General features: G+C 43.3%; 2 protein-coding genes across 2 annotated transcripts in view; both read left to right on the forward strand.

Moving 5' to 3' along the window:
- The first annotated feature begins 14,302 nt into the window (after positions 1 to 14,302).
- Positions 14,303 to 76,891, forward strand: ITPRID1 (ITPR interacting domain containing 1). Its single transcript, XM_075062572.1, has 15 exons — positions 14,303 to 14,349; positions 14,876 to 15,050; positions 21,940 to 21,988; positions 23,279 to 23,319; positions 26,749 to 26,800; positions 27,637 to 27,723; positions 28,320 to 28,522; positions 36,325 to 36,905; positions 38,426 to 38,480; positions 59,700 to 59,782; positions 61,176 to 62,654; positions 69,320 to 69,447; positions 70,726 to 70,837; positions 73,870 to 74,208; positions 76,010 to 76,891. The coding sequence occupies exons 2-15, from the start codon at positions 14,897 to 14,899 to the stop codon at positions 76,037 to 76,039; spliced, it is 3,393 nt and encodes a 1,130-aa protein (XP_074918673.1). The 5' UTR covers positions 14,303 to 14,349; positions 14,876 to 14,896; the 3' UTR covers positions 76,040 to 76,891.
- A 51,110-nt stretch (positions 76,892 to 128,001) lies between these two features.
- The window catches only part of PPP1R17 (protein phosphatase 1 regulatory subunit 17), a 22,152-nt gene continuing 5,974 nt past the window's right edge, over positions 128,002 to 144,179 (forward strand). The window contains exons 1-4 of the mRNA XM_032767203.2: positions 128,002 to 128,080; positions 135,081 to 135,183; positions 136,900 to 137,052; positions 137,543 to 137,704. Of these exons, the coding sequence (XP_032623094.1) occupies positions 135,102 to 135,183; positions 136,900 to 137,052; positions 137,543 to 137,704 (397 nt within the window). The 5' untranslated portion in view covers positions 128,002 to 128,080; positions 135,081 to 135,101. The remainder of the gene's footprint in view (positions 128,081 to 135,080; positions 135,184 to 136,899; positions 137,053 to 137,542; positions 137,705 to 144,179) is intronic.

Here is a 144,179-nt window from a genome sequence, read left to right on the forward strand (position 1 = left end):
TAGGGCCTTACATACGCACAGTTTAGGTCATCCTAATAATTTTAACTTTGCTAATCAGGAAGGGAGAGAAAACACCAATACCCTAATGGGCCTTTAAAAATCAGTTTAATGTAATTTGAGACCACAGACTCTACCATGCCTTAATAGTAACCATATGGTTATTGCATGGTGTCATAAGAGGGCAGTGTTATTGGAAATGCTAACCATGCCATTGCTCAATGTGTCTGGGGTTCTTTCAAGCTTAACCTTAACTCTGGATATTTTTGTGGGTTGGAGGGAGAGGAAAAGAGGGGAAAGATAATTGCAACATCCCTGTAATTGTATTTTACCCTAAATTATTGAAAATGGTATCAGACTTAACTCCATCTTGACACAGCTTTGTCTGGGGATATAAAATATGTCATCTCTTATACTTTATAATAATCACAAGCTACAGAAATGATTACAGTGTAACTTAAATTACAGGTGGAAAAGATGTTCTAAACTGCTCCCCCCCAACAAGTGCAAGATAGACCCTGTCAGAGGATGTATTGGATAATAAAGGACTACTATATTTGATCTTAGCCAAAAGGCCAAGAGGTAGATTCACTGGAAGATACTGCCAGGGTCTAGCTGAATATAAGAATGGGTTTTTAATCTGCAAAACAACTTTTTCCTTTTTCCTTCCTTTATTCCAGTGCTTTTATACAAAATCTTGTCATCATCACCTGGGAGAACACGCTCACAGAAGTCACCTTCTGGGCACACCACCTCCTTTATTCCTCCTTGTTTTCAATCTGCCCCCTTGCCCAAGACAATTCTGAACAGGGATTGATAGGTCACAACAGGTGGGTTTTTTTGTTTGTTTGTTTTTTCCTCTCCAGTTTGCATATTGAACAGTTTAGTTAGCTCACTGAACACACCATCCCTTCCTGAGAACACTTGTGTGACAGTGGGAGCAGATAAGGTGTATCTGCAAAACAGGTTTCTCTTTAGAATGAATGGGTGGGGATTATGAAAATGTCAACATAGATTAGGCAAATATTTGTCCTTTCTTTTTTCTTCCATTAGGAACTGTTAAAGCTGTGTCAAAGATTTTTAAAGCGTGAAAGCCGTTGAGCTAAAATGGGAAATGCTACTGGAGAGCTTTATCTGTTAGTTTTCTGCTTCTGGATGAGCTTTAGAAAGTGGTTTCTGGATTTCATACTTACGTAGGTAAGGCTATTTATCTCTCTCTCTCTCTCTCTGTATATATATATTATTTAACTATTATAACCTTCTGGTGTAGGGCTCTAAAGATGAGTGAGCCTCGCAGTAATGTTTTACTACTTTCCCCTAACCTTTATTAAAGCCATGTTTGTCTTACAAATATATTATAGATATCCCACAGCAGGCAGAAAGGTGATGCCAAGGAAAATACTTTTTGAAGGACCAAATCCTTTATACACTAAGTGTGTTATGCATCTAGTGCAGTATGAATGGTGCAACTAACTCACTAGTGATCTCACGTGCTGTCAATTAGTTGTCTATGGGAAATTGTTTATTGTTGTTTCTATCTCAGATCTCTTTGACTGAGAAAACTACATCACCTAGTGATTAACTAGTGATGCTAGTAATCAAACACAAGATTTTTTGACTCTCCAGCAATGCATTATTACTTTTTTATATACAAGGTCAAATCCTAAATCAAACCTGTCTATTGTACTATTTTTTTCTCAGTTTCCATTCAGTCCTCACTCAGGTAAATTCTCACTGACATCAATGGACCTTTACTGAGTGAGGGATGCCCATAATATGGAAGATGTAAGCAAAGTTGATTAGACTATACATATCAAAACAGAATAAAATCCTTGCCCTAAGAATTTGCAATATAAATTCACAGACAGCAGAGTTCTATAATGTCATTAGCACTCATGAGGCCTGACGCAGTGAAATTTACAGCAATAGGCAGCTTTCCATTGATTTCAATAGGCTTTGGATCAGGCCTGTAGTCTCTCAGATAAACTGGGAATGATTTAGGGAAAAATCCTATCTACTTCTTCACTTAAACTCAAAGGACTTTTTGCATGTGTAAAATGAGCAGAAGTTTGACCCCTGAGGGGGAAGAGGGAAGGTGCTTGTTAAATATTCACAAAAACAAATCTACCACATAACTGTAGTATTTAACATCTGATTCTGCCACTCTTACTCACATGGAGTAGGGGATTAGTCCAAGGACTGAATAATTAGTCCTTATTCAGATAAGGCTATCTGAATTCTGATAGACTTACTTAGACTGAAAAGTATCTTGTTCCACATACTCTCATTGAAGCTAGTGGAGTTGCTTGTGTACTGGGGTGCATGAGTAAGATCATCAGAATCAGGCCCAATATAAGTAAGGATGGCAGAAACTGAGCGTACATATCCTGCCTTATTCATTTTGGACACCAGTCAAAAATGGTTATATTCACATAGCCAATGCTGATTTTGTACTGGAGATAATAAGCCAGTGTTTACCTGCAATGGGCCAGTGGGAATAGATGTTGGCAAGGAAATAGAATACTTTCCAAAAATTTATTATTATAAATATTAATGAGTGCAAAAATATTGTAAAGTTAAGTTTTACTTTGAAAAAGAGCCTTATAAAAATGACATTGCAGGGTTCTACGTTTATCTCTGGATTAAATCTTATTTTTCAGTTTTGTGAATTTAGCTTGGGCTCTGAGAGTCAAATTGTGTTCTTTCTGACTCTGGCAGGAATAAAAATAAAAATAACAGGCCAAATCTTCAGCTGGTGTAAATGTGTTTAGCTCCAATGAAGTCATTGAAACTACAGAGATTTATACCAGTTAGGAACATGGCTCTCTGCGTATAGAATTTAGCAAGTGCGTCGATTTCAGGGAGACTAGAATAGCCTTTCCCATAGAAGTTATGCCTCTGCAGGACTAACAGAATTAAAAATAACCCAAACATTTTTTTTCTCACTCAAGTAAGTGACTATATCTCTGAATACACACGGGGAACTGATCTATTGGGTGGTGGATCTAGACTAAAGTTATTTCAGAGGTGTTGGGGTAGCACCTCTCTCAATGGATTATCCACTCAGAGCAACGATTTCATTTAACTAATTTGCCATGCTACTAAAGTTTTAAAAGTTTGTGTTACCATCTAGTAAATTTGCCATTCAAAAAAACCAGAACCAAAAAGGATGCCTGCGGGAGCATTTCAAAATTAATTTCATAGCAATGGAAAATGGGGAGGAAGGAAAGGACTCTGATTGTGGGACAGGAGTATTGGAACTGAAAAGTTGGAAGTATGAGCCCAATAAATTTTCAAGCACCTATGTTAGAGGGCCAGGTTCTGCCTTTGCAGATGACAGTCAACACTTGCTAATTTTGCCTGCACTATATTGAAAAGTTTTCCTCAGTATTTGCTATATTTCCCTGTCCTTGCTAGAGGGGATACCTGGAATGCTGAAAACACCAGACTAGACATGCCGGCTAGGCCCAGCTGTGCATTGGAGGTGAAAGCTTTGCTGCACTGCACTGGGGGAGAACAGGGAAGCATTGTGTAATAGGGAATTCATTCGTAGGCAGGGGGAGCTCTTGTCCTCCTGCTGTACCCCTTTATAGAGTCCAGCCTGCCTTCCTCTGCTGTCTTGTCCCGATTTATGGGCCAGAGTGAAGGGAAAGGAGGGCCATGTCCTCTTTGCAGTGCTGTGTGCCCTGGAAGAGTAGCAACAGAGTCACTACCCTGAATGCAGTGTCTAATTGTGCTTTACTCAGGCCATACAAGGGTGAAGGAAGGGTCTTTGGGTCCATTCCTTCCCCTATTCTTCCCCACACTGTGTGCTCACCTAAGGGCCTGGCAGAGGGAAAATCCTACCGAAGGGAAGTTATCACTAAGGCCGTGGGAGGTGCCTAAAATGGGCACTGGGGTATCAGAAAGTCTTGGTCCTGTAAGGTGCCAAGCACCTCTTGAAAATGGCGCTCAGCATCACATGAGGGACATTCAACACCTCACTGGATCAGGCCCTGAAGTGAATGTTTCAGCAACCAGGTAGATCCTCACATCTGAGAACTGGGTCCACAATGTAAAGTAAGAGGTCAGCTAAAAAACAAACAATAAAACCCCAACCCTTTCGCAAAACTTCCTGCTCTTTATTTTCTTGCTGTATTTTCTCAGTAATACAATAGCAGTTGACTTTAGGTTTCTGCAACTATAGTTTCAAAAACACATGCTGGGCTTGGCTTGGTGTCAGCTCCCAGGTTTAGAGAAGAATGAAAAGCAAAGCACATCTGGATGGGGAGGAGGAAGAAACATATAGGGTCTGATTCTCCTCTCACTTGCACCAATATAAACAGGGAGCAAATCCCCGGAAGTCACTGGAGCTACACTAGTGTAAAACTGGTTTCTGGTGAGAGGATAATCAGACCCACTCTTTATATATCAAGCAATTCTCTCCTCTCCCCTTTCTAGCTTTTTCCATGTCAAATCTCAGCAGACTTGCTGGGCTGGATGAGAAAACCCACTTGTTGCAGATAGTGGTGATCTGGATTCAGTTATGGTACTGGGGACTGTGCGTTTGAGGGCTAAGCTTCCCAGACAGAACACCATGCAGTAAGTGGCACTCTGCCCCAAGTCAGTATGGAATTGATGTCCTAGGATGGCATTAGGGGTCCTATTCTCTCTTGGCATATTCATCAGCTGGAATCCTGACCTCTTCTGCTCACTGAAGATCCGATGACACATTTTATTCAAGTCAGGATGTCTAAGCCTCATGTCCTGGTCAATTTCCAAGTCTGGTAATTACATTTTATCTCCTTGAATCTCCCCTGGAGTTTCACATGTACACAACAGTCCTCCTTATCTGTCCTAAATTGTTACTCCTGGGGGAATTCTGCGCTACTGTGCATGCACAGAATTTATGTCCCCTGCAGATTTCTTTGCTTCCCCACAGAAAAATGACTTTCTGATGGGGAAGCAAAGGGAAGCCACAACTGTGGTCATGCGACCCTCCCCAGCAGTATGTTTCAGGTACCCAGGGCAGCCAGCGGAGAGGTAAATCACTGTGGGGCAGAGGACGGGATTGGGGAAGACCTGGCTGATGACTCCTACCCTGCACTGGGCTCAGCTGCGAGTCCCAGCTGGGCTGGGGAGGAAGGGACTCCCTCTTCCCCTGCACAGCATCTGGGGCTGGGTCAGACCCATCTCCAGATTTCTCCCCCAACTTCAGGAAGTTTTATGCATCCATCACTCCTCAGCTGCAGGGGGAGGGATCCCTGTACAGGGTGCTGCTCCCCCATCACCCAACCTCGTGCATCCACATCCACTCATACACAGACCCTTCCGCTGAGCCTCATGCCCTCACAATCAGAACTCCCTCATGAGTCCCACTCTCCATGCACGTGGACTATCCCGATGAGCCACCCAGATCCCCCGCTCCAAGTCCCAACCAGCTGCACCTGGATCCCCACCCCACTAAGCCCCACTCCTCATCTGGACCTCCTCACTGAGTCCCCCACACCCAGACCCCACTGCTGAGTTCTATCCCCCCCCCCCGATACCCAGACCCCCTGGCTGAGCCCCAACTACCTTCACCTGGACCCCCCTGCAGACTCCCATTACTGTTGCACACAGAGCCGCCGAATGAGCCCCTGTGCATCCAGATCCCCCCCATACCCTGATCCCCCATTAAGCTGCCCACACCCAGATTGCCCCACACAGAACCCTCTCAACTCACACCTGGATCCGTCGACACTAAGCCCTCCACACTTGGACACTGCCTTGCTGAGCCCGTCTGCCCACATTTGGTGCACCTGGCATAGAGGGGCAGGGCTCTGGGGTGTTTCTGAGACAGGCCCGGTCCTTGTATTGTGTCAGGGTTGGGTACAGCCTCACTGCGCAGTCCATGTGCCAGGGAAGAGCTGCACAGTGATCTGCAACCTCTGTGCAGTCAGTGGCCTGTGCTCCCCAATGCCATGCTGGAGCCTCCACATTTATTTGACAAATAAAATTTGCAGAATTTTAAAATATTGTGCACAGAATTTTTATTTTTTTTGGTGCAGAATTTTAAACTTTTTGGTGCAGAATGCCCTCAGGAGTAAATAATTGTGATATAGTCTTGCTTTATATTCTGAATCAGCTGTTCTTTTCCCAGGACTAGATTCTGCACAGCTCTTCTGTGGCTCCAATGGTGTATCTGAGAAGGAAGGGAGGAAGGCGCCTCCTCTACCTTGCATGGCACATGTAAGGCTTGGGCAGAATTGCAGCCCTAATGTACTCCTCTGGGGGAAGACAGTACCTTAAATGGTGCAGGGAAGGGGTGGAGATTAGCCAGCCATGGCTCTGCCCTCCTCGCTCCACCTACATTGGCAAAGGTGGTTGTCCATGCAAAGGAGATCATGCTGCAGCCATTAGTGATGCAGCAGTTTTTGTGCTCCCCTATACACTGGGGAACTCAGGGAGGCCCCCCGCTTTCTGCTTCCTTTGGGGTGATCTGACTGCTGTGTTCCCAGTGCAAAGATGGCACAATCCAACCCCAAGTGACTAAACAGCATTTTTAACCAAATGTCTGTATAAAATTCCTTTTTAAACTGTATCAGATCCTTTGAAATGAGAAACTCCTAATAGGTTCTCATAATAACTGACATGGACTGACAAATTTGGGGCCCAGTTCTGCTCCAGTTGAAATCTGTGGGAATTTGGCTATTTACATCAATGGGAACAGGCTTGGACCATTTGTTTCTGGTATCACATGGAATAAAAATGATATGCTGGACTTAATGACTATAATGATGGCTACATTTTAGTTGATAAACAGAATTACTAGTAATCAATTATGTGCCATTTCTTTTTGGGGCAAATGACAGTTTTTCACTTTGCTATTTGCTACAATGCATTCAGATTGGATCCTGTAGCTCCGTTTAAGGGATTTTGCATTTTATTCTTGTAGCTCATACAGCACACTGGGGTCTTGGTCTATCTCTAGGGCTCTAGGCATGATGATAATACCAATAACAATAATAAAAATACAACTTTGCCACTTTTCATTTCCATTCCAGTATTGACAGAATTCTAGTACTTTGAAAATATCAAATGATTTATACAACCTTGGTGCCAAGTAGCTACTAAATTGGAGGAAAAAACCCTGAAACTGCAATTCAAAACTAGGTATCAGTAGAAATGTCATTTGCTGGTTACAGACTCTCAAGCATGACTGAATGTACCCGTTACTTAAGAATCTGAAACCTAAATCCTTTAGTTCAGCTTTTGCATTCTAAGTACCAAGGCTGGTCTACAGGTCTGGCATTTTTTTACTTGTGAGCTTTTACATGGACGTTCAGGTGCTCTGCATCCTGAATATCAAGTTGTGTCCTTCATTGCTTGTGATTGTTTGCAATGCAAATGCGAGGGTTTGTATCAAAGAGAACCATATCCATGGTAACCAAATGAAGACAAGTTTGCATTACTTCCTTAGTGAAGTGTAATCCTTCCCCTTGTGGATGTGCCAAAGGGTCACACTGTGTTAAAGAGACAGGAATACATTTTTTAAAAAATAAAGGCAAATAAAGCAGTTTTTGCTTTTTTTATTTATCTCAGTTTTCTCTCTCACACACACCATTCACTCTGATTATTTTTTTTTAAAGTCTACTCATGATTAGAACCTAGACTGGACATTGTTCCTACTTTTCTTTGGCAGGGAAGATAAGCAAACAATCATCCATCTTAGCTGTCAACTCAAACACCACTTGTTGGCAAACAGCCTTTCTTGGCCCTTTGTGTTGGTTTGTTTGTTTGTTTGTTTTGTTTTGTTTTTTGGTTTAATGGGGGCTGGAGAGCCAACCCATGAGCACAAATTCCTGTATCTTGGTTTTCCAATCTTTGAGGGAGTAGCACAGCACAGATGTAGATGCACCCAGACACCAATTCTATTTTATTAACAGCCGGAGCAAGCCATACAGGTTAGATCGCAGCTAACTGTTTTTATTATACTACAAAATGCTTTCTTTTCTTCCAATTTAAGGGAAAAAATGCTGTTTTGTTTTTATTTTTCTGGTTTAAGTTCCAGTTAAAAGAACTGTTGATTTCTTTATCTTTTTCCCAGCCTTTGTAGATTGTACTTGTTTGACCAAGAAATGGTATTAATGAAGGCAATGAAATCTGTTCAAATGAAATGAATTGCTAGACCTTTGAGGTTGTTGCTTTTGTATTAGTTGTTCTAGTTAACAGGTTGTAGCAAGTTTCACGAGTTATGAGCTCTGTGGTAAATTTTCAAACTTTGCCTTTCATGACAATATTAAAGAGGTTTAAAATTCAACTATTTCTCTCTGTACAGTTTTACACTGTTTCAAATGGAAAATTTTGGGGATGGGGGTTGCTGTTGGTTCTTATCATCTGCTATGCTCCATCTCCTCAATTAAGAGCTAAATCATTATGATTAAAATGTAACATTATGATATGATTCAGCTCCCGTCACAGAATTCAATCACAAAGAGCTGCACTGATTGTCTTACATTGCACTAGTACTTACACTTTAGTAAGAACAGGAGTGAAATCCTGGCCCTACTGAAGTCAATGGAAGTTTTGCCATTGTGACCTATAATTCACCCTAGATTGCCATTGTGACCTGTAATTCACCCTAGATTTTTATCTACAAAATCATAATAAAAATAAGGCATTATTTGATTTTCCCCCCAATTTTGAGTAACTGCTGTATTTTTAAAAAGTTTTCTATTTCATAGCATAGAATTATTTCATATTATTATTATTTTAGCCCCCAGTATATATTTTACACTTCTATAGCAGCTTCACATAGGGCTTGCAATACGCTTAACGAACAATTAATTTAGCCTAACAATGTTTCTGGAAAATAGTCTAGTATACATGGGGAAATCGAGGCACAGAGGGCTAGAGTCACAAAAAGACATATTACCTAACTGCCGCTTTAGGTGCCTAAATCACAGAGTCAGGCCCTCACTGGGAATCTCATAGCTCCTGCTCAGCTGCCCCTGAATCTTGTAGGCATCTAAAATCACTGAGCCTAAATTTTTGTAGTAAACAGTCCTTAGACATCTACTTTTCTGCTCTGAGCATGTGCACTGCAGACCACACCAGGTATCCAGACACCTAAATCCCAGCATGATGCACAAACTGGGAGAAGACAGGTGTTCCTATGCCTAACTCACTTGTGGGATGGACTGATCACTGTGTTCTAAGCTCACTTACTGGATCAGGTCCCTGAAGGTGAGCTTACACAAAATGGCCTGGAGGTTGTGGGAAACAAGGAGGAGTCGGCCCTGTCATAAACAGATAGCTAAGGGTTAATGTTTATTTTACTTGTAAAGGGTTAACAAAGGGAACCAAACACCTGACAAGAGGACCAATCAGGAAACCGGATTTTTCAAAGCTTAAGGGAGGGAATTTGTGGGTGTTTCTTGGTCTTGGGTCTTTGTCTGTTCTGTGCTCTCTCAGCTATGAGAGGATCTATTTCCAGTCCTTCTAATCTTCTGTTTCCAGTTGTAAGTACAAAGGTAGCAAAGTATAGTCTTTTAAATTGTTTTGCTGTATTTGCATCTGTGTATCTGGCTGGTGGAGTCTTTATGTGTATTTGGCTATAAGTACTTTAAATTGTATTGTTTTGGATAAGGCTGTTTATCCCTTTTCTGTTGTTTATTCATTTTCTATAAGTTGAAAACCCTGTATCTTACCATCTAGATTACAGAGAACTGTTATTCTATTCTTTCTTTCTTTTTTTATTAAAAGTTTTGCTTTTTAAGACCTGTTGATTTTTTTTCTAGTTGATCCCCAGGAATTGGTGGGAGAAAGGAAAGACAGGGGGAGGGGAAAAACTGCTCTCTGTGTTTAACTCTCCTAGTGTCCCAGGGCGGGAAGAAGCTAAGGGGAAGAAGAGAGAGAATCTTTTCTGTTTCCTTGTCTTTGGGTTTGTCTCTTTGTGAAGAGAGGGAGACATGCTTCTTGGTATTGTGATGTAAAGAGGTTGCATCAGTAACTCTCAGGCTAGCCCAGAGAGGAAATTCTGGGTGGGAGAGAGGTGGGGGGAATGGTTTATTTCCCTTTGTTAGGAGACTCAGGGCATCTGAGTCTTGGGGTCCCATAGGGAAGTTTTGGGGGACCCAAGTGTACCAGGCACTGAAATTCCTGGTTGGTGGCAGCCTATCAGATCTAAGCTGGTAATTAAGTTTAGAGGGTTCATGCTAGCTTCTCAGGTTATGAACGCTAAGGTTCAAATCTGAGTAGGAAGCTATGACAGGCCCTCATAATTTTTAGCCCAGTGATGAGGGTACTCACATGGGATGTGGGCGATCCCAGATTCAAATACCCCCCTGTGCCAGAGGGAGAGAATGGATTGGAACAAGGATCTGCCACCCCTCAGGGATATTCTGATATGGAGCTCCCTTAGCCTCTCCTTCTAAAATTGTTCCATTTTGTACGTAGATTGGCTGTTGTCATAAGATTTCCATCATCTTGGTCCGCCTCCAACCAGGAAATAGGTTCCAGAAAATTAGTCCCTTCCAGTTTTAGATATGAACCAAAACTGTAATTGTGGGCTCAAATCCAGAAATTTGAAGCTGAAACCCTCTTCCAATTCAAATTTGGCAGAGAGAGACTTGAATTTGAGATTCCAGTGTGATCCTGTCTCTAGGGCTAGATTGTGATCAGTTCTGCACAGGTGCCTGGGGGTGGGGAGGGGAGGGGAAAGGGGGTGCAAATAATCTTTTTTTACTCCCCACCCTTCTGGGACTGGTCACTGCTGGTGCTCACCTCCCTGGAGCTGGCAGGGCTTTGGTAGAGGAAAGTGCATGCTACAACCTATGTCATTCCCCTTCTACTCCTGACATTGTGCATCCTGTGTCTTCTTTCTTTTTTTGCTAGGTTACATATATTGTGCTCCATTCACCTGATGGAGCTATATATTGGGATATAGAGAAGAGAGAAGACTCAAGATGATGAACATGATTCAATTCTATAAGTGCTTTCAAAGTAATAATAGCAAAGGCCATCTTTGTGGGAGTTTTTCTCTCTCTCTCTTTTTTTTTTTTAAATCCATCCTAAATGGAGGTGATCAGTTTAGACCTATATGTAGTATTCCACTTGCACATCCCAGGATACATAACTTGTTCTGTGATCCCAACACATATCTCTGAAAATAGCATTGGCTTCTCCCACAATGGTGTTGGATTGCAACAGTATGTTTAGTTTGCTCCTATAATGCATAAACCATTCTGGCCCCAAGAACATGCTCGACAGCTTTGCTGAATGGAGATGGAATTACTAATATGTTTAAAGTTAAGCCTGTCCTTAAGTGCTTAGCTGAACTGGAGTGTCTGTGTCCTGCTGCTGTCTTCTAATCCGTATCTGTGTGATGTATGTTACTTTCCTAGGAGCTTAGCTTTCCATTTATCAGTACGGATTTTCATTATGTGCAAGCCACTGTGTTGCTCTTGTCCTGTAGTTTCTGTCCTCCTGTGTTTTATGCAAACCCCTCTGTTTTACTGTTATCAGTTGATTTGATGATTGTTGAATTCTGTTCTTTCTCTGGATGGTTAATAAAACATTAAATGATATCCATTCCAGAGACTGACCCTTCCGGCACATTACTTTTCCATTTGAAGATCTTTACATTAATAATTAGTCTCTGTTTCTCAACTAATTTCTAGTTTTCATACCTGGCAAGCATTTATCTAATTCCTTTAAATGTTTGTCAATGTGTACGTATTGCACACCATGATGAATGAAAGGAGTTCCAGAGTAACTTGTTTTTGTGAAATAATAATTTAAATATTGTCAGTGGCAAGGAAAATGGGGTTGCTAAGTGCTGGCAACTATAAGTGAGATTGATCATCTTGAAAACTTGCCATAAATTGTCTACACGTTATTTCAGATGTATTTATTTGTTTGTTTACTTTGTGTAGTTAAGAACCTGTGTACATAGCTCATTCACAAGAGTCTTTAACTTCTACCTTGTTGCCTTCCTTGTGAACAGAGTCTCCAAGATGTTCCCAATGTGTTTATCAAATGAACAAAATACACAGAACATGGAAACTAGCCAGTCATTCATTTAATCGACAGATTTGCAGAGCTAAATTTACTTCTGGAGATCAATTAAATTAAAACACACAGATGATGAGTGGCTCTGGCACCCAAACTGTGATCAAGAGGACTCTCTTGTCTGAAAAGATGTACCGTGTCAGATTAATCATTATGTATTATAATTAATAGGAAATCAAAAGGAGCTCTTCCACTATCCATGGAAAAGAAGTTAATGTTGCTAAGAATAATTAAGGCTAATGGGAGTTACCTATATACATCTCCAGATATAAGGCTTGATTCTCTATTGCCCTGCACCTTGTGTAGTCATTTACATCAGGGGAAAATGGGTACAATACACTCCAGTTTGGATTTGGTAGTATTTTACACCGATTTTGTCTAGGTAAAAAGGACTATACAAGGTACAGGAGAATCAGGCCCCCGGATACAAAACTTGAAACTAGGCACACTGAACTAAGCTATATCTGAATTTTTGTCCTTCACCTTCAGACATTCACAGCATCTCACCTTCTGTTTCTGCTGGAAATGATGAAAAAAAAGAGATCTCCTCTCCACATTGTAAAAGGTATCAGAGGGGTTGCCATGTTAGTCTGGATCTGTAAAAGCAGCAAAGAGTCCTGTGGCACCTTATAGACTAACAGAAGTATTGGAGCATGACATGCATCCGACAAAGTGGGTATTCACCCACGAAAGCTCATGCTCCAATACTTCTGTTAGTCTATAAGGTGCCACAGGACTCTTTGCTATTGTGAAAGGTGTGGATTTACATCCTTTGTGTGTCCAACTTTCCAAGCATTTTTTTTCCTGACAAGCATAGGATTCCACTTCCTTGCAGACAGTAGTTCCTGTAGTCCCATATCTTCACTATGGGCTCAAGAGCGAGGAAGGCTGTGTAGCCTTGCATGAGTGTAAGGAGAAGTTAGATCTCCCTGCCTTATATATGCTGGCACAGCCTCTACAGAGGTTGGGCCTGTAGGCATAGGGCTGAGATGCACTGTATGCCCACTTCTCTGCCTCCCCCTCCTCCCCTGCCTAGCAGGTAAGCAGAGATGGAAAGTCATAGCTCTGTCCTTCACCCTTGTCTCCTTGCAATATGTTGGCCAAAACTGTTCACATAGAGAAGACCTCACATGTATCCCCCCAGACACTGCTATGTTTCCAAGGAGGGAGAGAGGGAGGTCACTCTGTACCCAGTGTGATTACTCCGGATTATCTTCACTTGGAAACAGCCAAATGTTTTTTGCTGTAAGGAATGTTTTATTTACTTCTCTCACCGAGTGCCAGGACTGGGATCGTGCACAAGGTGTGAGTGTGTGGAGAAATGCTTCCTTTGTTCTCTTCTTCCCTCTCTCCATCCCCTTCCTCCACACTATGTCCCTCTCCATTGCCTGCCGTAATCTGGACAAAAGGAGTTTGAATGCACTAGACTCCCTCCAAGAAAAGGAAGGAGCACGCTGGCAGCGCAGCATAGGGAAGCATAAATAGAGGACTTTACTCTCTAGTTCTTTCGGAAGCACCCAGGTCACCTTAGAAAGGAAGGAACTCAATGGGTAGACCAGGTCATGTAGGCCAACGTTCCATGAATGAGCTTCAGCCAACAAAAAAAAAAAAGTGGTTTAAAAGGATGTTAAGAATCCCAGTTCATTAATCTTAAAACCATCCACAAAAGACAGACAACAGGGGGATTTTTTTACACCCTAGTTACAGACACTTTGCTGGGTAGGCTCTGGCCTTTTCAGTTACATTCAGTTTCAGGCTTATTGTGTGTAGTTCTCACAGAACAAACATTGGAAAAGATCTTGTTCTAACAGAACAAACTTTGAAAGGAAACTTTGAAAGCGTCACTAAACTGCCCCACTGTTGGCTACTATGCCACTTGATGGGCAGATTCTCTGCCCAAGAAGAGGTTGGATTTCCTGGCGGAGACTGTGGCTAGAAATGAAGTACCTTAGCCAAGCAAGGAGGCGAGACTTTCCCAATGCTTGCTAAACTGTGCCTTTCTCAAGCCAGTGTTGTCATTGACGCAGAAAATTTTTTTTCCAGATTAATTTAAAAAATGAGAGAGACAACCTAACCAATGCTCCCCTTCCTCTCCTTTTCTCTCTGTCTCTTATGATAAAAAAAGCTCTTAAAAGCTGCTCTTATGTGGCTTAATCCTCTCCTCTCTTAAAATCTCCGATGCAGTCTGGCCTCCATCTGTCATCACACACACACTGCGAAAACAATCTTGTTGAAAATGTGATTCATGCCTACAGTGATATTTGTTAGAACGTTGCTTCATTGGAGCGCTTGGGCAGATTGAACAGCAGCACTTGGAAGGTTGAGTCAGGACCATTTTTTTTGTTTTTTTTACTGCAGACTTAATGGGTGATTTGCTGGACTGAATTGTGGAAGGTTAACAGCTGAACCATGCTAAGCCTGGTAGAGAGTAAGATGGGCCTGCAATGACCATGGCAAAGATATTTTACATTTGTATTGCAGTAGCACCTTACAGGACCATCTGAGACCAGGGACACATTGTACTGGACACGGTACAAACACATAGTAAGAAACAGTCCCTGCCCCAAAAACCTTACAATTCAAACATATCCGCATTACAGACAGGGAGCTGAGATGCAGACAGGTGAAGTGACTTTCCCAAGTTCATACAGGAAGTCTATGGTAAAATCAGGCATTGAACCCAGGCACCCTGAATTCCAGTCCATTGCCTTAAATTCACTGTGGAAATGCAGGCCTCTCCCACTTGAGCGAAAGGATGAACTCTGTCTATAGGTTGCTATAGTGTAAAACAGCCAGGATTTGTTAAATGTATTAAACATGATTTTCTTTGTATCTGTTTTCTTAGCTCACAAACTTGCACCCTGGGATGGCTTCAGAGTCTTGCTGTCATGGGACCAGCAGTACCTTTGAAATGAACAAGAGGGATATCCTGTTATTTGCCAAGGCATCATGGACTCACCTGAATGAAGATTCTGTGACTCCAACTGTAGTAGACAACCCTCTTCCTCTTTCACAGCTTGGTGAGACCGAGAATGGCATTCCTGGGATTCTTAAAAGCCTATTATGACAGAGGATAATGGCATTTTTTCTTGCGCTGTAGCGACTGCACTAATGAATGAGTTCAAAGGCACACACTGCACTAGAAGTAAGATCAGGCTTATAGTCATATAACTGCCTTGAAATAATTGTGTCATTTTACAATAATTCCACAATAGCCAATATGCAAATAATTACACAGTGGAAACAATTACACAGTGATAAGCATTAATACTATTGCATTATCTCCTAATAACTCTGGTGATACAAGCTATAAACAAGAATGTCACACAGGTTTTCAGTACCAAAGAGCCTTAAGTGGGGAGTATATGAAGCCTGGTCTACACTGCGCATTTAAACCGATTTAACGCTGCACCCGTCCACACAATGAGGCCCTTTATATCGCTATAAAGGGCTCTTTAAATCGGTTTCTGTACTCCTCCCCAACGAGAGGAGTAGCGCTAAAATCGGTATTACCTGCTAAACTGTGCCTTTCTCAAGCCCCAGTGTTTGTCATTCGAACTCGCAGAAATTTTTTTCCAGATTAATTTAAAAAAACATGAAGAGACTCAACCTAACCCAATGCTTCCCTTCCTCCCTTTTCTCTTTGTCTCTTATGATAAAAAAAAGCTCTTAAATAGCTGCTCTTATGTGGCTTAATCCTCTCCTCGTCTTAAAATCTCCGATGCAGTCTGGCCTCCATCTGTCATCACAACACACACCTCCGAAAACATCTTGTTGAAAATGTGAATTCATGCTACAGTGATTTTGTTAGAACGTTGCTTCATTGGAGCGCTTGGGCAGGCATTGAACAGCAAGCACTTGGAAAGGTTAAGTCAGGACCGAAATTTTTTTTGTTTGTTTACTGCAGACTAATGGTGATGCTGACTGATGTGGAAGGTTATCAGCTGAACATGCTAAGCCTGGTAGACGAGTAAAGGCCTGCTATGACCATGGCAAAGATCTTTTACATTTCTATCCATCGCAGCTACGCTAACTGTCGAGGGACACCACGCAATCGATGCACCCGGGCAGGTGCACGAGCCACATGTAGCCCTGACACAAGTAGACAGAGACAGTGAGCAGAACCCGGAGTGCCCATTCGCGTGTTACTGCCCACTAGCAATGACTGATAGCAACCATCGTGCCCGGAAGGTGGGAGGACGAGCTGTGGAGAACGATAGCGTCGCCACGTCTATTCGCGCCGGAGAGGACGAGAACCACAGTGGGAGCAGCAGAGCTCCGATGCAGCTTCACAGACACTAACTCCTCGTCGACAAATTACCTGAACTAATTTTAAAGCATCAGGGAGCTGATGACGTGTCAGAACGACGAAAAGCAAAGTGAGTGGACACTCTGACTTCTGGTCGCGCCAGTTCTATGTACAGGAGACAGGCATGAAATGGTAGGAGGAGTGCGAGGGTCAATGGTGAGAATGGGCCAAACCTAGGCGGCCGCTGGGCTTATCTCGAAGGATCCAAGTTCAACTATTACTATAAGGAGCGCTGGACTCAATATATCAACGTCGTGAATTCTATAATTTAAGCCAAGCGCCACCGCGACTTGTAGCCAGACACATGCATTGGAGGACAAGTGCCATCTGTCATAATAGTGCTTGCATACAGTTAGCATTGTGGCAGTCGCACAAAATGTACTCACATAGATGAAAGTATTAAATGTATTAAATATGAATGATTCCTTTTCTTCTGCAGCCACGGGTGTGCCTCTTGAGAGCTCCCACATGGCGTTCAAGAGTCTTGCGGGCGTGATTAAACCGAACTCGCGATGGTCGTGCAGAGCTTCCTGCTGTCTCAGGCGGAGAGGCCCTGGGTGGTAGGCAGCTTGAAATCCATTAGAGAGTGCGTAAGAGCAGAGGAAGAGCGAGATAGATCGCTGTGATATTGTTGGACCTCTGAGGAGCAGCCGCACGCCATTCTCATGCCCCGCAACTTACGCCAGCCAACCATGGGATGACTGTGTGCTGCAACTGCGCCAGCAGCGACGGTCTAGCGGCTGTTATGGGACCAATCCTCTTGGTTCATCTTCTCAACACAGCGCAGAGCGTTCGCAAACCCAGACACCTGCCCCCTTTCCCCCGCCCAGTGCCGCGAGGAGGACCATCTCCCGGATTCCCGAGCCTTGGTAGCCTCGGATTCTTACAAAGTTACACTTTCTTATCTGACACACAATAGGAATTATTGAGCCAGGCATAGTTCAGACAAATGGTTTTTCTTTGCGCTGTAGCGCAACCTTGGACTTACACTAAACGAATGATATGTGTGCATATTGCATCACCACGGTGGACGACTTATGAAGCAAATTGAAAAACACGAAGTCTCAGGACATATCAAGCTATCTATTTATCCCACATAAGGTCCGAATATCGTATAATCTTTATTTATTTATTGTGTTCATATCTTAACAATATATAATTTGTCCATTCTCATATGCTCTACGATTAAAGGGTCAAATATAGGTCGAGTTCTCCCAACCGAAACAATACCAGTGACCCTATTAGCATGTACAAATCTGATTGCTGCCAACGGAGCCGACAATGTCTTACGCCGTAATAACTACTTGGTGAATCCACCGATACAAATATAAACCTGAACTAATATTTACACAACTAGTATATGTAACACAACACGAGTTTTGGAAGTGTCATGAATAATCAAAGCTAAGCTAGCGTAGATCCCTAACAATTATATTATCTTATTAAAATGTCTGGAGGTGGAGTATACTAGTAGAAAAGGTGTGGCACGAAAAGCTTGCAATCCCTACCTCCATATTGCGCGCAACAATTATTTATATACAAAACACCACTGAATGCTTCCTTTTATTAACGGCTTAGCCAAGGGAGAACTCCATTTTGGTTTCATCGCACTCATAGCTTAGTATAGTCAAACTGCTAGACATAGATGAGGAGCACAATCATGTTTTTTAATATATAAATCGCTCACTGAGGAAGTGTTTCTAGGAAGGGCAGGCTTCAAACGTCCGTGCTAGTTTGCGCTTTGTGTTCACTTTTTACCACGTTATGTATTCTTCTACTCTCCCAACATGAGAGATATTTTAAGAGCCTAGCCCGCTTTGATAAAAAGATGTTATGATAAGACCGTACATTGAACTGACAGATTAAGGGTGAGGGCATATGAGGGCAACTAGGTCATACAAAATACCGAACGCGCGAGGAATAATTGGAACCTCCTCGAGGTCAGATACTTGAGCGTTATGAGTGTCCCACCTAGTTTGCAATAAAGTTTAAGTAGGCCCCACACGTCACACTCGCTTCATTATTCACAATAGCTCGCATTCTGATACCACTTCGATACTGAGCTGGGCAAACTCATGGGTGTTAGATTGACAGGAAATAGTATCCCGTTCCCCGCGAAATTCTGGCAATACTTTTTTATAATATAGTCATTAGTTTCACCGTGATTGTAATTCTACACGAGTGTTTTCAGCATTATTCTAAGCACTATCCTAGCTGCTCGTTAACGGGGTTTTCGGGGAGACAAATGTCTCTCCAAGATCTCTCACCAAAATTATACAAGAGCTGCCTGGCTTCATGTCATAGGAGAGCAGACGCATGACTTTTGTGAACAATCTATCTAACGGGAGATATTTTTAGTTTTAGCGAGTTTTAAAAAATGATCGCATCAGCTTATCCCATTTAAAAAAGATTGTATGGGACAATTATATGGGCTGTCTCTCTACTAATTCAAGAAAGACGGCTAGTACATTACGAGAAGCAATTTAGGAAACACATATATGACCAAAGAGCCATTAGAACAAAAGATTCTCACAGGCTATGACAGAGTCCACACAACGAGTTCTCCCTTGCTGGGTAGAAAGCTGATAGACAATTAAAGGAAACTACGTAAATGAAGCCAACAGCAGAATCAGACACTGGATGCATGGAGGGAAGGGGCCGAGGCTGAGACTTGAGGCACGGACTCTCAGACTGAGCAAGCAGGCCCACGGGACCTTTCCTCAATATCAACAGGCTCGTCGAGACTCAGAGCCATTTCGTCGACTTGCGGGAGTGAGCTCTCAACCTGGCGGCCATGTTAGAGAATCAAAACACATTGTCCGGCAGTGGTCACGGTATAGCTCGTATTTACACCCTCCCCCCATGGAAAGAAAAGGGAAAAAAATTGGTTCTTGACTTTTTCAGTGTCACCCTAATGTCTCTGAATGCTGCCTGGCTAGACGCGATGCTGCGAGCAGTAAAGAGCAGTATCCGCCCTCTTCCCCAGTGTCAGATGGTACAAATTGCTTGCTATCCTGCTGAGTGCCCCTGGTGCCCCAGGAAGGCCACCGGGGTGTCTGGGTAAAAATAGGAATGACTCCCTGTCATTCCAGTAGAAATTGGTACGAAACAGCTGGTAACCGTCTCATCGTAGCAACTGGGGCTGTAGCTCCATCAGCCCCCTCCTTCACAGTGTGAAAGAAAAATTCTGTCCCTGCCTGGACTTATCATAGCGAGCAAGGATGCTGGGGCTTCTCCTCCACACCACTTTAATGTCCTACCTGGACTAATAGCAGTTGGAGGCTGCCTCCGCCTCTATTTTATTCCCCTAACAAGTCAGTGTCTCTATTCCTGCATTCTTTATTACTTCATCAACACCAAAATGGGGGAGACACTGCCACGTAGCCCAGGAGGTTGTGGAGGAGGAAGCAATGGGTGGGGTTGTTGCAGGGGCATCTCCCGTGAATGGCATGCAGCTCATCATTCTGAGGGATCTGACACCAGAGCAGCTGTGGCTCTCTGGTTCTCTATACATGGTTCTCTAGTACAGCTTCCCATATTCTCAGGCAGGACTGACTCTATTTTAGATTACCATAAAGGAGGGATGGCTCGGGGAGTCATTCCCATTTGTCTTTGGCGCCCCCGGCCAAGCTCAGCCGGGCAACCCATTACAGCAAGCAGATGGTAACAAAACGACAGATAACCGTCATCTCAGATGGCGCAGCAGACAGTACAGAATAACTGATAACCGTCTCCGCTGTCATGCAAAGGCAAATGAATGCTGCTGCGTAGTGCTGCAGTATTGCCTCTGTCAGCAGCATCCAGTACACATACAGTGACAGTATGGTTGCCGTGCTATGGTGTCTGCCAGGGCAATCCAGGGAAAAAGAGAGCGAAATGATTGTCTGCTGGTGCTTTACCGGAGGAAGGAATGACTGATGACATTTACCCAGAACCACCCGCGACAATGATTTTTGCCCCATCAGGCATTGGGATCTCAACCCAGAAGTCCAAGGGGCGGGGGACACTGTGGGAACTATGGGATAGCTACGAAATAGCTACCCACAGTGCAACGCTCCAGAAATCGACACTAGCCTCGGACCATGGACACACACCACTGAATTAATGTGCTTAGTGTGGCCACGTGCACTCGACTTTATACAATCTGTTTTACAAAACCGGTTTATGTAAAATCGGAATAATCCCATAGTGTAGACATACCCTGAATGTACAATAAAAGCAGACCTTTTATTTTTGTTGAGTTTGCTTGACTGCTATATTTGCCAGTTGCTTCCATTAGATTGATCCCCAGTCTTGTCCCTTCTCTATTCTATATTTCATTTCTAGTTATTTTAAGGTTTTATGCTGTCACCTATCACCATAGGATTTGAGCCCCTTATGTAAAACTTGGGAGGAATAGCAAAGTCCTTAGTGGGCTTCATGAAGTCCCTGGCACTTCTCCTTTTTCAGGGTGTAAACTCTGCTTGCAGTAAGTTTTTGTTTTGTGACTTTTTAGATTTTATTGGTTTACTTTTTAAGGCTGATTTGTTTCAGGGTATTTTTTGGTTGGTTGATGTTTATTGGCTAAAAGAGGTATCAGTGTATTATCTACTATTTTAAAATTATTTTGTTAACCCCAAACCATACACTGTGGAAATGCAGGCCTCTCCCACTTGAGCTAAAGGATGAGCTCTGTCTATAGGTTGATATATTGTGAAACAAGCAAGATTTGTAAGATGTATTAAACACGAGTTTCTTTGAATCTGTGTGTGTTGTTTTGGGGTGGGGTTTTTGTTTTGTTTGTTGTTGTTGTTGTTTCCATTTTAGGCCCTGATCTGTTAGTGTGCCTGCACAGTGGGAAAAGATGCAAAACAAACCTAAGCCTTCTTTACATTCATGTTGCACTGGTTTAATTTGAACAGGCTTTAAACTGATTTAGGCCTGGTCACACTAGGAAATTAGGTCAATATAACTATGTTTCTCAGGGGAGTGAAAAATCCACAGCCCAATTACTGGTTTTGTTAAAAATTTTATTTTTGTTGTATTTTTCTGACCATCTCTTATTTATATTTTGGTGAATGCAGTATCTAACATCTGACAGTGCACGAACTTCCAGGGACTACTCTTTCAATGAACTTTAATCCTAATACCCTAATTAATTAAAGACTCAGTGGTGACAGCTAGGCTATTTTTTAAACTGATGATTTATCTGAACACCAAGAAGCAAAAAAAAAAAGCATTAATACATATTGTATTGTAGCATTTTTAGCGATTAAATAATTATCGCTCTGTGCCTCAGTTTCCCCATATATAAAATAGGGATAATAATCCTTCCTTTCTCCTACCTTTTAATCATCTTCTCCATTTAAATTGTACCATTTTGGGGGCAGGGACTGTCTCTTACTATGTTTTTGTATAGTGCCTACCGCAATGAAACTTCATTTAGAAAGAACTCAAGTTATTGAAATGAAATTATGTCAGTCTTTCCCTGGATAGCTTTTACAAATTCTGGGATTAATGGCACTGGGAAATGAAGCAGTTCAGTCATGTAGTAAATGGCTATAAACAAATCAGAAATTGTAGCCAATGATCCTATATCTTTTTTTTATCATTATTTTTAGAAGATTCTAAAGAAGAAAATATTCGCCACTGGCTGGATTCTGGGTTCTTGTAAGTTTTGGTCATGTTATTGAATAAGTATTGGCTGCATCCTCAAATTATGCCTGTGCATTTACTGATAGCAACAGTAGAGCTGGCCAGGAATTTTCCATTGGGATGATTTTCTGATGGACAATGTAGTTTCTGAAAAATTGAAATTTTCTGTGGGAAAATTGAAATTTTGCAGAAATTTTTAATTTTCCATTGGAAAAATCAAAACTAAATATCTGATTTTTAGGTGTGTTCAAAATGTTTTGTTTTGAATCAATTCAACATTAAACTATATTTCCCTATTGTGGTGCATTGCCTCACGGGAGTTGTAGTACACTTTCCCATTCTCTCATACGGGTTGGGGGGGCTGTACTTCTGTTGAAATGTTTTGTTTCTACAGAAAATGGCAAAGTGAAATGTTTAAACATTTCCAAATCAACATTTTTCAGAATATTTTGTTCCACGAGAAAAAATAAGATTTCGCTGTTTTATCCAATTTGTGATGAAAACAAATATTGGAATTTTCCAAGGAACATAAATTCTGAATTTTGCTCAGTTGTAGCCAATAGCACTGACTAGGTATTTCAGTAGCTAGAACTACATTCTGCCTCTTCATAGACAGAATTGCACCAGGGAGAAGGAATGACACAGCCTTAGGAACAGTGTCTGGAGGCATGGTGTTGAGTATAAAAGGATGTAAGAAGCCTGCCAGCACTCTCTAGGCTTAGTGTGGGCAGGACCATCACCATGGCCTGTCCCACCCAGCCATGCCCCACCTGGTCATTTAGTGCAATACTGAAAACTAGTGACCACCTCACCACACGTATTGGATCTAGTGGGAACCAGATTATGGCTGCCTCCGGTGTGGGTGCACTAAAAAGGGTAAGGCTTTGTTCAGCCTCTTCCCACACTAGTCCATGTGGACAGGGGAAGCCATAATTTTAGTCTTTGATAGATTTAGGACCATAAACCACAGGCTTTGCTTAGGCAAAATTTTCAGGAACATAAACAGAGGCTTTGTCCGTAGCAAGGGCTGCAAGATTGGACCCTTAGTGCTTAATTAAGGTCTCTGAATGTTGGGGAGTGGGAGAGGAGGCATGTACTGGTAGAAATTAAGTTGGGCACAGGGAATATTTTCCTCACCACCATACATACATGGCAGCTCTAATATACATTGAATGCCTAGTGCTGTACTTTTCTATGAAACTACATCCCCCAACCATATCTATTTAATGAAGGAGCAGCTGAGTATCATGCTTTGTATGGAGATTTAATTCCTTCTTTTTTAAAAACCACATCTTATATTTACAGCTTATCTACAAGTGAAGATTTACAAGACAGAGAAAAATCAGGTAAAACAAAAAATCTGGGAGATCTGCCTCTCTGGGCAAAGGATTAACTAGCACCTCCATGATTAATAAACAATCAGTAGACGTTTCACCATTTGTCTTGTTCCTCTGAAGAGTTGTTCATTTGTACAATACTAAAAGGCACAGCTCTCCATTTGTCTTTGCATCTGCTGTGTAGAGCCTTTCATCCATAGGTAAACTTTCTGTTCCTTCTCCCTCTGGAGTCTCAATCAGAAGACTCCCAAACTAGTACTCAGCAGAGACCTCTTTAATCTCCAGATCCTCAGTGGATGTAAATTTGTGTATCTCCACTCAAGTTAATGGAGATACTTATGCAGATTTCTACCAGTGGATGATCTGGCCCACTTTGCTTTTGGGGTGTTTGATTTGATCTGCTTTAATTCTTGCTTTGATTGTGACCTCTCTCCTAATGTACTTGTTAACTAAGGGTAACAGATCTCTGGGTTATGTCAGTGATGGGGGAACATGAAAGGGAGCCAAAAACCCCAACCCCTTGTTCCCTCTCAGATATGTAAGTCCACCAAAGCTTTCAAATCTTGAGTACCTGCTGTGGATCCAAATAACCGCTTAATAATGCTGCTCACATTCTAACGTGATATTCTCAACTTCCTATTTGCTCAAAATTAAGAGGTATAGAACTTCAAAATGAAATTTCCTCTTATCGTCTCTTAATATCCAGCATTTTCTGTGCTGCTAAAGTGTCCTAGTCCCTCTCAAGTATTCGATATTACATTTAACCCTGCAAAATGTATTCCTTACTGCACATATGTAAGTACATCTTTTCCTGCAAACACAGCACCAACTAACACTGTTGTCGGCTGAAAAAAACTTTTTTGTTTTGTGTTGTTGTCATAAGCTTTTTCTGACTGATTTCTAAAGGGCATTGTCTTCCCAAAAGTATATTCCAGCTCAGTAATCAGATGAAATGTTTTCAGAATCTAGAATAAACACATTTTTAGAGATCAGAAACTGTACCTACTGTACCATCACACTGCCTTATGGCCTCTTAGTTTGAGAATTTGTAGGTTCTCTTTCTATATATCCCCTTACAATCGCAGTCTGCCAGTTTGCAGATCTTCTGATTAAGGCTCAAGAAGGAAAGGGAAGTGGAGAGCTCACCTATGGATGAAACTCTACTCAGCAGGTACCCTCAGATGCAAAGATAAATGGTTCTATATTGTGTCTAAGCCTGCTGGTGACACACTAGTTATGTTCCATGGCTACTCAAAACACCGAAAACTACAATCATTTCAGATTAACACACAGCAGCAGCTTCCACAGTGCGGTACTTTTACATTGGTGGTGCATGTGTTTGTTTCTATCTCAGTAATACAGACTATTGAGGAGTTTACTATAATGTTAAATTTCTGTTGGCAGGGCATCAAGTTCTTTTGGAAGGAAAAGTTGGCAGGCCCTATCAAGGAAGAATTCTAATAACGTCCCATGTTTTTTTCTTTTGCCTTTGACAGGCACCCAACCTTTTTATAATGCATCTCCAGCTTTTGATTGCATAAAACCGGAAAAGAGTATACGTTGTGTCATGAGACAAGTAGCAGATTCTTGTGCAAATGGAGCACAGAGTTTGCTCTTAGAAGTTCTGGTTTATGTTGCCATAGCAATTACAGAATGCCAACATCCTTTTTGTTCATAATTTTGATGGTTATCCTTGCAGTGAGTAAACCACAAGAATTTGTGTTCGGATTTATGAGCAGGAAAGTAATCCAGTAGAGAACAAGAGAGGATGCTTTTTCCTTTCTTTGTAGACAAAGCTTTGTTAATAGAAAGCAAATATTTAAATCTCGAGAAAAGAGGTAAAAAGATATTGGAGTGTGCCACAGAACGGCATCTATTGTTAACCATGGGAAAATATTCTGCCCCAACTTCCAAGCAGCAAGGAAGATTTCGAGTCCATGAGTGTGTTATTTCATTGTTGGGAGGAGCAATGAGTTATACTGACACAGCACACTGTATCCTAATCTCACTTATTTACAGTAGTGAGCAAGTTTATTAGATGATATAAACCAGGGGTAGGCAACCTATGGCATGCGTGCCGAAAGCGGCACGCAAGCTGATTTTCAGTGGCACTCACACTGCCCGAGTCCTGGCCACTGGTCCAGGGGGCTCTGCATTTTAATTTAATTTTAAATGAAGCTTCTTAAACATTTTAAAAGCCTTATTTAATTTACATACAACAATAGTTTAGTTATATATTATAGATTTATAGAAAGAGACCTTCTAAAAACATTAAAATGTATTATTGGCACACGACACTTTAAATTAGAGTGAATAAATGAAGACTCGGCGCACCATTTCTGAAAGGTTGCCGACCCCTGGTATAAACAAAGTATAGCTTATAACTTCTATCTGTAGCACCTTGGAACTCCAGAAACCAGTGTTCAATACTTCCAGTTCCTAGCCAGACTATTTCTCTAACAAAAACTGTTTCAGTTGCTCTGTGATTATGTTAGCTCGTCCCCAAACACATTACAGATTTGATCCAAAACCTAGTCTTTCCATTGACTTCACTGGGCATTGGATCTGATGTTACAAGCTTGTCTACACTGGAAAGTGACACCCGTATAAGATAAAGTGTGAATTTAAATGGATATAGTTATGCTAGTATAACCCCCTGTGTGGATACTCTTACCCCTACAAAAATTTAGCCCTCCTGATTCAGGTGACAATTAAAACTTCAGCAAAGCTTGGGGATCAGAATCTGGGTTAATCCTCAGCTTGGACAGGTGTATCTTTGGGGATCTTTGCAACAGAAAAGGAAACTCATTTAAGAATCCTTCCACATAAATATAAGGAGTTTGGTATATACTGTTAATGGTGCACTGCATCCAAAAACATCTCATCAGTCAACCTGTGTAACTGTTTGCCAAATGATGTTGTGAAGGCCAAGACTATAACAGGGTTCAAAAAAGAACTACATAAGTTCATGGAGGATAGGTCCGTCAATGACTATTAGCCAGGATAGGCAGAGATGGTGTCCCTAGCCTCTGTTTGCCAGAAGTTGGGAATGGGCTACAGGGGATAGATCACTTGGTGATTACCTGTTCTGTTCATTCCCTCTGAAGCACCTGGCATTGGCCACTGCTGGAAGATGGGATACTGAGCTAGATGGACATTCGGTCTGATCCATTATGGCTGTTCTTATGTTATCTATTTTCCTTACCACTGAACCCAATTCAGTGCTTAGGTAGGTTGATCATCAGTGGCTAACATGCTCTGTGGGGTCTTATCTCACATCTGTGTGACAATGAAGTTAAAGTTTTCACATATTTGCTGCTTTTGCTAAAATAACATGGTCATGCAATAAAATAAATCTTACTTTTGTTCTAGTTTGAGACCATTTCTGTCCTGAGCGGCATTAGGAGTACAAGTATAAATGTATTTTCTCATTTGCAGTTTCCTTGGCTAACCCAGGAATGGTGCAAATGACTGTGCAAAGCTATATGAGGTAGGTTTCAGACAATGCATGGCTATATTAGATATAAAGGAAGGAATTTTATATTTAATATTTTCAAAGAAACCACAAAGTGTTTTCTGTAGATAGTTGTTTTGGTTTTTTTTAACATTAGTACCTTAGTACAAGACATAAGCAAAATTTAAATCTTGTTTAAACTGTATCTTGTGTGGCAGTTTGGAAGGATAGAGAATGGACCAACTTTTCATCCATAACTATACTAATGACCCTAATCACCTTAGGTACATGTGAGTAAAGCGAGATCCATCTATTACAGAAGCATTGAATTTGTACCTTGGAAAAAGACTACCAGATTACAGAATGTTCATTCTACAATGAATAGCTCCTTAAAAACAGGCATTATTATCCAGATTATTTGTTACAAATACAGTCAGAAACCTTAACTATGTAAAGAACTGAGATGTAATTTGAAATGTAGTTCCTGCTGTTGCTACTTAGTGAGCCTATTCTATCTGAAACTTTGTTAGCAGCAATTACATCCTTTAGAAGTAGGTGGCTAGAGAAACTGTGCTCCCTAAAGGTTCCCCAAAGATTCACCATCTGTCAAAAGTGAGACATTCTGCCACCTTTATAATTAGCATTTACTGGTACCTAACACCTACATTCTAACACCTACTGTAACATACTGTTCTTGAGAATAAGTGTATTGCCACAGTATCATACATGCTCTTCTTCTAAGGCCTTGATATTATGTATCATTATAAACTAAGACAAAATGCAAATGTTTACTTTGGAAAAAAATCATAATGACATCTCAAAGGACCCCAAGAGTAAACACACTTCATTGTTACTTTTTCCAACTCCTGTAGATCTCTGCATCAGTTTTCAGAAACTCCTGTTATGTCAAGATGGAACAGTTTCAACTCGTCCCATTCTCTTGCTAGTGCACCGAAAAGGTTAGTAGTTTCCAGATATTTTCAATCAAAAGTGGTAGGGATTAGTCCTGTTTAGAGAGTGACAAATATATGAGGATTAAAAACCCAATAAATGGAATATAAAGAATAAAGATATATGACACCCAATCCTGCTCCCACTGAAGTTAATGGGAGTTCTCTCATTCACTTCAATGAGAACAAAATGGCCCTCCGCTGATTAGTAGGCACTTGATACAAAGCTTTCCATTGACATCAGAGGTGAGTATTGAGGCATGTTTGTGAGGCAATGGGAGGAAGGCTGAATTGCTGTAGCATGTCTTATCTATTCTATCAAGGATAGAAAGAGGATTTCAATCTATAGGAATATCAACTTCTACATATGTTCCTCTCACTGAGTACTCTAGATCTACCTTGTCTTTCCAGTCTAATGCATCCTTGGGAGAAAAAATCATGTGCCTCTGAACTGTAAGAATATAACTAAAACTAATGGACTACTGTGGGGAGAGTGAGATGGAGGAAGGAAATAGAATTTCTGAGCAAAGGCAAAACCATGTAGTAGCGAAACAAAAAGGGTGATGTCAGGACAGTGATATGAACTGTCTTTGTTTTATCCACAGCATCACTGAATGGTTGGAGCTCTGGGAAAAGGATCCAGTTGAGATTCTGCTGGATTTGGGGTTTGGAACAGAAGAACCTAACATTTGCACTAAAATCCCTTCTCGATTCATTAGTAATGCTTCCATAGCAAAAGGAATCAACATCCGAGTCTTTCTGGAAGCTCAAAAGCAGCGTATGGACATTGAGAATCCCAATTTATATGGTAAGTGTTCATCAGAGATGCAACAACAGCAAATAAAGTGGGGGTAGTGGAGGCAGGGAGAGGACCTTGAGATGGAAAATTAATGAGACCTAGAACCATATTCAGGGGACATAAACACAGTTCTGCAAACTTACAGCATAACTTCTTCCTGACATGGTTAATACAATTATGATTTTTTAACTGTATCTAACCAGGTCTTCTAACATAACTGTTTTTATAGGGTAAACAGGCCCTAAAATGTAATATCATGCACTGTGCACTTTACAGACAAGATCTTAACACCAAAGGAGACCCATGATAAAGCCATGTTAGAGTTTTTTTGTTTTTAAGCATAGGTCTGGGAGACACATATTTGGACAATCAGTGTTTTAACATATTTGCACCTAGTGTTCTCTTTTCCAAGGATATTGAAAATATGAAAGGATTCAGAAAAGAGCAATAAGAATAATTTGAGGACTGGAAAACCTGGTTTAGAGTGAGAAACTTAAGAAGATCAATCCATGTAACTAATCAAAGAGTGGGGTTAAAAGGTGGCTTGATCACAGTCTAAAGGGATATATGTGGAAGATATGATGTGGAAGAGAAGATTTCAACAATCTACCTACCAATGTGGTATTTTGAAGTCTTTAAATGAAGATTGAAGGGTCTTTCTAAAAAATATGTTCTAGCTCAAATTGAAGTTATGGTCCTGATGCAGAAATTACTTGATGAAATTCACAGGCTTGTCTTTTGCAGGAATTCAGACTAGATGATCATAATGTTCCCTTCTGGCTTTATAATCAATTACTCTTTTGTATAGATAGGATTTTAGGATTATGACTTTATAATCTCTATGGTCCAATTTCTAATACAAATTCCCCCATATTTATGCTGAAGACTACCTAACTCAGATAATAGTCCCACTGAAGCCAATGGAGTGACATATGAAGAAGTGTTAAAGTATCTACCATGAGTAAAGCTACCAAAATCTGGACCCATGTTTCTTAGTATAATTCAAGTAACTGGTGTTTTGTGCCCCATAAATAGCAAAGGTAGATAGATCATTTCACTACGTCACTTATCTTTACTCATTCCTGTCTTGTTGCCCTTTCTCATGCAATTAGAAATGCTCTGTAGTGTCAAGATACTGCAATCCATCTTCTTCCAACACCCTCCCAGCACTACACCCTGCCACTAGCAGAGCAGTAAGAATCTGTTCTTCAGGCTCAATGTTAGAACTGGTTGACATTTTTCAAATTTTGAAATTACAGGTTTTGATTTTTTCAAAGGAAAGGGGGATTTTTTTCACACTGCCTTCCTTTTTTCTACCAACTTTATTCAGTACATACACTACACACAACTGATCACACAATTCCCTTCCTCCTCCTGTTGCTCAGACACCCCTTCCATTTTTTTTAATCTGGACTACACTTCCCAGGTCTGCAATTCTTATTCTTGCACAGCTTTCACTCCTATCTGCTGCACACTGATAGCCAGATGACCCTCAAGAGCTTCAGTTTGCTCCTGAGATGCTCATTGAGGCAGGATCTTATACATATTGGCTGCCTTCCTATTCAGAAACTTCATCAAGTAAGCAGTACATGATCAAATGAGAAATGCAACAGAAATGTCCACGCTTACAGAAAATGTTTTATAGACCTGTGTGCCCATCAAATGTTTACAGCAAACCCACACATCAACAAGATTGGTGTGTGAGTGAGAGAACTCCCCAGATGGAGGAGAGGAGAGGGAAAGAAGAAAATCAATGAGTGAAAGGAGGGAGTGAGGAGGAAGGGCAAATTAAAGGAGGAGAAGAAAAGTGGAAGAGTGAAGGAGAAGAGGAAAAGAGATCACAATGAAAGAGCAAAGGATTAAGATCTAGCTTGGGAGAGAGAAAAGGAGTGGATGACAGAGGAGGAAGAGATTTGTCTGTCTGACTAGGCACAGTGGTCTCTCTAGGGTTGTTGTTGGGTTTTTTAAATCTCCCAGGTATTAATTTCCCAGTGAAGTCTTTTCTATTTGGGTTTCCCTGTTGGTGGCTGTGGTGGGAGAATAAACTGCAGTTTGGCTTCCACAGTAAAGTTAGATTTATTATTTTCCTGCATTTCTAGATCAATTTAATGGCTGATCTGACCTTTTCAAATGCATTTGCAGCTCAGTTGGTGTATTATTTGTTGATGCTTCTGTTTGATTGGTGATAATAGATTTTTCTGTATAGTCACTGAGCCAGATTTTCAAGAGCTCAGCAATCCGTTGGGCATCTAAATAAAAGCCAGAGGTGAAATCCTGGCTCCATCTAAATCAATGGCCAAACTCCCATTCGCTTCTATGGAGCCAAGTTTTCAGCTCTGATTTTTCAGAATAGCTCAGCAACCAGCAGCTCCCATTGTGACACAGATGGCCAGATTTTTAGAAGAGCTAAGAACCAAAAATGCTGAGCTGTTTTGAAAATCTAGCTACTTATTGTGGTGTTTAAATGGGAGCTGAACTCTTTAGAAAATCTAGCTAGTTCAAGTCATCCTCAGATAGGAAAGGACTTTGCTGGGAATGAATAGCCAGAAAACACAAGTCTTTAGAAGAAGAAAAACATGTCAGTCGAATTTCTCTCCTTTTTCACTCACTCCATTTCCTGTCTGTTTTCCTCTTCCACTTTTATGATTCTCTGTGCACGTCTGATTTGAGAAATTTCATAGTTTGTACTCATGGATCATCAGTATGGAGGTTCCCCAAGTTATTCTGTATCATATTCTGCATATGTTAAATACTGCATTTCTGAAGCTCTTCTAAATATCCCTGAAAGATAGTTTAATATTTTGATGATAAAATCCAGAGTGCAATATATTTATTGTGTGATTCACTGGCACAGAGGAAAGGTTGCTTAAAGAGAAGGAGGGCATATGTGTTAAGATCCGTCATCAGTTCCTATTTTATTTTAAATTCCTAGAGCTGTTCAAATATTAGAATTTCTGTCCCAGGGAAAATTACAATACACCAACATTTGTTAATATCAATATTTTTTGTGAGATCGAAAGTTCAAAAAATTATGAATCAGAAAGGTCAAAACATTTCATTTCAACATATTTGATCTAGGGCTGTCAAGCAATTAAAAACATTAATCATGATTAATCGTGTGATTAATCGCACAGTTAAACAATAATAGAATACTATTTATTTTTAAAAAATGTAGATGTTTTCTACATTTTCAAATATATTGATTTCAATTACAAAACAGAATACAAAGTGTACAGTGCTCACTTTATAGTTATTTTTATTACAATTGTTTGCACTGTAAAAAAACAAAAGAAATAGTATTTTTCAGTTCACCTAATACAAGTCTTGTAGTGCCATCTTTTTATCATGAAAGTTGAACTTACACATGTATAATTATGTACAAAAATATCTGCATTCCAAAATAAAACAATGTAAAATTTTAGAGCCTGCAAGTCCACTCAGTCCTACTTCTTGTTCAGCCAATTATTCAGACAAACAAGTTTGTTTACATTTGCAGGACATAATGCTGCCCACTTCTTGTTTACAAAGTCACCTGAAAGTGAGAACAGGCAATCTCGTGGCACTGTTGTAGCTGGCGTCACAAGATATTTATGTGCCAAATACGCTAAAGATTCAAATGTCCCTTCAAGCTTCAACCACCATTCCAGGGGACATGCATCCATGCTGATGATGCCGACTGACACATGTTCACTTTCATTATCTGAGTCAGATGCCACCAGCAGAAGGTTGATTTTCTTTTTTGGTGGTTCAGGTTCTGTAGGGTCTGCATTGGAGTGTTGCTTTTCTAAGACTTCTGAAAGCATGCTCCGCACGTCATCCCTCTCAGATTTTGCAAGGCACTTCAGATTCTTAAATCTTTATTGCCTCTAAATGTAAACTAACTTCTTTGTTTTAGTGATTGGGTGAACAAGAAGTAGGATTGAGTGGACATGTAGGCTCTGAAGTTTTACATTGTTTTGTTTTTGAGTGCAGTTATGTAACAAAAAAAGCTACATTTGCAAGTTGCACTTTCACGATAAAGAGATTGCACTACAATACTTGTATGAGGTGAATTGAAAAATACTATTTCTTTTGTTTATCATTTTGCAGTGCAAATATTTGTAATAAAATGATATACACTTTGATTTCAATTACAACACAGAATACAATATATATGAAAATGTAGAAAAACATCCAAAATATTTAATAAATTTCAGTTGGTATTCTATTGTTTAACAGTGCGATTAAAACTGCGATTAATGGTGATTAATTTTTTAATCACGATTAATTTTTTGAGTTAATTGCATGAGTTAATTGCCATTAATCAACAGCCCTAATTTGATCCAAAGAAAACATTTCAACATTCATAAATCTAAAAAAATTCCTTTCATTTTAACACTCGTGTGTCTCCTGAGTTTCTGTGATGCCTCATGGGAGTTATAGTTTGGGTGCCTCATGCACCCATTCTTTTTTATGGTCTGGAGTCCCTAGCCAGCCTACATCTTTAACGTATACTGTGGTCTTATGACTTCCATGATCCATCACAGCAGTTCAATCAGAGGGGAGACTAGTGCATCGTTGTAGAGCTGATTTGAAATGAAGCATTTCAGTTCGACAAACCAAGATGACATGAGCCAAAATTAAATAATTCATCTTGATTTTCAAAAGGGTAAATAAAAATTTAGATTTTGCTTAATTTTTTTTAATGGAAATTTTTTTACAGAAACTGCATGTTCCATTTAAAAAACATTTTGCTGGAAAACTTCCAGTCACCACTAAAAAGGTCCCCTATTCATGTCCGTGATGGCAACTTATGAGATTCAAGATCCTTATAGCACAGTCTTCTAGACAATGCACCTTGGGATTTAGGTAAAAATAAACTAAAATGTTGAAGACCTGACCTTACAAATTCTTAGACACGGACCGAATTACACATGCTGTATAACTGAGTCAGTGGGCTTGTTTGCAACATAATTATCCTGAGACAATTACAACACAACTTCAAATTCTAGTGTCTCATCTCTATTCCTTAAGGCAGGGGTAGTCCAGGTCCAGATTTCTTGGTCAAGGTATAGTCAAGGTCAGGGCTCCAGAGAAAATAATAAAAAAAACAATAACAATGATAAGTAGTAAATAAAAAGATTTCGAGGTTAATTCAGAAAGCATTTGGTGGTCTGGATTTGGCCCACAGTCCACCTAATGACTACTCCTGACTTAGTCTCATCTATATTACAGATTTCAGCTGTGTTGTAAATGGCTGTGGGGATAACTGTACTGTTATCAGGATCTCACAGCTATAATGTGAATAGGCCCTGATTCACATGAGTAGTCTAATTGTCTTCAGTGGGATTGCATGCATGTGCAAGAATTACTTGAGTGAGTGCGGATTGGCAGAGTTGGGTCCTTAGTATTTAGGAAAAAAGCTAAAAACTCTGCAAGTAATGTGGGCTAAATTCAGACCTGCTCGTCTTACTCACATGTTTAAACATTACTCCTGGGAGAGATCCCGCTGAAATCAATGGGGGTGCCTGCATGGGGAGGATTAAGCAATGAAGCAATGTTAGCCTGATGTGGTTTCTCCAGTGACTTGGTTGAAGTCGGTGTAATTACACAAGGGGAGGATTTGACCCTGTGGATTGATTACATTCACAATTAGTGAATTATTGGTTGCTTCTCTTTTTCCTCATTATTTAATTCATTCATTAGCTGTCAGAAACCGAGGTAGTTTTTGGCATGTTGTTTTGCTTTTGCAGTCTATTTCAAACTATAAAAGGTGGTTCTGATTTAAATTAGAAATGTTAGACCATTCTGTCACTAATAATTCAAAAGAGATTAGAAGTTGGCATTTTTACATGCTGACACGGTTAACAGCCTAACAATGTACAATACTGAGGATATAAGTTTTATTTGGGGAATATGTGATGGCATCATTGATATGCAAAGCCATGAATGAGTCATATCATCATCCCAAACTCATGCCAATAAAACCTTTATATCACAAAATACCGCTGTGTACTCTGTATACTGGTAGATCCAATTACTAGTTTTTAACTGGAGCTAGTGAGAGCTTTGTCATCATCCTTAAAAAGCTTTGGGATGGCAAAATCCTCCTCTGAAGCTAAAAATCAGGCAGTGTTTGGAAAAACATGAGTCTTAGACAGAAATGGTAACAGTCAGGAATTATATGTCAGGATACTGGTCCCTCATGCAGAGGCCCAGCTCAGATCCATGTTAAATATCCCCTTGTTGTCTAATCATCAGTGAAGCGGCTCTAACAGGCTGCATGCAGAATAAATGCAATAAATTTGGCTGCTCACTAGGAGAAATGGAAGCCAAGAATGTTAGAACTTTGCCATCTATTCTCCTTAGTGAATTTCTCAAGGAATCAGGAGCCCTTTTGACATTTTCATTGCCTCAGGAAGGGTTTGGGGCACAATAGACAGGCAGATGTGTTGTAGCTCCTTTTATCAATAACCTGACAACATTTTACAATGTTGGAAATCTCCAAAATTCTTTGGGTTAATTTTTTTTTTATAAAACAGATGAAAATGTAAAACATTTCCCTTTAGCTGTTATGCTGTGGAATATTCGCCAGCAAATTACAGAGACTTAATAAGCTTAACAAGCTGTGGGAACCTTATGAAACTTCTGTGTGTGTGCATTCTGCTGTGTCTGTGGAGGACAATGCACTTCTTGCTTTCTGTTGCTCTGAAAACAAGAACAGAGCCTTTAGGGGTTGTATTGGTTAATACAGTGAACTATTTATTGAAATAAATTACAGTACTTAATCGCTACCAGTTAAAGGGTTTGTACATTTACAGAAGTCTTGGATGACAGCCAACTGTAAATATTTGAGAACTGATCTGATACCTTTATTCACAGTGAGTAGCACCATACTCTGGGTACAGCAATTAAGCTCAGTGGAGTGACTCATAGTACAAATCGCTATTCAGTCTTAATACTGGAATCAGATCCAGCTTATGGTGTTTGAGAACTTGAGGCTTGATTCTGCAGTGCTTAATTATGCTGAGTAGTGTTAAAACAAGTAGACCCAATGAGCTCAATGAAACTGTTTCTATAAGTACTACCTGATTTAAGAGTTGCACAATCAAGCCATTATAACCCTGATCCTAAACCCATTTGAAGTCAATGGAAAGACTGGTTGACTTCAGTGAACTTTGGATCAGGCCCTTCATGTATTCATTAACAGTGAAAAGTTTTAAAATTAATTATGCTCCAGAAGATAGTCAATTGTTTCAAATATACAATTCATCTTAATTCACATACATGTAACATGTGTGGCCCCAATTTAGCAAAGCACTTAAGCATATGTTTATCTTTAAGCACCTAAATCCATCCCTTTTCAACAAAACATTTAGGGAGTGATTCTTAGTTACACTAAGGGCCCTTTAAGTCTGTGTTAACTGCCAGCATGGAGTATAGGGCCCATAGTGTAGCTCAGAAACATGCTCTTTAAAGTTCAGTCTAAGCACATGTTTACATTCTTTGCTGAATCTTTGAGTTTCAAGTTAGGCTCCCAAAGCTATATTCATGCAGCTCTCTCTGTATGCCCTGCAAATGTTGGTTGCAGAACTTTGGAAACCATTCTTCAAAATTTGGCCTTTAAAATATGGACTAAAAAAGAATCCATTCATTTCCCAAAGCAGCCTTTTATTTGAAGAATTCCCAGCCTCTCTGAAGAAAAGCAGAGGGGAAAGGCTGAACTGCCTTGACAACTGTGTGTAGCCTGATAGTGTTAGTTTAGGTCATGACTGCATTATTCTTTTCTGTTTTAACAATGGATCTTTTCATCCCTTCCCATCAAACTCAAGGACGTTTTCAACAACTGAAAGTCTTGGATCATGTGACTAGTGCCTTCTCCTCTTTGCTGAATGGTGTTAACATCCAGCAACAGAAATCAGAGGAGAGTAATGGGGAAGAAAAGAGCATGACAGACATTGAGAGGGACAAAGTTGACGCCACACGAGCCAAGCGGAGAAGGCTAGGTCATCTTCTGAGAAAAGCTTCTAGACAGGCAACAATACTGCAAAGGAGTGCTCAGGCTTCTGGAAATTCAGATTCATTCAAGGATAGAGAAGAACAGTCTCCCACCTATGCTGAGATGGACCGGCGCACAGCAATCAGGACAGGCTTTTCTGAAAATAGTACCTTGGTGGGTCTGACAGAGGAACGATCTTCCATTGAGGATGATGCACTGACATTATCACAGGCTCCAACAGGGAAATCTCAGGTTTATTCATATATACCTATAAAGCAGCCCCAGCTTCCTTCTGCATCAGAGATGGCTATCAAAGACAGACCAAGGAAGGAGTCCAATTTGCTCTTGACCCACATGCTCAGAAGGGTGTCTGGTCTAAAGGGCAAGCCTCCAGATTCGTTTGAAATGGAAGAGGTAAGGTAGATTTCTATGTTTCTGTGTACTGTATAAGGACAATGTGCATGTACAGATGGTAAATACAAGTTAGATCTGGCTTCTCTCATCCAGCATGAAAGCTAAAGTAGAATATTTTCAAACATCATATCCCCGCACCAGGGAGAGAAGCCAGACCTCTTTCTCTGTGTGTTACAGACTGTTTTAAGATTTTCAGTTTAGGTTAAAACTACTGTCAAAATATTTGGCACAGGTGTTTTACAAACAAACTTCAGTGGTGTCAACAAGTACTATTGTATAAAATGCCAATGTGCTTTCCAGCAGTTGTTCCTTAAGCTCTGTGTCCTAAAAACGAGCTCATTCAAAGCAATAGCTTGTCCTCTGATCCACATTCCATTGGAATGGCTCTAGTCCCTGATGTTCTGCTGTCAATACATTTTAGGAGCAATGGGAAGCAGATCAGGAATAACCTGGAATAACCTGGAATATTTGTCAATCCTAGTCTTATATAAGAACAGTGTGCAGTTGCAACAGTGGGATCAGCTGGAGTGTGTCTGGTCCCATTGCTGCAGAAAGAGGTCCAGAAAGGCTACTGCCCCATACTGGCAATTCTAAGAGGATGCACAGAGGAGCAGGCTTATCTTCCCAGCCACCCAAAGATTAAAGATAGGGGAAGGAGGCCAACAATTACAGTCACCCTGAAGAACCAAGGAAATGGGGAGAGGAAACAGCCAGCAACCAACTACAGACATTTGAAACTTGAGAAAGAGGCCATGCCTCCTCCACAGAAGATGGCAGCAGATTAAGGAAGGTTTCCAATTTCCAGGGTCATCTTGGGGAGGTGGGATTCTGGATCCACAGAGAGGAGGCTCGTTCATCCGAGTCCTGTTTCAAGTTTTTCTTTTGCTACAAGAGTTTTGTCCCAGCCTACATTTACCTATATGTCCTGCAGTGGCTAAGAAAAATGCTAAGCCCTGACTGCAAGGCTGGGGTCATGGTGCTGTCCTCCCCCATTCCAGCGTGCAGAGAAACACATGAAACACTGTTTTACCTCTCTGAGGCGGTGTGGTTCAGCACAGTGGAGTTAAAGAGCCGAACTAGCCGCATGCGTTTTGAACAGCATCTAGCACAATGGAGGCACCAATCCCTGTACAGGAGGTTTGGGTGCTTCTCTAAATACATTCCCTGAGCAAAATCCTGCCCTTCCTTACACAGTATTGCAAGAATTTCGCCCGATAGTCTGATTTATGCTAATAAAGGCACATTTTCTGAGGGGCATTTGTTTGAGCCAGTTCAGTGCCAAGAACTTGAATGTATAGTACAGGGGTAGGGGGCCTTTGTGCATTGACAGTTAAATATGGGAGTTGGAGGGTGACCAGGACTAGATCCTGGCTTAAAATACTAAACAGTAATAAAAACAAGAGCCACCAAAAGAAAACTTAACAATATTTCAGTTGGAAATTCTTAATTCTAAAAGGGGAAATACACTTGTAATAATAAATAAGCTGATTTTGCTTTTGTTTGTTATTTTTCTGTCTCAGATCCAGAGCTTTGAGGATGAAACTCCAGGGGGAAACCTTCATGACAGCACTTCAGGTGGGTATTAAGAAATAAAATGTAGCTATAAAATGGTTTTTTTTTAATTTTGCTGTGTATTTTTTCTAATTTCTCATCTCTTGCAGAATGCATTCTCTAGCTGCTCCTACCATCTATGCAGCTTGAATGCACAACTATAAATGTGTCAACCAAATGAGCATTCCCCATAATAAAATCATATGACTTGCAAGTACGCACACCAAGCCAAAGGGGCTATATATGTGTGTGCCTAGAGGTCTTAAAGGTCTGCTCATACACAACTCATTGCCAGGCTGGGGCCTGTGTTAAGTGCTTAAAGGGTTAAAGCACAAACTGCTGGACCGACAGTAAAATGGAAGTGTGTCTTGACATCCTGTGGGAGGACCTGAGTTTGAGTCCTGAGTTCTTCCTGCTAGAGAGATGGATGGGAAGTACTAGAGAAGCAGACTGGTCAGCCTCCAGAACAGGGAATGTCTAGCAGGGTTCTCAAGTTCCTCCCTTTAGTTGTATTCAAAGCATCAGTGACAAACTCCAGAGCAAGGGAGAGTCATTATGTGATTGAGCTTGAGCGTGGCAAGGAACAGACAGCAAGGAATAAAGGGAGAAATCCTAGTGGGCTTTACCATATCATAATAGAATGATATTGATTATTTAAATGCAAATCCATATTTAGTCACGTACATAAGTGGCCTGATATCAATAGATGCAAATCATCCGTGCATCCCATTGATTTACCCAAGCGTTGACATCTCCAAGAGTTGACATCTTGGTGGCAGTGTAATCAATAGCACAAGTCCCATTGACTGCAGTATGGCCAGGAGTTCACTCTCAGTGCATAAACTTCACTTAGTAAATGCTAGAGCTGATCATACTATTTACAGTGAATAATTTATCCAACAGCCTTTCTTTCTTTCTGTTTCCAAATGATCTGTGAGCACGTTTTTGTTTGAATGGTTGTGTTAGCTATACATAATCATTCAATAAACACTGTATGTGGGTGTATTCCAGTTTATGGATTGTTCATTTGGTCCTGTCTTTGGCTGTTCACTATAGGCCTGATCCAAAGCTCATTGATATCAATGGAACGACTCTAAAGCGTATGTTGACATTGCAATAAAACACCTGCAATGGCCTGTGTCAGCTGACCAGAGCTTGTGGGGCTAAAAAATTGCAGTGTAGACATCCAGGTTCAGGATGGAGCCTGGACTCTGGGACTCTTCAATGGCCAGCCTGAGCCTAAATGTCTAACCGCTAATTAAACAACCCTGCAGGCCAAGGCCTGTGAACCCTCGTCAGCTGACACAGGCCAGCAACAGGTGTTTTTATTGCAGTGTAAACATACTCTCATTGACTTCGCTGGGCTTTGGATAAGGTCCTCCTGTTTGCTATTCACAGTGTATTAATCACCTCAGTTACATGGTATTGTTTTGTTTCTGCTTCCTGAATGACAACTGAAGCTTTATAAATAGAGACAAGCTCCCACACCAATGCACAAATAATCTTCATACTGGTATTCACACAAAGAACAGTCATTCCCCAACATTTGTGCAAAGAAAACCTCATTTGCACAAGTATTCACAGAGAGTGACCACAGCCAAACCAATTCAGGATTTGCTAAAATGCTCACAAATAGTGTTTCCTACTATTTGTCCAGCTCCAGTGAATTACTGTACCATGTAATGACAAATGGTATTAATTGCTGCAGATCACATAATTATACTGTTCTCACTATAAGTAAAGGAATAACTAGGTACCCTGCATTCTGGTCTAAAAGACAGAAATAAGCATGTGCTTAGTCAAGATTTCATGGTACAATATGTAGAATGTGATTACTCTGACATCAGTGCTTTGTCATCCAATTAAATGGCCAACCAATGTCATATAAGTAAATAGTACAAGTGTTATACTAATGCAGAGGTCAGCAACCTTTCAGAAGTGCTGTGCTGAGTCTTCATTTATTCACTCTAATTTAAGGTTTTGGGTGCCAGTAATATATTTTAACATATTTAGAAGGTCTCTTTTTATAAGTCTATAACATATAACTAAACTATTGTTGTATGTAAAGTAAATAAGGTTTTAAAAATGTTTAAGAAGCTTCATTTAAAATTAAATTAAAATGCAGAGCCCCCCGGACTGGTGGTCATAGGTTGTCTACACCTGTCTTTCTCTGTTGTTATGGTACTATTGATATTTGTCTTAATTTCAAAGAAGACAGGGTAGGGCCAGATCCTCTAATCTATTTAGGTACCTAACTCAGAACTGTGGATTCCACTGAGGGCAAGGTACCTAGAACTTTGTACCACTGAGTCTAAGTCCCCTTTATGGATCTAACCTTAAGGCCTCAGTTCAGCAAAGCACTTAAGTATATGCTTAGCTTAAATTGAATAGCTATGAACTTAAGCATGTATTTAAAGTTAAGTATGTCCTTAAGTGCATTCCAGGACAGGGATAGACTTAAGCAGGGATAGACTTAAGCACATGCTTAAAGCCACATGCTGAAGTGCTTTGCCAAATAGGAACCTAATTATGGAAAACATCAGCTCCAAAAGTGAATGCTAATATAGATTGTAATCTCTTTGGGGGCAGGGACTGTCTGTTACTGTGTTTGTACAGTAACTAGCACAATGAGACCTCTTTTTTGGTTGGCCAGCAGGATCTACTGTAAGAAATGTAAATTTCAAGTATCTGAAAACAGGGATGGAAGCTGTTCCACTCTGTTACCTCTGGATATATTGCTAGGTGCTGAAGAAGTAGGGCTAACTACCAAGAGAGTATTTTGCATAAATGGAGCATATTAGAAACGGGTGACTTATTGAAGTACCTACCCTAAATGGTCTTTTCCCTTGGCTCTGTAGCCTGGCCTCAATTTTAGTCCAATTGCTTAATTTTCTACACTCCCCATGAAAGCCAATTCCCTGTCTGTTGCGTGCCTTCTTTATATTTCTCCATAATGTAGATTTTGACTATTTAAATGCAGCAGGCTTTATGATAAGGCTTTTTTCTTCTTCTTCTTTTCTTTTTTGGCAGAAAGCTGAGACTTAATTTTAAAAGACACTCAAACCCCCAAACATCCCTGAATGACTTACAAGGAAAACAGTGTTTTCTAGCTCTGTGTTTTAAAAAAAATTACAATTTTTATTAGGCAATTTTATCATTGTTATAAATAAGTAATTGTACTGGGGAGAAGGGATAATCCTTATTTAATTAAATTCATCTATACTCCCAGGTTGGCACCAACCAGACATATGTGAGACTAATACCCACAGCCTGCCCGTATGCATGTGCAATTAAAAATTCACTCTACAGTAGCACTGGCAGTTTAGTGTTGCTTTTGGCATTTACAAATTCTTTTATTTTGTGACTTTTTTTTTTTACCATACACATATGCTGGAGCAGATGTTGCTTATTTGTTGTTTATTCAAATCTGTAGGCTCTGGCAGCTAACTCCATTGTTCTGTAATGAAGCTTTATTCACTGTCCTGTATTAGGACCCAGCAAATGCATGACAGGCAGAGTTAGCTCCCAGCAGGCAGCTATAGTTATTGCTCTTACTTATTGGCTTTTATATTCTAAAGCTCACAGTTGAGAAAGCTGGCTGGGCAGTGCAAGGGACTGGTGCTGTTGTGTTCTGAGGGAAATAACTCCACTGTATCTTTGCCCTGATGACGTGCAGGCTTGCATGTAAACTCATCTGTTGCAGGGATTTCGTATTCAATACTTGACAATAAAGCTGTTCTCTCTCTCTAGACCCCCATCATTCCTTCCGTTTTCAATTAGCCTTTGTAAAGTATTGGGTTTAACTAAAGGATGTTTCAGTGTTGTTCATGCCCGTTAACTCAGCACGTGTCTGAAGATTCATTTGCAACAACATCTATTATGGATGCAAGGGAACTGAGGTTTATTTTTGTATTCGTTCACTCCCACTTCTTTCTTCTTTACTCCTCAATGCCTTTCCCCATTAGGGGAGCCACACTATTGCTGTGCAAGGATTCCAATGTAGTATTGACCAAAGAAGGACCTGCTGATCCCTGAAGGTTGTATGCCAACATAAAGGAATTAGCCTGCTGGAAAACCTCTTTGTAGCCCAAGAGGCAATCAATCAGAGAAGTAACCACCTCCATCTGGCACACTGTGACATGGAAACTCACTATTAGAGCATTTGTGATTCATCTTGTCCCAACTAATGGTGCCAGGGATCAAACTATACTCCGTCTTCGCAGCAGCTGGGAACATTCTAACTTCCCAGCATGCTAAACTAACGCATTAGCTCCTGTGACTTATCAAGTAGCAATTCTTTTAATTATCACACCTTCACTCCTCCTACCCACCAACTCCACATATAGTGTGGCACCATGGGAATATTTCCAGAATGCAGCCAGTATTTTTCTTAATTGACTGTGTTCCAACAGTGTGAATCCTGTTTATTCTTCATTGTAACGTGCATGGCATTGATTGCTCCATGCCACCACAAGTATGGGAAAGGAACCCACATTTATTTCTGTGTTTCTGCTAGCATCAGTGTTTCTGCCAGCATCTGTGTTTCTGCTAGCATCAGGATATTTCTGTTGCCTTTCATCATTCTTTAATGTCCAGCGGAAGGGGTAACAAGGTAATTCAAGGTCCTGGTTACCACTAGAACTGTCACACTGTGACCATTTACACTATGGTCCTTTAACGTCCCCACTTTCTGAACAGTCCTGACAGGTCACCTTAGTGTAATAATGACCTCCAATAGACGGGATGAGAGAGAAGGAAATTAGAGCATTGCTGGTGGAAATCCAGTGATGGATCTTGTTGCCTGTGACCTAAAGGGGACTGATTTTCCACTCTGCTACATGGGTTTTACATTGGTGTAATTCCCTTAACTTCAGTGGAATTATAGCTGTGTAAGCATGATGTAATGGAGTGACTCAGTCCCAAATATTTTCTATACTACTGTTACTTTGCTATAGCTGTTCTGGGAGATAGGTGGGCTTTCCTGTCCTCTGTGATGACCACTGTGGAAATGCTGAACTCTTCTGGGTGGGATCTTTCTACTCTGAGGAAGTTAAGTTCTTCACAGAGAAGTCGTGACTGATTCAGAACAACCTCTGTGGATTTAGGGTCAAAGTGGATACTCAGTCAAGGAACAAGGATTTGCTGTGCTGCCCCATTCCGTGCCCTCCAAATGAGTCTTATGCAGTATTCTAGTTAGAGGTTTTTAAGCTATTGTAAGCTATTATGATTTGGACCTAATCCCTCCCTCAGAGAGGGAAAGCTGCAGGGAAGTTGCAAACAAATTGTAGTCAAACATACTTTAAAAATGGACACAAATTGTTACTTATCTGTACTGTGGTAATGCCTATGAGCCCAATTCATGTCCTAGGACCCCATTGTGCTAGGTGCCATACAAACAGAACAAAAAGTGGCCCCAGCCTCGAAGAATTAACATAGCTTTGTCAACTGCAGCCCGATGCTGAGGCTTTTCTTTCTGGCTGAGATCATTGAGAAGCCCATGATATGTCTTATCCAAAATCTGATATCCTGAAATCCCCTTGTAGTCAGGCTTTATAATAATTGGAGATATATGTATCTCCTAGAATTGGAAGGGACCTTGGAAGATCATCAAGTCCAGCCCCCTGCCTTCACTAGCAAGACCAAGTACTGATTTTTGCCCCAGATCCCTAAGCAGCCCCCTCAAGGATTGAACTCTCAACCCTAGATTTAGCAGGTCAGTGCTCAAACCACTGCACTATTCCTTACACAGCTTCTGGCTGGATTATAGCATAGAAGCAGAGTTAATAGCATTGGCTGATGAACTTCACATCAAGACATCCATGCTGACCTTTCAGAGGTTTTTGATACCATTTAGCAGAGAGTGTTTCTGGACCTGGCAGGGAAGGGGGGGATTTTCATTCTGTTTGGGGTGATTCTATAGGATGGTGTCGAGTGACTCCTTCTCCTTCATCAGGGCACTCGGCTGTTCAATCCCACAGGAGTTCAGTTATGTCATTTCTTTTTATTCATATCTCTATGCAGATGCCACTTGGGGAGATTGTGAAATAATATCTGCAATGTCATCTGTATGCTGATGACACTTAGCTCTACATCTCATTTTCATCAGAACTAGACATAGCCATCACCAGGCTTTCCCAAAGTTTGGCAGGGATTGGAAGATGGATTAAAGCCAATTGGCTGAAGCTCAATCACTAATAAAATGGAGGTGATGCTGGCTGGCAAGGAAAAATACTGGGAGGACCTGGCAAAGTCTGAAGCTGTTCCATCAATTGAAGGAGGATAAAAGACCATTGCCAAAGTGGGCTGTAAGCTCAGGGTTAGCTAGATTAATCATTTCTGTTAGATTCTCAAATTGTATCAATGGCTAGAAATAATTCTGATCATGCATCACTAACTAAAATATTATGCCCTTTCCTCTGAAAGACAGATCTCACATTGCTCATTCACACCTTCATTATCTCTAGACTTGCCAATGCGGTCTGTTTATGACTAAGCAAGAAAGCCACTCAGAAGCTCTGACTAGTGCAGAAAGCAGCTGCCTATCCTCTGAGTGAGATTGGTTGTCCGAGCATATCACACCTGTGCCCTGGATTATTCCCAGTGAAAATGTGTGAAATTCAAAGTGTTGGGCAGTATCATCACACCTAAAATGACCCCAACCCCTGATACCTTAAAGACAATACTCTCTTGCTCTCACTCTGACCCAATTGCCTTAAAGGTGTGGTTGCTGGAGCCAAAGATGAGGCATTGTCAGTGAAGAACCCTCACCTCTGAAGTTTGCAGAACTCAGTTCTGGCCTTTCTAGTAAATTACAACATTTTGTTCACTAGAGATTGTTGAGAAATATTTTTTCCCCATAAAATTTTTTGATTAAACAACATTTTTTCCATTTTCATCTAAATTTTTCTTCTCCAATTCTGGGGGGGTTGGAAAACACACAAAGGAATACGTTCATTTGTTTTTTATAGAAAAACAGAATTTTCTTCATTTAAAAAGTTGTTCTAGAGAATTTTTTTACCCAGTTCTGCTCCTCACCAAGGCTTTCTACTAAATGTGAGCTATGAAAGCATGTGCTCTTAGAGAGAGAGCAAGCCCTAGCCATTTCACTGTTTTCTAAAGCATAGGGATCATGAGGAATGTGATGCAAAGCGCCTAATTTCTCAGGTGTTTTGGGTGGGAATAGGTTGAAGGCTGAGGGCTATGGTGATGTGCTAGTTATTTTGTGGATGTTACACGGCTAGCTTACAGGATATTTTATACATTTATTTTTATCCTGCCTGATTTAATCTTATGAAATGCTTAGCGCCCGGGATAATCACTTTTTAATCAAAAAAACTAAATACATTTTGTTCCTTATATGTGGAAAATATAGTCCCATTTCAAGTTATGTGAAGTGTGCCCCTATACCACAGGGATGGGTGCTTTTTAAAAAATGTGATCATAAATAATAGCATGTACAGTGGGAGGCAGAAACAGGAGAGAAAATTGTACAATTATCTACAAGATAGGCACCATATAACTGAAAATGTACATCACATCTTAGATGTATCAGTGTTATTGGTGACTACAGAAAGAAAAACAGGCCAGACAGTTTGAGAAGGAGGGTAAGAGGGTTCTTCTTTGGTAAAAGTAGAATAATTATACAGCAACATCTCTGGGGACCCTGGGTGCCTTGAAGTTTTCTGTTCTTGTTATAAGCTCTCTGGCAGCAGGAACAGTCTCTTTTCTCTGTGTTTGTACAGCCCCTAGCTCAGCGGGGTTCTTGCCTATGACTGGGGCTCCTACACCTTACCAAAATGCAAATAAATAATAATAATAATTATGTTTGGTTCAGGATTTTCTATGTTACCGGTAATATGTGGTGGATCACAGCTTCAACATGAGTTAACAGTGCAATGTTTTTGCCAAAAAAGCAAAGGCAATTTTAAGTTGCATTAACAGAGGCATGGGAGGTGACAGTACTGCTCTGTCCAGAGCTGCTTAGGCCTCAGCTGGAGTACTGTGTCCAATTTTGGTCACCAATGCATAGAAAGGATGTAGAGAAAATGGGAAGGATACAGAGGCAAGTGACAAAGATGATAAAAAGGGATGGATTGCAAGCCATATGAGCCAAGGCTGAAGGAACTAGATAGTTTGGAAAAGAGGAGATTGCTGGGAGGACATGTTAGCAGTCTTCAAATATTTGAAAGGCTGCCATAAAAAAGATGGAGAAAAGTTGTTCTCTCTTGCCACAAAGGGAAGGACAAGAGGCAGTGGGTTCAAACTACAGCATAGCAAATTTAGATTAAATCTCGGGAAAAACTTTCTAAGTGTAAAAATAGTAGGACAATGGACAGACTGCCTAGGGAGTGGAAGCTCCTTCACTGGAGGTTTTCAGAAGGAGGCTGGACAGCCATCTGACTTGCATGGTTTTTAGGCACAACAAATCCTGCATCTTCGCAGGGAGTTAGACTAGATGACCCTTGTGGTCCATTCTAACACTATGATTCTATAATACTGTGTATGCTAATTTAAACAAGAATCTCTCTTAATCCAAATGGAACAGAGGACATGGAATTTATCTAGCTAACCTGCATTTTGAATAAGATGTAACTAATGCATCGTGGGGCATCATTTCCTATAATGTGGGTTTCAGATAAGAAGATTTATCTAACTTCTAATATAGTTTTGTTTAAAACAAAGCTCAATGGAAGGGTATTAATGAAAACTGTAGTTCATTCCAGCACTGAAAACTGAAGTTATGGTTTGTCTGCTGCTGCCACCTGGTGATCATTCTCCTATGCTGCAGCATGTTCTGTTTGTCAGGTCTAAGTCATATGGCAATACACTAGTTGGGCAGCCCTTACTCCAATGAGAAATTCCATTGAAATGGGCATTCCTAGAAGGTGACAGACTATAAACATGAGAGAGGGTTGTAGAACTGGGCCTCAAATTGTTTCTATTTAAAAAGTAAATACAAACAAAGATTTGCTAGCATCATCTAATCTGTATATTTTTACATCTGCAGTGGGGAAAAATAAAGTTTCTAAATGCTTCAGAAAATATATTTGAATCATAAATGTGTTGTTTTGTATTTCAGTGACACTAAGTGTTGGTAATCAGAACAGCTGAAAAACAGCTCTTTAGAATAAAGGCAGAATGTGCAATTGTGGCAGTTTTGCACTCCCTCATTTTGGCAGTGATGTGGAGCTGCCCTGCAGATATGCAGCACAGGTTAGCGCAAGACATTTTGGTCACATACCTGCAGGGCTGGCCTTACCATGAGGTGAACTGAGGCGGCCGCTTCAGGTACCAGACTGTGTAGAAAATTGTGTCTGCTGGTGGTGCACATATATTCTCTGCTCTAGATGCACAGAGATGGTGGAGTGCTGTGCTGGAGGAAGGAGGACACGAGACATAACAGGCAGGCAGGAGGAAAGGTGAGAGGGAATAACAGAAAGCAGCAGGACCTGCAGGGAGAGAGAGGAGGAGGAGCCTCTTATGTACCTCTCTAGCACCCCCAGGAGCCTGGACTGATTAACACCAGTTTCTCAGCGAGCTTCCTCTTTCCTGCTACTTCCCTGAACCCACTTGAGGAGAACAGGCAGTCAACTGAAGTAGTAGGAGCCAGTGAGGCCCTTAAAACGCTGATATCTTCCCTCACTCAGGCCCTGCTGCAAGCCTACTTATTTGTCCCCTTCAATTGAGTGTTGAGAGATGCTATAGCTGGCACAGAACAGCAGTCGTGAGTGAAAGAAGAAAATGCCCCTCTGGGGCAGCATTCAGAAACAGAAAGAAAGCAAAGGAAGCGTTTCTATCTAAGCAGGAAGGAGCTCTCCTGAGACACACAGACACAAATGTTCACGGTGAGCCTTCCGGCCCCAGTGAGGATGTGAGTGGTGAGGAGATGCCTGATCTTCCAGTTCGTCAAAGTGCAGGTGACCTGGCAGCTACTGCAGCATCCATATCTCCATCTCAAATGGATGTAACCATGCACATTCCTGTAGAAAAGTGTAGATCAAAGAAGAGTGTGGTGGAGGCACAAGAAACAGCTGCTGCTGAGTTTCGTTCCTTAAGTCTAGATGATCCAGGACTGTAGACCCACTTGAGCAGTAGCCTGAGGGACTTCCTTGTACTGCATGGGCCACAGCAAGTGAAAAACTTCATGTTCCCCAAAGACAATGAAAATAGAAGTTTCCATTCAACACATTACTAGTGTGAAATCCCCAGTGATAACAAAGTGGAGAGGCCATGGCTTATGTACTCAAAAACCCAGAATGCTGCATAATGTTTTTGTTATAAACTCTTCCCTCTAATGTTCCAGCCACATTGGGTTCTACAGGAACAAAGGACTGGAAAAGTCTGGCTAGAAATCTGGCATGCCATGAGAAGACAGCAAATCACCAGAGAGCATTCCATAGGTGGAAAGAGCTTGAGGTAAAGCTAAGGTTAAAGGCCACCATAGATGATCAGCATCAAGAGAAGATTTTGTCAGAGTTTCTTTACTGGCAAAATGTTCTGAAAAGGCTCATTGCCATTGTGAGAATGCCTGCTACCCAAAACCTAGCACTGAGTGGCACTTCAGATCAGCTGTATGTGCCAAGCAGTGGAAACTTCCTTAAAATTGTGGAGCTGATGGCTGAGTTTGATGCTATACTCCAGGAGCATCTAAGAAGAGTCACCACCCAAGAAATGTACACACAGCACTACCTTGGAAAAACAGTACAAAATAAGATCATACAGTTACTGGCAACAAAAATCAAACAGAAGATTGTGGCAAACCTGAAATCAGCGAGATATTACTCTGTTATTCTGGACTGCACATCTGACATCTGCCATACGGAACAAATGACTTTAATGGTGTGTTTTGTAACAACAACAGAACCTAGTGTAAATGTCCCTGCAATGGTGACTGTCAGAGAGCATTTTCTAGAATTTATTGACATTGATGATACTACAGGAGCTGGTATGACAAATGTGCTTCTTAAAAAGCTGGAAAATGTGGGAATTGTGATAGCTGACATGAGAAGTCAGGGCTACGATAATGGTGCCAGCATGAGAGGACAGAACAGAGGAGTGCAGACATGGATCCGAGATTTAAACCCTTGAGCTTTTTTTGTCCCATGCAGTTCTCATTCATTGAATTTGTAAATGCAGCAGAGAGTCCTGTGGCACCTTATAGACTAACAGACGTATTAGAGCATGACCTTTCGTGGGTAAATACCTACTTCGTCGGATGCATGTCACCCACGAAAGCTCATGCTCCAATACGTCTGTTAGTCTATAAGGTGCCACAGGACTCTTTGCAGCTTTTACAGATCCAGACTAACATGGCTACCCCTCTGATACTTGACATCATTGAACTTGGTGGTCAGTGATGCAACATCAGCTTCTAGTGAGGCTGCTGAATTTTTTAATGTAATTCAAAGCATCTGTGTATTTTTCTCTGCATCAACTCATCGATGGCGAATTTTGAAGCAACATCTGGGAACATCCTCTCTGACACTGAAACCACTGAGTGCCACACGATGGGAAAGTTGAGTGGAGGTGATAAAGCCTATCAAACACCAAATTGGGAAGATAGATGATGCCATAGTTGCCATTATGGAGGATAATGCTATGACAGGAACTGTTCATGGGAGAACAGTGGCAGAGGGAAATGGAATCACCAGAAACATACATAACTTCAAATTTCTGTGTGGCTTAGTGTTGTGGCATGACATACTGTTTGAAATAAATGTTGTAAGCAAGAGACTCCAAGGTGTTGACGTTGATATATCTGGAGCAATGGAACAACTGGACAAAGCAAAGTCATACCTACAGTCTTACCAGTCAGATGAGGGATTTCAAAACTTTCTGAAGAGTGCACAGAACTTGGTAGAGGAACTTCACACTGAAGCTGTTTTCCCACCCATTCAAGAATACAAAAGTCACCGAAGAAGAAGACGACATTTTGATTACGAGGCACGGGATAATCCCATAAGAGACCCCCAAACAACCATTCAAAGCTGAATTCTTTAACCAGGTGCTAGACTGTGAAATACAGTCAGTTGAAGAATATTTCATGCAGCTCAAGGAACACAGCAGTATATTTGGGATGTCGTATGATATTCCAAAACTCCTCACTATACCTGAAGAAGACCTACACCAGCAATGCAGGGTACTAGAGACAGTGTTGACACATGATGACATGCACGATATTGATGTGAGTGGTTTAGGTGATGAACTGAAAGCCCTTTCAAGATACATTTCAGCAGGATCAACTCCAAAGGCTGTTCTGGAATATATATGCACAGATGAGATGACCATCCTCTTTCCAAATGCGTTTGTTGCTCTGTGCATACTTCTAACATTTCCTGTAACTGTTGCCAGTGGAGAATGCAGCTTCTCCAAGCTGAAGTTAATAAAAACACATCTATGCTCCACAATGACACAGGAGAGGCTGGCCGGCCTTGCAGCCATCTCAGTAGAGCATGAGCTGGCGCAGACTGTGGACCTTCAGCTGGAACCAGGTCGAATCTTTGCAGACAAGAAGGCACGGAAAGCACGACCTTGATCATTCAAACAGATAAAAATGCCTGTGTTTACTATGCAGACAAGAAAAGTTACATTTGTTGTTCAGGCATTTGAAAATAAAGTGTTACTTAAAATTTTTCAACAAGGAATTGTAAGTTGTTAGTTCTCCTTTATTGGAGTAGGTAGCAGAGCAGCACCATGAGAGGAGTAGAACAGGAAGAAGGAAGAATTGAGACCTTTCAAAGTTTTGGCCCAATCAAGAGGGCATGGAGGCATCATTTAGCTCCCCACCTCAGGTACCAAAATGTCGTGGGTCCGCCCTGCATACCTGAAGACTCATATGCTCATTTGTAAGCTGTTTATATTTTTGTTTTACATCCAGATGCTTAGATGAAATATTTTCTTGTACTGTGCAAAAATCCAATGGACTGCGAAGAGTCCTCTGCTCAGATAATAGTTGGAAGCCCACTGTATATCTGACAACAGGTAACTATTTCAGAGGAGTTTTACTTGATTTGGTTGTAGCAGTTCAGGGAACAGAAGTATGTGAAGTATCGATCAGTCCAGATACAGGTGATTCTTTATCCTTTATTCTAGTTACTTTAACCTTCTCCAAATGATGTTCTGATAGCGGTTAGGTTAGTAGTTGCACTGAGCTCCCTGCCTATCCTGCTGAGCAATATTGTTTCATGGTTTCCTTGTAGTCTCCCTATTGGTCTGTCTATATCCATCTGTTAGCTCTCATCTAACACTTAGACTGCAAATTCTTTGGGGCAGGGACAGTGTTTTTGTTCTTTGTACGGTGCCTGGTGCAGTGGGCTCCTGGTCTGTGACTGGGGCTCCTATGCACTATGGCAATACAAATAACTAATAAGAATAATTGGATCTACTGGGTAGGAATTTCCTGTTGATAGATGCTGTAGGTAAGGTTGTATTGTGGAGAAAGATGACATACAGACCTAGCCAATGGTATTACAGTACATAGATGGGACAGAGACACCACAGAAATCTGCAACATCAGGTGTTGTCGGTAAGGTTGGGGGGTATAAATGAGGCGTAGTCAGTATCTATTCCAAAGTTAATAGAGCTCTAACTTTAGTTGACTCTTTTGTCCTTCAGGACAAAAACTTGAATTTTAGGTACCACAATGTTGTGTCTTGACATCATGAGGTGCACTCCTGTGGGTAAATATTAAGACTGACATTTTCCAACTTTGTACCTAAGGTCAGGCACCTAAAGTGACCTGCTTTAAGTGGGTTATGGCGGGGGGGGGGTGTACTAAAAGTGACCTGATCTCCAAAGGTGCAAAACTCCCAGTTTCACAGGTGCTGACTTTCCAAAGTGCTAGGGGGTACTCGACCCCCCAGGCTCCACCTCCTCTCCACCTCTGCCCCATCTCTTCCCACCCAGTTCCGCCCCCTTCCCCCAATCACGCCATGTCCTCGTTCCTACCCCCTCACCCTCCTTCCAGAGCCTTCTGAATGCTGCACAACAGCTGATTGTGGCAGGCGGGAGGCACTGGGGCTGTTGGGGGGGGAGCTGATCCAGGGGCTGCCAGTGGGTGCTCAGCACCCACCACTTTTCCCCATGGGCGCTCCAGCCCCAGAGCACCCATGGAGTCAGTGCCTATGCCCAATTTCTTCTGTTAGAGTTTTGATATTTGGCACCTTTGAAGATAGTCACTTAAATCCATATATACGTCACTTTTATTAAGAAGCCTAAGTTAGGCACCTAAAGTCAGTTTAAAACCTGAGCTCTGATTTTTTTCGAGTCACTCTAATTTGTTTTCATGCTTGTTTGGTTTTTATATATATACGTTTTTAGAAATGAGAGCATCCAATCTGTAATCAAATGTTGCCATTCAAAATCCAGCACCACCGTGTAATAGCTGCAGGAGACCTGACTGTCGTCAGAGTGGTAGCTTACCATAGTTGCACTGGGACTACTCACTGCTTTGAGTTAGGCATATGCTCAAGTATCCTGCTGAATCGGGCCTAGGTAAGGAGAAAGTCATGATTTATAGTTATGCAAAGACCTTGAGAGTTTTGTGAGAGAGACTGCAAAGTGCCTTACAAATACAGCTGAGTGAATAATTCAGAATGACTCCTTCAGCCTTTTTTCCCCCCTTACAAAATAACCATGATCTCTGTTTCTTGGAATGTATTTATTATTCAAATATATGTGCTGGATATTTTTTAGAAAAATGTACTCTGTGTGGGTTGATCACATATAATTACAGTTTGAGCCACATTGCTTACTTGTTGTTGTGCAGATAAGTCACCTTGTATTGTTTCTCTTTTGTGACTAGATGAGCAAGTGAGCACTTTAATGTGCATTTTTACATGTGTAAATTTAAAGTTCAGTTTCTTCAAATACTTATTCATCCAGCTTCGAAAATTATGAATATTTGTGCCAATAAATCTTAAGTATTCAAATGCTTATGAAAGACAAATGAGGTGGCCCAAGCAAATTTATTTTAAAATTCATGTGAATAGTACTGGACACTTTTTTGCTGCATTCACTCAGCATTATTTGCATTATTAAACACATCAGTTTGAGGTAAGTTAAATATTCACTCGATTAGAAACCAGGTCACAAAGAGGTTAAGTGTCTTGCACAAGGTCAACAGAGAACCCGTGACAGAACTTGCAACTGAACTCAGAACTGGAGCCCAGTCGTGGATTTTAACCACAAAACAGTACACCTCCAATAGGTTAAACATACAGACACAATAATTTCAAATAGTCTGTTTGCCCTAATCTTATGTGCTGGAGATTGCTGAACTTGGAAAGTACTGTATCCACTGCACCCCCAAAAATGGGGAAATTAAGTCTTTTTATGAAACTATTGGACTGAATTAAACTGATAAAATAGGCTCTGAGAGGTTAATGAGCTTTGGGACCTGGAAAGCAGTCTTTCTTATCGGAGACTAAATAGGTGTGGAGCAGTCACAGGATTAATAAATTATCTTAATCTACTTTTACTTACAACTCTTGCAGAACAGAAATGGTATTTAATAGCAAAACCATCCTAATCTGAGCTATCACAGCAAGGCTAAGAAACAAGGCTTTCTAGCAGCTTTGGGGGAAATTCTCAGAGTTCCTCTTTCTACCATGGCCAGATGTGTTCTCTGCACAATTCCCTGAGTTGTAATTGTTAACTCATACCTCAGAAAAGGTCTGAGGCTAAAGCTCCTCTCGAAACACCCTTTAGCTCCCCTTTAAGCTCTGCATACATGCTGAAAATCTCTGCAGGTTTGGGAGTGTCTGTACACTAGGGGCTTGTCTATACTTATGCCTAAATCAGCACTGCTGCAATTGATGCAGCGCTGTCGATTTCGGTGGGTCTGGTGAAGACAAGCTAAGTCGATGGCAGTGCACTCTCTCATTGACGTCTATACTCTAGCTCCCTGAGGAGCATAAGGTAAGTCGGCGGGAAAGCATCTGCCATCAACACAGTGCGGTGTTGATATCAGTGCAAGTCAACCTAAGTTATGTTGACTTCAGTTATGTAACTTATAAAACTGAAGTAGCATAATTTAGGTCAACTTACCATCAACTTTAGTGTAGACCAGCCCTAGGAGAATGACCATTGCTGGCAACAACTTGTGCCCTTTGGGTGACCTTCAACCATTGTTGAGAAAGTTTAATGTGGAATGGGCCAAATTATCTTGACTACTCAATCTGTATGCTTGAGAGAAACCTGGTGTACTGAGTAATTCTGATTTAAGGGGCTATCAAAGTGTCCTAGTGTAGGCCAGCAATATTATATATGATAAAGGAGAACGTATTGAAATGCTAACAGCTTGGTTACAGTGGTAGCCACTAAATACTTTTACAGTTATCATTGGCAAGAAAGTTAGTTACCACAGTGTTCATAGGAAGTAAAATCCACTGCTGTGCAGAGAGCCAGCATAAGGCATATCCTCAACTGAGGGCTCACTTATCAGCCCTGTTTTGAAGGTTGAAGTGGAGATGAAGTGGTGCATATGCCTAGAGTTGACCCTCAGCACAGGGACCAAAGGGTGGACATTCTCCAAGTGCTCACTCAAGTGTAAAGGTGTTAAACTATGTCTACAGTAAGTGCTAAGTGATGTTTCACATGGAGTCAGCTACCTCGTAATAGTTACTTAAAGCAAATGCAATTTTAGGTTACATTAGCAGAAGCATAGCCTGCAAGTCACTGGAGGTGATAGTACCACTCTACTCAATACTTGTTAGGCCTGACCAGGAGTATTGTGTTGAATTTTGGTCACCAAGGTATAGAAAGGATGTAGAGAAACAGGAAAGGATCCAGAGGTGAGTGATAAAGATGATCAAAGGGATGGAGCCATAAGAGCAAAGGCTGAAGGAACTGGGTATGTTTAGTTTGGAAAAGAGGAGATTGAGGGGGGATATGATAGTGGTCTTCAAATACTTGAAAGTCTTCCATAAGAAAGATGGAGAAAAGTTTGTTCTCTTGCCACAGAGGGCGGTACAAGAGGTAATGGGTTCAAACTATGGCACAACAAATTTAGTTTAAATCTCATGAAAAATTTCCTAACTGTAAGAACAGTAGGACAATGAAACAGACTGCCCAGGGAAGTCATGGAAGTTCCTTCACTGGAAGTTTTCAAAAGGAGGCTGTATACTTATCTGTCTTGGATGTCTTTTAGACACAACAAATCCTGCATCTTGGCAGAGGTAACCCTTGCGGTCCCTTCTAGCCCCATGGTTCTATGATTCTAACTTTTTTTTTCACCTTTTACCAAGCCCACAGACTGCAAAGCAACCCCTCTTCCCCAAAACAGTAATGCATCCCAGTTCTCCCAAATGCAAGATATGTAAGTTAAAATGGTTTGGAAATGGTTCAGTAATCTCTTTTAAAAAAAAAAGTCCGTCCTCAGTTTGAGCCTGTACCCTGAGTTTCATATACAGATTTTATGTAGCCTTGTCATAGGCAGACTCTCACTGAAGAAAAAGAGATATTGGCCTGACTGAAAGCAAAGGAAAAACCTGAGTAGCTGACCAAGAAGAGAGAAAGTCTCATCTTTTCAAAATTTTCTGTCTTTACTTATAGAACTTCTGCAATAAGTATGTCACTTCAGTGATTTGATGTAACCTGACCTGAACATGCAGTTTTTTCCTCCCCACACCCTATTCTGTCCTAAACAAGGCATGGGTACTTTCAAACTACAGTTCTAAAGAGTTTTTATTTAAATAAACTACAAAACAGTAGAAGACGGAATCTGAACTCAAAATGGACATTAATGCTTTGTCTATATCACAGTTTGTAACCACTTAGTTATGTGGTTGGCTCTGTCTCCACACCCAACATAGTTAATACATTGTTTGGAAATCATGGCAGCTAGGCATGTGTAACCCTTGCCTACAGTCTTTCTGTAGTTAGGTTGTAATGCTGTATTTTGATCTGTAGACAGCTCAACCAGTCTTCTATCCTCCTCTTGTGCATTGAAGTTATCCCACAGTGCATTGCTTCACATCTGGCTGGTGCATCTTGTGTGCACGCCTTTCAGGGACTCTTAGATTTTTCATAGATACAAACAAGGGTAGGTAGCATAGTAAGTGGTGATGTGCAAACATAATTGAGTATTTGATGGCTGTGCTGTGGAAAAAGTACTGGGTGGATGCAACTCAATGCAATCTGTTGGAAATTGGGTCATACAAGAGTGTGATGACATGGTTACAACAAACTTGGTAGATGGGGGGGGATAAAAGGTCTAATCTTCTATTAATTTTCAGAAGATTTCTCCATGTAACGCCCAATAGCAATGAGTTGCCTATAAAACCTGCATGCAACAGCAGAAGAATAAACATCTTAATAACCACCACTCCCAAACAAATACAGGTAACATGAACTAATATGTTCTTCTAACAGCAGTGTGAATTTCCAAACTTACAGTAGACTGACCCTATCTGAGATAGGGAGTCTTTCTCATATAAGACATCAGTTTGAGTCGAATGCAGATTGGGAATACAGCAATTGAAAAATTACTACATTTAAAAATGATGTTCTGCTTTTGTTTCTTTATTGGTAAATGTGAATGGATGTAGGACAGCAGAATACATCGTCAGCAGCAGCTGGCTAAGGTGCAAAGAGTGATTGAAACATCTTGTAAAAAAAAGTTTAGAGAAGTGGTGGAATATTTTTCTCATGGGAGAAGTTGAACTGTGATTTGGAGACCACCCATAAAACAGAAATTTGGGAGCAATCTTGATGCAAATTGTTGATAGTGCAAGATACAAGCTGGCAATTCCCATCAGAAATGAGGCAACAACTGCTGAATTGACAGTTTATCTGCTGGTGACAAGAAGACAGATACTACAATTTATGAATTTGTAATATTTAACCAATGGTCTGGTCTTGATTTTACAATTGCCTTCATTTACAAATGTTTTCCACCCTTTATTAGTTCAAGCATCAAAATGGAATACATGTAACACATTTCATTATAGGCTATTTGTGTTCCTGCTTTTTATGTTTCTTAATGAACAAAAATGACTGTTGATTGTTCTTGTCCTGGCTTTTCGGATAGTGATTTAACCCTTAGCTAACTAGCTTTACATGCAAAGGGATGAAAATGGTTGATTTCCACAGGTTGCGGGAAGTGGTGTGTTAGACAGAAGGGAGGATTATGTGGCTGTTGGGAGGGTAGGCTGGATCCGAATTGTTGCCTGGAGTAAGTCCAGAATGACTCCACTCCTGGGAACCCCATTCTGCCTTGGCATTCAATCCTACTTTGACTTAAGAATAAGAACATAAGAATGGCCCTACTGGGTCAGACCACGGATCCATCTAGCCCAGTATCCTGTCTTCTGACAGTGGCCAGTGTCAGGTGCCCCAGAAGGAATGAACAGAACAAGTAATCATCAAGTGATCCATCCCCTGTCGCTCATTCCCAGCTTCTGGCAAACAGAGGCTAGGGATAGCATCCCTGCCCACCCTGGCTAATAGCCTTTGATGGACCTATCCTCCATGACTTTATCTAGTTCTTTTTTGAACCCTGTTATGGTCTTGGCCTTCACAACATCCTCTGGCAAGGAGTTCCACAGGTTGACTGTGCATTGTATGAAGAAATACTTCCTTTTATTTGTTTTAAACCTTCTACCTATTAATTTCATTTGCTGACCCCTAGTTTTTGTGTTATGAGAAGGAGTAAACAACACTTCCTTATCTACTTCCCCTATACCAGTCATGATTTTATAGACCTCAATCATATCGCCCTTTAGCCTTCTCTTTTCCAAGCTGAAAAGTCCCAGTCTTATTAATCTCTCCTCATATGGAAGCCGTTCCATGTCCCTAATAATTTTTGTTGCCTTTTTCTGCACCTTTTCCAATTCCAATATATCTTTTTTGAAATGGGGTGATCACATCTGCACACAGTATTCAGGATGTGGGTGTACCATGGATTTATATAGAGACAACATGATATTTTCTGTCCTATTATCTATCCCTTTTTTAATTATTCCCAGCATTCTGTTCACTTTTTTGACTGCCACTGCGCATTGAGTGGATGTTTTCAGAGAACTATTCACAATGACTCCAAGATCTCTTTCTTGAGTGGTAACAGCTAATTTAGACTCCATCATTTTATATGTTTAGTTGGGAATATGCTTTCCAATGTGCATTACTTTGCATTTATCAACATTAAATTTCATCTGTCATTTTGTTGTCCAGTCACCCAGTTTTGAGAGTTCTTTTTGTATCTCTTTGCAGTCTGCCTGGGTCTTAACTATCTTTAGTAATGTTGTATCATCTGCAAATTCTGCTATCGCACTGTTTACCTCTTTTTCCAGATCATTTATGAATATGTTGAATAAGACTGGTCCCAGAACAGACCCCTGGGAGACACCACTGTTTATCTCTCTCCACTCTGAAAACTGACCATTTATACCTACCCTTTGTTTCCTATCTTATCCAGTTACCAATCCATGAGAGCACCTCCCCTCTTATCCTGTGGCAGCTTACTTTGCATAAAAGCCTTTGGTTAGGGACCGTGTCAAAGGCTTTCTGAAAATCTAAGTACACTATATCCACTGGATCCCCTTGGTCCACATGCTTGTTGACCCCCCTCAAAGAATTCTAGTAAGGCATGATTTCCCTTTACTAAAATCATGTTGACTCATCCTCAACAAATTATGTTCATCTATATGTCTGACAATATTGTTCTTTATTATAGTTTCAACCAGTTTGCCTGGTACTGAAGTCAGGTTTACAGGCCTGTAATTGCCAGGCTCACCTCTTGAGCCCTTTTTAAAAATTGATGTCACATTAGCTATCCTTCAGTCATCTGGTACAGAAGCTGATTTAAATGATAGGTTACAGACAACAGTTAATGGTTCTGCAATTTCATGTTTGAAACAGTCAAAAATCAACAATTTTAGCAAGTGAAATAATGAAGCAATAGGACAAGCGGTTTATTGACTATTTAGATTGGTTTATGTCGAGTGTTCAGATGATAACATTTGTTTTACACGTATGTAAAATGGAACTTACTGATTATACCTGTTGTTAAATCGATGTCTGCCCTGGTATTTGCAGCTATGCTGGGCTCACTTTGTAGTTCATTCTAGTTGTAGCCATATAACTGAATTCGGAGAAATACTGCTAGGACCAGGAATATACTTAGCACAGGAATGAACATTTAAAGTCCACCCACTGTAGAATCTAATGGGAAGCATTTACTGATTTTTATCCTGGCTTGCTGTTTGAATCTCTTTCTTCTCTCCCCCACTTTTCTCCCTGCAGAAGTGCTGGTGACAAGAACAAACAGCTGCCAGTCTGACAGCAGTGGATTTTTGGAGGAACCACCGGAGCCCTTACCTTTACAAGTAAAAAGCTGCTGATAATCTTCAATGAGATTAATGAAAAGTTTGAGCAAAACTAATACCCCAAAGTTATCAGGTTCATGAAAAATAAAAGCAATACGGAGGATGGAATTTCCCTGAGATTCCCTGTGGGGAAAACAGGGAGATTTTTATAGGCAAAAAAAAACTTTCTACCCGAGTGGAATACTGTGCAAGGTCCAAAATTATACCTTGTACAACTATTCCACTTTGGCTACCCTATATCCTATCTTACTATATTATATTATTGCCCCTCTGGCTCAAGTGGTCAGCCAACATTTAGGGCTTTGCTGGGTTGAATCTGTTAGGAAGAGATGATGTGAGTCAGGTATATTCTTTGGTGTAATCTAGTTTATTTACAAAAGATCTACAAAAAGTCTTCCCTGAACACAGTAGAAACAGCAGACCATCTCCTTGCTCAGAAATAGCTCAATGTGAATCTCCATGAAGCTTTGAGCCCATGAAGATCTGTCTCTCTGCGTCCTCTTAGGGCCACATTTGCAATAGCTTCTCTTGCTTTCTGCCTCCAGCCTACACTCAGCTGCAATCAATATTCTAGCTCCTCTGTTTGAATTCAAGGAAGCTCCACTGTCCATACAACTTAGTTCTGACCTGCCATGTAGCCTAGTGCACTGAACAGTAGCCTCCATTGCTTGCAGATAAAGGAGCCACTGAGCCTGAAAATGGGTGCTTGGCACGTCTGTCTTTAACAAGTTTGTTTTTGGATCAAAGAATTCCTTTATGGCAGCCATTAGCATCTCCTAGCATAACATTATGTAGGCAGTAGCACAATTTGAGGTTTCCAAATCCCCTATATTAAAAGACTTGCAGTAAGATGTAACTAGAACTTCTAATGAGAATTCAAAATAGGAGGTGGAAAATGACATTACTCCATGAGCCAAAGCTCAGTGAAGTCAACAAAAGTCTTATTTAGTTCAATGAGCTGTGAATCAGGCCCACATAGTGCAGCCCTGAGTAGGTGTGAGGTGCAAGGGTTGAAAATTTGATTGGCCCTGTTGGTCTTGTCTTCACAAATAAGTGTCTAGTTTTTTGCTCAGCCTGCTAACTCATATGAAAACTACAGACCACCTTGTTTTCACAAGAATGTTAACTTGAATTATGAACACACCCTTTTCCCGCCAGTGAAAACAAGGCTTTTGTGTGGCATTGGTGCAACATTTAGGAGGAGAAACCTCATTCTGCTCTCCTGACCACCCAGGGACCAACTGACCACAATCAGCCCTTAACCACATACCAAACAAAAGAGCTCCTTTTGTATTTAAAAATTCTTCAAGATAAAGTCCCATTATCCATCTCATCAAACTAGTCCATGGCATTGCAATATTACATTCTTAGTGTCCTCTCATTTTCCTTGCAGAATCCATCTTTTCCAGGACACCTGAACCTTAGCTGTGATGCCCATGACCGAAAAGTAGCTCTGCCACATAGAACAGCTCTCACTGTATCACACCAGGATTTTCATGAAAAGCCAAAGGGCCCTGTTGCTAACACCTCCACTGCAGATTGCAAGAACATTCCAAGGGTGTCTAGTCCAGACAGAGACCACAAGGACCAGAGAGAAGAGACTGCCCTCTCACTAACTGTGGAAGATGGTCTACATCAAGTCTTCAGTGATCAAACAGAGGGGGTTGTCAAAGAAATGGTGTACGATGCGAACAAGCAAGAGATTAAAATTGGAAGAGGGCAACAGCAAACTCCATGTTTTCAGGATGGTAATCAGGATGTGGGAGATACTGTCACCCCAGAACTTAACTGTCATTTATACTTCAGCTCAGTACCCAAAACTCAAGCTCCATCTCACGCTGAAGAGAATGGCACAACTCCCATTGACTTCACTGGCAGTGGAGGCTGTGCCAAACAAAAGGCAAGAGAGGGACCTTTGACTGAGGAGGATGCTGGGAAAGTACTTAAGGAAAATATCCAGGAAGGTATTACGGAACATGTAAAAGGAAAGCAATGTGATAAGGAGATTATCAGTAAAGTTGATACCCTGGTTCCAGACACCAAGGCCACAAGTGGTCAGCAGTTTTGCAAACCGGAGATTGATATATACAGTATAAGCTGCTCTTGTGAAAAAGGGACACCAGAGACCCAATGGCAGGTCTCACAAGTACAAAACAAAAACAAGGTTATTTCAAGCAGTTCTTTACAAGTGGCTAATTTTTCTGCTTACTGCAGATCTGAATTTAGTTCCCAGGAGAGCACAGAAACTTGCTGTTTGGGTAAAATATCAGAAGCCACCAAATTGGAGAAGAGTGATTCTGTCCAAAATGCTGAAATACACACTAATCCCTCGAAGTCTGTTACTGTTCAGATGTCTTCAAGGCTGGTGTCCACTGTGCAAAAAGTTTCCTTGAGTGAAGGCCTCGGCAAAGGCCAGTCTTTAGAAATTAAATCCATAGGGTCCCAGTGCTCTGAGGGTGAGCCAATAATTACTTCAGAACTGGGTATTTTGAAGGAAAGTCTAAAGGAGACAAGAGAAGCTTCAATTCAAACTGACACAATTGGAATAAAAACAAGAAATCAGTGGCCTGACCCAAATCTTCTCCCTCCATTCTGTAGACATGGTCATCTCACAAAATCAGTCTCCCTAGACACTGGGCTTTATGGGAAATACAGATCATCCTACCATGAAACATTGGGTGCCCAGTCTGCCCAGTGCGGTCACAGCTGTCATTGTGTTTGCTGCCATCATTGCTGCTTTCAGTGGGCCTTTCCTTTCGCTGCTTCCTCCAAACATCTTGGGGCCTGTTGTTCAAATCACAGCACCATAGAGTTACAGCTTTTGAAAACATTAGAGCTCCTGCAGGATACAACAGTGAGGAATATTTCTCCAGTAAGTATGTTTCTTGCTGAAATAATACGTAGAATCTGGCGCATTGAGAGTAAACTCCTGGGGTGTTAGTTTTTTCAAAGTCCACTCAAGCTCTGTTCAGTGTTGTAGAGGAAGTGTCTGGAATGTAGCTTAGGAAACAGATGAGAAGAAGGGACAGTCCGTCCTGGACAAGTGGGAGGAATGTCAGAAATATACTTTGACTCAAATTAGGTTGTTTTAGACTACTTCCCTTAATGCTGAGAGTACTTAAATGGTACCTGCTAGGTTAACAACTGACCAAGATGAGTTGGAGGACTAAGGTTTACACAGGTCCAATTCATAGGTCAGACTGAGCTGCTGTTACTTTCCACTTCTTCCATTCTCTTCAGTGTATAAATTCTACCAATCTGGGTTCCCTTAGGGCTTCTCTACATAAAAAGTTGTATTGCTTTAAACTATACCAGTATATTTAAAGCAGTACAAGCTCCCCCTCCCAATATGGCTGCAGGTATAGAGTGCTTATACTGATACAGCTTTATTCCCAGCCAGGCAAGGAAATAAACTGCACTGGTGCAAGGCAGTTTTATACCGATATAACTGCCTCTACAGTAGGAGCTGTACCAGCGTAACTATTTCAGTAAAAGAAAAAAATAAATAAAATTAAAAAAAAAAAGTCACATCCCTAAAGGAAATAGTTATACCAGCACAAAAATGGCCTTACACGCTCTCAAACCCGCTCAGCCTTGCTTAAACTCACACTTACCAATCAATATGTAAATTGCACCCTGTTATGCACTGCTCTGTATTTGGCCCAGTGAGTTTGAGTCCCAAAAAAGAGTGTAAGTAGTTGTGATTTCCACCCTGAAAGGGCCAGCAGATGGCATAGTTCAGACTCACCTCACTTTGGCCCTGTATCTTTATTTTATCAGGGCCCTTATTCATGGCCAAATAAATAAATAAATAAGAAATGCCTAAAGGGAGGGAAAGGTTTGTAGAAAAACAAGTCAAATTTATGCAGTAATACAAGGTCAGCCAGTGTTTTGAAACTGAGGGGAAACTTTGTTTTTTCTGTGAACTTACGCAGTTTAACCATTTTATGTCCGAAGCTGCAGAATGCCCTCCGTTAGGTATTTGTACATGCTCCTATATACTGAGCAAATAAGGATGAAATCACATATGACCCAATCATCCCATGAATAGACTCACTGATTTCAATAAAATTGATGTTCTATATAGCCCTGTGTCAAAGTGTCCCCACTCTGAACCTTAGCATCCAAAAGATGGGGTACCTGCATGAACCCCTCTAAGCTTAATTACTAGCTTAAAAATGATAGAGCTGCCACCACCCAAAAATATAGTGTTTTGGGACACTTTCTGGCCCCCAAACCCTTCCCTGGGGACCCCAAACCCCAAACCCCTTGGATCTTAAAACAAAGGGAAATAAACCATTCCCCTCCTTTCTTCCTCCCAGACTCTCCCCTCCCTGGGTTTTTCACAAGGGCTGAACAGCCAGAACACCGACTGAAGTCAGTGGATGGGGCGTGCCTAGTATCTCAGAAAATCTGACCCAGGTAGAATAGGGAACATTTTAGGATATCTCTACACCACAGTTAAACACCCGTGGCTGACCCAGGTCAGCTGACTCACAGGGTCCCAGAGCCAGAGTCTCAACATCTATACTATAATTAAACAGCCGGGTAGCCTGAGCCCCACGAGCCCAAGTCAGCTGACATGGTTAGCTGCAGGTGTTTAATTGTGTAGATGTACCCTTAGCCAACCTAAAGCTGTGTTTGCCATCAGAACCATATGAAATGTTTGCAACAAGAGATGAAACTACAAAAGTCACCAGGTTTTGACTTTGTTACAAACTCAAAACTGATGATTCAGGGTCACCTGGGGATGGAGGGCCTCACTTGTTTGAGAGGCACCCCAAATCCATGGAACAATATGATGCAGGGCAGCTGGGGTAAACTGTAGTGAGTGGCATTGCAACTGGGCACTCAGGGTTGCAGCACCGCTCAGGTTTGGCCCAGCTGCCCCTTGGTCATGACAGAGGGTGGGGGACAGCTGGGCCAAAATTGAGTTACTGTTGCTGAGATCTGGTACACAGGCTTGCAGTGCCACTACAGGTGAACCCAGGACCGGCTCCAGGCACCAGCATTCCAAGCAGGTGCTTGGGGCGGCAATCTGCAAGGGGCGGCAGTCCATGTACTTTCGCCGCTCCAAGCAGCGTGTCGAATTGTCGCCATGGATGGCGGGGGCAGTCCATGTGCAGTTAGGGAGGCAAGTGCATTTCCATGGTGGCAGCAATTTGGCGGCAGCTTTTATGTTCAGCTGCCTGCGGCGGCAATTCGGCGGCTTCTGTCTTCCAGATGAAGACAGAAGTTGCCATCGAATTGCCGCTGCCGTGGAAATGCACATGCCACCTTAATGGCACACGGACTGACCCCGCTGTCCACAGTGGCAATTCAGCTCACTCCTTGGGGCGGCAAAAACAGTAGAGCTGGTCCTGGGTGAACCAGCCCCTGCATGCAGTATGCCACATGCCAGGTGTTCACCTGCTGGCTACCAAAACCATGGGGACTGGCTGGGAAGCAGGACGGACCCAACACCAGAAGGCAAGTCTCACCAGTAGGGAGGGATAAGGTAAGGAGTGGGCTGGGGAGGCAGGGGCTCCTGGAGGGGATGGCAGGACAGCTCCCTTGAGGGCTGATGCTCCTAGGGGAGGGCTGGCTGTAGGGCCTCATGTGCTGGGGGGTGGTTGTCAGGCTTTTTAGAAGGGTTGGGGGGGGGCTCCATTTCAAATTTTGCCCTAGGTCCCCCCTATAAACCAGCCCAGCTAGGATTGTCAGAAAGCTCACAATGATTCTGAGAAAAGCAGGGCCGATGGCTAGTTCTGCACCATGAGGAATGTGAGTGTTTCTCCTGGTTTTGTGTTGAAACGATGCAAACTTGGTGGTTTCAAATGAGTTTCTTCCTTTCGTTCTCTCTTTGAACCTGAAACGCAAAGTGAAACTTTGGAAGTTATAAACACAAGTGGGTCAAAGTGCAGAAAATGGTTAGAAGTGAAACTGATGAATTTCATGTTATTGACTATATCAATACTATGGGGGCTTTTCTTTATTTGCTGAAGAGCTGTGAATTTTGTGAGATGTCTCTCAATTGCCACAAGAGGTCAGTGTTTCAGTACATTACAGCTGAATTTACATGGTCCAACTTATTTTATCACTTGTCTGATGATGATGAAGGATTAACAGTGATGCTTTTTCAGTAATCTGAGCCTGAGGATATTGCAGGCATTGACTGCACACTACACTATTGTTCAAGCTTTATTGTTTAAGCAAAGATGTGTTAAATCCAACACTTGTCTGAGGTTAATCATGTGAAATCCAGCCCCTGCATCACAGAAGGACCCAAACAACTGGGAAAGCTATGATTATGTATGTTGGGTCTAAGGGACATGTAGGGGGGTCAGAAAACATTCTTCGGTTTATGTACAGTGGAACTCCATACCCATCTAAACTGGAAAGCATTGGTACGCTGGTGTGTAGTCAGTGGGTCTGAGGCTTTACTGGCCTAAAATCTTGGGGATTTGCCAGGAGAGCAGCAGCAGGTTGCATCTGCTGCTGAATCCTGTGTCTTAGAATTGTGGGTACTGCTCCACTGCACAAGGTTGAAGATTCTGCTCCTCACTTCTTCATATGGAGAAAATCCTGTGTATGTAGGCTTTATTCCACATGACAGGATTTGGTCCATAATCTTTAGTCCAGCCTGTCAAGGGATTTAAGCATCAAACATTTGCTAGAACAAGAGAAAATCCTGAAAGTAATCAAAATCTGTATTAACTGCAACATTGTTCTTGACAGAAGTCAATGTTAAAACACTGAAAGAGCAAACAGCCATCAGATTATATTGAATTTGCATGTTTCTGTTTTATTCGTCTGGGTATGACATTTTCTTGCACAAGGAAATTATTTCCCAACAGAAGCACTTATTTCCATACCTTTTGGAGGCTCAGTTGCTAATTAACACAACTTTAAAAAATTGTTTTGGTTAGGTTTTCCAAAGTGGTCATAACATCATTCTAGTCTATTCATGTTCTTATACCTGTAACCCTTCTGCCAGGCCGATTTGATAGCAGCAAGGGCCGGGTTCAATACATAGGGGTCCCTTCCCTACAACATAATGCAAAACCAGCTCGAGCCCCCACCCAGTGACCTGGGAAAATCTTATACACACCCCTGGGCACCTCGAAGAGGCAATACTTCCCCTCTTGCAAGCACAGAGTCTCGGTGTAGCAGAAAAGGTTTAATTACATGAGATAAACAACAAGCATTAAATTGGGAAAACACCTTAACTAGAGTTCATAGACCAAACCGTGAGCAAAGACCCACCACAGGAAATTGGGCAATGTCCTTTTCCCTGGGCTCTTAAGTCCAGCAACCCCCAAATCACCCCAAGACTCCAAAGTCCAATACCCCAAATGTCCCTAGAGTCCAGTAACCCAAAGATCACCCACAGTCCCAAAAGTCCCACAACCCAAAAGTCTCTGTCCCGGCTCAGCAGCCCCAGAGTTCGAGAGTCTATCTGCAGAGGTCCCCCTCCCCCAGCCTGGGTAGAAAGGGGCACCTTATGTGGTCCAGGGCCAACTGCCCTGCCTCTCTGTAGGGTTCTGCTTCCGCCTTCTCCACAAACTGCTCCGCTCTACCAGCCACTCCACTCTGCTCCTCCAGCCATCCCCACAAACTGCTCGGCTCCGCTTGCTCTGTGGGCCGCTAGGCGGAGTGGGTGTGCCTATGCAAACACGATCAGCCTCTGAAATTCTTTTCCACACTCACCATAATTCACCATCAGATATCAGGGTAGAGCTCATCCTGACTCTGCTTACATACCAGATCTATCGCTGAGGTACCTGAGTGATCTCCAGCAGTGAATTAGGTGACATGACCAACATTTTTCATGTCTGGTTCTTTCTTTCTTTCTCTCATCCTCTCCCTAGGGGAGTGGGAAATTACATTTTTAACATATGACAGGCTATGTCTTTATATTAGCAAGGTCCAGGTAAAAGAAATACACCTTGATCTTGGCATGGAAAGTTGTGAGATTTGAGGTAGTTTGGAGATCCCATGGGAGTTGGTTCCACAGCCTTGAACCAGCCCTTGAGAAAGTTTTGTCTCATGCACAGACAAGCTTTACTCTTGTGGATAGACCATTCCATAACATCTTGATGTGCAGGACCCTCCAGCAGAACAGACCAGTGATCCATTGATTATTTACTCAAACGTATAACTGATCTAAACAATTAGTCTAGAATCCTGTTTCTAACTGAGGCCCATGCTAGAGTCTTAATGGAAAAATGTAAAGTCCCCACAGGAATACTATGCTATGGGTAAATTACTTCCCAATACCAGTCAATGACCACAGTAAACATGAAACACTGCAGACATTATTTCCAAATATTTATTTCAATGTTTAAGGATATAAACGTATGACTTGCCATATTAAAGAAAGACAGTTCATTCAAACCAATACCTTGTGCAAAAGAAAAATCTGAAGTGGACAATTAGGGATTAACCTTCCCATAGAAATTTCTTTCTAACTCCTGTCAGTTCATGATTGACTTTTTTGCCATAAAGTAGGAGAGTTTATATCTTTTATAAACAAATGTGCTTTGACCGTGTTTGTATATTCTATCAAGCAATGTCACTGGCAGGAATGTTCCCCAAAACATTGACTTGTGAACAAATATTTCCCTGCAAAAAACAAACTTTGAATTTGTCCTGGAAACCTGATTCCAAGACTTACACTCATCCAATCTGGGAACAGAAATCTTGTGTCTTGTCAAAACAGCTCAAATTTCAGATAGCTAATAATGAATACTCGAAGCAATATTTGCCAAGGACAGTTGATGAGCAATCTATAGGCTGAAATATATTTGTATAACACATTATTTGAGTAGTTTTGAGCAAATGAACAGATCTATGGGAATTGTGAAATTTGCAGACTTTTTGCACAGAGTGAACTGAGCTATATATGTCATAGTGCCAGCTCGAATCGCAAAAGAATTGTATAGCCTTTGCAATTTTAACCTAGCTAGTGCAATTGCAGTTACTATTTTTATTCTTATAAATATCTGATCCTCTTTTTCAAATTTACTCATCCTTTTGCCTCCACTAGTAATGTAAAAGTCAGCTAAATGTTAACATCTACAAATGGAGGGTCAAGAAAATGTGATGATGGTTCTAGAGGTACAGTGCTCAACCTGTCTTTCAAATCAGACACATGGAGCAAACTTCTTCAATCAGTGATGCTGATGTAAATCCAGGGCAACTCTATTCAATGCTAAGGATTTACATAAGTGTAACTAAGCTCAGAATTTGACCCATTGTGTCAAAACTATGGGCAAAATCCTGTCTCCCTTGAAGACAAGGACAAAATTTCCATTGACTGACTTCAGGGGAAGCCTATGTGACTTCAGAAAGAAGAGCTGATAACTAAATACATTTATATTCTTCAGAAGTCATCTCACTTGTTATCTGGAAACTTGTACCTATGAATGTCTGACAAGCCTGCTTATGATGTACCTGTTCGTTGATGAGAATAGGACTGCTGCCTCTGAGCTGTAAGTATGATAAATATTAAAAGGAAAGTAATGAAGTAGTCACTCTTCTTGGTCTTCTTCGTAGTGCACAATCCATGAAATAGAAGCTATGAAGAGTTCGTGCCAGAGTTTCCGGGAGAAACTAGATGAGATTGAGCAACACCTGATAGAGCAACAGGATCTTTTTTCCAGTTCTATGTCAGATGAAGGAAGGTAATTATATCACTACAGAAAAACATATATTATGGTCATTAAAAAAGCAACATTTTGAACCCTGAGTACATGTGCAGAGCATCTTGCTGTATGTGCCAACACTCAGACTTATCATTTTTACTGTATAACACAGAAGTCAGCATTCAGTTGTTCATCACTTTATTACTATCCATTTATCCAACCAATATTTTCTAAACTTGATCATGGCAATGTATGTTATAAACAGTTTATGCTGCATTAAGGTTAGGTGTACATAAGGGATTTATAATATGTACCAACGAACGTACACTCTCTTTGATACTTCTCAGACTCAGTGGCTGGGATTCCTCATAAGTATGACATCCCCAATCATGAAGGTGCCATCATGGGTATTGTGCATGTCATGTGCCCACCTTGCAAGTGAAAAGGACTTTTTCTGTAATTATGTCCATAGAAAAGTATGACTTGTCTCCATTAATTTCAATGTTTGGAAACATTAGAATTAAAAATATGGTCTATTTTAGTTTAAAATAACTTAAAATACAAAGAAATGCAAGCATAATTTGCAATAGATCTCATTTATTTTGACCTCAGTTTTCCAGAAGAACGTAGATGGGGGTTTGTGGGAGGATGGTGGGGGTTGATGATGAGGGCATTATACAGATTGGGCCATAACCAAAGGAAGCACTGTATTAGAATCATAGCAGTAACACCATTATCAAGATTGTAAAACAGTCTCCATTGTACATCTAATTTTAAAAAATAAGTCTTTTCTTCTAATAAAACTTGTTTCTGGCTGAAATTTTTCATGTGCAGTCCCTTGGCAGAGGAGGGTAGTTTGAGGAAAGGTAGCAGTTAATCAAACAAGGCATTTATGAATGAAGAGCACTTTGAAGTGTGGAGAGGGGGAAGGTATGTCTTTTTTTTGTTCGGTTGTTTTGTTTTTGTTTTTTTGTAATGACATAACTCAAAATGGCTGACTCCGAATCTGTTTAGTTGGGTTGTCTGCAGTGAGAACTAGTGCCCAGGACTATTTTTGTATGACTGAAAGGTTAGCAGAGTCAGTTGGGTCTGTGATACAGACATAAATTCAGTTTTATTCAGAGTTCTGTGGCCTACATAGTGCAATGCAGTAAAGGAACTATCTGGCACTGGTACTGTTAGGTTATTATTTAGACTGTAGAATGTTTTGTGGTGCTGTGTCTGAAACAACACTGTATTAATGGCAAAAATGAGAAATGGATGCTTTGCAGAGCATCATTGTTCACCTGATTGTTTTTCTTCTGCTGTCTACTACAGGGAGAAAAGAAGACAACTGCAGGTCTTACGTCAAGCTGTTCGTCGTGAGGTTTCTGAACTGGAATTCCAGCTGAATGATCGATCTCGCCAGGCTAGGGAGGGAATTCTGCTGGTATGTTGGATAAGCAGCTGTTCTTGTGGAACATAGGGAAAAGGAATCTGGTTTAAAGACTCTTTATCCTATTGCCTTTACTGGTGCAATGTCACAGTGAATGGTTGCCGTATGTGGCTTCCACATGCATTTGCTGTGAGTTGAACGTGTGACCAAACCAACAAGGTTAAATTGTGTCATCTGGTACAACGTTGGGCCAAGATTTTCAAAAAGAGACTAGTGATTTTGGGTGCTTCAGTTTTTAGGTGTCCAGCTTATGACTCCTTAAAGGGCTTTGATTTTCAGAAAATTCTGAGGTCCAACCTTCTGAAAACCAGATCCTTCAAGGTGCTTCAAACCCTGGATACACTCAAAATCACGAGTGGTGTTGGCCACACTGTTGCTCTTTCAAAGTCTAAAAAATGTTAAATCCAGTAGGTATTTTATTAATAAACTGCTGTCAGATGCAAAGCAAAAGTTTTCTCTTTGGAAAGAGAGAACTTTGTATTTTGTCACTTCTCCAACTGATGCCTTGTTTCTTGCCATTTGTGATTTTATAATCAAAAATGTTAGCAACTTTCCTCCAAATCAACCACTGTAGTTACAGAATTGCTGCATGACTTGCATTCATGTAAGCATACGCACAAAACAACCATTTCGATACTAACATCACAGTGCAGAAATTTTCAGTTACTGAAGGTTGATAAGAGCCTACTGCTGGTAGGTGCAGTAAGGATTTGCCTGGCATGGATACTCATCGTCTGCAGTTAATATGAAAGAAGTAAAACAACTGGCAGGAACAGTTGGTAGTGAAACAGATGACGTACACAGAAAACATATCGTAGCTATGGAGCGACTGAAAGCTGTTGTTTGATCAGTAACTAGAGCCAGCATGAGATTAAAACCCAAAAAAGATTTAAGTGCTCCGAAATTATTTGAAGGGTATCCCCATTAAGCATAATTGTCAGCTCCATTAAGCAACAGTTGCTGCCATAAAGCATTGTACCAACCCACCCACCCCCTTCTCTGTGCTGGACACAGGATCTGGTAGATGTCTGAAGGTAGCATGTCTGCACCTGTTTCTCTTCAGATCAGGCATAGACCTGCTTTGCTTGTGTGGATCTGCCACAAAAACACCCAAGTGCACACAGAGTTCTGAGACTGAGAGAAGTGGCTGCTCAGTCTGGGTCTCTTTCCTGGTGGGATTTGCTGCTCCATGGCTACTCAGCCTTCCCCTGCCCTCAGGATACGTGCGACCTTAAATGCCCAGTGCTCATCACTAGTCCCAATCTAGTCCTGTTCTTGGGCTCATTCACACCGCGCCCAGGGCAACACAGTTCTTCTTCCTCCCACAAAACTCTCTCCCCCAATCCAAAAACACATGCTACTGTCAGGATGACAACTCCCTCCAGCTCCTCCCCACTCCCATGGAATTCTCCAGTTTCTTGCCCCTCTGCCCGTCTAGGCCGTTGACTCCCATGATGTAGCTATTCACATTTAGGTACCATCATTTCTTCCCTGATCAGCATGCAGGGGCTGAGGCATATGTCTCTGGTAGCACACAAACCAAATGCTACTGTCTGAGCTTCCTGATCAGGAATGGGATATGCTTCTGCACACTTTGAAAAACAGTCAGCCACTAGAAGCACATATTTATTCCCTTGGGGTATAATGGACAAAGGTCCCAGGATAGCCAACGCTATTCCTTCATTTAGTGCCTGGCCTGGGTAGAGACCATTGGAGCTCTGGGTTTACTTCCCCTTTCTTTTCAAGCCCCACACACCCTCACAATCACCAGGACCTCCTTTGGCACCACTCCTTGAATAAGTTCAGACCTTTTCCAAGATCTTGGCAGTTTCCGCACCAGCATTCCCTGTCTAACACTTGGCTCAGGCCACGTAGTCCAATAGCTTTTCAGGCATGGATGATGTTGAACTTCATCTAGGAATTCCCTACTACCAGTTCCCTTCCTACACCAATCTATTGACCCTATGGGAAACTGAGGCACAGAGAGACTAGGGGTAGAATTCACAAAGGTATTAGGCATCTAATGCCCATTGATTTCAATGGGAGTTAGGCACTTAAATACCTTTGTGAATCTCATCTTAAGTGTTTTGCCCAAGGTAGCCCAAGTCTCTCACAGACCTGGGGCTGAACTTTGTTTTCACAAGTCTCTGGTTAATGCCTTAACCACTGAACTATCCTTTTTTCCTAGCGTATGTTGCCTCCCTAAGGACTTATCTATGCAGGGAAATTGACTGGCATAGCTAGAGCTCAGAAATGATAAAAGTGACTTTATTTTGGAATATTTACTCTGATAAAGTCACATTTATGCTGGAATAGTGTTCCCATGGGGAGTTACTCCAGCATAGCTGTAAAGGATTACTTACTGTGCTATCGCTGTGCTTGTCATTTTCACCTGTGGATAAGCCCTAAAACACAACTCAAATTGGGGACAGGGAAGAAGGAAGCCCCACTTTCATTTGGTGCAGAGTAGGGAGATGGCCACCAGAGTTGTATCTCCCCAGGACTGCTCTGCCTGGTTTTAGTGTCACTTACAATAGCTGAGGAAGAACAGCTGAATTGACAAAGCAGCACTCTGCGCCTGCCCCACCAGCTTTCTCCTCCACAACAGGAATTCTCCATTAGCCAGTTCCAGACTGAATCCATTCATTTTGCAGTGCCTGCATGACACACAGTGCATGGTGCACACTGGTGAATCTGGGCCCCAAATTGTTATGATGCACCCTTTTCAATCCAGGGCTGCCGTACACATCCACAGAGCTCTGTCTGGAGGGTTGTACTAAGACAACTGTTTCAGTCGGTCACAGTAAAATGGGACTGAAATTTATGTTACTGAAACGTGAAAATGGGATTGAAATTTATTACTGAATCCTTTTCACGGCAGCATCTCAGCTGCCAAATTATACTTTGTTTTTTGACCAAGAATAAGAAGTGAACATGCATCATAACCTCTCTTGTGTATCACTGTCTGATACCTTTTATAATTTTGTATTACTACTGTATGCATGTCTTCCCTATTTTCTCTGCAGCAGCTGGACCAATTACTAGGAGAACAATCCCATCTGTTTTCAGAGCTTGGACTCCCTGACTGGAGGGAAGAAAGAAATGCCCAGAATAAACAAGTTGTTCCAGATGCCGCTGACACTATGCATCCTAGAGCTGGGTGCTCAGAAACAGTAGTTCCAAGGCGCCTGAGCAGAAGTGAAACATTCCCATCAACTCCATCAGCCTCAGTGCCGGGAACACCAGAGATACAGTTTCCTGCTATGGCAACAGCGGAGCTAGACCCACAGGAACTCCCCACCAGTAAAAAGGAAATAAAAGGTCCTCCCCAGCCAAAAATTGACTTTAAGACTTTTCTACAGAGTGTAAGAATTCATTTTATTCTGATTCCTGGCATATTCCGATGTCAGAACATGCTGACACGAGATTACTGTTGTTTTTATTACAGTAGTGGCTAGAGGCCCAACTAAGGGCCCCTTTGTGCTACGTGTTATACATACCCCTACCAAACTATAGTTTCTGCTCTAAATAGCTTATAATCTAAGTAGACAGGGCAGACAAAGGGTGGGGTAGCATTCTCAAAGTTAACTGCAGCGCTTACTTATGGTAATGAGGGCTGTATTATTATGTGGGTGGTGGTATCAGCAATGCCTTGTCCGTCTAGAACTCTGAATGTGATTGGTTGAGATCTATACCAAAATGTGGGAAATTAACCAGTAGCATTAGCCTGCAAAACAACTTGAATTAGTTTACGTGGACAGCAAAGTTAGTGAATTTAGGTATCAGAGGGGTAGCCGTGTTAGTCTGTATCCACAAAAACAATGAGGAGTCCGGTGGCAACTTAAAGACTAACAAATTTCTTTGGGAATAAGCATCATGATGCATCTGAAGAAGTGTTTTTTTTTACCTACGAAAGCTTATGCCCAAATAAATTAGTGAATTTAGGGTTTCACCGGTTTTGTGTAAAAGTGAAAATGTTCACCTTTTTTGACTGATCTGCTTTTACAGTTTCACCATCAATAAGAAACAGATCTTTTCTTTATTGTTCAATATACAAAAACTTAGTAAAAGAGATTAACCAGAAAGTGGTCTAGCTAAAAAGTCAGATTGGTAATGGTCATGGTCTTTCACTTTTCCACTTAAGAGTATGGACCTCTCTTAAGCAAATAGCTAGAGCTAGATTCTATACTACCTTCAAGTAAGCCTCCATGAAATCAGTGGATTTCATTCTTCTCACTTTTAGGGTCGCCAAGTGTCCAGTTCTCGACCGGAATGTCTAGTCAGAAAGGGACCCTGGTGGCTCTGGTCAGCACCACGGACTGAACTATTAAAAGTTTGGTTGGCAGGCTCCCTAACTGGCTCCGCATGATTCCCAGAAGGGAGGCTCCATGCACTGCCCCTACCCTATGTGCCAGCTCCTCAGCTCCCATTGACTGGGAAATGCAGCCAATGGGAGCTGTAGAGGTGGCACCAGTGCACGGTGGCAGCATGCACCCCTCCTCCACCCCAAGCTCCTCATCCCAGACCCCACACCTCCAGCTGGAGACCTCACCCCCCACGTACACTCCAATCCCCTATCTCAGCCCAGAGCCTTCCCACACCCCAAACCCCTCATTCCCAGCTCCACCCCAGTGCCTGCGCCCCCCAACCAGAGACCTCTCCTCCCACACCCCATTCCCCTGCCCCAGCCTGGAGCCCTCTCCCCTGCACCCTGAATCCCTCATTTCTGGCCCCACCCAGAGCCTGCACCACCAACCAGAGCTTTCACCCCCTCCTGTACCCCAGCCCCCTACCCAGCCTGGTAAAAATGAGCGAGTGAGTGTGGGGGCGAGCAAGTGACAGAGGGAGGGGGGGATGGAGCGAGCAGGGGGGTGGGGACTCAGAGAAGGGTGTTCAGTTTTGTGCTATTCGAACGGTGGCAACCCTACTCTCACACAGGAGTTATCCCTGATTCATAGTGGTAAAAAAGAATCACGGAATCATTTCCAAGAATGAAGCCCCTGGCTTACAGAACCTAACAAGCAATTAAAGATTTCATTTAATATATTGTGTTCCTTTATACCAGATATTTAAAGACTAAGACTGTTTAGTTATTTAGAAACTAGTTGTTAGTTGATTACTAGTTTTTAGTTACTTAAAGACTAAGACTTATTTTTCTTTTGCCAGCTGAAGAAATCGTTCCGAAATTTTCAGTAATGACATAGCAGAATGAAGAGATTGAAGGCAGACTGACAACTGTGGACTTTTTTAAAAAAGAATAGTTGTGACTTCTTCCTACAACAAACACTTTAAAGCATCTAAGTCTTTACAAAAACAGAATGAAACAGCTGTCATTTGCAGCAAGGCATTCTACATATTTTTGCAGCTCATGGACTGCAGGAAGGAAAGGAAACCATTTTAAGGGGTTATCTCGATGAGGGTGCCACGTATTCTGCTGTTCTGTGGTCATAGGCAAAAGGCCTGTAGTAAATTCTATCATTTGGCACAGTATTAGACGCCAGATTGTAAATTGTTATTTCAAAAAAACAGTTGAGCCCTCATAGTTGTGAAGAAAATCTTGGAAACGTGACCCAAGTAAACTGATGCTGCACTGTCTTCCTGTACCTGCACCCAGCCTGAGAAAATAACTTGGAAAGGTATTAACTGTATAACTGCTGGTCATTTGAGTGAAGCATCTAGCTAACATTAATCGTCAACCCCAAAGTGCCTCCCACACTTTCCCTACCAGCCTCTAAAACCTCTATCTTCTCCCTGACAACTTCTATGATGGATTTATCTAACGTCACTGTAAAAATCTGCAGCACAATGACAATGTGTGGACAGCATACAATGTAGATTGAACTGAGTACCAAAATATATAACACAGTGAATATCATCCTGATTATATTAGTCATTTTCATATTTAATTCATAGAAACCTGATTTTAAAATAATATAACTGAAACCACTGCAAAAAAAACCGGCAGAACCCAAGAAGGCTGCAGGATCCAGAACCACTGCCTCAGCATTCTGGTCCAGTTTGCTGTGGAATACACAGGGCTTTGATCTAGACACAGGTACCTCTGGTTCTACCAGCTGTGTATGGGATGGCAGTACATAAAGTGTTCAATATTAGAGACATGGTATTTTGTATGACTGCTTTTTAGCTTAGTGCTTTACATCTACAAGGATTGCCAGACATCTAACCATTTGTTTAACACTATGAAGGTGTTTTTGTGTCATTTAGGCCTTCATCTTTCAAGTCTTTACCCAATGGAAGCGCAAGTGAAGGCATCATTTCCTCACCAGTAAGATTAAGTTCTGAATGGTAGTAAAGATCCATTTCTCTCCCCTTACAGTGCAGAAGGTAACAAGCAAGCAGGGCAAGGCTGTCATTGGCTTAAGCAAAAGCCTCAACAAGTTAATGGGGTGTTTATTTAAGTACTCCTGTTATAGGGTAAACTTCATCTCTCTGCAGATGGCCAGCATGGGACCTGTGCACCGCTTACACTCTATTTGAAGGCATAAGAGGGACTTTAAAAAGGTGCCCTGGACTTGTAGCCCTCTGCATAGGGGTGAATTTCACCTGCCAGTTAGAAGGCAGGAGTAACCTGTCACAACCACACCCTTTAAAATATCTGTGTGTGCTCCCCTCACTCATCATTTTTTACTTTACATTGACATGTTCCACCCTCTGAGGGTGAGGCTATGTCCTGCTTTGGACGGGACAGTCCCCTTTTTAAGCCCTGTCCCAGTTGTCCTGACTTTTTTGGCAAAGGGAGTATTTGTCCCATTTGCTCGGGCTGACTTCATCAGCTGGCAAAAGCAAATAGGCCAAATGCCCATTTTTGTCAAAAGGCGAGGTGCGGCGCAGAGGAACGTGAGGGGGGGCGAGAAGTGGTGGTGCCAGCACCATGTAGCGGGGAGAGGCTGGGTTTGCACAGGGAGGGTGAGGGGTAAGGCAGGGCCGTGAGGATAAGAGAACCCAGTCTTGTGTGCATGGAGGGGGACAGAGCAGGCAGAGCTCAGGTGAGCTGCAACCCTCAGCCTCACGTGGGGGAGGAGGATATATATAGCTTGTGCAAACTGTGACCCCCCAGTTGTGAGTGGGAGAGGCAGACAGGCAGGTTTCAGGAGAGCAGCATCCCAAGTCCCATGTGGAGGCGGGGTGTAGGCAGAGTTTGGGCAAGCGGTGACCCCAGCCTGATGTGGAGGGGGGAAGGGGCAGGCAGGACTTGGGGAAGCAGCCACCCCAGCCTCGCACACAGGGTGTCAGGCAGGGCTCTAGTGAGTGGCAACCCCAGCCCCACTCAGGAAAGGAAGGGTAGGAAGGGTTCAAGTGAGCCTGACCTCAGCCTTGAGTGGGGGAGAGGGCAGTTGCAGGCAGGGTTTGGGTGAGCAGCCACCCCCACCTCATATACCAGAGTGGGGGGCGGCGGCAGGCAGGGCTGGGGGGAGAAGTGACCCCAGTGTCATGCAGGGGAGAGGAACGGGGCAGGCATGGCTTGGACGAACAGTGACCCCCAGCTTTGCACGGGGAGGTGGGGGGTGCTGCAGGCAGGGCTCAGGCTAGCAGCGACCACAGCCTCACGCTGAGCGGGACAGCAAGGGCTCAGACAAGCAGTGACCCCAGCCTCGTGCGAGGGAGGGAGCAGGTAGAGTTGCCAAGTTTATAATCACACAAAATTGAACACCCCTGCCCTGGCCCTCTCCCCAAGGCCCCACCTCTTCTCTGAGACTCCAGCCCCCTCCCGCTGTTCCTCATTCTCCCCCACCCTCATGCACTTTCACCAGGCTGGGGCAGGCGGTTGCGGTGTGGGGTGGGGGATGGGGATGCGGTCTCTGGCTGGTGGTGCAGCCAGAAATCAGGGTTCAGGATGGGGGAGAAGGCCCTGGGCTGGGGCAGGGGATTGGGGTATGGGGGAGTGAGGTCTCTGGCTGTGGAGTGCAGGCACTGAAGTGGGGTTGGGGATGAGATGTTTGGGATGCAGGAAGGGGCTACGGGCTTGGGCTGAGGGGTTCGGAGTGGGGGGGCAGGCTTTGGCTAGGTGTGTAGGCTCTGAGGTGGGGCCAGGGAAGAGGGGCTTGGGGTGTAGGAGCTCAGGGCTTGGGATGCGGACTCCAGAAAGAATTTGGGTGCAGGAGGGGACAGCAAGCTGGTGCAGGTTTTCAGGGTTAATGCGGCTCTAGGAAGTGGCCGCCAGCTCCCTGCAGCCCCTAGGTGTATGGGCATCGAGGGAGGCTCCATGCACTGCTCCTGTGCCTGTAGGTGAAGCCCCACAGCTCCCATTGGCTGCGGTTTCCAGCCAGTGGGGCAACACATGGCACCTTCCTTGCTACCCATGATCCTAGGCACTGCAAGGACCTGGTGGCCGCATCCAGGAGCTGCACAGAGCTAGGGAAAGCAGGGAACTTGCCTTAGCACCCACCCCCCAAAACAAACTTTTAACAGCCTGGTCAATGGAGCCGCTGGAGTCCCCTTTCAACTGGACTTTCTAGCCAAAACTGGATGCCTGGCAACCCTAAGGATGGGGCAGGCATGGGTTAGGTGAACAGTGATCCCCCAGCCTTGCATGAGGGCAGGGGTTCAGGAAGGGCTCAAGTGAACCATGATCCCAGCCTTGAGCGGGTGGTGGGGAACAGAGATACGCATGGCTCTGGTAAGCATTGACCCTAGCCTCACATAGGATTAGGAAGAGTTTGAATGCTCTGTGACGCTAGCCTCGAGCGGGGGTGGGGAGCAGGGGCAGGCATGACTGAGGCGAACAGCGACTCTCAGCCTCAAGGGGGGTTGGGAGGGAGGGCTCGGGTGAGCAACGACCCCCAATATCACATAGGGGCGAAGAGGCACAGCCAGGTAAGGAACAGGAAAGCACCCACTCCAGGTGCACAGGGCGGGCAGTGGAGGGAGCGGCAACCTCACATGGGGGTGGGTGTTGCAGGCAGGGCTAACGAAACAGTGACCCCAGCCTCACATGGGGTGGGGCACAAAGGGTTCAGACAAGCAGTGTCATGCAGGGGATGGGGACAGGGGCAGGCATGGCTCTGGCAAGCAGCCACCCAAGTCTCGCGCAGGAAGAGGGGGATTGGACTGGCTCAGTCAAGCAGTGCCCCCAGCCTCACATGGTCTGGGCAGGAAGGGCAGAGACAAGCAGTAACCCCAAGCATTGACCCCAGCCTTGCATAGAAGTTCTTGGGTGAGCAGCAACCCCAGTCACACAAGGGCCAGGAAGGGTGAGGGGAGGGAGGCAGGTAGGGCTCAGGCCAACCCCCTGGTGGGAGAGGAGGGCTCAGGCCCCACCTAGTTTTCCCTTTGGGAAGTATGGTCACCCTACACCCTCTGAACATGTACTAAACAGGATCAAACACTCAGTAAGTAGAACTTCTAACCAGACACCACCTCTGGCCCAATCATGCTTGTCTTAGTTACACAAACTCCTAATGACTTCACTGGGAGTTTTATATGACTAAGGCAACAAGATTTGTCTCACTCTGGCCCAAATTTCCTCTTTGAAAAATCTCTTAAAATATTGATACAGAAGTTATTTTTAAATAACAGAATCCACAGCACCTGAGTCAGAGCACTTTGTTTACGAAAACTGTTGCTTCAGTGTAAATGTTTTCTGAAAACCTAATCAGCAGGTGCAGACATATGTCTCTGTAACAGGATAGATAAAATCAATTTTATTGAGGAAACTAGCAATGGAAAATTGAAGCTCCTATCCCTTTTAGCCATTCATGGTTGATACGTGAACTTATTGACCTTTTCAATTACAACTCAAAAGAACACGTACACTGAATTAATCTTACTTTAAAAACCATCCTCTTCAAATATCAAGCTGGGCTCCTTGAAAGTGTGTGAACCTATGTCTTGTACCTCGGGAATATACTCTCTTGCACCCTTTCTTGAGCAATGCACGTTTATTAATTGGTTTACCACTTCACCAATGGAAAGTGGACATACACTAGCCTTTGTAACCTGAGCATATTTACCAAGCACTTCAATCAAATGCACTGGTAACAATAAACATTAGAATAAGTTTATTGATTACAAAAGATGGATTTTAAGTGATCGGCAAAAGTCCCTACAGCTTCCCACAGCTCCCATTGGTGGGGAACAGCGAAGCATGGCCACTGGAAGCTGTGGACAAAACGTAAACAAAATGTCTCACAGCCCACCAGCGGATTACCCTGATGGGCCGCATGCTGAATGCTGCCGACCCATGGACTAGGCAATATCTGGATTAAGCATTTTTTCTCATGCCATTGGATACTGGAGTTTGGTTACAGTCTTTCATATGCAGGTTCTCCCTGTTAGCCTGGGGACCAGTCTCCTCAGCTCCAGTGTTCTCATTGCCTTCAGTGTAGGTGAGAGGCCAAACCATACAGCCCTTTTTCCCTATATTATAGCCTTATTCCATGTGCTTGAAGAACACAAGTCCAGGCATGTCTGGTGGGCATTGATGAGTCACCAGACAAGGTTGAACAATTCCCCTGGTGTGGCCTGGTGTAAGGGAGTCATCGAATTGTAACTCACTTGCTGGACAATGGCTGCTGATATTTGTTTGACACCCACCCAGGTGCTGGTTAGCTCCCTTGTTGTTTCTGGGGAGCTAATATTTTGGTGATTCCCCAGCTCACAACAAATTTTAGTGACAACAATACAACACAGACTCAGAACTTCATATGCATTAATGATATACATATTTACATAGAACAATGGCTTTCAGCAGATCACAGCCATTCCCATGATACCTTTTTATGAAATATCACAATTCTATACAATGATTAATATGAGTGTTACAGGGCACACCTCTGAGGTATAGAGTGTCACAGAACATAATCCATGAAACAATACTTTGAGTGTACACTGGGCCAAATTAACACCTGGTATAACTCCTCTGACACCAGGGGTGAATTTGGCTCAGCATTTTCCCAGGCTCTCTAATGCAAAAGTGAGTGAAAACACAACTACAATAAGACTGAAGATTGTACACATAGGTACTGTATTGCTGTGTATAGAAGCTGCATAGGCAAAATGGATAAGGAACATCTGAACAATGCCTATTTGGGCCACAGAAAGAGAAGTCAGCTTTGCAAAGTTTCTTTATCTAGCATGTACAATGGATGTGGAGCCTCCCACAGAACAGCAACTAGCTCCTTTTCAGCAGAATCCAAAAATAGTTCCACAGACAAGTCAAGCTCCATGAGAACATATATACTGTGTTACTAAGCTACACCCAGAACTCAAGGTCTGAGTAAAGACCCCCCAGCTTTGGCACAATAGGTGAAATTTATCCCTGAGTAAAGATGGCACACTTGGCCTGTGCATCACTTAAATCCTAATCTAAGGGGTGAATTTCATTGTCGGTGAATACACGTTCCCATTTTAGGAGTCTTTGAATGTTATGGCCAGTTCATGGTTCTCAATACCATTCATCACATAAATTTAACAGAGGACTATCATACAAAATAGTTTGTTTTCTTACATGCCTAGAATTCCACAAAGTAATAAAGATATCACTACTGAAACTGTACAGAGCTTTTGTGCATTGAGGACTAGCCCAGTAACTGGATTATTTTAAGAGTAAAGATAGATTATTTTAGCAATAAAGAATTCTGAGCAACAAGAAATAGAAAAAGGTGACAACACTTTCTAATCTATAATAATAATAATAATAATCAAACTTTGCTCTAAAATGCAACTCAGAGCATTTTACAAATATCACTAGTAGCTAAAAACCCATGCTGTCCCATGGGCATGGCAGCTGGGTCTAATAATCCACCATCTATGCAGTTCCTATTATTCAACCAATGAAAATGTTGCATGCAGATTAGCTGTCGAGTAAGAGGGATGATTGATTGTGTTTCCTCTGATATCACAGTGGTCTAGGACTCTTGGTGTGGCATATATATATATATATATATATATACACACACCTTACTGTGCTGTTGTAGTTGGGTAACGCATAAAGTCAAAAATGGCTATGACCTTAAAAATTGGATGATAGATTGTGAATCCCAGTTCTGACTGAACCTAGTGATGATCTAAACAAAGAGGGCTCTCAACCATATTGGTGGTTGTTTCTGTCACTTCAGGTTCATGGCTACAGGAATCCACTGGTCCAAACTTCCCAATTTAGTAGAGCTACTGTAGCCCACAGATTGCAGTAGTAGCCCTGCTGAATTGCTATGTAGATGCTATGGTGTCCCATTGGCGGCTCCTCCAAGTATCTATTCAGTACACCCTGGAGAATAATGGATGGTTAAACATCAGTGCTTCTCTGACACATTAATGTACGTACTGTGTGACTGAGTGCCTCCTACAGAATCCAAGAAGGAGGAATCTTGGGGTTGCTCTTACGCCCTCTGAAGTCAATGGAGTTTTTTCATTGACTTGAGGAGAAGGAGGCTTGGACGCATAGTGGTGGGGTTGGAATTAACACTTGTTTGATGGCTACTTTACACCAGCTTCATCACTGATATAAAGTGGCCATAAAGCAGCTTGAAGATTTTCAGAGAACATCTATGTATGGGAGTTTCCCTAGGAAGCACAGAATTGGCAAACCATGCTCCATGCCCATTAGCCCTCCTCCACATGAGCGCCCCACGTAGGGGGGCAGCTAGGGGCATGGCCAGGTTATTCCTACACTCCTCCTATAACCTGGCAGCAAAATAAGCCATGTGTGTCATTGCAGCAAAGTGCAAATTTGCTTAAGTGGGAGCAATGTTATAAGAACCATAGTGACCAAAGGTTAGAAATATTATTGAGTTATTATTAAAATTATAAATACTATTTGCAAACGATACTTACATGCTGCTATATATACTGGAGTTCACAAAAATATGCCACTACTAGAACCTATAGCATGCACACCAACCTGCAGCAAGCACAATAGAAGGTGAACCTAGTGTTAAAATAGTCTTTGATGGCAGATGAGCAACCATCCCAGAATCAGTGTTTTTGCAAGCTATTATCTTTTATAAAACAGTAGCGCATCCATTAAGGCTGGAACCTGATAGGCTATTTTAACTGTATCTTCAAATCCAGCCTATGCAACTCCTGCCAAAAAAAGGGTCTCGATTTATTCATGGTGCAACAGTTCAGTTTTGAATCAAATTCTTGTCGTGCATAAGCCACACAAAGTGCCAAATTTCCTGGTGCCCTAAGCAGCTCCGCGCTGCTCCAGCCCTTGCTCCACCTTTTCCCCATGCCCCCCCTCCGTTGCTCTGCCCCCCACCCCGCCTCTTCCCAGCCCTGCTCTGCCCAAGCCCCGCCCCCACTCCACCCCATCCCCAAAGCCCCTGTCCTGCTCTGCCCCAGCCCCATCCCAGCCCCGCCCCCACACCCCTGAGGACTGCAGCAGGGGCGGGCCTGCACTCACCAGCAGCTGGAAATGCAGTGACCCACCCCAGCCACACTGCGGGGTGGTTCACCCCACCCCAACAGGCCCTGTCCCCCTCCAGAGGCCTGGGGCCAGCCCCACACACAACCCCTTCGGAGACCTGGGGCCCCAACTCCCCTCACCCTGCGGTGAGGGGGAAAGCTGCATAGGACCCTAGAATGTCTAGGGACGGCCCTGCTTAAACTCATAACTTTGCTGAATACTAAAAATCATGGACTCAATAACTGGAGTTAAATATCAGAGGGGTAGCCGTGTTAGTCTGGATCTGTAAAAGCAGCAAAGAGTCCTGTGGCACCTTATAGACTAACAGACATATTGGAGCATGAGCTTTCGTGTGTTCATCCGACTAAGTGAGTATTCATCCACGAAAGCTCATGCTCCTAAATGTCTGTTAGTCTATAAGGTGCCACAGGACTCTTTGCTGCTTTAACTGGAGTTATGACTCATTACAACAACCTGTGACCCATTAACCCTTCTTTGTCCTACAACTGCAAATGTGTTAACTGCCCACTTCACCTTGAATATGCTCTTGCAACATGTGTTAACTCCTTATGCTAAATCATCTGTTCCACTCTGTTTAGCTGTGACACTCTGAATACATTTCCCAGACCTGAAGAAGAGCTCTGTGTAAGTGCTAAAGCTTGTCTCTCACCAACAGACATTGGTTTGTCTCTCTAATATTGTGGGCCTAACATGGCTACAACAACCCTGCAAAGATGTCTATGGGGTAATACTTCATATATATAGGCAACAGAAGGACAAAGTGGTGAAGCAGCTTACACAAGTTTACACAGAAGGTCTGTGGCACAGCAAGGATGTGAACCTCCTGAGTCCTGACACTCAGTTTGTACCTTATCCACCAGTTTATGTTCTTACTTTTGGAGAAGTTCACAACAACCGCTAAATTGCACATTCATTTGCAGTGGGAGACTTGCCTTACAAATGCCAGCTATTTTTCAGTGGGTGTTACCAGAGCCGTAACGAGGAATTTTTGAGCCTAAGGCAAGGATTGGCTCCAGGCTCTTCGGTGGCAATTCCCTGAGTCCCTGTCAGAGGGAACGACCTGCTGCCAAATTGCCACCGCCGCTTCATTCATTCTTTGCTGGCAACTCGGCGGTGGGTCCCCGAGTCCCTCTTGGAGAAAAGGACCCAACGCTGAATTGCTACCGAAGAAGCAGTGGCAGGAGAGCTGCCACCAAAGCGCCACCGATCGCAGTAAAGCTGCGCCCCTCCGCTTTGCGCGCCTGAGGCAAGTGCCTCACTCACCTTGCCCTTGTTACAGCACTGAGTGCTACCATAAAAGCCCATTGCCAAGTTCTTTGCTGGTGTAAATGGCTGCAATAGCTAAATGGCTAAAAGATTAAGCAAAACCTGAAGGGAATTCATAGCAGCAAGTTTCAGTGTGGTAGCTGTGTTAGTGTGTATCAGCAAAAAGAACAAGGAGTACTAACAAGTCTCTAAGGTGCCACAAGTACTCCTCGTTCTTATAGCCGCAGTAAAATTCTGGCCTCAGATACATACAGCTGCATTGGGCCCCACTATAGGGAATTTATACTGCCAGACCAGCACAAAGTGACTTGAAAGGGGATAGCTGAATATTCTCCCAGCACTAGCCCTATGTCTCACTCCTCAAATGCAGGGGGAGGCATGTCAAGAGAGGAAATGGGTATGATGGAGGCCAGATGGAGTGGAGATGCAATGAGAAGCTCTCTGCTGATCCCCAGCCTTACTGTTGCAAGTTAGAGCAGGCCTGTTTCAGTGTGAATAAAGTGCAGCTGGGACTTGAGCCCTGCAGGAATTAGATTTGAGTTGCACATATCCTCTTGCTGTGCTTAAGTGAATATTCCTGCATTGGCAAGGGATGGATTTTGTATTTTTCAGTTCTAATTTCTATTATTATTTGTTAACAAATGGATGGGATCAGAGCTTACATGGCCAGCATTCTGATGATCTGTTTTTAACCCTCCTCTTTTCATATCCCTAACCAATTATTGTAAAAGTGTTCTTCCATCATCAGTGGAAACCCTGAGCTGAGTTAAGGAGTTTAGGTAGTGCGACATTATGATGGATGTGTTTGTGCCACCAACAGAAATATCCTTAGAAATGGTCCCTAACTGGGAAAAAAACATGTCTACATCCGAAGGTGAGACGGACAGAGAGAAACCACAAACGTAGGAATCATAACATCTGTCCCTGAAATGTCAAAACCTTTGTGGTAGAACAGAGCAGAGCAGCTATTTAGCAGCACACAACAATACAGTCCTCCTAGAGTTTAGGGCACCACATTAGGATAAGAATAAAGTATAAAAGGGTTTGTGTGTCTAACTGTGGTAGAAGTTGTGACCAGGTGCCTGGGATGGACCACACTGAGAATGCCACACCCAGGGCAGACTTCAAAAAACAGGGCAGGCTATTCCCGTTTAGGCTGATTCCGCGCTCTGGCACTTCGAGTGCAGAATGTGGGGGCCCTCAAGGATTCTAAAAATTAACACTGGCCACTCCAGGCTAGTATTAAACTCCCAAGGTCACAGTTCTTTTCTGACCTTGGATGGGTAGATGCTGCCACCACCCAACTGCAAAAACCCCTTTGAGAACCCAGGAAGGTGCACTTGGGAATTCCTTCCTGTGGGGTACCCTCAATCCCTTTCTCTCTCTCTCTCTCTCTCTCTCACACACACACACACACACACACACACACACTCTCTCTCTCTCTCAGGGAAGAGCTGAGAAAGAAAACAAAGGAAATCAGCTGTTGCCACCAACTAATTAAACAACATAGGCATAAAAATCCAATCCTGTTCTTAAAAAAAAAAAGATAAATTTTATTAAAAACAAAAGAAAGAAAATACATTTGGAACTTGGGCTTTTTGCTAGATTTTAAAAAAGAAAAAACAATTACAAAGATTAAGCATGAAAATAACTCTCTTGAGGTCCTGCTTAAAGGTTACACACAAAACAAAAAGTACCTGGGGTTAGCACAGAGGAGTCCACAAGCCATAAAGAAATAAAAGAGATAAACATAATTACATTTCCTGATCTACTTACATATCTGAGGTTTCAGAGAAATAGTTTCTAGGTATGATCTGATGATTTTTCATACCTGGGGCAAACCTTTTTACAGCATAGTTCCAGCATTGTCTCTGCTCTCCGGGAGAACAACCCAGACAGACAAAGGGGAAGTTTTTTCCCAATTTTAAAAAGTTCTAGCTTTCCTATTGGCTCTTTTGGTCAGGTGCCAATCCCTTCCTTTTACCTATGTAGGGAGACTTTTTAACCCTTTACAGGTAAAGCAAGCAGAGAACAACTACCAAGAGGGATTTATAGCTAACTGGCTGGCTGTGTATCCATAAAAGGGAGCTACACCCCTTTCATTTATCACACCCTCAAACTGGTGGTTTCTTCTATAATTAGATTAATCAAGCCAGTAACAAAAGTGCTTCTGCAGTATCACAGTAGTTAACCAGAAGCCAAACAGTCCCCTGTAGCCATGCCAACCCTTGGCTTTCATCCAGACAAATAGGTCTAATATAGCGAGAGGTTACTGAAAACCCAGGTCATCATACATGACTTTATACAATCTCAAAGGATGAGACACTTACCCCCAAGTCAATACATATTTAGATCGTACCCAAATATCACACTCTCAGACAATCTTTAGTAAACTAATAAAAGATTTATTAATAAAAAATTGAGTTAAAATGGTTAACAGATCATATACATACAAATGATTGCAAAGTCCTTATATCAGGTTTGTAGCAGTGATACAATAGACTATGAGCTTGCAAAAGTCTCTCTGATATTTTCCAAAAGCTTGGTAGGTCCTCAATCGATAGTTCAAAATACTCCTTTAGTTGTAAATAATAGTCCGGAGAGTTGGACCAAGAAAAAGGCAAAATGGAGGTGTCTCAGGTGTCTTTTATATCCTCTGCCATATGCATGGAAATTCACTGTGCCAAACAAAACCCACAACTCCTGTGTATGGAAAGTTACTGGCCCAAGATGGAGTCCGGGGTCACATATCCACATCACATACCCTTACATGTTTTGCTGAATCACAGTGGGTGGCCACTGGCGCTTTCTTGTCAGAGGCATCCACAGGCAGACCTACTTGGCAGGATGAGTTTCTTCAATGGCCCATTGTGAGAGTGGAGTGTCTTTAATGGGTCAGTAACACATAGATGTCTAACCCTAGTGTAAATCTATCTTGGCGGTGTTACCCAGGAATACAACACATGCGCAAGATACAAGTATATAGCCAATATCCATAACTTCAGATACAAAGCTGATAGATGCATATAAGGTGACCAGATGTCCCGATTTTATAGGGACAGTCCTAATTTTTGGGTCTTTTTCTTATATAGGATCCTGTTACCCCTCACTTCCGTCCTGATTTTTCACGCTTGCTGTCCGGTCACCCTAGATGCATATAAGCAAGATAAACATACTTAACAATTCATAACTTTTCTATCGGTATCTCACGTGACATACATTGTACAGGATTCACGGTAACTTTGTAACAGTGGTAATTTAGCCAATTTCCTTTTCCTAGCTAGTTCTCTTACCATGCAGAATTGTAGGCTGTCAAAAGTTGTTTTTGTCCTTCATGACAAGCAGGTTGTGGCTTAAAAACAACCTGACTCAACACATTCAGCCAGTAAATCAGACTGAAAATCAACCGTAATAAGACAGATATCATGACCCTTAATATTGCTTCCCCATCACCAGTATGATAGAGGATCATGTTCTCACCAATGTAGAAACATTCACATACTTGGGCAGCACCATCAGCCAGGATGGTGGAACAAGCCAGGACATCTGGAACAGAATCAGTAAAGCCAGGAACACGTTCAGGAGCTTAAACACAGTCTGGAAATCATCAAAATACAACACCGAAACCAAATTCAGGATTTATCAGAGCTGCATACTTTCAATACTACTTTATAGTGCAGAATGCTGGGGAATGTCAAAGTATGACATGTCCAAACTGTCTTTGTTCCATACAACCTGCCTCAGAAAAATTCTCTGTACCTTTTGGCCCAGAACAATCGCAAACCAAGACCTATTCACACAGTCGAGCCAAGAAGATATGAGCACAATGATGACCAGGGTCCCGGTGGGGACCAGCGATGGTCACTCGATTAGGGTGAACTGCAAAGAATGGGCAGACAAACCCCCAAAAGGTGGTGAATATTCCAATACTTAGATTCACCAAGTCAGCATAAAACAGCTTCTTTATTACCTTACTAGTTACTCAGAAGTCCAAACAACACAGTTCCCTTAAAGTGATCTAGCCTCAGGCTTCCATCCAGGTACTTAAGTCAAATATGATGATTTCTGAAAATCTTATTTCATTATATAAAAGAAAATGGTCTACCAATCCCACAGGATCGGACACATTACCTCCCAGGTTAATGAATGGTTCAGATCTTACCCAAATACACACTACAGCCAATTCTTATTAACTAAACTAAATTTTATTAAAAACATAAGAAAGAGAGAGTATGGTTAAAAGATCAATATATATATACAGACATGAGTTCAATCCATTGAGGTTCAGATTCATAGCAGAGATGGTGAGCTTTGTAGCTGCAAAGAGTTACTTTAGAATTCAGTTCATAGGTTATAGTCCAACATCCAAATATCATATTCAGGGCATTCAGGGCATACCAGCATAACTGGGACCTCAGTCTTGCAATTTAAACTTCCCCGATGAAGCTTAAGCAGGTCTGAGATTAACAGGATCCCAAGAGTCTTTTTATACAGTGTCCTAGAATCCACTTTACCACACAGTTTTGGTTAAACATAGGCTTTTGATGTAACCTTTTGCTTTCTAAACACCACCAGTAATTAGTTACAAAAATTAACATAGGGCAATTTATCCATTAGGCAGTCTATTACAAACTTCAAAGAGCAATATAGGCAATGACATTATTTCACCCAAGATTCATCCAAATGTTAATATTCGCTTTTAATCTCTGAATCAATAGTTATAGTGACAGACAGGAGCTGTCTTTTTAGGGGTAGCATCTAATATAAGATACACACAGTTAGTATTACTTTTAACAATATAGGTTTGCATTTCAAAGTTTTGCCTATTTACCCTGAATGGCCCTAATTATCATTTGCATACCTTTCTAACATGACTTTAAACGTTGCCTTTGGGTCATTCAGCCTGCAAGCTGTTTAACCCTTTCTAGCCATGCATCACAACTATCATTACCAGGAGGCATTGGAGATGGATTGGTCATGTGCTTCAGATGGAAACAGATTCCTTCACCAGAATAGCAATAAGATGGATACCTGAGGGCAAGTGAAAATGAGGTTGCCCAAAAACAACATGGCAAAGAGCTTTGGAAGCTGAGCTGAAAAACCTGGCGCACAGCTGGGGAACCATTGAAAGACTTGCCAGAAAAGACAGGAGTGAAGGAGCTTTGTCACTGCCCTAAACACCAGAGGCATAATGGGCACCAACTAGCTAACTAACTAAAAAGAAGGTTGAGGTCAAGCCCTACATTTTAAAACATTCTTACAAGTAATTAAATGTTTCCAAGAAGGCTAATGGCATTTTGGGCTGTATAAGAAGGGGGCATTGCCAGCAGATAGAGGGACATGATCATTCCTCTCTATTCAACTTTGGTGAGGCCTCATTCTGCAGTACTGTGTCCAGTTTTGGGCCCCACACTAGTAAGAAGGATTGGGAAAACTGGAAAAGAAGTACCAGTGAGGCAACAAAAATGATTAGGGGGTGAGCACATGACTTATGAGGCGAAGCTGAGGAACTGGGATTGTTTAGTTTGCAGAAGAGAGGAATGAGGGGATTTGATAGCTGTTTCAGCTACCTGAAAGGGGTTCCAAAAGGATGGAGCTAGACTGTTCTCATTGGGCGTGCAGATGACAGAACAAGGAGTAATGGTCTCAAGTTGCAGTAGGGGAGGTTTAGGTTGGATATTAGGAAAAACTTTTTCACTAGGAGGGTGGTGAAGCACTGGAATGGGTTACCTAGGGAGGTGGTGGAATCTCCTCCCTTAGAGGTTTCTAAGGTCAGGCTTGACAAAGCCTTGACTGGAATGATTTAGTTGGGGATTGGCCCTGCTTTGAGCAGGGGGTTGGACTAGATGACCTCCTGAGGTCCCTTCCAACCTGATATTCTATGACTAGGGAGAAGGTGACATCCTTTATGTGCATGTGTATGTGTGGGTGTATGGGGGTCAGGTCAGGAGAGAGAAGGGAGTAGAAATAGTAGTGCTTGTGGGGACTAAGGATAGAGGAATTCAGAGGTTCCAGGTAAGCATGGAGTCAGTCATGCAAGTCAGCAATGGAGCTATAAACTGCCAGCGGGCCATATGACAGAGAGTGGGAAACTCAGTCAGCACCAGGGCTTTTGTTACTCTTTCACCTCTAGACCCCCACAGTTCTTCTTCACTGCCCTGAGGATTTGGGGTACCCCTGACATTTAGCCAAGCCCTTCCTGCAAGCTGTTCCTTTGAGGGTTTTCACCCAAATACTGTCCGGCTGGACCCTGCTTAATTGGTGTGATATCAAGGCATGATGAGCTAATGGGCATCTTCCAGCTCCGACATTTAGAATTTGATGATATTATGTCTTCCGCACCTTCTACCACCCATCATTAAGCACCCAGCTGTGTCCTGTCTTAACAAATCTGCCACACAGCAGATGGTTCCTGCTAAAACCAGCCCTACTGCATGGCCGTTCCATTCCCCACACGTGGGGATGGTAATGGTGGGGAAGAACTCACACACTCAGGGGGAAAATTTATGCAGCAGCAGCTGTGGATTTCTGGCCCTGCCACATCCAAGAGACCTCTACAAATAGGTACATGGGAAATATTCCCCTATTGTGTGTTCTCCTCTGAGCCAAGTGTCTCTTCAGTTTCTATAAAGCATGGGGCTCAGCATTAGGACTCCTGGGCACTATTCCTAAGTGTCTGTCATTCATTGTGGGACCTTGGGGAAATCAGTTTACCCTCCCTTTGCCTCAGTTTCCCTGTCTGTAAATTTGGTTTAATAGTCCTGCCCGTCCCTACAATGGGGAGGGAGGCAGGATTCAGTCACTGATGAGTGGTACAGGCTCAGGGATTGAAAAGTACTTTGGGAATTACTACAAAACAAAGTACTTGTAAAATATATCAACTGGTGAAAGGCCATATTTTTGATGATCCAACACCTCTTATAAAGTTACCTGGAATTTCCCAAGTCCTTTGAACAGGGAGGAGACACTTCAGCCACAACAAGTTGCTTTAAAAATATTTTAATTGCTTGAAAATTGGGATTCCAAGCAAAGGTAACACTACCATGAGATTCATGGGACCCAGTGACATTTCACTGCCTTGCTGGTCTAGAAACAGCAGCAAGAACTGGGGAATATCAGCACATGGTGAGATGGGAGCTGTGCTGGTTACTACCACACCACATCATTTCACAGCAGATCAAATTGTTTTCTGGGGCTCGGTCAGACTGATTCTGCAGTCCCAGAATCACAAAAGAGCTCCAGCATAGACTGAATGGGAGGTACTGGATCTGATCGCTGTATGGGGAGAGGAATCCATGCTATCAGAATGCCGTTCCAAAAGATGAAATGCCAAAACTTTTGAAAAAATCTGCAAGGGCATGAAGGACAGAGGCTAGAACAGGGACCCGCAGCAGTTTTGTTTTGTTTTTTAATTTTAGTGCCGCATGAAACTTAAGGAGCTCAGGCAAGCATACCAAAGAACCAGAGAGGCAAATGGCAGCTTTGGGTCAGAGCCCCAGGCATGCCGCTTCTGTGATGAGCTACATGCCATTCTAGGGAGTGCCCCTACAACTACCCCACCCACGTGCGTGGACTCCATCAATGGATTCTCACGCAACAGGGATGCGGATTTTGGGGACTAGGAAGATGAAGAGGAGGAGGAGGTTGAAGATAGCGTACACCAAGCAAGCGGAGAAATCGTTTTCCCCAACAGCCAGGAACTGTTTATCACCCTCGAGCCAGTAGCCTCCCAATCCACCCAAGGCAGGCTCCCGGACCTTGAAGGCGGAGAAGGGACCTCTGGTGAGTGCACCTTTGTAAATATAATACCTGGTTTAAAAGAAAGCGTGTTTAATGATTAATTTGCCGTGAAGACTAGGGATGCATTCGTGGCCAGTACAGCTACTGGAAAAGTCTGTAAACATGTCTGGGGATGGAGCAGAAATCCTTCAGGAACATCTAATGAAGCTCTCCTAGAAGTACTGCCAAAGCCTTTGCAAAAGGTTTCTGGGGAGGGCGGCCTTATTCTGTCCTCCATGGCAGGACACTTTACCATGCCAGGCCAGTAGCACATAATCTGGAATCACTGCATAAAAAGCATGGCAGCGTATGGTCACAGTGTTTGCTGGCATTCAAGCAACATCCATTCTTTATCTCGCTGTGTTGTCCTCAGAAGAGTGATATCATTCATGGTCACCTGGTTGAAATAGGGGAATTTTATTAAGGGGACATTCAGGGGTGGCCGTTCCTACTGAGCTGTTTGCCTGCGGCTGAACAGAAATCAGCCCCACTGCTAGCCACGCGGTAGGAGGAGGAGTGACTCAATCATCCCAGAGAATTGAGTGTGTGTGTAGAGGGGGGGTTAGTTGGGTTTGTGCTGCACGTTAACCCGAAAACTGCAGCCCCTCCTTTTAAATGGCCAACCCAACAGGTGCTTGGTATGGGAAATGAGGGCGCTGCTGTTTGAAACCATTCCCACTTGTTATGAAGGTTAAAGAAGCTAGAAGACTGTGGCTTACCATGTCTGCTGAAAGCCAAATTCTGTTGCCCGCTGGCCCTGCATGTGTGATCTCTCACACAAAACCAGCAGACCCTCAATATAAGAGGCTATGTAATGTTAACAGCTTGGTTCACCATGAAAGAGTCTACCCATTGTTCTCTAAAATGTGTCTTTTTAAATACTACTCTCCCCTTTTTTTCCTCCCGCAGCTGCAAATGTTTCAGTGCTCCCCCTATCATCTCCATCCCAGATGCTGGTGAAGAATAGAAGGCGAAAAAATGCACTTGCGATGAAATGTTCTCTGAGCTCATGCAGTCCTCCCACACTGAAAAAGCCCAGCAGAATGCATGGAGGCAGACAATGTCAAAGTGCAGGAAAGCACAAAATGAACACGAGGACAGGAGGGCTGTGCGAGAGGACAGGTAGCGGGAGCAAGAGGAGTGGTTGCGGGATCAAGATGATAGGTGGCATCAGCGTGATGAGAGGAGGCAAGAAGCAATGCTGAGGGTACTGGAGGATCAAACTGATATACTCTGGCGTATGGTTGAGATTCAGGAAAGGCAGCAGGAGCACAGACCACCACTTCAGCCCCTGTGTAACCAGCCGCCCTCCTCCCCAAGTGCCATAGCCTCCTTACCCAGATGCCCAAGAATGCGGTGTGGGAGCCTCCGGGCCCCCAACCGCTCCACTCCAGAGGACTGCCCAAGCAACAGAAAGCTGGCATTGAATAAGTTTTGAAGTGCAGTGTGGCCTTGTCCTTCCCTCCTCCCCTCCACCCCCACCCCACCCGGGCTACCTTGGCAGTTATCCCCCAATTTGTGTGACAAATTAATAAAGAATGCAAGAATGTTGAATCAACAACTTATTGCCTCTGCAAGCAGTGATCAAAGGAGGGTGGGTAGAGGGCAGTGGCTTACAGGGAAGTAGAGTGAACAAGCGCAGGTTTCATCAAGGAGAAACAACAGAACTTTAACATCATAGCCTGGCCATCATGAAAGTTGCGTTTCAAAGCTCTCTGTGTGCAGGTTTCTCCCTGCTGTGCTCTTTCTAACTGCCCTAGTGTTCTGGTGCATATAATCAGCTGCCAGGCGATTGCCTCAACTTTCCACCCACCATAAACGTCTCCCCTTACTTTCACAGATATTGGGAACACCAGCAAGCAGTAATAATATGGAATATTTGGTTTCGCTGAGGTCTAAACTAAGTCAGTAAAGTGCGCACAGCACACTTCTAAATGTCAAATGCACATTCTACCACCATTCTGCGACGTGCTCAGGCCTATAGTTGAACAGCTCCTGCTACTGCCCAGGATGCCGCCTATGTAACGGCTTCACGAGCCATGGCATAAGGGGTAGGCCTGTGTCCCCAAGGATAGAGGATTACTCACCTTGTGCAATAACTGACGTTCTTCTGCCAGCAGTACTATAGCTTGCCACGCATGCTTAAACCTGTCACTCAATCTGAGTATATCACTAGTGAGCATGCCCGCCAGTACCCTCAGTTCCTTCTCTACAACGGAGGCTACCCAACTCCGAAGTAGACGGGAGAAGGGTGGCGTAGTGGAGCACCCAACAGGACACTCATCTCGAAGAACGTCAGTTACTGCACAAGGTGAGTAACCTTCCTCTTCTTCTCGAGAAGATTCCCTGTGAGTGCGCCACTCTAGTGACTTCAAAAGCAGTGCATCTCAAGGAGGTAGGACTTCGATCTGGGCAGGAATTGCCAGCAGTACAATACTGCCCGCCTAATCTGTGTAGAGAGAGGGCCTTGAGTAAGGCATAGTGAGTAACGAATGTATGGTGGGGAGGACCAGCTGGCGCCCTACAAACGTCAGACAAGGGTTACTTTGTAGAAGGCTACAGAGGTAGATACAGATCTAGTGGAATGTGTCCTGATCAATGTGGAAGGGTAATGTTCTTTTATGTCTGATAACAGAGCGTTATCAATCAAGAGATCCATTTCAAAAGCCCTCTGGGTAGAGATTAGCCACGCCTCTTGGAATGGTCCGTGATGGAACAAGAGTCTAGGAGAGTTTCTGAAGGTTTAGTTCTGTCCAGATAAAAAGGATAAGGCCCTACGCACATCAAGTCTGTGCCATTGTGACCTCGAAGGAGTTTGCATGTGGTTTCGGGAAGAAGTTGGTGGCGCTATTGGTTCATTGAGTGAAATGAAGCATGAACTTTGGAAGAATTTCAGGTGTAAACCTAGAGTGAACTTTTCCTTGAAAAAGAGCATAATATGGTGGATCTGCCATAAGGTTGCTATCTCGCCGCCCATCTGGCGGAGTAATGCCACCAAAAAGCTGTTGTCACTCGAGAGGCAAAAAGGGGCAGAGGTGGCTAAGGCTCAAAGGGATATAAAGTAAACCAGGACAATACTAGGTGAGATCCAATGGAGGCGGTAGTGTCTTAATGGCTGGATATTAGGGTTTGAGTCCCTTCAGGAATGTTTGGTGATTTGGGATGAGCGAAACCGAGGTATGTCAACCTGTGCTATGAAAGGTTGTGAGGCGCTAAGTGGAACTCTAACAGAGACTGAATGACAGGCCGGGATTGCTTAATTGTCCAATAGATTAATCGAGTATCCAGGAAAGAGGTGCAGAGGTAGAGGACAGTTGTTGCCTGAACTCCATTTTGTGAATCTTTCCATTTCCGAGATAGGTGCGTGTACGGTGATTGCATTCTTGCTTGTGTAAGAAGTACCCTCTGTACTTGGTCAGGAACAGTCTAGTTCTCATGGGAGAACCATGCAGTACCAAGCTTGAGGTGAAGGCATGGAGAATTGGGTGGAGAACCGGCCATGCTGCGTTGATAAGAGGTTGGATTAGAGGCAGGAGAGACCGGGGTTGAATTGACATTCTGGTGGAATGGGAACCACGGTTGTCTCGGCCATGAAGTGCCATCAAGATTATCTGGCACAATCTGTTCGTATCTTCGGAGAAGCCTGGTTGAAGCAATGTATTGGGGGAAAAGGCATAAACGAGCGGCCGGTGCCAGGAGATCATGAAGTGTCCCCTACAGAGTGTTTTCCCAGTCCCACCCTGAGAACAGAAGTTGAGTATTTCGTGTTATTTGGCGGTTGCGAAGACGATTCTATTGGCTGGGGTAGCCCAAAATGCGAGTAATATGTGAGAATGACTCTGATTGTCTATCTCCATTCGTGTTCTGAAGCGAAAAACGTCTGCTTAGCTCGTCGGCAGTGGTGTTCAGCACACCAGGGATGTAGGCTGCTGATATGCGGATGCGGTTTGCAAGGCACCAGTTTCAGAGTTTCATGGCCTCTGAACAAAGAGAGTGGGAATGAGCCCCCCCTTGTCTGTTGACTTAGAACATGCAGGCAATGTTGTCTGTCATTATGCGTACATGCTGATTCTTGATTAGTGGGAGGAACCAACGACAAGCATTCCGGATAGCTCGAAGTTCTAGAACGTTTATGTGTAAGGAGGTTTCGGAGTGAGACCATAGCCCGTGGACTGTTCGGTGAGAGATATGGGCTCCCCAGCTGGTGAGGGATGCATCGGTCGTCAGCATCACAGTTGGTGGAGTCTGGAGGAAGGAGACTCCAGAACAGAGGTTGTCGGGGACTGTCCACCATATGAAAGAGTCCTTGATGCGGTAAGGTATGGTTAACTGCTTGTTCATTGAGTGCACGCTCGGTTTGTAAACTGTGGCCAGCCAAGCTTGGAAGCACTTCATGTGGAGACGTGCATTCTGGACCACGAAAGTGCACGAGGACATGTGCCCCAGTAGTTGGAGGCAGTCTGGGGCGGCTACTCGAGGGCTGCTGTGAAGCCTTGTAGCCAGCAGTTTTATGGTATTGAATCAGTCGGGTGGAAAGGATGCCCGTCCGGTTCTGGAGTCGAGGGTCACTCCTATAAAGTCCAGGCATTGGGTAGGACTTAATGTGGATTTGTTTTCGTTTATTTGCAGGCCCAGAGATTGAAAGCACTCGATGGTGATCTTTGTGAATTGGAGGGCCTCGGCGTATGTGGAGGCCTTGAGGAGGCAATCCTCTAGGTAAGGAAATATTATAATCCCTTGTTTCCTGAGGTAGGCCGTGACTACCGCTAGGAGCTTGGAGAAAACTCGACGGGCAATAGAGAGGCCAAATGGTAGAACTCTGTATTGGTAATGCGTCGAGCCAAGGGTAAAACGAAGAAAATGTCTGTGGGCTGGGTGGATAGTGATGTGAAAATAAGCATCTTGTAGGTCAAGGGCTGAAAACCAATCGCCCTGCTCCAGGGCCGGAATTATGGTGGTGAGAATAACTATCTTGAACTTTTGCTTCTTGACGAATTTGTTGAGCCTCCTGAGGTTGAGGATCGGTTGCCATCTTCCAGTTTTCTTCTGTGTTAGGAAATAAGGGGAGTAGAATCCTTTCCCCTTGTAGCATTCGGGCACGAGTTCAATAGCACCCAGGTGAAGGAGATGTTGTACTTCTTGCTGGAGGTGTGGCTCGTGAAAGGTGCCCCTGAAGAGGGACAGGGAGGGAGGGTGGGTAGGAGGTAAAGAGAGGAAAGGGATGGAATACCCCGTTGTGATGACCTGTAGAACACACTTGTCGGTGGTAATATTCTGCCATTGGTGTAAAAATGGCTGTAGACGGTGTCCAAAGATAGTTGTGGGGAGTGCCTACGTTGGAGTTGGGGTGACGTTTACGAGACCCTCGACCAAAGGTTCAAATTTGCTTATTATTTTGAGGAAGTTGGGGCATCCCGGAAGAATTGGGGTGACGCCACTGGTATCTGGGCCTCTGGCGTTGGTGTTGTTGTTGATCCTGAGATCTCGGGAAATGTTGAGTATATGAGGGGTAGCGCGGGTGGTGGTAAGGTTGATATTTGTACTGTCGCCTTCTGTTTGTAGGGGTTTGGATACCTAAGGACCGAAGAGTTGCCCTTGAGTCCTTCATGGAGAGAAGTACCTCATTAGTGGTGGAAGCAAAGAGTTTGTCACCATCAAAAGGGAGATATTCTATGGTGCTCTGAACCTCCCGAGGAAAGAGAGAAGAGGAAAGCCATGATCCTTGGCACATGACCACCGCCGTAGCGGTGGATCTTGCTGCAGTATTGGCTGAATCCAGAGCTGCTTGGAGAGCCGTGCGGGATATGGTTTGGCCCTCGGAGACTAAAGTTGTAAACTGTTGTTTCTTGTTGTCTGGGATGTGTTCAATAAAGTCCATGAACTTGTTGTAGTTTCTATGGTCGTACTTTGCTAGAATTGCGGTATAATTGGCAATTCGAAATTGTAACATTGAAGAGGCATACACCTTACGACCCAGCAGATCTAGGAGTTTGCCTTCTTTGTTGGCTGGGGTATGGCGGAAATACTGTTGTTTGTTTCTCTGATTGGCTGCGTCCAGTACCATGAGTTTGGCGCAGGATGTGAGAAAAGGAATTCAGAGCCCTTCAAGGGAATGAAGTATTTACGGTCTGCTTGTTTGCAGGTAGGATGGCTTGTGGCTGGAGTCTGCCAGATGGATTTAGCAGGTTCCAAAAGGACAGGATTAATTGGTAATGCCAGTCTGGATGACGAAGATGGTTGCAGGATGTCTGTTAGCTCATGTTGTTGATCAGGTACTTCCTCCAGATTGATTCTAAGCTCACTGGCAACCCTTTTGAAGAGATCTTGGAATCTTGAAAAATCGTCTGATGGTGGGGGAGGGGAAGGAAGTAAAGCCTCCTCAGGTATTGGACCAGTTGATACGTCAGGTAATACTGGATCAGGAGCTGGAGTTAATTGATCCTGAGTATGGGAGGGTGCCACCAAGTGAGTCATAGGATTCGGACGTTCGCGTCTAGTCTGAGTAGAGTAGCGGACGTGCTGCGAGGCGGAAGACGGCCACAGAGTCCCAATACTGCCTGGTGATGGAAAAGGCATAGGGGCCATCCAGGGTTAACACACCAGGAGGCGGGATCGTTGAGGGTGGTTTGGGACAATTTTCCTGTGCCGCCGGGTGACAGGACTGAGGGTAGAATTGCGATTGTCCTGGAAACATCACTCTGTTAGTTCAGACTCCCTCACTGGAGGGAGGCTGCTCAGAACCCAGAATCATTTGTCAGGGAAAAGCCATCCCAAGAAAGGTGATTGCAGTGTAGGTGACACTAGGAGGTCACTTGAGTGGGTAAACTGCAGCGCTGGGCAATCCTGTGAGGGAAGCTGGGCTGACACCGGAGTTCTAATCGTGGCTCCGTGCAAGTAGCGATTAGTATGCCGGTGCTGCAGACGGTGCCATGCTATTAATAGCAGGCTGCGATGCCTCAGCGGTGCCTGAGTTGTCAGTGCCAACATTCATCGCGTGCCGATAGGTGCCATAATTGAGGCAGGCAACTGAAAGCTGTCGCCTCGGCACCAGAGCCTCCGCTGCCGCCGAAAGCACAGGCGTGTTTAGCGCGGTACCGGAGGAGCCCGGCTCATCAGACGTACTTCAGGCGGAAAGCACCGGTAAGGAGACCGTGGATCGACAGGGAGGGTTTGTCAGTAAAGTTTTGTTTAGATTTTGGGTGCTCCCTTTAGTATTTTCTTCAGCTTTTTTGAAGGTTAGAGCTGAGCCTGAGATTGGAGCAGAGTCCACGCGGGGTCTGAGGCGGACTGCGGGATTTTGAAGCAAGATAAAGTTTTAGCTTCAACTGTCTATCCTTCCTCGCTCTGGAACTTAACTTAGCACAGTGAGTGCATTTTGGGGAATATGAGTCTCCCCAAGCACTTTATAAACTGGGGTGACCATCCGAGAGAGGGATAGCATCCTTACAGAAGAGCAGCGCTTGAAGCCTGTGGAGCCAGACATATTTGAGCGGCTGAACGAACAAGAATTTTTTTTTTTTAAATAGAATGAAGAAATGTAGGTAACACTAACTAACAACTAACAGGAAAAAAACTGTCTAACTCTAGGTATTTTGAGATGGAAAGAAATCTGAAGGAGTCTGCTGAGCTCCGTCTCAAGCCGGGGGCAGTAGAGAAGGAACTGAGGGGTACCAGCCGCACATGCTCACTACGCGACATACTCAGAGTGAGTGACAGGTTCTAAGCATTGTGGCCGCTACGAGTACTGCTGCAAAAATCTCCAATCAAAGGCGCAGGGCGCACTGACACCTAGAGTGGAGCACGCCACAGGACATCTCTCGAAGATAACTATAGGCATTTCAACATCCCAATGTTTATTTTCTGGTCTGGAAAGTAAGTCCCTGTGCAGCCGTTCACACAGACCAGAGTTCCAAAAGATGCGAGCATTATGTACCTTTCCCAGCTATCCACGTTGATGGGTGTGAAATGTCCCTTGTGATCCACCAGTGCTTGCTGCACCATTGAAAAGTACCCCTTTCGGTTTATGTACTGGCTGCCTTGGTGCTCCTGTCCCAAGATAGAGGTATGCGTTCTGTCTATGGCCCCACCACAGTTAGGGAATCCTTGCAGCAAAGCCATCCATTATGACCTGCGCATTTCCCAGAGTCACTATCCTTGATAGCAGCAGGTCAGTGATTGCATGGCTACTTGGATCACAGCAGCCCCCACAGCAGATTTGCCCACTCCAAATTGATTCCCGACTGACTGGTAGCTGTCTGGCGTTGCAATCTTCCAGAGGGCTATCGCCACTCACTTGTGAACTGTGAGGGCTGCTCTCATCTTGGTACTCTTGCGATTCAGGGCAAGAGAAAACAAGTCACAAAGTTCCATGAAAGTGCCCTTACGCATGTGAAAGTTTTGGAGCCACTGGGAATCATCCCAGACCTGCAACACTATGCGGTCCCACCAGTCTGTGCTTGTTTCCCGTGCCCAGAATTGGCATTCCACATCATGAACCTGCCCTATTACCAGAGTGATGTCCAAATTTCCAGGACCTGTGCTTTGAGAGAAGTCTGTGTCCATGTCTTCATCACTCTCGTCACTGGGCTGCCGTAGCCTCCTTGTCTGCTTTTGAAGTTTCTGGTGCTGCACATACTGCAGGATAATGCTTGTGGTGTTTACAGCATTCATAACTGCTGCCGTGATCTGAGCGGGCTCCATGCTTGCTATGGTATGGAGTCTTCAGGAGAGAAGAGTGGCAGCAGAAGTAGTCATTTGATGATGACAGTTTGCAGTTCTACTGCACCATCTGTTGCCAGCAGCACCCAGGACACAACAGCAGTGGTTGAGCTGAGTGGTCTGCATGCTTACCGTGAGATGGCATCTTCATGGAAAAAAGGCATGAAACGATTGTCTGCCGTTGCTCTCACAGAGGGAGGAGTGACAGACAACATAGCTTACAGGATTGGCTTACAGGGAATTAAAATCAACAAAGGGAGTGGGTTTGCATCAAGAAGAAACACACACTACTGTCACACCAAAACCTGGCCACTCATGAAACTGGTTTTCAAAGCCTCTGTGATGCGCTGCGCCTAGCTGTGCTCTTCTAATTGCAAACATCCTAGTCAGCAAACAGCACCAGCAAGCTTTTAAACATCCAAAGGCACATTCTACTACCATTCTGCACTTGCTTAGCCTATAGTTTAACTGCTCCTTACTACTGTCCAGGCTTCATGACCCATGGGAGCAAGGCATAGGCTAGGATAGGTACGACCGTGTGGTGCTGCCGGCTGGGAGAGCAGCCTGAGGCAGAAGCCTTCTGCTCACATGATATTCCAGGCAGGACTGAATCTCCATGAGACAAAACTTAAAGAAGAGAATGACCTGGAGTCATTCCCATTTATGTCCAGGCATCCCTGACAGACCTCACCAAGGTCTGCCAAGGGCACCCATGTCTGCCCAGGCACCCCTGACCAAGCTCACCGAGGTCAGCCAGGAGCACCCAGGAGATGATGACAACAGCTAGCTGTCATACTGCACTGTCTGCTGCCACGAAGGCAAGGAGCTGTTGCTGTGCAACAGTGCAGTATCGTGTCTACCAGCAGCACCCAGGAGATGTACGGTGATGGTGAGCTGACCGGGGGTCCATGCTTGCCACGGTATGTCTTCTGCACAGGTAACCCAGGAAAAAAGGTGAGAAACAATTGTTTGCCATTGCTTTCATGGGGGGAGGGAGAGAGGGCGGGAAGGAGTGGGGCCTGATGACATGTACCCAAAACCACCTGTGACAATGTTTTTATCCCATCAGGCATTGGGAGCTCAACCCAGAATTCCAATGGGCGGCGGAGACTGCAGGAACTGTGGGATAGCTACCCACAGTGCACTGCTCTGAAAGTCGATGTTAGCCTCAGTACTGTGGCTGCACACTGCCAACTTAATGTGCTTAGTGGGGACACACACAATTGACTGTATACAAATCAATTTCTAAAAAATCAACTTCTATAAAATCTACCTAATTTCGCAGTGTAGTCATACCCTGAGGCTGACTCACCCAAGACCATGCAGCACCAGGAAAATCCAAGAATCCTGATCCCCAAATCCATGCTTTATTCTCTAGACAACACTGCCTCCTCTGAGTCTTCAGTTTCTTGTTCTGAAATCAATAATCTGTGAAGGGGCCTGAGACACCACACAGAGGTGCCTGGGGAAATCAGAAGCAGCTGGGACCAACCGAGCCCTGAGTGAGCTCATCATAAAAATATGATGCAACAATACTGTGATGTCAGCAGCTTGTGTCCAGTTGCTGTCTTAGCAGTTGCATAACATTCTGTCCTTAGAGAGCCTGGGAAAGCTGCCATGACTGCACTCAGCAACCAGATTGAGATCTGCAGGGGCAAAGGTGAGTGATTAGAAACAGCAGAGAAAGGAAGTCAGAGACCTAGGAATGGGTGAGGAAGGATGTGGCAAATACAGAAAGATAAAGGAAAACAGGAGTAATAAGAGGTGGAAGAGGAGCAACAAGGGAAAGGAGGCACAATGAAGGCCAAGATAAGGGTAGTGACAATGAGAGAGGAACTATAAGACTACCTGTCCACACTCTCGAGCTACAAAGTCACTTTAGAAGATAACTGAGAACAATTAGAATTCCTTCCAGGAGAGATTCCAAAGGTTTGAAAACAAATTCTTCACTAGTTGTCTGGGAACCCACAATCTGCCAGAATCCAATTTCATGGATAGTTATAGTGACTCCACAAGTGCCACTAGAGCAATTGTGAGTAGGTAGCCTATGCAAATGAAACTTTATGGCAACACTTTTCCCTTTTCACCATCAAAGAGTGTGAAGACATCTTTTCTCTCTGGCAGTAAGGGGTTACACATAGACAAGAGGATTAACGAAAAGGGGGCAAAGGATGACTGAGGCGTGACAAGCAGAGATGATAACAGTCACGCACCAAGAACAGATGTAGAACAGAACAATGAGAAGGAAGCTATGGTGAGGGAGAAGAACTGCTGTCAGGAGACAGGTGAAGCTGAAGTTGGAACTTGCTGTGTCTTGGGCATTGTTTGTGTCCAATAGTAGTGACCTGATTGGGGTTTCCTGTCTTTCTCAAGAGTTAGTCTGCCAGAGCAGGGAAGGAACAAGGGACTATCGGCCACTGCTGCTGGGAAGGCACCAGTGTTCCACAAAGCACTTGATGCAAAGAAGAGCTCCACAATGGCTCCTGGTGAAACACCCTGGTCAGAAGGGGTGGGTCTACACTGCAATAAAACACACATGGCTGGCCCATGTCAGCTGACTTGGGTTTGGAGGGCACAGGCTGAGGGCTATAAAATTGCAGTGTAGGCTTTTGAGCTCAGCCTGCATATCTACACTGCAATTTTACAGCCCCACAAATCCTAACAGGCCAGCTGCGGGTGTTTTATTGCATTGTAGTCATACCCAAGGAGGTTGCAAAGTTTGGTAGGAGCCTGGGTATGGGTCAGTTGCTTCCTCATGTGCTGAATCCCTTTGTCACTTTTCTGCAGCTATTCTCTATCTAGTTAACTCTTGTCCTTCTTCTATTTCCCCAGGATGCTAGATCCACTGGCTTTACATCCCCTTGGTCCTGTTCTAAGCCTCCCTTCCGTGCCCTGCATTGCAGATCACACACAGGCTGAAACTCCTGAGCTCAGTGAAAACCTGGAGAGTCTCTAAATGAATTTCTGGCTAAGGTGCTGTGGTCATAGTGTGAAACAGCAGCGAATCTGATAATGGGGGTAGTGATTGATTTTTCTTGAATGGGAGGTGCCAGGGAAGGGCAGGAATATGGTTTCTGCATGGCTGTAAAAGAGGGTACGTCTACACTACCCACCGGATCAAGTAGCAATCTATCTATTGGGGATAGATTTATCATGTGTAGTGTAGACGTGATAAATCGATCCCTGATCGCTCTCCCATTGCCTGCTGTGTGAGAGGCGGAAGCAAAGTGAATGGGGGAGCCGCGGCCCTCGATCCAGCTCTGCAAGGATGCTACATAAGTAATTTTAATTCAATCTAAGATACGTTGACTTCAGCTAGGCTATTCTCATAACTGAACTTGCATATCTTAGATCGATCCCCCACCCCACCCCTGTGTAGACCAGGCCTTAGGAGTTACCTTGGCTTCTCTGCTGCTTCACAGAGCTAAATACTCCCATTTCCATTCTGAAGCCAGGAGCAATGTGCCACATCTCAGAAGTGGGGAAAAGTTCCAATCTTTCTCAACTCGGAGCCACCGGATAGATAACTAAGTGCAAACAACTTAGGGTCTGTCTACATTGCAATTAAAAACCCACAGCTGGTCTGTGGAAGATGAGCCATGCTCATGGGGCTCAGGCTAAGGAGCTGCTTAATTGTGGTGTAGACCTTTGGGCTCAGGTTGCAGTCTGGGCTCTTGGACCCTGCCCCTCAGGGGGTCCCAGAGCTTGGGTTCCAGCCCAAGCCTGAAGTCTACACCACAATTAAACAGCCCCTTAGTCTGAGCCCCACAAGCCCAAGTCAAGCTGGCATGGGCCAGGCATGGGTTTTTTAATTATAGTGTTGATATACCCTAAAGAACAGCATAGGTGAATTTACAAACCTCTCAAGAGGATTTAATGTGCAGTTTGACTCTTAAATATCACTGCAAAAATTGCACCGAGTCAATAAACCTGCTCCTTGTGTGAGCGTAGAGTAGGATCAGCTGACTTTAATATCTTAAAATACATTGTAATGCTTTTTACTCTTATTAGCACAGTAAAACCAATACAGCTAAGAGGCTGAGCCAGTTTCCAGTCCTTCTTGTCCATCAGCAACAGCACTGTTGACAAAACTGCAGTTAGTTATACATGTGCAAAGTCTCTGAAGGCAACAGGACTCCACAGGTGACACTGAGGCCCATCTCCTCAAAGGATTTGGAAAGGCCCCATTGACTACAGAGGGCTCTGAATCAGACCCCAGAGTCGTAATTTGGCCTGCAGAATTTTTATTATTGCTCATGTTGCATAGGAAGGAAAATGTCACCTTGTCTTTCAGAGCCCAGGTTGAATCTGCAGGCTGGCAATTAGGAATATTAACTTTTTATTGTTGTAACCCTTCTGCCCCTCTGAGTTGGCAGCAACAAAGGCCAGGTTCAGTATCCAGGGGTTCCGTTTCAGTAACACAAGGCATAACCGGCTCGAGCCCCCACCCAGTGACCTGGGACACTTACATACCATACCTCTCTTGGGCCCTCTAGGAGGCAATACTTCCCCTCTCGCAAGCACGGAGTCTGGTGTAGCGAATCTTTTAATAAAGGAAGGAATCAATGCGGCACCATTGGAGAAAAACCACAAACAGAGTTAAACACAAACCATACCCCCCCCCAGTATATTTGGCAATGTCCTTTCCCCCTTAGGGTCTTAATCCAATCACTCCAAAGTCCAACAACCCAAAGTCTCTGGTCCATGCACCCAGAATTCAAGAGTCTATTCTGTAGAGGTCCCCCCCCCAGCCTGGGTTATTGGGGCACCTTACGTGGTCCAGGCCAACTGCCCTGCCTCTCCGTGGGTTCTGCTTTCCGCCTTCTCCCGACTGTCCGCCTTACAGCTGCTCCCACTCTGTTCCTCCGGCCGTCCTCACAAACTGCTCCGCTCCACCAGCTGCCTCGTGAGCTGCTCCAGTTGTCCTGCAAAATGCTCGGCTCCGCTCGCGTCTGTGGGCTGCTCCACACGCCCACAGCTACTCCACTCTGCCAGCCGCTCCACTCCACCAGCTGTCCTGTGGTCCGCTCCAGCCATCCCCAAAAACTGCTCCACTCCGCCAGCTGCTCTGTCCACAGTATAGCTTCAGGCTCCCCACTAGTTAGCACAGTACTCAGTGCTCCCAGCTCAGTATTCAGCTCTTTTGTGATTTCAGCTCTAGTGCTCTCAGCACATCAGTAGGGAGCCCACTGGTAGTGCACCATTAGCCCAAGAAGGATCAGCTCAGCACCTGTATCTAGAGTCTTAGAAGGAAACAAAAATCAACTCTGACATTCCACAGTGGAGAGAGGAGGGGGTGCAACTGGTGCTTCTAGCTCCACCAGGCCCCTGCACCACCAGGCACAAATACCTGTCCCCACCTCTCTCTATTCACAGGGTTTTGGAACCATGTCCTTGTCTAGCAAGTACCACCCAACTGAGGTTTGAGTCATATTTCTGTCAACAAAGCAGTCCCACAGCTCGGCGTCTGGGATGGGGCAGTGCGCCTATGCAAATATTTGAGATTTCGCATTCCAGACATTCTTTCCACACTTCCCATACTTCACCACCAGATGTCAGGGTACAGCTCATCCTGACTCTGCTTACATTGTGAACGGCGTACTTTAAATCTGGAACCCAGCAATGCCATTTTTACAGAATCACTTTCCAGCCTAGACTGATACTTTGACAGCTTTGATTAGAATCATCACAAAAGCACATACAGAAGGGGGGCATACCATTGGCAATTTTTTTACATGAGTAAGGCAAACAGGATTTGGCCTTGTGACTAAATTTGCAGCATGTACTTTCTCTTCAGATTTGCAAAGGGTTTTCATTCCATCATGGTTCTTGAAATGGGAGGACGAGACTAAATAAAACTTGCTTGGGTTTGCTAGATTATATTTATGTAATGAGAACAGAGTCCTATTCAACTCATTTCTCAATAGCCACTTGCCAGGAGGACTGAATTGCATTTTCTAATCTTTGATGTTAATTTCATGGCACTGAGGGATAAAAAGGGAACTCTATAGTCTTTTTTGGTGTTTAATATTACAAAAGAAAGCTTGCTTTCATGTGTATCTGCAAAACGTCCTGGTATTAACATTCATTGTTCTGCAGTTTCATTATCGATGAACAGAAAACATAGCAATGAATGGGCATTTAATTAAACTGCAGGCAAAGGAGCTACTTCGTGAAGCCACAGGTGTTAGGAGATGGCTTGAAATGGAATAGCCATTGTCATGGAAATTCACCAGGAATTTATCAGTGAATTGCAGGTTCACAAGCACTTTTTCCCTCCATACCTTTTATTCTAGCATTGTCTGTTTCACATGCCCTAAGCTGTTACCTTTCACGGTATTGCTATTACTTTAAAATGTAACCTTTCCCTACAAAGGTCACAGTTATTTAGCAAAAAACAGTTGTGTAACCCTCTCAGAAAACATCTGAATCATTGTTATAAAGTTAAAAAAAAATAAAAGTAGGCTTTATCCTGTGAATGTTTTATTTGACCCTACATACATACTTGAAATGTGAAGAGCTAGGGTTAGTTATATTGAGCATGAGCAGTTTGTGTCCTCTGGCTAAGCTCTCATTCTAATGAATGTCACTTCCTCAGAGCTGCTGTTCTAGCAGGGCTGCTTAAAATGCTGGGATACCCACGCAAAGCCAATACATGCTCAATCAGAATTTTGTCATCAGCTTCAATGGGGGAAGGATTTCACCTACGTGACATGCCAGTTTACAATCCAGACCAATGGGGGGCTGTGTCATCCCTGCCCTGTGTCCTGGGGTGCCTAGCAATGCCTTGCTGCTGTAGCCTTCAACCAGGACTACTCACAAATAGCCACCAGCATATAGGTCACTCCCAGATATGTTTGTGTAACTGCAGCTGCCAGTCGCATCCTGGCTCTTACCAGCCTTGGATATATGGCAGGGTGACCCCAACATAGTCCCTGTCCCAGACTTTCCCCCAGAAATGTATCTCCTGCACTCTCCAGCCCTCTCTGACAGTCCAGAAATATTAAGCTCACTATTCCTTTAGGGCAGTGGTTCCCAAACTGGGGTTCGTGAATCCCTGGGGACTCACAAAACGTTACAGGGGGTTCTTGGGAAAAAGTTCCCTAATGGCATATAGAGCTGTCCCTAGGGACCCCTGGCAGCATGGGGCCAGCAGCCCGGAGCCTCTGGATTTCTAAGAGCTAAGCAGATCAATGCAAGTATATCTAGCATACTGAGGGGATTTAAACTTCAAGACTCCTTATAAGACATGGAAAGGGTTGTTTCCTTTTGTCTTCTCAGGTGCAGAGAAAGTGATGGGCAGGGGGAGAGAGAGAGAGGTGCTTTGAGGCATCTGCCCCTCCTTTTTATAGTTTCAGTCCCCCCTTGAAAAACATTTCCAGCTGAGAACCAAGAGACAAAGAGTCTGTTTGAAAGGATGTTCCCTGTGTTAGGATATAGATATTCAGGCCTGTCTGCAAAGGCCTATACTTAAAGAATTTAGGTGTATTTTTATCACTTAGCTAGTTAAAAAGGGGTAAAAGAAATGCAAACAAAACATGGTACTTAATTAAAATCCTGTTAGGGCTCCAAAAGTATAAAAGAAAAAATCAAAATCACTGTCTGCCGGCGTAAGGGCCTTCTCTTACTGTGACAGTCTGAGGCCTTGTTCTTAGGCTAAGGCCTTCAGCTAAGTAGCAGAGACAGCCATAAACTGGGAAGTGTATGGTCACATCCTTGCATTCCAAACTAGTCACATTGGAATAAGGTGCTGTTGGGCTGTTAGAAATACAATCCTGTCCTAATATTCTTGTCACATCCAGAGAAAGGGAAGAGTCTAGAAAATGTAAAAGAAAACTTAGTTTAATAGCATCTTGTCTGGCAAGAACTCACTTATCAATAGCTGGGATGTGAAATCCTCATTTCTGTATTGTTCTATCACTGTAATCTCTACTTCCCTATTGTTTGTCTGTATAATCATTGTCTGGTTCTGTAATTGTTTCTGTTTGCTGTATAATTAATTTTGTTGGGTGTAAACCAATTAAGGTGGTGGGATACAATTGGTTAAATAATCATGTTACAATATGTTAGGATTGGTTAGTTAAATTTCAGTAAAATGATTGGTTAAGATATAGCTAAGCAAAACTCAAGTTTTACTATATAGTCTGCAGTCAATCAGGAAGTAAGGTGGGGAATGGGAACAGAGAATGGGGATAGGGACACAGGCAAGGCTCTGTGGTGTCAAAACTGGGAAAGGAGACACTCAGGATATGGCTACGCTTTGAAGTGTGTGTGTGGTCGGAGCGCCAGCGCTGGGGGAGAGCTCTCCCAGCGCTGCATGTAAACCACATCCTCTATTGGTGTAGCGTGCAGCGCTGGGAGCCGCACTCCTAGCGCTGCCGCACTGATTACACTGAGGCTTTACAGCGCTGCATCTTGCAGTGCTCAGGGGGGTGTTTTTTCACACCCGAGTGTGAAAGTTGCAGCGCTGTAAAGTGCCAGTGTAGCCATACCCTAAGGAAGGAAACTAAAATCGTGCTTGCTGAAAGTTCACCCCAATAAACATCAAAATTGTTTGCACCTTCGGACTTCGGGTATTGTTGCTCTCTGTTCATGTAAGAAAAAACAAGAAAGTGAGAGGGTAAAAAAAATAAGCCCCCTAACACCCTGCTGGAGTTTTTTTCCAGCTGTTTGAGTCTCTTTTGTTTTCCCTTCCTGTTTACTGCAGATGACTCTGTTTACTGCTTATTAAGCAAATTAAACACATTCCTTTGTTTAGGCCAGACCTGTTTGCTGACTTCAGCTTGGCAGGGCTGTGGGGTTTGAAACGTGTTGTTAACATCATACAAGGGAGTCATATAACTTCACATACAATGTTGCCACTCATAGTTTACCAGAACAATACTGACCAGCAGATTATGAGTTTTCAAATGATACCTTACCATGTATACCTAGGACAAAGATTATTACAACAGAGCAGGGGTCAGCAACCTTTCAGAAGCGGTGTGCCAAGTCTTCATTTATTCACTCTAATTTAAGGTTTCACGTGCCAGTAATACATTTTAACATTTTTAGAAGGTCTCTTTCTATAAATCTATAATATATAACTAAACTAAACCATTGTTGTGTGTAAAGTAAATAAGGTGTTTAAGAAGTTTAATTTAAAATTAAATTAAAATGCAGAGCCCCCTGGACCAGTGGCCAGGACCTGGGCAGTGTGAGTGCCACTGAAAATCCGCTCGCGTGCCATCTTTGGCACACGTACCATAGGTTGCCCACCCCTGCAATAGAGTATAGGGTGTGAATACAGGGGTGTATTATGGCACACCAGCTACATGGTAATTGTACTGGAAACCACAGATTCCATATAGTATTTTTATTTGTCACTGCTGATAGTGATGTTAGCAGTTCAGTGAGTGTAAGCCCATGTGCAAATCTTGTCTTTGGTTCTTCATCCACATTTCTTTTGTGAAGCAAAGCATTGAATATTATATAGCTCTAGGGAGGGATCATATTAAACTGTAATGCGCTTGCATTGGGACAGGTGTCTAGTGGGTTGCCTTCAAACTGAGCTGAGCTGTATTGAAATTATACTGAAGCTGATAAGCCTGGAAAAGATAAAGAAAGAAATGGTTCTGTGGTAGAATTTTCAGAAGCATTCAGTGTTTGCCTTACTGTGCCCACTGAAATGAATGTGTTACTGGTAACTTCACTGGGACCAGAGCTAAGCCATGGTTCGTTGCTTTTGAAAAATCCCATGCTATAGGTTTTTATCTTTTAAACCTCTTATGTCATGTCATTTGTTTAACGCCTCTGTATAGCCAGCAGTGATGGAGAGATGATCTCCAGAGGAGTTCAGGCTTCTGAGCTTATTACCAAGAAACAGTTTGCTTAGAGCAGGGATTATGCAAGAGCTCTTACAACAGTTCCTTCCCCAGTCAAATGTCCCTTCAGGTCACACTTACAGCAGGCTTGTGGAGATCATCAGATCTGAAATTCAAGAGAACTAGTGAGACTGTGGGGTAAAAGCAGTGCAAAAAAGAGTATATACCTATTGGCCATTGCTTGCCTTTTGGTAGCTTGAGACTCATTGTATATGCCTTAAACTTCTGTATTTCACCTAAAATAATATTTGGTCCAACATTAAGACCTGCCACAAAGAATGCATCAGTCCACATTTAGCATCATCTGGCATACAGCGTCTGTTCCCCTAAGAGAATTCTCAGACATTCTTTATGTTTGTGGTATAACTTGACAGGACTATTGAAGAGCAGGTGTGGCATTTCTCCCCCCCTCCCCCTTCCATACACTGTGGTTTGTCTCATGACTTTTTTAGAAATTTGGGAAGTCCATTTTAAGGCTGAGGGTCAGTTTCTCTGCTGTGCCTCACAGGAGGTGAGATGTGGGCCAGGGAGCAGGAAGGCACAGATAGCCTTATACCACCTTTGCAGTCCCAGATTCTAGGCCAGGCCAGGGTGCTGCCCAGATCCTACTGCAGTTTAAATCTCCAGGGGTGCAGTGTTCTGGTGACATGCAGCTACATCGAGCCTACTCTGAGACTGGCCCTCCCACTCCTGGACACATTCCTGCTATGCCAGATGTTGGCAAAGTGTGGCTCTGCCAACCCTATTATAGCCAGACAATCCCTTTACTCAGGCTTTTTACCAAGTGTTGCTCTAAGTGACGGTGTCCTTGCAAGGTTGTTGATGGGCTGCTCTGCATCCCACAAGAGCTGAAGCAGTGTGCTCCAGCAACATCTCTTCCCTCTCACTGTGTAGGTGAGTAGCATAGGGCTCTTTGCCAGCCTTACAACAGCAAGGGAATCCCTTTACTCAACAGATATTCCCATAGGGCCATTCTGCACCCTTTATGGCACCTTTTTCCAGCCAGGGCAATATAAGAAGGCCACAGGAGGGGACAGAATCATGGCTTTGACTTCCCAAGCAGTGTTCAGCAGTATAAGCAGAGAATCAAGCAAAAATGCAAAATCCCATCCCTTTAAATGTGCTATAAGAAGCAAGATCGGAAGATGTCTGACTTGAGTACAGATGCATTAGTCAGAACATTTTAGGTCTGTTTTTCACCCTTACTATATCTACTTAACTGAGCAATTGAAATGCCTCTGTTAAAGATCCCCAATGCTAAAAAATTAACATTCATCCACAGCTTTAAATTAGCAATGGCCATGTGGCTTACACTTCTACTCTATTGTAGCCTATAGGACTGATCTGCTTGCTTGCATACATATATCTTTTCTTATAGTTTAAGTATTTGGTTTATTGTAATAGGTTTATAGATTTATATTAAAGTAAGTTTTGCTGTAATGCAAGAGACCTACAGGCCATATCCTGTATGTTAAGCTAAAGCAAAGTTGGCATATCCATATTAAGACCTTTTACTGAGAAAGCAAAGTTGACCTATAGCTTGTTATCTAAATAGATGAGTACCTACGCCTATAACTTTTTATTTAGACCAATAGACAATGGAGAATGGCATGAGGGGGTGTTCAACGTTGTGCCCACAGACTTAACAAGTACTCCACAACAGACTGATGTGCATATATACCTTTCATCAATATGCATATACATATTAGCCTGTGGGGTAAGTGTACCCTAACATTTCTGTGGGTGAGAAATGAAATTTGGGCATAGGAGGAAGGATTTCTGGCACTTTGCCCTATAAAAGAGGTGACCCACCTCAACAGAGTACTCCAGTTCTTACTTGACTCCGTTCTCACTTTACTCTATTCTCACTTACTTCCTCCACTCTATCTATTCTATGACGACTGCTACTATCAGTAGGCTATACTTGTTCTTCTTAAAATTTAAGTTTCAAGGGAACTAGGCTAAGCTTGGTCTTCCTACGTTTTATTCGTAGTTTGTTTTTTAGGTTTTAACTGAAGTTTAAGTTAGTCAAGTAAACCCTAGTCAGCTGTGATAGCTCTTAGCATTTTCTAAGCATTGAATCCCTGACTCAAGAATTGAGAAACCTGAACCTGTGTCCCTTACCAAGGTTATCAAGGAAGGATGTGAGTATATTAACCAAAGCTTTTTGAATATAATAATATATTATCATATGTATCTTTTGAATAGCAGTAATGCAATTGTAACTTTTGTAGAAGGCCATCCGGGGGGGGGGTGTGTGCAAGTGGAGCAATTTGCCCCGGGCCCATGAGAATATAGTATTCTATAATATTGCAACATTTTTTTTATGGAAAGGGCCCCCAAAATTGCTTTGCCCCAGGCCCCCTGAATCCTCTGGGCGGCCCTGACTTTGTAACTTTGGGTATTTTACCACTTACTTACTATTATTAACTTTAATAAAATGTCTTTAAGGCTATATCTGTCTCAGTGTGAGCTTCCTGTCATACTCCCAAGGGTCCTTTACAAATTCTGTGGAGCTGATTCAGGACAAGAACTTTTATCTTCTGATCAAACAGATTGGTGAGCCTAAAGCCCATAGTAATTAATATTAATGATAATAATTATTAATATTATTAATGAAATCAAATAAAATTAAATACATAAACTAAATTCCCATATTATCCAAATTAATATTATCAGTACACCCTAAATCAGGCTACACTATAGCCCAGCCCAATGTCCAGTTTAAAGAGAGCAATGTTCTGTTGGTGCTAGTAGAGGGGCTAAAACCAGCATGACTAAACAGAAAATAACACCAGGGCAGTAGGTTTTTTAAAAAAAAAAAAAGTCTTCCCTAAGAACCTAAACACATCAGAATAGAAACTACGGCCCTGATCCTCCTCCCATTGAAGTAAATGGCAAAAGTCCCAATTGGGTAACCACTAGGAAATGGAAACCAGAAGTAAAAATGGCAGTGAAATGACAGCAAGAGTAAATAGCCCACGTATCAAGGAAAACAGTATAATTATTCAAACTAGCATACGCTGCTATTATAACTGGGCCAAGAAAGCTGTGTTTTTAATTTGCAAAAAAGATGTATAATCCAGGTTTGCTAAACCAGAACCAGAGGTGACTTGGCTCCATATTCTTTTACGTTTTTTTCCCCCCCCCATAACCACCAAAGTTAGTGAAGGTGGAATTTAAAAAAAAGTGGTTTTGCCCCATCTTTAATTACCATGTTTTGTTTTGTTTTTCTACAACACCACAGGGTTTGCACTTTGCATCAGTATTGAAAGACCAGGGGCCAAATTCATCCCTGATGTAACTACACTAACTTCAGTGAAGTAAGATGACTTTGGTCTGAGGTCATTACCCTCATGAACTTACAATCTAGGGCCTTGGTCCTGAAAGTTGCTCCCTCCACATATGAGCACTCCCCTGTGCACAGATCCCCAGTTAAGTCATTGGCACTCTGTCCACACACAGGGTTCAGCCCTGCAGACCAGCTCACAGAACAAGGGCTGAAGTCAGTGAATAATGACAACAGAAAAAGTAGTATGAAGATGGCATGTGCGACTGCACTCTTTCTAGATCAGTGCTTCTCAAACTTTTCTAGGATCCATTAATCTATTGCAGTTTCTTACTATAACCTACCTAACTTTGTGGGATTGCAGTCACTGCAAGAAATCCTGGCTAGTTTGGGATGCTGGAACCCTTCAGAGCTTTTATGGCTTTGCAAAATCAAAGGCAGATATATTTTGCATAACCCAAGAAGTGGAGGAGAAATAAAAATAAGACTGTTATCTCTTCCTCCAGAAAGGAAGGATGATCTTGGAAGGCAACTGAACAGGAATTCAGGACACTGGGCTTCAATAACCAGCTCTGCCTGCCACAGACTGTGTAACCTTAGGCAAGTCAATCTCTCTGTGAGTACGACAACATATGGATACGCAACCATTACTCACATTACTGACTTAGGCTCTCAGAGCTTGGGCTCCCGGCTGAGAAATTGCAATGTAGATGTTTGGACTCAGACTGGAGCCCAAGCTTTGGGAGCCTCCCACCTCACAGGATCCCAGAGCTCAGGCTTCAGTCTGAGCCCAAATATCTACACAGCAATTTTTCAGCCCACAGTCTGAGCACTGCAAGCCTGAGTCAGCTAACCTGAACCAGCCATGGGCTTGTTATCACTGTGTAGATGTACCCTGTGCCTCCGTTCCCCATCTGTAAAATGGGAATAACAATTTTGTCTTGTCTATTTAGATTGAACCTTCTACAGTGCAGAGATGATCTCTTACTAGGTGCTTCTGCAGTGACTAGCACAATGGGGCAATGATTTCAGCTGGGGCCTTTGGGTACTACCATAATACACATATCTACTGAGGACTGGGGATTTTCAAAGAAGACTATGCACAAAACTGAAAAAAATTCCCATTGAATTTCAGTGGGAGTTAGTTCCTAATTCTCTGGCTTAAGCTCCTTTGAAAATCCCATCTTGTTCCTTCTATTGATTTCATGCCTTAGACTTAAAGCATTATGGTCCATGTCAATCCATTCTGGTTTCACTGATACTTTCAGCATAACATTTTCTGTATAACACATATGTTCAAGTACAAGCATGGGCTACAACCACTCCCTCTCTTTTTATTTTCTTGGTTTTAGGCAAAGACATACCCAGGGAAAGGCTGGAGTTTTCTACTGAAGCTTTGCTTCTAGTTTGAGAGAGAAGCACTTTTGGTATTCAGTGTGGTTTCTTACATTCATGCATGTAATTTTCATCCAGGTAGCTCCGTGAGCAGTATTCTTCCTAGGCTTGCACTCTGGTAAAACAAAACCAACAGTACACATCATATTAGAAGACAAATATCAGAGGAGTTTTATAAACTTATTTTTAACTAGAAATGAATGAAGTCTATAATTTTATTTTAAAAATATAGAATTAAATGTGCATAACCAGAAAACCCTGCAATACATCTTATTTGGAATGCTTTACAAGAAGAACCCAATGTGCTGAAATAAAGGTAAAAAAGACAATTCAATGCCTAATCCCACCACAGTAATTTATTAGGGAGAGGGAGAAGGAATGAAAGAGGAGTTGAAGATGTCAGGGAAGTTGCTCCAGGAAAACAGAGAAAGGCATGGAAACAGGGAAGGCAGCAAAGGGGCCTGGATCAGATGAGAACTCCCCTTTGACTCCATGTCATATAGGACCTCTACATTTGAGGTAGAATATGAGCTGCAGGGGTCAGAGGTCTTCTGATCCTGCTTTGCAAAAAGTCATTATCCTGATCTCTCTGGAGAACAGATTTCCATTACCATCTGCCATTTAGTGGATTTTTACATCTGTTTTTCCCTAGGCCGAATAAAAACTGACCCAAAGAAATATAAATGGGGCTGGATGGAAATCATAGAGTTCAAGGCTTTAGAAATCCCAGACTCATTTGAGAACCTTTCCTGTAATTTGGAGCCATATATTTTTCAAGGGTGATTGCTCTGGGAGCTTCAGGGAGGCCTATGCTTTGTGTCAGGGATAGGAGAAATCCCTCAAAATGTGAGGCTGGCACAAATGCATATATGTAGTGGGCAAAATTCTTCTTAATGACCTTTTCATCCCCATTGACTTCAACTGGGGTGCCCAGGTGTAAAACAGTAGACTTAGGTCCGCTCTATCTATATTTTCCTTGGGATTTTTCTTTCCCCCGTCCATTTCTTTTCTCATAGGGCTAGATTGTGCATCACCCTAGAAATGGCTCCAGAAGGGAGCGTGCCTCAAAAACACACCTCTGAGACACAATTCCCTCCCTGCTTCCTCTTTGCTCTGGGAGGCAGGAGGGAACGATAGTTTTGCTGCTGGCCTGTACATCCCCTGCAATGGCATAGCCCTGGTCCACACTACAGAGTTAGATCGACATAAGGCAGCTTACAGCGATCTAATGCTGTGAGCATCTACAATAAAATGTAGCTGACACTGATGTAACTTGCCCATTACACTGACTTAACTCCAACTCCATGAGAGGCGTAGCAATTAAGTTGACATAGTTAGGTCGAAACAGTATCAGTGTAGGCACTGCGTTGCTTACATCAACTCTTGCTGCCTTTCAGAAGTGGATCGGTGGGTGGAAGGCATGGCAGGGAACTTGGCTGCCAGTGGGTGCTGAGTACCCACTAACTTTTTTCCATGGGTATTCCAGCCCTGGAGCACCCACGGAGTCAGCACCTATGGTCTGTGCAGTGATATATGGGATAAATACCAGCATTTGGGCTCTCTACAGAAGTAAGTGCATGAAATCCTATGCCCTGTATTATATAGGTCAGACTACACTATCTGGCCTTAGAACCTATGCATGAGTCAGATAACCATGGAGTCACTTTTAAAATAAGAAAAGAATCCACCAGGAGTTAATGTCTTCCCCTCAGTTATTAACTAGCTCTGTCATATACAATTGACTGCAATGGTTTGCAGTTATTTAAGGCCCTCCACCTATAAAGCAGATTTTACTTTCAGGCTATAGTGCCTCCACAAGGCTTACCATAACCTAGCAGCTTACTGTGATTCTTTTCTGCCTCAACACCATACAGTAAGGCTGTCACAAAGAGCTGACTTGGAAACTCCATTTGCCTCTCCAGATTGACTTGTGCTTTGCCAATCTTTCAAGTCTCTCCTGTAGTCCTGCTAACATTTGTCGGGGCAGTGGGGAGCTCAGAGGTATGTCTACACTGCAATTAGACACTCATTGCTGTGCCAGCTGACTTGGGCTTGTGGGGCTCAGGCTAAGGCAGGGCCACCCAGAGGATTCAGGGGGCCTGGGGCAAAGCAATTTCGGGGGCTCCTTCCATAAAAAAAAGTTGCAATGCTATAAAATACTATATTTTTGTGGGGGCCCCTGTGGGGCCCGGGGCAAATTGCCCCACTTGCCCTCCCCCTGGGCAGCCTTGGGCTAAGGAACTGTTTAACTGTGGGATAGACGTTTGGGCTCAGGCTGCAATCCAAGCTCTGGGATCCTCCCACCTCGCAGGGTCCTACAGCCCGGGCTCTAACCAGAGCCCAAATGTCTACACTGCAATTAAACAGCCCCTTAGCCCAAGCCCCACAAGCCTGAGTCAGCTGGCATGGGCCAGCTGTGGGTTTTTAATTGCAGTGAAGACATACCCAGAGACTGCTCAGGCCTCAGTGGTTTCACTCAGCTCCATAACCGACACAGAGGGTCTGTCTGCTGGGCATATACACTTTGTTTCAGAACATGGCAAAGATTTTCCTAAAGTCAAGCTCCTATTTTTGAAGATCTGGACCTATATGCCTTGCTGCAGTGATAAAATCAATTGGCATTCTTATAGAAATTCAAAGGAAAATAGAGAAATATCAGAATTTCTGTGAAAGTTAGGCGTCTCGGGCATGGAATCTTGTCTGTCACATCCTGAATGTTTTTGAATAGCAAAGGAGCTATGAAGTTTAACATCAGGTAAAATTAAATTAATCACTTCTAGTTGATGAAAGGCCTCATTATAGTCACTGATCTACTAGGTGCTGATTGCCTTTTACTACCACATCAAACCATCCTGACAGCAGTCACCTAAACTATAAGATGAATCATAGTTTATTACCTAGAGAAAATTTTCAAAAGTGCTTAAGTGACTTAGGAGCCTACATTTCACTAAAGTTAATAGATTTAATCTTCCCAATGCTTAAGTCACTCCTAAGTCACACAGGCACTTTTGAAAATTTTGCCTCATGCCATAAATTGATAAGATTTCTGTCAGCAATCAAACTTGTACTACTATAGCCTCTGATCATATTTCAGCAGAATGTCACCATTTTGATGGAAGACCATGATGGGAAACATTGTTTCGTACGCTAAAATGTTTGGTTTGGTTTTACACTACTCACATGTCCACATTTGGAATAAAATAGAACAGACAACTCTCCTATCTAGGGGACCAGACGTCCTCATTTTATCAGGATTGTCATGATATTTGCTTGTTTGTCCCACATCCCGATCGATGTTCGGTTGGGACAATGGACAAACAAGGAATTTTGCCCTCTGCTCCCGCGCACAGGCGGAGCCCGGAGGGTCTCATGCCCCCGCCCACCTTGACTCCGCCCTCTCCTTCCCCCATCGGATCCCTCCCAAAATCCCCGCCTCTTCCCCAAACATGCTGCATTCCTCCTCCCTCCCAGGCTTGCGCCAATCAGCTGTATGGCGGCGCAAGTGCTGGAGGGAGGCCCGGGGGATGCAGGAGAGCGCAGGGTGAGTGAGTCCGGCCTGGCTCCAAGCGCAGGCAGGAGGGCGAGGCGGTACCTCCAGGGGCAGCCCCGGGTCCGACCTGGGGAAGCGGCTTCCTGTACTCACCCATGGGTTGGAGTGGGGGGGCAGCAGCTGCCCGTGCGGGGACTCCGACAGGCCTTCACTTCCCGCCACGTGGAGGCAGCTGCAGCCCCATTCGTTCCCCTGTGGAACCTGAGTGGGACAGGCGGGCTGGTGCCTGCTGCCCCCACTCCGGTGCCGCCCATGGTGCTCTGCAGGGCAGCTGGGTGTGGGCTGGGCCCAGGCACACTCAGGGTGACAGGATTGCGCCACCCCGCAGGGCGGGCTGTAGGGAAACCCCACCCCGGGGCAGAGGCAGCAGCAGCCCCATTCGTTCCCCTGTGGGACCTGAGTGGGACAGGGGGGCTGGGTTCTGCTGTCCCCACTCCGGTGCCGCCCGCAGGATTGCACCAGCTGGGCACCTTCCCCTAGGGGGGGCGGTGGAGATGAGATGAGCTGGTGTGAGGGGGGGGACGCTCCGGTGGCTTTTTTCCCCGCCGCCCCTCCCCCCACGGCCCAATATTTCAGTTTTCTCATCTAGTCACCGTACTCCTATCACCACTCACCTTCTGAGCTCATCTATCTGCTATTTAATGTGTTAACACTGTCTGGAGTGGCTGTGAGTACCTTCCTCAGGGCAGACTGTCAAAAAATAGGGCAGACACCGCAAATTGGTAGTGTGTTCTATAATTAGATTTCACCAAGCCAAACGACTGTGAATGCCTGGATCACTGTAACAGTCTTACCATGGAGTCATAGACAGGCCCCTTAGGCTCTTTGTCTATGTTGTCAGCTAGACAAACTGGACTTCGTGTAAATGGTCACTTACACCAAGCATCGCATAATATTCAGGTTGCTTCCACTCCCAAGAGACCAGTCACTTATTCCAGATCAATTGATACCCCAGATCTTACACCAAAGACAACTCCTTTAGCCAATCCTGTAAGAAACTATCTAAAGGGTTATTAACTAAGAAAAATAAATGAGTTAAAGCAAGCAAACATATGCACATAAATTAGTTATTATCGAAATCCTAACAGTGATGGAGTTGTGTGATCTGTCAGTTCAAAGTGTCCTTCAGGGCAGACCCATTGGAATCTCTGGTCAGAGTTCAAACAGCAGAGAGAGATGGAAAATTTTCCTGTGGCTTTGTTTTATTTCCTTCATTCAGCTTCCAAGTCCACAGGATGAGTTTCTTTGCACGTAGCATTTCCCAGGTGCAATAGGACCATTAACCAATCTTTCGTATAACTATATTCCTTGATGGATCAGGGAGCAGAGGTGCTGGAACAATTTTTATAATGGGGGTGCTGAAAATCATTGACCCAAACTGTAAACCCTGTATATGATGGAAACCACTTCAAGACAGGGGGTGCGGCAGCATCTCCTGCACCCCTAGTTCCAGCACCTCTGCCAGAGACGGGGGAACAGATTCTAGGGCCTGGTTACACAAGTTCAAAGCAAATATTTTCAAAGCTATAAAGCAAAATGTACATATTTTCTTATAACAGAGTATTGACGTTATAAGTGAGATTCATGCATGCAGCAATTTACGAACATTTCAGAGTCTAAACACTAAATACATTCTTATCAGACTAATACCTATTCCAGGGGTCAGCAACCTTTCAGAAGTGGTGTGCCGAGTCTTCATTTATTCACTCTAATTTAAGGTTTCACGTGCCAGTAATACATTTTAACGTTTTTTTAGAAGGTCTCTCTCTGTCTGTAGTATATAACTAAACTATTGTCATATTTAAAGTAAAAAAGGTTTTCAAAATGTTTAAGAAGCTTCATTTAAAATTAAATTAAAATGCTGATCTTACGCTGCCGGCCCACTCAGTCCGCTGCCAGCCTGGGGTCCCGGCCCTGCCCGCATAGAGTGGGTACCTACCTTCTCCCTGATTCGAGCCCATTATCTTCCTCTCTCTCTGCACTGAGCTGGGAATGTGGGGTGGAGGGCAGTGCAGGAGCTCCCATTTGGTGCTCAGGGTGAGAGTGGGGATGGGGGGGTGCAAGAGTCAGGTCATGGGGGGTGCAGGAGTCAGGGCAGAGGGCTGGGTGTGAGCGGGGTGCAGGAATCAGGGCAGGAGCTTGGGGGATATGGAGGGGGTAGGGCAGGGAGTGGGGTGGTAGTTGGGACTCCTGGGCTCCAGGAAGGGGCTGGTGTCTGACGCTCGGGGGAGGAGAGCTGCGAACTAGGACTCTGGATTCCTAGGTTTCCAGCTGGGCTCTAGTTGTCCGAGGAAGTGGGGGGCAGACAGAGACTAGGGCTCCAGACTCTTGGGTTCTGCCCTCAATGTTGGAGGGGAGCGGGGTCCAGTGACCTGGGTGGAGAAAGAGGCGTGACCCAACTGTTCCCAAGGTCCAGCAGGTGGCGAGCTGCAGCCCCCGGGCTTGGGTTTGGGCTGTGGGACGCGACCTGCCCCAGTACAGAGCCGAGTTCATCCCGGCACCAGGGCTCCAACCCTGGGGCAACCTGCCTGAGTCCAGGGAATAGGGCTGGCCATGCTTGGGGCAGGCAGGTGCACGGCACAGCTGGGACCCAGGACCCTTCCCCGCTTACAGGCCTTGCGGGCGCTGCAACTCTTGTGCAGCTGGGTCCCTCTTCCTGCTCCTGCTGGTGGGGCCACTTCCGAGGCTGCTCAGACTCTGCGGACACCAGGTAGCGGTATGGACACACTAACACGGAAACCCAACCTCCCGCCAGAAGTGATGGAGATCAGGAAAGCATCTGCAAATCCTGGCGGGAGGGGTGGAGAAGAGTGGGCCGGGCTGGGAAGGCTTTTTAATGGCATGGTGCTGCCTGCCGGGATCCCGGCCACCCGCCCTGCTCAGCCTGTTTCCAGTAGGCGGAACCCCAGCAGGCAGCAGCATGCCATTAAAAATCGGCTCACCTGCCTACTGTGGTACGTGTATCATAGCTTGCCGACCCCTGCCCTATTCTGATCAAAACTAACAAAGGTGAATGGGTCTGGTCTCCAGGTACAAGTTTGTTAGTTCTTAGCTAATGCCTGCAGCCTAGGCAAAAGCTGGCATTTGGCCTGCCAGCATCACAAGTACCAGCCCCTCTCCCCATAATATCTGAGCACATATTCAAATCAGAAAACTAATTATAGGCCCAGACAGACATATTGAAACATTTTTCTTCCTTCTTTCTGCAACAGAACTTAAACTGCTTTTTTTAAAAGAAGCAATCCCTTTCATAATCTTCTGCAGTAGATTTATGGAATTATGGAGTACTGTTATACCATTATTTAAAAATTAGGTCTTATTTTGTGCATCACGGCAATGATGTCCTCAATTATCCTCATGTCTCTGGAGAAGGCGTTCCACAGTTATGATTTCTATGGATAGATACACCATGATATGAAACTTATCTCCATAATGTCTTGTCCCTCATCCCCATGCATGCCATCGGCTCCTTCTCCACAACAGACTGCTCCTCGTGTTTCCCGTGCATACTGTCCTCTCGCCTATGCTCATGTTCACTGTCCCTTGCTCATAAGCAAGCCCCATAGCCATCTCTGCATTCATGACATTCTTTCCAGACCACAATGTCTATAAAAGAGACGTCATATTTTAAAACGAACTAGCATGGCAATCTGGCCTCAGTAAAACTATTTCAGTAATTAATTTGTGACCTATGGTGTGGGGAGAAGGGTGGAGAATAAGAAAACACAGACCACCACATTTTACAAGGTCTCCTGGAATCTGAGGTGTTGCTGCCTGCACAAGCTATTTCTTGCATTTGCAGGGCTCACATCTCTAGGCTGAGCTGATGAATCTCATTTGCTTGTTAATCTGAAACATTTTTCCCCATCAAAGGTAATTCAGTGTAATGTAAGGGTGATTCTAGCCAAAAACAAGCATACTTTTCCCCCCATGCACTCCTTCTTATATATATTCTACCATATATAAGATACACGGGGGCTCCAGTGGATGCCATATATATCACATGTATAGGGTGACCAGATGTCCTGATTTTATAGGGACAAATATGATTTTTGGGTCTTTTTCTTATATAGGCTCCTATTACACCCCCATCCCCTGTCCCAATTTTTCACATTTGCTGTCCGGTCACTCTACACATGTATCAGCTGGCCCAAATTCTGCTATCACTCACACCAGCACAAGCCCGTTTAAATCAATTATTTTTGCATATTTTGGATCACTTCTCTGTTTTTTTTTTCATTCTAAGTATTCTTTCTTCTCCACATTCTCTTGGTTTCTTTATTCCCGGTCTCTCTTTAGCAAACATGAGCCTACAAGTCTTTAAGAACTGGCTTCTTGTTCCACCAGTATAGCCCTAGTGGCTTCAGAGGAGTTATGCTGGATTAACACTGGTGTAAATGAGATCAAAATCTATCCCTGAGCTGGAGCAGATTCAAAATTAGCAAAATGAGTTCAGTGCAAAGTAATATTCAGGAAAGCTTTTACAAGTTACTGTCAATGGCAATACATTAACATGCCATTCCTAACATATGACAGCACTTTTCAATGGATAGGTGAACTTGCATTACAAAACCAGAGTATATATCTACTATGAAGAAGACAAGCACTTCCACTGGCACCGGGATGCCTTCAATAAATCGGCCAATGTATTATCATTTGGCTTTAGGGGCAGTTGCAGGAAGTCAATTTTTTTTTTTGTAAAGGAGGAGATTTTAAAAGGACAAAGAGCAGGTAAGTGCCCAATCCCCCTTGAAAGTAAATAGGAGTGAGAATCCTAACGACCTTTTATGCGTTAGAAAATCTCCCCCTTAATTACAAGTCAAGCCAAAACCAAATAGCAAATATATTATAAATGTTTATTACACACTCTCTTTTCCCTCATAGGTGCTTGTCTTTTTAGGCCTCACGATTGCAAATTAAGTCCATGAGTAGTTCCACAGACATTATGCTAATTAAGGGGACGGTCAAAGTACAGATTTACCATTTATTCAGCAAATTTATCAGGCCATCTTTCCCTGCAGAATAATCAACAGACATTTCTCCAGAACTGGAAGGAGTCTCAATCTCTTTATGGCTGTCCACAGCAGGTAACAAGAAACATGGAGGAACTGAGGAAAGTAGCATCTGCAGGGTGCCAAATCCTGCTCCCACTGTGCCACTGATCTGGTCAGGATCCCCATGCAGGCAGCCCATCGGATTGCTGAGGTGATATCCCCAGCCTCTGGATCCCTGAATATCTGAAGCTTCCAGAGTCTGTACAGGCATTTTCCCAGTCTTGGAGTCTCTAGGCATATCCTTGATCCATTGTCTAACGCTCCCTCCTGAGAGCTGAAATCTCATGTTCCCCTGCCCAGGCCCTGGAACCAAGACTCCCTGTTAGCTTGAATGCACCCTCTCTGAGAATCCCATCAAAGGTATGAGCTTTCTGGTTTTCCTCTTCAAGGGGTGACATGGTAGGTGTAGCTTATACCACAGACAGACACTCTGCATAGAAGTCCACCATGCTGTTGCTCTTTACTGAATCTATAAAAAAATAATAAACTCTCCACACATTTCCCCACCTTCATTTCCTCACTACTGCAGGGCATTCTTTGGGCAGGGGTACGTGTCCTCTGGGGCCGTTCAGGTCCTTCTGCTGCAGAGCTTGCCTTGAGTTCCAAAACCTACAGTCTCCTCCCCCAGATCACCTCCCCTGTTCTTAGTTGATCCATGCCCTTCCTTCTTCCTTCCCAAACTTCCTCTGAATATCTCTCTTCTGCCGCCCTGCAAATCCTTATTTAAACCCATAACTTGTCACTTAGCATCTTTTGTTCTGTTCCTGGTAAATTTCTGCTCTTTGCTTTCCCTCTCTCCTCAGAGAGGTCAAGTAAAACTAGTTTCCCCTAAGATGTAGTTACTCATTTGTTCTCCCAAGGTAAGACTTACTCATCCTGATAGTCCTTCACAACTGACTTGATCTGGCAGAGACATGTCACAAGCCAAGTGACACATGCAGAGTGGCATTCATGATACAACAGTTTCATAATACCTTCATCATAACTGTATAATATCAACCATCACGCCCTGTTCATGTAAAAGCTCTATGGTAGACAATAGACCAGAGTCTCAGCAGGTTTAATGTTATCTATGCCAACTTACACCAGTTGAGGCTCTAGCCAAATGTGAGTAAGCTGATAGGCACCCACAACTTGCACCCACAACTCTCGGTTAAGGGCTTTGGATAACATTTTCAAAAGCATTTAAATGAATTAGGCGTAGACCTGGGCAGGAAGAATTGCTATGATTTTCCAAATATTTTCCTGTCCTGAACTGAGACAAAAAGTTGAAATCTTGAAAAAAATCTAAAATCCATAAAAATGTCAGTTCAGGTCAATTAAAATGTTTCATTTTAACTATGCCCTTTAAAAGACATACAACTATAAATTTACTGAAATGATGTCATTCTGACGTGAAAAATAGAAACTCTTTTCATTCAGAAAAGGTCCAAATAGGATGTTTCAAAAATTTTGAAACTTTTTTTTTTCTTTGAAATGGGAAATTCATCAAAACTGACCCCTTTCTGCACACAGTTTTGAATTGGACAAATTGGCATTTTTTGACAAAAAATGTTTAGTTGAAAAACCCCCAAGAAGCTCTATTTCAGAATTTAAGTCTCATTTTCAGAAGTGACTTCGGCATTTAAGTCCCATTAACTTTTAGTAAGACTTAAGATCCTGAGTGTCTAACCCACTTCTGAAAAATGGGACTTGGGATCCTAAGTCACTTAGGCACTTTTGAAAATTTTCACCCTGCATCATCTGGGATAAATGCCCATCTCATCCAGTGAAGTACCTAGGAAACCTCATCTCAATGGATGCAGAAAGTGGCCCTTAGAGAATTTAAAGTGTTCAACACCTTGCGAGACTGGACTTGAATTTCACAGATAATGAGGGTGCTCAACAAATCCCAGGACTCGGAGCTAGCACCGAACATGTTTGGTCCCTTGGCACACTCTCCTTCTATTGTATGAAAGAAAACAAGACTAATTTAAACCATATGTTGCAATGTCATAATGACAGCATGGGAATGGCAGTCCGAGTGTGACAAAACCAACTGTCAGCAGTCATGGTTTTATAGAATGGTTTAATGAAAGGCGCTGGGAGAAGACTTTTTCATATGGGGATGAATGCTAAAAAGGGTGTGATTCATAATATCGTCAACTGAGCAGAGTGCTTCGTCTTGATTTTGCAAAGATCAGGCATGTTTATATATTTTTCCTCCTTCCAAACAGTCCCATCTAAAGCAATGGGCTAAAATAGCAGAGACTGGGCACTGCTGACAAAGTATACAGCAGCCACAGAAGATTCCCTGCCTGACCCTCTAAATGACATCAGTGTGTCAGACTTGTGTAATGAGTCATGGCCATATACACACACCGCAGTCCTCAGCTAAACCTCACTGCTGGAGACTTTTAATGTTTATTGGCCTGCCTCCTTGCACCTTTTTCATCCACTGCACAGCTCTGTATACAGCAAAAAACAGTCTAGCGCTCTCTCATCTGCATCCTAATTGCCATCGCTGATTTTATCTCCAGTTGGTACACTTTAAGATTTACCATCCCCTGTTTAATTCCTTTCATTCCTCCATCAAAATGTTTGGATCATGTCCTTTGATCTCTGGTATAAAAGGTTGTTTAACCTTTAAAGTTTTTTTTATTTATTTATTTCTGTAGAATTTATTTTTTTCCTTCATTCCAACTGAAGAAAAAAAAAAAAAGCAGCAACCATCACATCAGCAAAAGTCTGTTAAGTGCCCAGGCTAAAGGTTATTCTTTTTTTTTTTTTTTTCTCCCCAGAGTACTCTTGAAACAAAGCATTACCATAGCAACAGCCATTGCTGCTCCCTAGATAAGGAGGAGAGCAGGAGCACACAGCAGCAGCAGTGAAGAAGGTTCCTGTTTCGGTGAGTGCTGACCCTGTATCGCACCCATCCCAGAGCCTTTCACCAGTCGGTAAGTACGTCTGCACACATGCACTTTACCTTTGCTTGAGTAACAATTTTTTTGCAGTCACCAGGACCAAGTTAGTTACAGTCATTTGATATTTTCTGGTTGCACTTCTGTAGACTATTATCTATGCCAATGCTGAGCTTGCAGTAAAGTTCAGGACTCCAAGTACTCCACAGGATAGATTTAGAAGAAGTAAACATATGATGCCATATGGTGAAAGTTGGAGGTGGACTGAGCTGTGAATGGGAACGCTGGGATGGCGAATGAAGTGCTATAAAGACAAATGTGTCAATTTATTTTAATTGCAGTGTTATTTCATGGACAAATTGTGCAAATTGGCAGAATATGAAAGATTATTAGGATTTTATCCAACTAAAAAGAAATGACATGTGTAGGGTATGTTTTGCTGCTAGAGGAATTAATTAGGCAAAGTTTTGCATATTTAATCATCTCCCAAGTACAGCAACTTTTTTTGTCAGAAACTCAGACATTTTATTCTGCTTTTGATCCATTTATTCAAGTTTAGCTGCTGCTATTACAGGGCCTGATCCAAATCCCAGCGTGAGTCTCTCCATGAACTTGGCAGACTGTTTAAAATCAATTTTGTGGGCTAGATGCAACACGGAGTTATTTGTCAGAGGTTTGGGTGGACAAAGAAAGCACAGTCTGGATTTAAAACACATGCAGTATTATGTATCGTAGAGATGGTACATTTTAAGGCTGCTTTATAAAAACAAGTTCAGGCCACGTTGATGGGAGTTTTGGGAAACAACAACCTAGTGTCAAATGAAACTTTTAATCCTGGAGTAGAAACTTTGTATAATGCTATCAGGGCTCCAGTTGCAGCAAATTACTCTGATGAGGTGGTATAAAATCACAGTGATCAAACTGCCAGTGAAGAATTTCACTTTGAGACCTCTTGAAAAAAATAGTCAGTCTTCTTGTGTGTGACATACATTTTCTAATCTTAATGTGCTTAATTCAAAAACCTACCAGAGGACTTCCTTGTGCAGATGGGAGAATATGATCAGGGTATAGAAGAAAGAGCACGCTCTCTAGTAACAAAATCAAATCTTGACTTCTGATCGGAGAAGAATGGACCATTTTCCACTGTCTTGCTCCTGGAATAGTCATTTTCAGCTGTGCTAAGTGAGTGCGTAGTAGGCATAAAACACTATTGTACTGGAATGGTAGCATTTTACACTCACTTTGCACAGATGTAAATGGCTGCACTAGGTGTAAAACAGGAATGAACTGAGCCTCTGACTCTTTTTAAAGGCTCAATCATGAGGCTTCTTGCTTTCCCACAGAGGGGACTAGGGTGATTCCCCACTCTCCCGTGTGTACTATCCACATTGTAAGAGCCTCCAAAGGATTGGGGGCAGAGGAGAGAAGCTGCCAACAGGCAGGCAGGGGTTGGAAGTCTGTCTACGTCACCCCTTCATGCAGATGCCAGCACTTCAGAGTCGACAGAGGGGAAGCACTATCAAAAAGGCTGGCACAGCTTATTTCCCCCTTGGTGTGAAAAAGCACCAGCTTGTGATTCTTGAAGTCACAGGCCAGGTCTACACTACAGAAAAATCCATCCCCTCGAGCGACAGTGGGAAGGCTTCTCCCGTTGACATAGCTACCACCTCTCAGGGAGGTGGAATAGGGCTTGCACAGACTAGCCACCCTCCTGAGGCCTTGGCTACATTTGAGAGTTACAGCGCTGGTGGTGGCTTTACAGCACTGTAACTCACTCCCTGTCCACACTGGCAAGGCACATACAGCACTGTATCTCCCTGGCTACAGCGCTGGTTGTACTCCACCTCTGCGTGAGGAATAAAGAGTATAGCGCTGCTGCTGCAGCGCTGGGGTGCCAATGTAAACAGGGAATAATCTTAGTACGCTGTAACTGACCTCCGGAACCTTCCCATAATCCTAAGTAAAGAAAGATAACTCTCTTTGTATGGTTGTGATGCCTCTGTGTGTTTTGTTGTGAACTCGGGGCTCCCAGAGCTGCTTATCAAAAAAAAAAAACACAGCTCCTGTTTGCTGTGAATGCAGGGCTGGTGCAAGGTTTCGCACCCTAGGCGAAACTTCCACCTTGCACCCTCCTACCCCCTGTACCCCCGCCCTGAGGCGCCCCCCCACCATGGCAGCTCCTCCCCTCCGCCCTGAGGCACCCCCCTTGCCCCAGCTCACCCCTGCTCCGTGCACGAACACGCCATGGCTGCTTCACTTCTCCCGCCTCCCAGGCTTGCGGCGCCTAAGCTGATTGGTGCCACAAGCCTGGGAGGCGGGAGAAGTGAAGCAGCTCACCCCTGCCCCACTTCCTCCCTGAGCATGCCATGGCCGTTTCACTTCTCCCGACTCCCAGGCTTGTGGCACCTAAGCTGCTTGGTGCCACAAGCCTGGGAGGCGGGAGAAGTGAAGCAGCCACAGCGTGCACGGGGAGAAGGCGGGGCAGGGGTGAGCTGGGGTGGGGAGTTCCCCTGCGTGCCGCCCTCCCCCCTTACTTGCTGCAGGCAGCCCTCCCCGCGCTCCCCTGCCCGGCTCCCTCCGCCTAAATGCCGGCAGCAACCAGGGCGGCCAAAGATCCAGCCACTGCGATTGCTGCCGAAGAAAATGGTGCCCCCCAAATGCCAGTGCCCTAGGCGACTGCCTAGCAGGGCCGGCTTTAGGCCAATTCCACCAATTCCCCCGAATTGGGCCCCGCATCTAAGAGGGCCCCGCACCCAGTGAGAATCCCTTCCCTGGCTAGAGGCGCCTTTTTAATTTTTACTCACCTGGCAGCGCTTCAGGTCTCCAGCGGCACTTCGGTGGCGGGTCCTTCGCTTGCTCTGGGTCTTCGGCGGCACTTTGGTGGCGAGTCCTTCAGTGCCTCCAAAGACCTGGAGCGAGTGAAGGACCCACCGCCGAAGTGCCGCCAAAGACTCAGAGCACCGCCCGGTGAGTACAAGCCCCACGTGTTTTTCTCCAGGTGTTTTTTGTTGTTGTTTTGGTTTGGTTTTTTTTTAGTCATCCCTGCCGGGGCCTCGTTGAAACTGTTCGAATTGTGCCCCGCACTTCCTAAAGCCGGCCCTGCTGCCTAGGTCGCCTAAATGGTTGCACCGGCCCTGTGTGAATGAGCAAACAGGCAGGGGGCTCCCTTTGGAAGGCCCACAGCTAGTGTTTGTTTGAAAAGAGGCTTCAGAAGAGAAGGGGCTTGAGAAGAGAAGCAGTAATCAGTTACTGCCAGGAAGGTGGGGGTTTTTTGTAGAAAGTGTAGATGTTTTCTTTGTGGTAAAAGAATGTGTCTGGAACAACTGTGTTTTAATAAAGTGTTAAGGTGTTTTAATAAAGTCGTCCAGAGAGTCAAATTCCTGGTCAAAAGGATTGCCTCATTTTTGCTGTGTTCACTTTGAACCGTTTAGCACCGTTTACTGACACCAAAGGAGGTTAGCGGGTGAGACATTGCAAGTATTCTTCATCTGCCTTTCCATCCCCTGAACATATGAAGGCTCAAAGGAATCTAACTATCATATGGCCATGACTCAGCAAGTGAGCTAATCCCAAGAGGAACTGGATGGCTTTTAGTAATCTACCCAGAGTCACTGTTTTTTTCAGTCTATCCGGCCATTCCCCAATCCTCCCCATCCATAAGGACGGCCATTAAAATTTTATGCCATGTGCTTTCACAATTAGCAACAAATAGCCAACCTGCTCCAAAACTTGAACTCACTAATAGCTAAAAGAGAGCACTTGTTAACACACACACACGGCTCCACCTCTGACCCGCCAAGTCTCAGCCTTTGCTAACCCAAGGAATGAGAATCTAGGTAACCCTTCCAGCCCAAAAGCGTCAGTCTAAATTCTTGTAATGACCCAACCACTTCCAGTCTTTATTCAGGCCTAATCCGATGGTATCCAGTTTGCAAATTAATCCAGTTTATCTTGTTAGACTGACTTCACACTTGGTAAAGCAATCCCCTCCTTTTATGTATTTATACCTGCTCCTGTATTTTTCACTTCATGCATCTGATGAAGTGGGTTCTAGCCCACGAAAGCTTATACCCAAATAAATTTTTTAGTCTCTAAGGTGCCACAAGGACTCCTCGCTGATTTTACTCATCATTATGTATGGTTTCCATTTTTCCAGTTCTGCCCTACCAAAAGTTAATGGCCCACCATTGATTGGAAACACTCCTTTCTACATTGTTATTGTTGTTACAAATACCATCTAAAATGACTGTAGCTGAAAGGGATTAGAGAAGCAACCAAAAACAAAAACAAACAGTTTTTCCTCTATTTTTCCAGTGTGCTTAATTTGTGCATTTGACAGCACTTCCTGCTCTATGGTCAGTTTCACTGTTTCCCCCTGTACAAGCCATTTGTTAGTCAATTTTCCCTGTCAGTGTGGATCTGTTGCAGCAACATGAATGAGAAAATCATTTGTAAAAACAGGAAAATGTTGTTGTAAAACCACCAACCCTCCTGCCCCCCCCCCCAAATATTAGTATGTATTTACAGTGCCTACCACAGTGGTGCTCTGGTCCTTGAGCGAGGGCTCTAAATTAGTGGCTCTCAACCTTTCCAGACTGCTGTACCCCTTTCAGGAGTCTGATTTATCTTCGTGCCCCCAAGTTTCACCTCACTTAAAAACTACTTGCTTACAAAATCAGACACAAAAATACAAAGGGTCACAGCACACTATTACTGACAAATTGCTTGTGTTCTCATTTTTACCATATCATTATAAAATAAATAAATTGGAATATAAATATTGTGCTTACATTTCAGCGTATAGAGCAGTATAAACAAATAATTGCCTGTATGAAATTTTAGTTTGTACTGACTGTGGTAAACGTCTGTCTCAAATCTGGACTTAGCGTTCAAAATCTGAGTGTTTACTGTAAACCTCCCCCAAGCTTATACCCAGCTTGGATTTTATCTCGCTGCCACCAGCCGAAGTTTTCCAGGGTTTCGGCCCCCTCGGGTTCCCCAAACTACGCCTCCAAACCAGAAGCCCGGTCTCTCTCTATCTCCTCCCCAGCTTCCCCCTTTCCTGGGGTTAGCTGGTGCGTGCTTCTTTTTTGATACAACCAGAGAGCAATCTAGCTTCCCCCGAGGCTATACATTCAAACCTAGTTAGCTCACGCAAGAAATTCACCCTCCCTTTGTTCCCGTAGCTTTTTCCGCCCTGGGACTATGGAAGTAAGACACAGAGCTTGGGCTTTTCCCTCCCCCTCTAGCCTGTCCGAAATTCCTTCCCTCTGCCTCACTAGGAAAAGAACTCCCACAAATTTAAAGAAACTTTATATAAAAGAAAGAAAATACAGAACAATAATACTGTATTAAGAATCAATACAGAATATGGCTTATAAGAAAATAGATAAACAGTCTGGTTTAGATAGCCCAATTAAACCAGTCCAGCAAATCACAACCATGTAATAACAATCAAGACACTCACACCGATTACTTTGTTTCCTTTTGTACTTACCGATTTTGTAGATATTTGAAAAGATGGGTTAGAGAAAGCTTGTTTACTCACAGCGCGAGGAAAACAAAAACCGACCAAGCCAGCAAAGCCAAAAACCTCCAGAGGTTCCCACCCTTACTTTTGAAAAATCCGGTTTCCTGATTGGTCCTCTGGTCAGGTGTTTGGTTCCCTTTGTAAACCCTTTACAGTAAAAGAAAATTAACCCTTACCTTACCTATCTACTTATGACACTGACTTCACTAGTACTTTTTATGTAGCCTATTATAAAACTAGGCAAATAGCTAGATGAGTTGATGCACCCCCTGGAACACCCCTGCGTACCCCCAGCGGTAAGCGTCTACGTTGCCTCTAAGGTACGTGCCTGCACAGCTGCATAGGAGGCCACTAAGGGCTGTGCAGGCGTGCACACTGCACTCGAGCGTGGGGTGAGGTGGGGGGTGATAATGTGGGAGCTTGGGCCATGCAGGGCTCTGATAACTCCCCCAGCCCCAGGGCTGCAGTGCAGCAAGGAGAGAAGCCTCACCCCCACCCCACCGCCGCCAGCCTGGGGCTGCGGTGAGGCAAGACGCCTTTCCCCAGCCCCAGAGCTACTGCTGCTGGGGAAAGGTGCCTCTCCCCTGGTCCCCACTCCAAGACTGCTGCAGTAGGGAGAGATGCCTCTCCCCTAGCCCAGGTGCTGTTGCGGGGAGAGAGGACTGGGGGGAGTCCTCTCTCCCTACCATAGCCCCTGGCAGCCTGCACCCCAAAGCCCTCTCTCCAGCCCCATCCCAGCACCCTCACTCCCCTGCACGCCAACCCTCTGCCCCAGCCCTGAGCCCCGTCCTGCACCCTGAACCCCTCATCGCCAGCCCTACCACACGTAACTTCTGAATTGGTGCACATAACAAAATTAATTCCACACATGGATTAGATGGAACACTGGTACACGTACCGCCAGTTGAGAACCACTGCTCTAAATAAATAAATGAATAACTAGCATTAACACTAACACCAAGAACAAATATCAGTGGGACTCAGAGACTGGAATGGAACCTGGAACTACTTTTAAGTTTCAATTAGATTTCAAGTTGACTGTGTCCCTTTAAATAGATTCCTTCAAAACTAATTGCTAAAACCCTCCCATCTGGCCTGCTCTTTTTTAGACTGGCAGATGTTGCTTTAGAATCTGCAGTTTTGTATTCATCAGTGGGAGTTGGGGGGTGGGGTCAGAAGGCAGTAAACCCATACAGCTCACAAGCACTCCAAGAACAGGCAGGCTAGCAGGGGCTGTATGGCAAAAATCACTTTGAAAACAGAAACTTCCCAGGGCTGGATGGAAGGAGCGATTGGCACAGAATATAAATACACCTCTACCCCGAAATAACGCTGTCCTCGGGAGCCAAAAAATCTTACCATGTTCTAGGTGAAACCTCGTTATATTGAACTTGCTCCCCCGGAGCACTGCTTTACCGCATTATATCCAAATGTTATATCAGGCCACGTTATATCAGGGTAGAGGTGTATATTTGTTTTATGGTATGCTTCTTTTTGTTGTTGTAGTTTCAAGAGAAAACCTTTTCAATGATGTCAACAGAGTATGTGCAACCACTTGATATCCCAGAAGACAGATTGGACAAGCGAGAGTCACACTGCAACGGTTTAGGTAAGTGTTATTATGGTGATGTCAGTGACGTGTAATTAGAGAGGTGTCTTCTTTACATCATTAAGTACTGTCCATTGGCTTTTTCTTTCCAAGAGGTACAACTGAGCCCTTGTGAAACCCGATAGACTATGCCTTCTGGTAACACATCTGTTGCCAGATGGACAGACAAAGAGTGTCTTTCCTGCATATAAATATTAGCTGAAGCTCTAGAAGGAAATTAATTAAAGAGAGGAAAGAAGAAAGAGTCATTGTTCTTTTTTGTGAGAGAGAAAGAGAAGCGCTTTTATCGATTAATAAACTGGAAGCTAAGATGTATCTGAGCCTTCACTACACCCACTTTCTATGTGCAATTTCAGTAAAAGATTTCAAATATTCCTTTTGGACAGAATTTTAATTTTTTCCCCTTTATTGTCAATTTGTGTCCTTTCTGGAGCTGACTTTTTACAAAACTTTTGCACTTGGAGTACCAGAGGCATCTCTGCTCATACACACTTCTAAATATGAGGCTTTCCAGACTTTGATAGATGTGCCTTTTGCATATTTTTGCACTTTGCATATTTGCCTTTGCTTCACATGTCATTACTTTATTCCAACCTTCCAAAATTGTCATGAAGATTTGCTAACCCAGGCACAAAAATCTACTTGACTACCTGTACACTGGTGATGATAATGAAATACAAAATGATATTTTATTTGTCCCAAACAAGTAGAATTTTGCAAGCCTGCTTTACTCACACACAATCAAGATGTCTGAGTCCTGAGTGTGATTTCACCCTGGAAGCACCTGAGTTCCCAGCCCAGGTCAGAGTTCTTTTATGGTAGGGGCTATATAGAAACAAAATAAAAAATATCTCTCTTCTGAAGAACTTACTATCTAAATGGACAAAACAGACAAAAGATGTGAGAAAGGAAGCACTATTATCCCCATTTTACAGGTGTGGAACTGAGGCACACAGGAATAAATGATTTTACTCAAGATCACATTGAATCCAAAACTACTGAGTACCAGTGCAGTGCCTTAATCGTGAAGTCATTCATGCTTACTTTCACTAGTCCGTGGAAGTATGATGGTGTTAAAGCTAGGAAGTGAAATCAAAATCTTTTGTTAAGGAAAGTTTCCAACTGAAAAGCAACACTGACAAATCCAACCAAAGCCAAATTTAAAAAACCAAACCTCTGGATTGTGTGATATTATTAGAGATGGATCAACTTCACAATACTCAATTTGTTCAGTTTGACTAAGCATCCAGAAGTTTGGATAATTGTCTAGAATGTACCCAGACTATCTGATGAGTCAAGTCCTGCTTCAGTATACACTGGTGCAAATCCAGAGTAACTCCACCAAAGTAAATGGGAGTTGTGGGTAGAGAGGACCTCTTAAAATTAGTCCTATTATTTAGGTGTCTAAATAGGGCATCTAAGGTTGAAAATACTAGCCTTAACATCTGTGTCACCCTATCTATAATATGGGCATAATTCTTCCCTTCTTCACTGTGAGGTTTAATTCTCTAAGGCCAGCATAAGGCACTTAAGTCTCACTTATTCCCTGTTTTTAAGCGGTATTAAGGCCCTTGTCATGGCCTTCAGTGAAGAGGTGAATTTACTTTGTGTTTTAACCAGCTAGGGTGGAAGTATTGTTATTGAAGTGAGCCCTGTTTTTAATTCTGTGATTCATTATTTTCTATCAGCTAGGTATTCTTTATTTTTTCCACGCAGATGTCCTTTCAGAACATTTCATTAACAATTGTGACCTAAAAAAGAAACCAAGAAAGGGTAAAAATATCCAGGCTTCCCAGAACAGTGAGCTGGAACAGAAAAAGCCAAGGAGAAAGGATACACCTGCTTTACATACCCCACCACCTATACCAGGTAACACAACTTAGTACTGTTGAAATCGGACAAACCTCTGATGTTTCCTGGTTTACTTGTATTCACTAGGAGTTGAATAAAAATATTACTGTCCTCAATTCTCCTACATCTGTGTGTGCCTACCTATGGAAGGGAGGGAGAATAGGATTTTCAAAAGCACTCGGTGTTGAAATGTATGAAAAATTCACACCCCCGAGACACATAGTTAAGCTGACTAAAGCCCCATGTACACACAGCTAGGCTGACAGAAGAATTCTTCCATCAACCTAGCTACTGCCCCTTGACGAGATGGATTAACTATATTGATGGAAAATACCCTTCCCTCAGTGAAGCAAGTGTCTACACTATGGCACTACAGTGGTCCAGCTCCAGCACCATAGTTGTGCCAGTGTAGTGTAAGCATTCCCTGAGCATATTAAGATAGATGGGTGAAATTTTTGTCAGTGTAGATGAGACTTAAGTAATATTTATTGTGTGTCGTTCCCTGCAGGCATCCTCTCAAACTTTTCAGACCATTTAATTAAAAGGTGGGACATCACTGAAAAACCACAGGAGGCTAAAGGGAATTCAGTCTCTCAGCTCACTGATCAGGAACAGAAAAAACCCAGGAGAAAAGATACACCTGCAATACACATCCCACCCCTTATACCAGGTAAGAACATCAGCACAGCTTTCAAAGGAAAGGGCAATTAGTTTAGGAACACCCTCTGGAAGGGACACCATTTATCTGCCCTCTCTGCTTAACTTCTCTAATCACACCTACTTTGATCTACTTATTTTTCTTATTCCCAGTTGGAATTATTGTTATTATTTGTGTTGCAGTAGTGACCAAAATTTGCTAGGTTCTGTACAAAGATAAGACTCAGTCCTTGTTCTGAAGAGCTTACAATCTGAAAGAAATGGGGAAAGGGAGATCTCTTGACTTACCCCTGCTGAGAACTAAGAATGAGTTCAGAGTTCAAATTAATTTATTATATTTTTATTAACAAATGATTTATTATTATTTAATTTGACTTGAATTTGACCACTTAGATTGTAAGCTCTTTTGAGGGCAGGAGCAGTTTCTTGGTTCTGGGTTTGTATAGCTCTAAACATGATGGGGACCTGGTCCATGGCTGGAGCCCCCTAATGCTAGCCTAATACAAATCATACATACTAATGGCAAAGGTGAGTATTTGAACTCATCCACACCCCTTGAGGGTCACCTATCAATAATCAAATCCTCCAGTTTTTGTTGGGACCAGAATTTTGTTATCAGTTTAAATGTATCCAATCGGTCCTCTCCTAACTTCTCACCCATGTAGTGAATGGTGAAAGCTGAAGTCAGGAGGCAGCATAGTTTAATAGATAAAGCACAGGGCTAAGAGGCAAGAACACCTGGCTTGTTATCCTGGCTCTGCCATTGACTTACTGTGTGGCTTTGGGAAAGTCACTTAGACCAAAATTTAGGTGCCTAAAATTAGGCACTTGAATCCATCTCTCTAGGCATCTAATTAAAGCATGGCATGATTATTGGTGGTGCTGAGCACCTACACAGTCCTGGGTGAATTTTTGTGCTTGCTCCCTCACTGTGGCCAAGCACATTTCAGGAAGGGGATGTCAAGGTGGCTCTTGTGCCCCCTCTGCTGCTGGGCTGCAGTATTGGGAGAGAAGAAAAGGGGTTCAAATTATAGCCAGCCCCCAGTGGTTCTAAGCATCTGTAACAGCAGTGAGGGACTGTCAGAAGGCCCCAGCGATGCCCCCTAATCCAGCTGCAGGGGCATAGCGGGCATATGAGACTCTCTCACTGGAAGATCATGATATACACTGAGGTGATCCGGCAGTGGTAGCCATCCAGACAACAATGGCTTCAGGGCCTTTTTGTGGCAGTGGTGCAGCCAGAGAGGCCATGGAGCAGCTAACTAGCTTGGGCATCCGTATGGACTCAGCCACCCAAATTTGAACATTGTGCCCTTAACTACTTTGTTTCTTAGTTTTCCTGTCTGCAAAAAAGACACTGCTCCTTACTCTCCCTACACCACAAAGGTGTTGTTAGCCTAAATTAGCTAATGTTTGCACAGTGCTTTGAAGATGTAGAGTACCATATCAGCGTCAAATATTACTACTGTTTAGGGAGGAGTGAGCTATTGCCAGTCAGAAGAAGCAATGTCTCAGCTGTTTCCAAATAACTAGAGAAGGAAGGACAGCTCCAAATCTAGTGTTAAATGGTTCATAAAGTACGATACCACTAGAGAGGGACACTTATCAGATAGTAAGGAGCACTGGGAAAGAAAAGGCCTAAGGATCTGATTCAGCAAAGCATTTAAGTGCATGCTTACATTCAGAAACAGTTGGCACAAAGAGAGAGAGAGAAAAAAGCAAAGAAAAGAAAATTATAGAGGGGGGAAAATCGATAAGAGGCAGCTTAGAAATATTTCTGCCAGACTGATGGGGAAATAAACCCAAACAACTAAAAATAGACCTGAAGAAGTGTAAGCCCTTTTTGGCCAGATTTCCAATGGTATCTCAATGCCTAAAGTTACAGATAGGCATCACCTGGAATTTACAGAATTGTCTAAACAGGTTAGGCACCTAAATGTGTGGTGCTTCCCAGGGGCACCCAAGATTGGGAGGTACCTTACTACCACTAGCCCTTTGCATGAGGAAGTCTTGTTTGTACCTGCTGTGGGTCAGCTCCCTGAAACCACCAGTCTCTGGCAGCACAATCACTTATTTCCAGGCCTCCGCAGGCCTCACTTTCTATATAAGCAGTGATAGGTACACACCAATTCCCGAGTACTGCAAGCATGCCCTATTCCTCTGAACACATACAGAACTAGATCTGCTGTTCCCAAAGGAATAGCACACACCATCTCGTAAGCATCTGCTCAGAGTCTCTGCTTTACTTAACACACAGCAGTTATTAGTGGGAACAAGAATAAATTTATTATCAAAGAACAGAGATTCAAGTGATAGAGAGTGAGAATATGGGAAATAAATGGTTACAGATAAAACAAAATCATAACATGCATTCTAGACACTAAACTTAACTAACTAAGTATTCCTCCATCTCCTAAGGATAGCTTACCCCAAGTTCTTTCCCCAGGGTTTTCTCCAGTTTAGCTAAGACTTCTTCTCATCAAATCAAGCCCTCTGGCATATTGTCCTCACAGATTAAAGGAATGAAGGTGCATCTCCTCATCCCTTTGTTATACCCCCAAAAGTTAATTGTCCTTACTTGTAAACAGAGCTCTCCCCTACTGGTTCACTTCTTTCTGTAAATTTCTTCTCTTCGAAGATTTCTCAATCCTCCATTAATTAAAAAATTAATCGCACTGTTAAACAATAGAATACCATTTATTTAAATATTTTTGGATGTTTTCTACATTTTCAAATGTATTGATTTCAGTTACAACACAGAATACAAAATGTACTTTAGGTGTATTTTTGATTACAAATATTTGCACTGTAAAAAAAAACAAGAAATAGTATTTTTCAGTTCCCTTATTACAAGTACTGTAGTGGAATCTCTTTATCATGAAAGTTGAACTTATAAATGTAGAATTATGTACAAAAAACTGCATTAAAAAATAAAACAATGTAAAACTTTAGAGCCTACATGTCCACTCAGTCCTACTTTATGTTCAGCCAATTGCTCAAATGAACAAGTTTGTTTACATTTGCAGGAGATAGTGCTGCCCACTTCTTGTTTGCAATGTCACCTGAAAGTGAGACTAAGCATTTGCATGACACCGGCATTGCAAGATATTTATGTGCCAGATATGCTAAAGATTCATGTGTCCCTTGATGCTTCAACCACCATTCCAGGGGACATGCATCCATGCTGATGATTGGTTCTGCTTGATAACAATCCAAAGCAGAGCAGACTGATGCATGTTCATTTTCATCATGTGTCAGATACCACCAGCAGAAGATCGATTTCATTTTTTGGTGGTTCAGGTTCTGTAGTTTCCGCATCTGAGTGTTGCTCTTTTAAGACTTCTGAAAGCATGCTCCACACTTTGTCCCTCTCAGATTTTGGAAGTGATTGCAGATTCTTAAATCTTGGGCTGAGTGCTGTATCTGTCTTTAGAAATCTCACATCAGTACCTTCTTTGTGTTTTGTCAAATCTGCAGTGAAAATGTTCTTGAAACGAACATGTGCTCGGTCATGTGGCAAAGTTCCTCCTCTGCCTTGGTGGGTCCTGTGCTTTTTGGCGAATTTGATCTCCTCAGAGGTTCACGGCAGCCCTCAGTTTGGCCGCTTCTGCTCGAGACTCAAACCTGCCATTCACTCAGCTAACCGCATCACTGGCCAGCATCGGGGGAAAGGGAGAACAATCTCCGCTGTCTCTGTGTCCCACCTAGTGGGTCGGGGACAGGCCAGATCCCTTTCCAAATTAGACTTTCCCTTCTGGTGTTGCTCACAGACCAGATCAACTCCTCTGTGTCCGATCAGGAGTTGGGGGCGTAAGGGGAACCCGGGCCTGCCCTCTACACCGGGTTCCAGCCCAGGGCCCTGTGGATAGCAGCTGACTTCAATGTCTCCTGTATCAGCTGTGTGACAGCTGCAACACCCTGGGCTACTTCCCCATGGCCTCCCCCCAGCACCTTTATCCTCACTGCAGGATCTTCCTCCGGAAGCCTGGTCACGCTTGTACTCCTTAGTTCTCCAGCACCATGCCTTCTCACTCCTTGCACGCCCTCCACTAACTGATGGGAGGTTCTTTTTAAACCAAGTGTCTTGATTAGTCTGCCTGCCATAATTGATTCTAGTGTGTTCTTAATTGGCTCCAGGTGTCTTAATTAGCTTGCCTGTCTTAATTGGTTCTAGCAGGTTCCTGATTGCTCTAGCACAGCCCCTGCTTTGGTCACTCTGGGAACAGAAAACTGCTTATCCAGTGGCCAGTATATCTGCCTTCTACTACTCTGCTGTTCCCAACTGGCCTGGGTCTATCACAGTCATCATCCAAGACTGCGATAACACAAAATATATGGCAGAATGTGGATAAAACAGAGCAGAAGCATACAATTCTCCCCCCAAGGAGTTCAGTCACAAATTTAATTAACACATTATTTCTTTTAATGAGCATCATCAGCATGAAAGCATGTCCTCTGGAATGGTGGCGGAAGTATGAAGGGGCATATGAATGTTTAGCATATCTGGCACGTAAATACTTTGCAATGCAGGCTATAAAAGTCCCATGTGAACATCTGTTCTCACTCTCAGGTGATGTAAATAAGAAGCGGGCAACATTATCTATCTCCCCCATAAATTGTTATTTAAGTAGCAGGTATTTGGTGGTGTTATATTATCCACAAAGCATGGCAGAGATGAAGGAGTTAAAGTGAAACAGAAAATATTTTGTTCTTGTTTTTAGTAAACAGCAATGTACTTCTTTGTATGAGCATTATGTTAAATATAATATCTGCTATAGCAGGATGCAGCTAGGACTGACAACATTTGTCATCCACATTCGTTTAGTCTAATATTTACCTCTTTAGCATTAGCAATCTCTAGTGAGCATTTCCGTGAGAAATAGGGCCTCTAGAGTTTACAATTTCTGCCCCTAGAGGACTACTTTTTTCGTTCCGATAGAATTTGCAAATGATAGGGGACATTAATGAAGGTTATATAGTGGTAGAGGCACTTTGTTATAATCCCCAGAGGATTTGCCAGCCAAGAAATACCAAAAGGGAATAAAGTAAAACAAGAAAAATGCAGTGACTTGCAGGTCGGTAACAAAAATCGGTGCATGTGTCCAATTTCTGAGGAATGTGGCTGCTGGTAGAAAATGAAACACCTCAGGCTTGATTTATCACTGCATTACTGAAGTTTTATGCCAGCATGACTCAACTGATTTTCATTTAATGAAACTGGACTAATAAAGTGGTGAATGAGCAGGCACCCTTAGTCCTCTATGAATTCAATCCCAGCAGCCCGTCATTACTGCTTCTCCCTAGATACAGCATTCCCATGCCAGCTGTCTTTCTATGGGTACAATTCTCCTGCACAGCTCATCTGTCATCTAATAATCTCTGTGGCATATTGTGTGTGTGTGTGACATGGCTGGAGTGGATTGTGTGCCTAGGTTTGAATGTCTCCCCTTTCAAAGAAGCATATTTTTTTCCAGCTTGGATATTGGAGTACAGAAAGCTAATATTTAGATGTAGGCTACCATGGTGCATAGCCTGCAGTGAGAGAATGACTTGCTTTGGCTGCGGGCTAGTCCAGTATTTACAACTTATTTACTTTCAGGGTTACCCAGTAAGGCAGCAAGGAGAGAATAAATAAAATGAGGCCTTGTGGAACAGCTGTGCAAAACAAAATCTCAATTATGGGCTCAAACCCAAGATGCCCCAGCATGGTTATTTGCACCAAACAAACATAAAAGGGCCTTTCTGTCTCTAATCCTCTATTATTGCTGTTGCTGGATGTGCGGCCTAGGTAGCACCACTCCGTGGTTAGTGCTCTCTCAATAACTTGCACTGTAGGTTGTTCCAGTTTTAGGTTTTATTTTCCTCCCTGGTTGCTACTAAACGCCAATGCTTCAAGCGTGACCAAAACTACAAACCAACATTACCTATTTTAGCTTAATTAACCAATATTTTAAAAGCTGTCTTCACAAACATTTCTCCAATAGACAGGGCTGAAAATCATGCCCCTTGGCTCCTCACTCCATTTTTGATGAGCTGTCCTTGATCACTTGAGATCAGTTCTATCCACTTTGGGGTGGCTAGAGATTCTCTAGGGACTGTCTCTGTTGCACTTCTCAATAGGACTGCTCCTGGAATGAGGGGGGCAGAATCAAGTGCATACTACTTTACATCTTCCAAACACTTAACAAACATGGACTAATCTTCAGAACACCCCATGAGATAATATAAGTATTTACAGAATCGAAACTGAGACACACAGAGGTTAAATGTCTTGCCCAAGGCTTCAGTGAGTCTCCAAAGAGGGAATAGGACTCCTGGTTCTCTTTCCAATGCTCAGTCTAAAGCACAACTATCAATACCAGCAAGCTATGCAAAAACACAATAATGTCCAGAATTATTACTTCTAATACATCTAAACATCCCAATGAAGAACAAGGACCCATTGTCCTGGGTACTGTGCCTACACCTAAGAGAGAGTCCCTGCCTCA

The sequence above is a fragment of the Chelonoidis abingdonii genome, chromosome 2, assembly GCF_003597395.2.
Source record: "Chelonoidis abingdonii isolate Lonesome George chromosome 2, CheloAbing_2.0, whole genome shotgun sequence".
NCBI classification, from domain to species: domain Eukaryota; kingdom Metazoa; phylum Chordata; order Testudines; family Testudinidae; genus Chelonoidis; species Chelonoidis abingdonii.

What these genes read in the sequence shown, in the direction of transcription:
- ITPRID1 (XM_075062572.1), top strand. Translation starts at nt 14,897, where the DNA reads ATGGCTTCAGAGTCTTGCTGTCATGGGACCAGCAGTACCTTTGAAATG. An exon ending in ATTCGTTTGAAATGGAAGAG is followed by an intron (nt 36,906 to 38,425) that starts GTAAGGTAGATT and finishes TTTCTGTCTCAG; the next exon opens with ATCCAGAGCTTTGAGGATGA. An exon ending in CGGAGCCCTTACCTTTACAA is followed by an intron (nt 59,783 to 61,175) that starts GTAAAAAGCTGC and finishes TTTTCCTTGCAG; the next exon opens with AATCCATCTTTTCCAGGACA.